We start from the raw sequence: 139,991 nt of genomic DNA on the forward strand, positions 1-139,991 counted from the left end.
ACACATGACTGTGATAAAGGCTTGGATGAATCCTAGGGTACCATCCTTCCACATCACACATCCAAACCATCAAAGGGCAAACTAAGTGTCATTCTCAGACACTGGCAGATACTCAAATGGTACTTTCTCATTGAGTAATAGTGTGGGAGTTAAATGAAATACGACAATTTTCTCTCTTTGTAGAGTTTGGAAACATTATTGTTACGTGATGCGCAGACTGGTACGATCCCGACCACCGCTCCTGTTTAAGTTTATACGCTCTGGTTAAATCAAGTGTATGACTTTAAAAAGCAGACAGGTTCCCTTAGAGAGCCACCAGGGCTCAGCCGAGGCGTCGCGCCTGCGCAGTCGGCCGTTCGGGCATGCGCGGGGGCTGTGGAGCGTCGCTCGGTGAAGTCTCGCGAGAGTGAGCGCCGTGGTGGAGGCACCCGCTTCCTCGGTGTCCCTGCGGGCCCGGCGCCTGGCTTCAGCTTCTTCCCTCTGTATCTACGCTTCCCACGCGAGTTCCCCTTAGGCGCACGCCCGGGCTCCCGCAGGATGGGGGACAACACTAGCCCCATCAGCGTGATCCTGGTGAGCTCGGGCAGCAGGGGCAATAAGCTGCTCTTCAGGTACCCTTTCCAGAGGAGCCAGGAGCACCCCGCGTCCCAGACAAGTAAGTGGCGCCTGGCGGCCACCCGCCCTGCCACGCGCGGTGCACAGTGAGGAGCTGGAGGAGGAGGAAAGGGGCCGCGGCAGGACTCCGGAGTCTCCAGCCTGTGAAACTAGAAATGCGTAAGAATTGCCGGCTCCAGGAGTAGTGCACGTCTGGGATCCCAGCGCTCCGGACGCGGAGGCCGGGGTATTGCCGGGAGCCCAAGGCCAGCCTTTTCTCCAGACAAACCCAGAAAGACACCAGATTTTACATGCACAGACACGGATTTATAAGTTGTTTTAGACAGTATAAATGACTGTAAGGTCTGAAGTTGTCCTTGAACTCTGGTCCATGCCCAGATAACTGATTAATCACCCCTGCTGTACATAAATTCCCAAAGTGTTACCCACCGAAAAATAAAATACCGCGTCACCCCTCCCCCCAGCCCCTCCACGAATCTCAGGACGCTCGTTTTTCATGCTGTAGCATCTCCCTTGAAGGTTCTCCGAGTTTTTGAGCACATACTCCTGCCTAGTTGTAATGCACGGCTGCATGGGCACATGCACAGCCTTCCTCTGTGGGTGAACATTGTTCTTAACTAACACGACAAAGCGTTTTCAGTTACAAAAACAAAGTTGGTATCTTGCTCTCAGCCCCGCCCCCCTTATCCCCTTAAAGGGTAACTACCTTTACCATTTAATAAACCTCCTGTTTATACACAAGCGTGAACACACATATTCCAAGTACAAGTGGAAATACACTGCCCATTTTCCTTCCTTTCTCTCTGTTACTATCATTAAAGTTTTTCTGGAACAGGGTTTCTCTGAGTGGCCCCAACTGTCTTGGAGACCAAGCTGGGCTGCTCAGAACCGCCTGCCTCTGCCTCCCTGAGTGTCAGGGATTAAAGGCGTGCACCGCCGAAAGGTCCGTTTTGCTCATTTTCCTTTGTACTTTATGTCTGTGTCTTGAACAGCTTCAACCTATAGAGATGCCTTATTCCCCCAACTCCACCCTGAGACAGGTTTCCTGTGTAGCTCTGGCTGTCCTGGAACTCACTCTGTAGACCAGGCTGGCCTCGAACTCAGATTTGCCTGCCTCTTCCTCCCCAGTGCTGGGACTAAAGGCACCGGCCAGCACCTCCAGCCGCCTTGTTCTTTTTAATGGCTGAAGCAAATTCCGTGGGCTATGCATACTGTGGTTGATTCATCCAGCCCTCTGTTAAGGACAGGGGCCACACAGATGGTTTGACACTTGCTTTGCAAGCATGAGAACCCCACGGTGGAATTCCCAGCACCTGTGTAAAAAGTCTGCCTTGGCTGTGGAGTGTGGTGTAGGTAATGGTATCACTGACTGGTAGAGATGGGCTGATCCCAAGAGCTCCCTGGCCAGCCAGCCTAGCCTGAAGGGTAAGGTTCTGATTCAGTGAGAGACCCGTCTCCAGACAGTAAGGTGGACACTTCACATTTGCTCCGGCTTGTAGGCCACGTACCCATGCCCCAACCCCATCACCACCACCAAAAACCGTACAAACTACACGTGTCCTTTCTGGAAATTATTCTTTTCTAGAATATCTGTAGGAACTAATCGATCTTGAGTCGTGTGGTTGAGTCTGAGGGTTTATGATCACGTTCTAAACATTAATTTTTAGTCTTTATTAGTCTGATGACAAGAAGCTATATCTGATAGTTTTACTGTGTGAGGTGTTATTCAGAGCAAGCCTGTTTTTCTCTTTCCAGAGCTGTTTGGATTCACCTTTCAGAGAATTCATATTCTGTGCCTGATTTTTTTTTTCCTTGAATTGTTAGTTTTTCCTTTTAGACTTGAAAGAATTATTTATATATTTAAGTTTAAAAGTAAGGTGTTTAGACCAGGAGTGGTGTACGTCTTTAGTCCCAGTATTCTGGATGTAGAGGCAGGCATGTATCTCTGAGTCCCAGGCCAAACTGGTTTACATAGTGACTTCCAGATTAGTCAGAGCCATGGTAAGATCCTGTCTGAAAAAAATGAAATAAAAAAAGAAGGTTTGTTTGTTTGTTTGGTTGGTTGGTTGGGTTTTTTTGTTTGTTTGTTTGGGTTTTATTTTTGTTTGTTTGTTTGTTTTGTTTTGTTTTTGTCACAGTAGGTGTCCAGTTTGCTTTTTCTGTGTAATTTTTGCCAGAATTTTGATTTTGATGGTGTCATGTTTTCAGTCTAGTGTCTTGTGGTTTCTGAGTATTCTTATGTGCAAGGCCTTCTGCTCTGGGAGATGATGATGTTGTTTTGCTGTTTTGAGTCAGGGTTTAACTCTGTATTCTAGGGTGGTTTAGGATTTACCGTGTAGAATAGACTAGCTTTAAACTGATGGCACTTACCTTCTCTGCTCGTGGAGCGGTAGGATTGCAAGGGAGCACACCCAGGCCCTGCCTTTTCCAAGATTGTTAACGAGAGACCACTCATAAGTTTTTCTTTAGAACATTTATGGTCTTGTTTTTAAATTAACTTATTTACTTAAGACCCTGGCTGCCTGGAGTTAGATCACACTGGTCTAGAACTCACAGAGATCCTCCTCTTCCTTCTGCCTCCTCAGTGCTGAGATTAAAGAGTGCACCTCCACTCTTGGCCTTACAATTCATTTATCTTGATCTACGGTAGAAGCTCATAAAAGCCAGTCTAGTCTGTGTACTTTCCAAGAGTCAAGTGTGTGCTGCTTAGAGTCCTGTGACAGGCCAGGGTTGTTCCCATGTGGTTGTTGGATTTCTATGAATGTTGGCCCTCAAAAGCCAACGAACTCAGCGTTCTATATGGTTATATCATTTTTTTTTTTTTTTTTTTTTTTTTTTTTCGGAGCTGGGGACCGAACCCAGGGCCTTGCGCCATAGGCAAGCGCTCTACCACTGAGCTAAATCCCCAACCCCATGGTTATATCATCTTATTGAGTAGTTCACATCACCTTCACCTATACTACACTCCAGTGTTTATTTTTAAAATTTTATTCTTTGATATAAAGTCTCAGGTAGTGAAGGATGGCCTCCGGCTTCCACCTCCAGAGTGCCCGGATTACAGGCATCTACTCTGACACACTTCTGTGTGGTCCTGGGGGTTAAACCTAGGGCCTCGGACATGCTAAGCATGAGCTGGAGTGCTGTACCATCTGAGCTACATTCCCAGCCCCCTTTCTTTTCTCTTTTAATGGCTTCTGCACATGCAAGTCTCGCGCCATTCTATGTTATCCTTACAGGTAGAATTCGCCACTTTCTGCCTTTTCTCCCCTTCAGTTTTGTTCTGAGAAATTTTGATTATTTTTCACTGGAAACTTAATATCAACTGTGGTAGGCTCTGCCCTCAAACTTGGATTTTTATGTGGATGGAGGTAGAGGCAGCTCCCTTTCCCCATAGTTTCTAAAACCAGAACATTTACTGCTTGGCGGTCGACATTCTCAAGGTGAGTTTCGCTGCCCTCTTGGGTTCAGGTGTGGTTCTTTTGAAAAATTCATGCCTTAATCTCCACTAGATAATTTTTATTTTTTATTTTCTTGACACAGGGACTTATTCCTGGTTGGCCTAGAAATACTATGTCCGTCAGGCTGGCCTCAAATTCACAGATGTGCCTACCTCTGCCTTCCAGGCGTGGGGTGGCCACCAGGCTGACCGCAGAGTCATCCTTAGGTACTCACTTGCCCGGTCCTGGGTCATACTTTGTCTCTCAGTCTTGGCACTCGTTAGACTTTCCCTTGCGCTGGGTTGGCTGGGCACATTTGCCACAGGCTAACTCCAGAGGTGATAGGCCCCAGAAGACACTATTTGTGTTACCGTGGTCCTCTGTAAACAAGGACATTTCTTTCGCCGTCTCGCTTCTGCCACTGAGACCAAAGAGAGCTGCTGTAGCTTTTCGAAATGTTCTGATAATGGGAGAGAAAAAAAATGGTTGTGCTCAATATCCCATTGAAGAAAACAGTACGTCTTCTCTGATTCCACGCCGTTTCCCACTGGTGAGCATGGCGCCCCAGGCTTTGTGTGTGCAGCACTGCGCGGCGTCCAAACTACCGTGTCATCCTAGTCTCCCTTGCTAGAACTTGGGGTTTCCCCTGGACGATTATTTGGTATCCTTTTTAGAGTTCTTTCTATTTATTTGGTTTTATTTTTAAAATGTATTTTTATTTTAGTTTATGGTGTTTTGCTTATGTGTATGCCTGTGCACCATTAGTGTGCAGTGTTCATGGAGGCCGGGGAGTTCCCAGATCATCTGGAACTGGAGTTACAGATGTGAGCCACCATGTAGCAGAGCTGGGGACTGAGTCCAAGTTCTCTCAAAGAGCAGCCAGTGCTCTTAATAGCTGAGCCATCTCTCTAACCCCTGTTTTAGTATTTATTTATTTTTGAGATAGTGTCTCATGATGTTGTTCTGGGCTGGCCTAGAACTCACTTTGTAGATCAGACTGGCCTCAAACTCACAGAGATCTGTCTGTCTCTGCCTCCTGAAAACTGAGATTAAAGGCACACTCAACCATGTCTGATAATTTTAAAGTTATACATCTATACATACATATGTGTATGTGTGTGTATATACACACTATGTGCATATGTGGAGGCCAGAAGTTGACATTTGGATGCCTTTTCCTGTCACTTTGTTGCTTATTTTTTTTTCTGTTAAAAATATTGTATTTTTATTTATTTTTTTATTAGATATATTTCTTTACTTATATTTCAAATGTTATTCCCTTTCCTGATTTCCTGTCCTTAAGCCCCATCCTCTCTCCCTCCCCTATATGGGTATTCCCCCCATACATCCTCCTTACTGCCTCCCCCATATTCCCCTGCACTGGGGGGGGGGGTGTTCCAACTTTGGCAGGACCAAGGACTTCCCCTTCCCCTGGTGCCCCAACAAGGCTATTCTCTGCTACATATGCAGTTGGAGCCCTGGGTTAGTCCATGTATAGTCTTTCGGTAGTGGTTTACTCCCTGGAAGCTCTGGTTGGTTGGCATTGTTGTTCTTATGGGGTTGCAAGCTCCTTCAACTCTTTCAATCCTTCCTCTAATTCCCCCCAAGGGGGTCCTGTTCTCAGTTCAGTGGTTTGCTGCTAGCATTGACCTCTGTATTGGACATGCTCTGGATGTGTCTCTCAGGAGAGATCTATATCCATTCCCTTTCAGCATGCATTTTGTAGCTTCATGCATCTTACCTAGTTTTGGGCCACATGTGGGGCAGGCCCTGAATGGCCGTTCCTTCAGTCGCTGCTCTAAACTTTGTTTCCATATCCACTCCTATGGATATTTTTCCCCCCTTTTAAGAAGGAGTGGGAGCAACCGCATTTTAGTCATCCTCCTTGAACTTCCTGTGGTCTGTGGATTGCATCTTGGATAGTCCAGCTTTTGGGCTAATATCCATTTATCAATGAGCATACCAAGTGTGTTTTTCTGTGATTGAGTTACCTCACTCAGGATAATATTTTCTAGTTCATTCCATTTGCCTATGAATTTAATGAAGTCATTGTTTTTGATAGCTGAGTAATATTCCATTGTGTAGATGTACCACATTTTCTGTCTCCATTCCTCTGTTGAAGGGCATCTGGGTTCTTTCCAGCTTCAGGATATTATAAATAAGGCTGCTATGAACATAGAGGAGCATGTGTCCTTGTTGTATGTTGGGGCATCTTTTGAGTATATGCCCAGGAGAGGTATAGCTGGGTCCTCAGGTAGTACAATGTCCAATTTTCTGAGGAACCTCAGACTGATTTCCAGAGTGGTTGTACCAGTTTGCAATCCCACCAACAATGGAGGAGTGTTCCTCTTTCTCCACATCCTCGCCAGCATCTGCTGTCACCTGAGTTTTTTTATCTTAGCCATTCTGACTGGTGTGAGGTGGAATCTCAGGGTTGTTTTGATTTGCATTTCCTGGTGACTAAGGATGTTGAACATTTCTTTAGGTGCTTTTTGGCCATTCAATAATTCACAGCTGAGAATGTTTTGTTTAGCTCAATACCCCATTTTTAATAGGGTTATTTGACTGTCTGGAGTCTACCTTCTTGAGTTCTTTGTATATATTGGATATTTGCCCTCTATCAGATGTAGGACTGGTAAAGATCTTTTCCCAATCTGTTGGTTGACGTTTTGTCCTAATTACAGTGTCTTTTGCCTTACAGAAGCTTTGCAGTTTTATGAGGTCCCATTTGTCAATTCTTGATCTTAGAGCATAAGCCATTGGTGTTTTGTTCAGGAAATTTTCCTCAGTGACCATGTGTTTGAGACTCTTCTGCACTTTTTCTTCTATTAGTTTGAGTGTGTCTGGTTTGATGTGGAGGTCCTTGATCCACTTGGACTTAAGCTTTGTACAGGGTGATAAGAATGGATCGATCTGTATTTTTCTACATGCTGACCTCCAGTTGAACCAGCACCATTTGTTGAAAATGCTATCTTTTTTCCATTGGATGGTTTTAGCTCCTTTGTCAAAGATCAAGTGAACATAGGTGTGTGGGTTCATTTCTGGGTCTTCAGTTCTGTTCCACTGGTCTATCTGTCTGTCTCTGTACCAATACCATGCAGTTTTTATCACTATTGCTCTGTAATACTGCTTGAGATCAGGGATGGTGATTGCCCCAGAAGTCCTTTTATTGTTGAGTATAGTTCTCGCTATCCTGGGTTTTTGTTTTTTTTTTTTAATTCCAAATGAATTTGCAAATTGCTCTTTCTATCTCTATAAAGAATTGAGTAGGAATTTTGATGGGGATTGGATTTTGCTTTTGGCAAAATGGCCATCTTTACTATATTAATCCTGCCAATCCATGAGCATGGAAGATCTTTCCATTTCTGAGGTCTTCCTCAACTTCTTTCTTCAGAGACTTGAGTTCTTGTCATACAGACAAGAACTTGGTTCTTGCTTGGTTAAAGTCACACCAAGATATTTTATATTATTTGGGACTATCGTGAAGGGTTTCATTTCTCTAATTTCTTTCTCAGCCTGTTTATCCTTTGAATAGAGGAAGGCTACTGATTTGTTTGAGTTAATTTTATACCCCGACACTTTGCTGAAGTTGTTTATCAGGTTTAGTAGTTCTCTGGTGGAACTTTTGGGGTCACTTAAATATACAATCATATCATCTGCAAATAGTGATATTTTGATTTCTTCCCTTCCAATTTGTATCCTTTTGACCTCCTTTCGCTGTCTGATTGCTCTGGCTAGGACTTCGAGTACTGTATTGAATAAGTAGGGAGAGAGTGGGTTGGGGATTTAGCTCAGTGGTAGAGCGCTTGCCTAGCAAGGCCCTGGGTTTGGTCCCCAGCTCTGAAAAAAAGAAAAGAGAAGAGAAGAAAAGAAAAGAAAAAAGAAAAGAAAAGAAAAGAAAAGAAAAGAAAAGAAAAAGGCTCACACTGAGTGCTTTGGCTAGACTGGAGGCTCTTCGATGCACCTATCTGCAGCCCCAATTACCAGGGCTATAGGCATATACTACTATGTCTGGTGCTTCTTGTGGATCCTGGGGATCATTCTTGGGCCACAGAGCTGTCTCCTTAGCCCCTGCTTGTGTGTGTGTGTGTGTGTGTGTGTGTGTGTGTGTGTGTGTGTGTGTGTGTGTGTGTGTGTGTGTGTGGTCCTGGTTATCCTAGAACATGCCATATAGAGCAAGGTTGGCCTTGGCCTTGCAGCAGTCCTGCCCCTGCTTCCTAAATGCTGAGATTATAAGCAGATGCCACCTCATCACATGGTTTTCTCTTTGTTTTTGATTTCAAGACAGGGTTTCTCTGCGTAGCTGTGGCTGTTCTGGAACTCTTGCTGTAGACCAGGCTGGCCTCAAACTCAGAGATCCACCTGCCTCTGCCTCCTAAGCCCTGGGATTTAAAGGCGTGCACTACCACACCTGGCTTGTGGTTTGTTTTTGTTTTTTTTTTTTAAACCATAATGTTTTAGTAAAGAATTGTTTATGTGTATGAAGGCTTTAGTATGTACATTTGAAAATTATTTTATCTAATCACATCACACACTATATGTGCATATCTCCCATACATATAATTACGTATATATAATTTTTTGTAAGAAAATTAACAGCCATAGCTGGGCATGGTGGCCACGTTTGTAATCCCAACACTGTAATCTCCAACATTTAGGAGGTAGATTAGTATAGATTAGGAGTTCAAATCTAGCCTCAGCTAAACAGAGGGCAGGGCTGGCCCTAGCAGTATAGTGAGATCCTGGTTTCAACCCTCCTCCAAAGAGTAGCACTTTATCATAACTTTTCGGAAACTGTGTTATAATTTCCCCCCGCGCTTCAGATAGAACCTGGTCTGTCTCATCCATGCTAAGCACTGCCACTGGGCTACATGTACCCCTGAGCATGTTTATCACGGTATCACAGATACATCGTGTGATTTGCCACTTTAACCATTTGAAGTTTGTGGCTCAGTGTCATTAACTGCATTCATTCCATTGTGACACTGTCACCTTACATAGTCCCCTGAAGTTCAGTTCTGTAATGATAAGTAACACTTCCTAGCCATGGTTAATGCTCAGTTGACTGTGTGCCCTACAGCTGTGCTGATCAGGGGTTTCCTAGACGTGATACTTGACAGTGTATCAGACTTACTGTGCTCAGCCTAATATTTCCAAGATGGACGAATGTTTGTTCCTCTTTGTAGATGAATATTAATTGTTAGACAGTGGAGCCGTGTGTTTTCATAGCTCCACAGTCCTGTGTGTGGAGCATTCTTAGCAGTTCTTCTTTTGTCTCACTCAGATAAACCACGTAGCAGATACGCTGTCAACAACACGGGAGAGCATGTTGATGACCAGGATGGTGACTCCAGGTAAGGGGTCAACAGCCATTCTGGGCAGGAAGGCTGGTTCTCTTTCTGGGTCTGGGCAGAGCTCCACCCTTCTGCTGACCCAGATGTTTGTCCCTCTGAGAAATCTGGTGCCCTTTGCCATCTAGTGAGTGCTCCTAAGTGAGTAGCTGGGATTGCACTGCCAGCCCTGACTGGCTCCGGTTTCACTGCAGGTAGAGGAGTCAGAGGAGGGATGAGGCATGTCACGTGGTGTGTTTCTCTCCAATGAGAGGATCTTAGAGGAAGCAGGTCCTTAGCCATTCTCAGACCTACTTCCTTAGCACATGCCCAGTGTGAGATGCGGGGCTCAGGTACAGTGCAGCCTGGGCGCTGTGGGAGCTGGGGCTGCCCCTTCCTGTGTTTGCTCTTCTCTGTCTGGGAGGACTGTCACGGTCTACATTCATAAGCAGCATTTCCGCCTTCTTCTGTTCATTTGAAAGGGTAGGAAGAGGCAGCATAGGCCTACATAAAGGAGAGAAGATTGCAAATTACTTGCCTGGGTCCCCTAGAACACAGGGATCCTGTGTGAGGCAAAGGATAGTGTTCCCAGCCTGGCGGTGGTGGTGCACACCTTTATTCCCAGCACTCGGGAGGCAGAGGCAGGTAGATCCTGGTGAATTCTAGGCCAGCTTGGTCTACAGAGTGGGTTCCAGGACAGCCAGAGCTACACAGAGAAACCCTGTTTCAAAAGACCATTTAAAAAAAAAAAAAGGATAGGGCTTCTCAGGAGAAGGCCACTGAGACTCCACACGGGGTCTTTGCTGTGTAGTGAGTCAGCGCTGTGTCCTGTCAGATCTTTGAGAAGGCACCATGTCCACCACTCTGATTTACAGTGCCAAAAGTATGTGGGCTTTTGCTTGTTTGTTTGTTTTTGTTTTATTTCATCTCAGGTACTGTGATGACAGGCCTGTGCTACTAGGTCCACTTTATATGCTACTGGGTCTGACCCCCAGGACTACATGCATGATGGTCATCAATAACTCAGGCAACCATGTTGATCCATGCATCACATCCTCAGCTCCCAGTGTGTGTGTGTGTGTGTGTGTGTGTGTGTGTGTGTGTGTGTGTGTGTGTGTGTGTGTGTGTGTGTGTTATTCTCTTCTGTGAACATGGTGGAAGTGAGGGGAGGTGGTAAGTTTGGGTGGCTGGAGATAGAAAATTGCTGGTCCTTTTAGAGAAGGGTCTTGATGTAGTTTTTCCTTTAAGGATGGTGGCTTGAAACAAATGTGTCACAGGTAGAGAGAAAGCTTTTGCCCCAGCTGGTTGTGGTGGTACCTGCTGTAATAATAGCACTTGGAAGGTGGACATAGGGGTGACCAGGATTTAAGTCCAGCCTTAGCTCTTAACCAATTATGAGGTCAGCCTGTGCTACAAGAGACTGTCTCAAAACAACAAAACCAAACCAAACCCTTTGCTGCTGTATACTGGGCAGGTATGTCTTGTTTTCTGTTGGTGTCACAGGCCACTGTGGAGCGACTGCCCTCATGTTTACCTCCCACCAAGATCCACTGGAGTGGAGCCTCTTTTTTTTTTTTCGGAGCTGGGGACCGAACCCAGGGCCTTGCGCTTGCTAGGCAAGCGCTCTACCACTGAGCTAAATCCCCAACCCGAATTTCAGAGTCTTACAAAGATGTTTTCTAGGGACTCCATTTCAGTATTGAGTATAATAAAACCAGAAAACCTTGGATGAGAGTGCTTTTGTCTTAAGTTCTTCTTTGAACTTGAGAATTGGTTCGCTTGGTAATTTTAACTTTATAGCATTTGCCAATCTCTGCCCCACATGAGTACAAGATGTAGATTAATTCCTAATGGGCCTCAGTTCTCTGCCAGTCCCCTCACAACTCCCAAGCTCAGGGCTTCTTTCTGAAGTAGGGCAGTGCTGCAGCAAAACCCACTCTGCCCCAAAGGTGCTCCTTTCCTGGGACCTGCAGGATTTTCCTGTTCGTCAGCTTCCCAGGTGGAAACTTAGCTGACTGGGGTTGTCTCCCTTTTGTAATTAAGGACCAGAACTATGCTATTCAGTCAGGATTGTAGACACTGGCCAGTGTGGCTGTTTACACAGAAACATGTGGCTTTCCAGCCCTTCATAAACCAAGCATGGTGGTGAATTTCTGTAATCCCAGAGCTAAAGTGGATCCAAGGACCAAGGCCCTTGGCCATACAGAGGATTTGTTGTTAACTTGGGATACGAGAGTCCCTGTCTCAGAAAAATAACTAAACAAAGTAAACAAAACCAGCCAGTTAACAAACAAACATCTCCGAAATTCAAAAGAATCCATTTGTCCTCCCCCACTTCAGCTGCTCAGTGGCTACCAAATTAAGTGTGCACTCTTGGAGTGTATCCACCCCGTATAAAGTCCTGTCTGTTGGCTGGCCCATTGTGACTGAGCTCTAGGATGCTGAGGGAGGTCTGCTAACCTCTCACGCTCCGGGCTCTATAACCTGATGACTGTAAGTGTGGAGCTGCTAGGGAAGGGCACCCTTGGTACACATTTCTCTTCCATGGGTCTTTGGCCATGTGTTTCTTGGTGAGAGCAAGCTGGGGAGCCACAGTGGCTCTTCAGGGTAGGGCCCTCAGGTAGCTTTTCATGGTTCCTTGAAAGCAGCATGTTCTAGAGTCAAATGTTCTTCACAGGAACATAGAGCATCAAAGTGTGCTTGCCTCCCCTGTGACCTCCTTCCAGCTGGGGTAGAGGCTCAGGAGGCGAGTGTGCAGGTGCTCCACACTGTTCCAGGATCTGGGGGTCATGATATTTGTGGCACCGTAGTTCAGAAAGCTTTTCTGTCTGGGCATCGTATTTGTTCTCACACATACAAGAAACCTACTCTTGGGGAGATCAGATACTAGGGTCTGCTCTTGCAGTGTCCTGGATTCTGAACAGTGGCTCCCATTCTCTCCTGGCCTGTCCTTATGTGTGAGAATCGGAGCTTTAGTGAGAAAAGTCCCCTGGTAAGTGTTCATCTGGGGGTCTTTTCTCACCTGGTAAGTCATATCATTTAGCTAAAACTTCATAGTGCTGCTTCTGCTAGACTTTAATACTGTTTTTATAAAACAACCTTGTGACTTTACGTGGTTTTAAAGAAAGAATGTTTTGTTTGGTCTTGATGGTCCTGTTCCCATTTCAGCAAGCCATGTCCTCCAACCGATGAGCAATTGGTTGCAGGGTAAGACCAAGATCTCTCCACCCCTTTTCTGTCTTGATTCCGGCTGCCTTCTCTTCTCGTAATTGTGCTTACTGCCTAATTTCTCTCAATGTTGAAGAATGACTAACGAGGTGCATAGGCTCTAGCTTGGACCCTCCCTGCCTCTCAAGAGCCCAGATTTCCCCACAGCCTCTGCCCTTTTTCCACTCAGAATTATTTAGCTATTTCACATCTCTGAGACCCTAAAGCATGGTTGGCTGGCACCAGAGAGATTTCTGGACCGGGTGTGCTGTGCAAACCTCCTCCCCAAATGGGAACTAGTAGTCCTATGATACTGGGCCAACGTGTGGGTTTCTCATCTCCAGTCCTACTGTACAGCCAGGGCTCATGATCACTGCTTTAGTTTTGAGAGAGAGAGAGAGAGAGAGAGAGAGAGAGAGAGAGAGAGAGAGAGAGAGAGAGAGAGAGGCAGGGAGGGGACAGACAGACCGACCGACAGACTGTCTGTGTTAACAGCATTTGAGTATTTGAATGTTTAGTTAGATACCCAGGATTAGAAGGAACCAAATAGTGGCAAAAATGTCCCCATGAAGGTGATATGGAACTTTGGTAAGCTGCACTGACTTACCCCCTAACAGTTCATTCTGTGTGAGCCATGGCTATACATTCAGTGTGTGTAATCTTCTATCATAGGCAGGTTGAGAGGCTGGAGAGAGGGTCATGGTTAAGAACACATGTTCTTCCATTGGACCTCAGTTCAATCCCCAGCCCATACGGCAGCTCACAAGTCTCTGTGACTTTAGTTCCAGGGGATCCCATGCCTTCTTCCATGCTCTCTTCCATGGGCCTCAGGTACATACATGGTGCATATACACACATACAAGCAAAAACATTCATACACGTTTTTAAAAAAGGCAGGTTGAGGGTATAGAGTTGAACTCCTTTCCTGTCTTTCCCCTCTTTGTTTCTGGGTAACCCCACTCCAGAATGTTTTATTAAAAATAGAATCCTTGAATTCTCCAGCTAGAAAAACTATTCTTTCAAAATAAAAAGAAATTAAAACAAGGAAAAAATCCTGGCCTGCTTTTCAACTGGGCTGCTACATCTTCCTAAATATCTTGTTGTCGGATGTTTAGATTAGAAACATTTAGTTTTTGTAGCAGGTGTTTTATTGTCTTATTTTATGCTTACCAGGCTTTCAAAGGATTTTTGTAAATTTTGGAAACAGGACACCTTGTCCCTTGTAATTTGCTAAGTGTAAGTTATACCCCTTCCCTGGTCTCAGGTTACTTTGCCTTTGTGTATATTACGGTATCAAACACTAAGTCCATGACCAAGCAAGTGTCTTTCATCATAAATGTGTAATGTTAAGAGGTGGTGTGCAGCTCATATTAACAGAACGGCCAGCTACACAGGACTTCCTAGGATAGCTACTTAAGGCCTCATGGCCTAACTTCAGCAGTTCATGGCCATCTGAGGTCAGGCCTCCTAGAGGGGTAAGATTTGATTTTGTTCCTTCAAGGGCACATTGGAGTTTTGGTGCCTTTGGGCATCCATGGCCAACACTGAAGCATGTCTATGGCTCTTCACGGCAGAGAGGGAGTTTTTAGACTGTCAAGGAAGACGCGATCTGCGGTGGTTAAGGACATTCTCCCATCTGCTACTTTTATATATTAGCTCATTGGATGGTACAGTGTCGGATGCTGCTTATGTAGTTGTGATGTGAAGGGCTGGCTGGATCAGAGCCCAAGTGTTTGGTAGGATTTAGTATCCTGACCCTATGTCCACATCAGTGTGCCCTTCAGACAGGTAGAAGGGACGGAAAGCTACATAGGCTTTTTTTTTTTTTTTTTTTTTTAAAAAAAACCTTGTCTGAGATGTTGAGTCTTCCTTGTTCTAATATCCCAGACATTAATGTTCCAGGGAAGGGGGACTAAGGGTTTGTCTGGGTGTCTTACAGGTCCCAGAATTTTAGTGATAAGCCTAGTTCTAGAAGGTTTGAGTAACCCCGCATTACAGAGGGAAAGGAAGCCCTTGTGAGCAACTCTTTGCCTCTGGTTTATGTGGGGCCCAGAAGCCCTGTGACAGCCAGGGGATCCTGCACAAGCCCTCCAGGCCATAGCAGCCTGGAGTGTTCTCACGGGGCCTGGGTAGATGTGGGAGAATTGCACAGCTGCTTGCTTGCCTTGCATGTTGACCATAGCCAGACGTCTTTCTGTTCCATACTGCCTCCAGGTCACTGGTCTTACAGCCCTGCTTTGTGTAGGGTGGCCTGGAATGAGTGCCCCCATAGACACTTTCTGTCCCAGTGTCATTTGCTGCTTGGGAGTTGAGAGCCACAGCAGCTGTTTGAAGCTGACCTTCCTTTTTCATCATGCAGTGGAGGAATTATGATGTTAGTCTGTCTCCCTTCCTTCCTCCACAGAGAATGTCTCCAGGAGAAACAAGACTAAGGTCCCACATAGTCTCTTTCAGGACTGTAAGGGTCCCTCTGCCCAGGACAGACTGTGATCCTGATAGTGCTGGAGCTGTCCTCCCCAAACCACCCTACTTAGATATTAGAAAGCTTTCTCTAGTAGATAGGTGAACATAGGTGCTCTCTCCCTTTAGGGCCAGATCAGAAACAGTGCCTGTATGTCTACAGTGGAGGCCCTCAGTCCCTGGTCTCTGAGATAAGAGGCAACACTAGGCCCCAGTGCTCTCCTCCCTGCAGACAACTCACTTATCCAGGTCCCCAGACAGGGAGGATTAGGTTTGCCAATAGGGAGACAGATGTACAGATGGCTATTGGAAAGGGTGAACTCCCGCACCCCAGCCATTCCCACTTCTCCATGACACTCATTTCTGTTTATCCCATGTTCCTGTAACACAGTATGCATGCCTTGTACAAGAATGGGAAGTTTAAGTGTTCAGAATAAGGGAGGGGCTGAGCAGCTCTGCTGAAAGGGATGTAGTTAGCATACTGCATGCATCCTTGAGCTCTGTCCCCTGGTCGTTTTTGTGGCCCTGTTGTAGAGGGACTGGGGTCATGGATATTGAGAGGCACAGTTCCCAAACTACAGCGCAGTAAGGAGAGGCCCCTCTGCCGTGAGCCTCAGTGAGTGGCTCCTGAGGGCAGTGCCAGCCCCAGCTGATCTTCCTTTTCAATGCAAACCGCAGCTGTTTCTCTTCTAATTTCATACAGCATGCCAGAAATGACAGCATGTGCCTTCAGCCTGTGCTTCTCCTGCCTCCTACCTGTAATTCTGGTGATTTCACATCCCTAACCTTGGGATTGCTGCAAGAGAGTCACTGATAGGAATGCCACCCTCTGGGGACAAAGTAGCTCCACAGAACTGTCATTTCCTGAGCCACCCCCACTTGTGGGTACTTGGGCACGGTGCTGTGATTCCTGCTAATGCGTTTCCACCCTACCTTTTTACAATTTTAAGGTTCTCGGATGCTATTCTGGCAACAATTTTGGCAACCAAATCTGAAATGTGCGGCCAAAAGTTTGAGCTGAAGATTGATAATGTACGGTTTGTGGGGCACCCAACACTGCTGCAGCATGCTCTGGGGCAGGTATGGCTCTCCTCAGCAGGTAGGATCTTTCTAGGGTGGGTGAGCCTGGCCTTTACTGGCTCTGAGGATCGGAACTGTGCTGACGTTGATGCTAGTGAATGTGTGATGAGGGTAGCAGATCTGATCAGCCACTTGCCATCAGATGTGTACCTTCATGGGTCCTGGGGATCCAGCAGAGGATGACAGGGTACTTGTCCCCAGGTGCTATAGTCCTTGCCAGTAGCTTGTCTTTTTATTCAATGATGGATGGAACCCATAGTCTTCCACATGCTATGCAATTGTTGGCCCACTGAGCTACAGCCCCAGCTCTCTGTTACTAGCCTTTGCTGACTACATTCTGGATCTCTACTATTTGGCCTTTCCTCTTATATGTAGAGGAAGGCAAAAATGAGTTAACTGACAATTGTTCTGAACTTTTAAACAATGGTATGTGCTCCCTGTGAAGTGCTATTTTAATAACCAACGTATTTTAGCACGTATTGTTGTGCTAACCTTTCTATATATGTTCTCTGATGGATGAGTATTTGGGCACTGAGGAATGTTAGCAAGGTTCAGTGTGCTAATACCTGAAGGAGATTGTACACTAGAGCCAGTAAACCCTTTGCAAACAGGCAGGCTCCATGACAGCATCACTTGGATGCAGAACCGTTTCAGTGTGCCATATCATTTAGAGATGTATAAAGAGCTGTGCTGTGACTCGCAAGCTTGATCCATGTGAGGAACGTCTCACCTTTGATAGTACCCTCCCTCCCTGCAGTGGCCTTTAATGACAGGGCTCTGTTCTCTGTGGGTGAGAAGGGGGAGTTGACAGTTACCTCCTGTAGAATTGCAGTAATAGGCAGGGATGGGTACATTTCCTGGGTGTTGTAGGGAGAGTTGGGACCCAGGGATTTAACTCCATCTATAGGCAACACTGGTAATTAGGCTTGAAGAATGCCTCTCCAAGTGGTATGTTTGAGTGCTTTGGTACTTGTTACTGAGACTGCGTGGAGGCCAACACTGTAGCAAGACTGGCTGCCTTTGCATCAGGGCTGCTATCCTATCTCTAAGTGTTCCAAGTCCTTGCCAGGGCAGCAGGGGCATGGTTCTGGGCTCTCCTCCCATGTGCATCTTTTTTTGTCCTGTCACTTTGGACATCGTCAGCATGATTTCAATCACTGAACTCTGAGCCCAAGCCATTTTGCTCACTGCACATATGTGATTCAGCTGTTTGTGTGGTGGTTGACTTCTCTCTGAGCAAAAGCACTACAGTTTTCTGTAGAAAGTTGTGGTTCTCTGCTGTCCGTCGTGTCCCACCCTCTGATTCCAGTATTGGGAATTACTGGAGTTCAAGACCAGCTTGGACTCATATTAAGTTCTAGGTCACCCTGCAGTTCATAGGGATACCCTGTCACAAAGAGATAGATAAGGTATTGTGTCTTTTGATTTATTAGAATTATGCTCTTTTTCAGGTCTCCAAAACAGATCCATCTCCAAAGCGGGAAGCACCAACCATGATCCTTTTTAATGTGGTGTTTGCACTGAGGGTGAGTGTTGTACAAGTGGTTAGGTCCTAAAGGAGGATCTGAGGGAGCTCCCAGTGTCCAGGGAGCTCAGGCTGAGGGCATGGCACTTGCCCTTTCGGTAACATGCAGGTAGAGGCATAGCTCATTGCTTCTCTCTCCTCCCCTTCCTCCAACTTTTTTGTAAAATATATACACATAACCATATGTACTTTATTAACAGTGGTAGATGGGCTGGAGAGATGGCTCAGTGGTTAGGAGCACTCACTGCTCTTCCAGAGGTCCTGAGTTCAATTCCCAGCAACCGCATGGTGGCTTACAATCATCTATAATGGGATCTAATGCTCCTTTCTGGTGTGTCTGAGGACGATGGTGTACTCACATATATAAAATAAATAAAACCTTAAAAGGGGGGAGGTGAAAAAACTAAAACAGTGGTCGTTATGGAACCCAGAGCCTCATGCATGTTGGGTAAGCACTCTATTACTAACTACATCCTTAGCCCTGAATGTTTCCCATTTTAAAGTCTATGGTGGCACACACCTGTTACCCCAGCACTTGGGAGGAGGAAGCTGGAGAATTACCACAAATTTGAGGCCAGCCTGTGCCACAGAATAAGATCTTATTTCAAAACCAGACAGATGAGCACTCAGCTAGACCAGCATTTGGGGGACTGAGGTAGGACGATCAGGAGTTCAAGGTCACTTTCTGCTACATAGTGAATTTGAGGCCAGTTTGCGCTACGTAAAACCCTATCTTAGTGCCCCAGTATTTAGTGCTCCAAGAAAGTATACAACTGAAGTCCGCATGACTGCTTGTCTTTGGCTGTGTAGTAAGAACCTGACTCTCATCACAGCAAGTAAGTGGCTGCGAGCCACCTCGTGTGTTCTAGGAACAGAACTCAGCACCTCGGAAGAGCAGCGAACGGTCTGAGCTCTGAGCCACCTCTCCAGCACTTGGTTGTTTTCCTTTGTTTTGTTTCGTTCTTTTGAGACAGGATTTCAGTATGTAACTTTGGCTGGCCTGGAACTTGTTATGTAGATCACGCTAGACTGAAACTCACAGAAATCTACCTGCCTCTGCCTCCCCAGTGCTGGGATTAAAAGGTGTGTGACACCGTGCCTGGCTTTTGTTACTTTTTAAGAAATGGTCTCATATGTCCCAGGCTGGCCATGAGTTCTTATGTATCTAAGGATGGCCTAGAACTCCTGATCCTCCTGCCTCCACCTCGCAAGTGCGCCCCATGCCTGTAGTCTACCCATTCATTGTTCCATCACAGGGCACAGCTATGAGACAGTGGTTATCATTGTATGCCACAATGCCCTTTGGAATCTGACAAGAATTAGCCATGCTAAGTTGGTATTAACTAGTACTTGGCCTGTAAACGTCCTGATTGAGAATGGTTTTCAGTTGGCCTGTGTGGGTAAGATGCAAATCCCGCTCCACGTGTGTGGTCTCTGTCTCTATTAGTCCAGTCACATTTCCCACCTCCAGATTCGTCTCTTTGGGCAGATTTTCTGTGTCCTGCGGTCTGGAAGCTGCTATGAAGGTGTAGTTTTATCTGCAGGCGGAAAGTCCCATGGGTGACGATATAGTAACTTGGGTGCTTATTCCGTACTGTGAATGTTCACTTTGTCTGAGATGGTGTCACATAGGCCAGGCTGGCCTCAACCTTCATATGCAGACTTGATCCTTCTACCTCTGCCTCCCAAGTGAGGAGTAAGCTGCCATGCCTAGCTGTACGTCCACTCTTTGTTAGCATTTCCATTGAAGTCTGACATATTCTAGGTGGCAGCTTTCTCAGCATATCCCTGCATACCTCCGGTGCTGAAGGCAGCTACCTCAGTGTTAGCCCATACAAACAAGACATAGTAGATATCCCTTCAGCGTATGTCATTGAGCCTAATGGCGTGGGGGTGAGAACCGCCTCGCACAAAGGGGAAACTCAAACAGTTGGTCCCCAGCAGCTGTTGTACGGATGCTTTTGTACCTCAGCTGGTGGCACCTCCAGCAGAGAGGGTGATTCACTATGACTTGAGTCATTAGTCAAAGGAAAGTCTGTGTCCAAGGTTATCCTCTCCCTGCTTTTCTAGTGAGTGCTTCTACATGGAATCTTCTAAATGTGAGTTTTGTTTTGAGGCAGTTGTATATACTCTTATATCAGCCCTTTTAGGACATGATCAAGGAGTGCCCCAAGCAGGAAGAATCAGGACAGACTGCCTCGTTGCAAGGTTGCCCAGGCTTTACTTCTGTTTATAAATATGGAGCTTATTGAGAATACAGAAAATCTTTCCAACACCAGGTATACAAAGTGTTGTCTGGGTAAGATAATTGACGTAAAGGTGACAGACACAGGGTCACTTGGCAAATAATCAGGATGGGAACAGCATGAGAAGTCCTAATCAGCGGTGCCATTTGTCCCTTCCACTTCTAACCCTGTACCCCCAAGTATTACTCAGCAGTCCTGGTGGCCTCTAGAAACTCTGAGTCATGTTCAGCTCAGTTATCTGCTCATTCAAGCATCTCCATAGATTTCACAGAGGCCTGCTCCACCCTTGGCCTGGGTGTGTACACCTGCTGGTTAACTATGGTCACTGATAGGTTCCAGAGGGGTGAGGGCACTTCTCACCAAGCCCCTTCTCTATGCTGCTTTGGCCTGGTTAGTGTGGGTACGCAGTGGACACTGCGGAGGGACATGGGCTGGGAGCCTAGTATGAATCTGATTAACAGATTGGGTCTTTACTAGGAATAATTCATCCCTGACATACATTTAATGAACAGCATAACACTTTTTTTGTATTTTTTGTCCTGGAACAGTGTGGCCTGTTGTGAATGAATTCCTATAAACAATAGGCCAGACATGTTCATGATTGGTCAGTGTACAACAGTGATTACAGATACCTCCAAGGTTTTGGTCAGGTCAAACTGTTCTGAGTGCCATAGGTGTTTGACTAGTTTCCTCTGCTCAGTCAGTTTTCCTTCTTCAGATGATGACCTGTGACCCAAGATCACATAATAGGTGGGTGGGATCAGTACCCTTAGCTGTCCCTTGCTTTTCTCTACAGTCCTAGTGTAGTGGGGATGTGTGTTCATCTCTGCAACCCTCTAGACAGTTGTTCCCAAGACTAGAAGATGAGAAAGTCAGCCAGCAGGCTTATAGGCAGGCTATGGGCATGCACAGGGAATTCTGCATGGCAATTGCTATGAAGAGAAACCAGTGGAAAGCAATGGAGAGGGCCTCCTTCATAGTCTACGTTTTTGCTGTACACATATATTAGAGTCTTATAAATGTATCTCTGTACACATATTCTGAGTGCAGGCCAATGCTGACCCGTCAGTGATAAACTGTCTGCACACCTTGTCCCGGCGCATTGCTACCGTCCTGCAGCATGAGGAGCGCCGCTGCCAGTACCTCACACGGGAGGCCAAGCTGATCTTAGCACTTCAGGATGAGGTGTCTGCTATGGCCGATGGTGAGTGCAGCAGCCTGCTGAGCATGGGTCTGCTCTGGCCGATGGCTTCTCTTTGTGTAGTGTCTCTAGAGGACCAGCTGGTCATTCTGCTTTGTTTTCAGGGAACTGCAGGTAATGCTCTAAGTCAGCTCTCGAGTTCCAGGGACACTATTAGAGAGATCCTCTGTGCAGGGAAGGGCAGGCTTGCTGCCTTGCAAGTTTGATCACATGCCAGTTAGTTCTCTCTCTTTTTTTTTTTTTTTTGGTTCTTTTTTTCGGAGCTGGGGATCGAACCCAGGGCCTTGCGCTTCCTAGGCAAGCGCTCTACCTCTGAGCTAAATCCCCAACCCCCAGTTAGTTCTCTTTGTGGACTCGGGTACGCTGAGAGGACAGAGACTCTCCAGCTCCAGCCTCTCCCACATTTCACCACAACTGTCAGAAGCTAACCAGAGCTTTGGCATCTGGTGAGCTGGATACTGGAGAGGGAGTCCTTACAATACTTGGTAAGCAGAGACTGGCCAGAGAAGTTACAGGATCTTCACATTGAGCTGGTCATGACCGGTACAAGATGGCTCTTCTAGGGGTTCATATATGGATCTGCTTTGCTAAATGGATGGGTCTGAATTGATCTCTCTAGGAAGAACCCCACACATTGTTATGTGATCACCTTTCATTTAGGACAGATACCTCTGCCTGGCTTTGGTTGTGCTACATAATTTGTCCCGGGATAGGAAAATCAGGGAGGAGCCATTGAGAACATCCAGCTGGTAAATTGGGTGATTTCCATCCTTGGCTTTTAAATTGAAGACCCTAACTGTCCTCTAACTAATCCAAAAAATAGTCTGTGCTGATAGACACTGTGTAGCCTTTAGTGTGCCTGGGGACTACACTGGAGAGAAACTGGGAGTGACCTCAGCCTCCTTCTCCAAGGCTCACCTTAAAGTTGCAGAAGAAAGAACAAGGAACCGAAATTAGACCAAATTATTACAAACTAACAAAGTCTGGTCTGATTCTAATGTATTTTCAGTGAAAAATTTACTGTTTTCCTTTGAAAATTAGATGGGCATGGTGGTGTGTACCTTTTATACTAGCCCATAGAAGGCAAAGGCCAGTGGATTGCTGGGTTCCAGGACAGTCATGGATATAGAGAGACTGTGTCTCCAGCACAGAACCCACTTGTATTACGGACCTGGAAGTGGGTGTAGAGTGTGTGCCTAGTGTGTGCGGCTCTGCATTCCAGCTCCAGGACCCAAGCAGAGAGACAGCAAAACAAACAACACTTATGCTTTCTATTTTAGCTAATTATAAGTATGATAGGGAACAATCCAGAAATTTTCTTTTAAGATTTAGATCTGGGTGTGATTGGTACTTCCTTTAATCCCAGGACATGAGAAAAAGAGGCAAGTGGGGATCTCTGACTTTTGAGGCCAGTCTGGTCTACAGAATGAGGTCTAGGCCAGCCAAGGTTACACAGTGAGACCCTGTCTCAAAAAGAAAGAAACCACCCAAAAACACCAACAAAAACTTGTTAAAAAATTAAATATTAAAAACCCATGCTCATCTTAATTATATATATTTTTGTTAGAGATTCATGAAGGTAAAAGATGCATCTCATGATTGTACAGTGTGGGAGAGAAGAGGAATGGCATGGGAACTCCCTGCAACAGAGGGTAGGGGCTGCTGAGCCAAGAGACATGCGCCTTCTGTGGGAGGCGGTGGAGCTGACTGTTCACTCCTGTGACTACAAGGTTGACAAGTTTAAATACAAATAGTTTTCATAGTTTCTCAGATCAGCCTGAGTCTACTTTTACAGGGATCACGGATATATTGATGATGGTGGTGATGGTGGTGGTGGTGGTGATGATTACAGGAGTTTTTGATATTAGCATTGGTTTACCATTACTTGTTAATGCTGAATTTGTTCTAAAGATTGCTCATGTTCTGGCCTGTGCATATTTCTTGCTTTGGAAGTTGTAAATCCTTAACTGTTGTTTTTCTTGTAGCAAATGAAGGTCCTCAGTCCCCATTCCACCACATCCTGCCCAAGTGCAAGCTGGCTAGGGACCTCAAAGAAGCTTATGACAGGTAAGGCCCCTAGGGCTGTGCTGTTGAACCTCCTCTTTCTGGCCAGCTTCCCTCAGACAGTGCTGCATGGGCTCTGTGTGTGTGTGCTGGAGCTCTGCTGAGACAGGGACAAGAAAGGTTAAGGATGGGACACTTGTGTGGCCACTTTTCAGGGAACCACTTTGGTGTCCGTTTTCCTAATGGCAGCCCCTTTGTTGAGTGCTTTACTTCGCAGAGACCGTTACCTCCTGACCCTTTACAACAGAAGCTCCGCCCACAACTGTCGGTGACACTGACAGTGCTTTCCAGCCATTCAGGCAGCAGCACTTATTGAGCCTAACCTAGAGCCACGTTCTTTACCGTCTGCATCGAGGTGGCTGTCACCATTGCCTCTTCTCACTCGAGGAAATCCAAGTTCAGTGGGCAGAGTTGGAGGTGACTGTGACAGGCTCTGCTCTGGGAGAGCTGGAGTTTGAGACACTGACCATCTGAGGTCAGCAAGTATTGGGAACACAATGGAAACCTCATGTGGATTTGATTACATTGGTGGCTAAATACTCTATTAAATACATACAAAATACTTAAGCCTGTGTGTGTGCATGTGCGTGTGTGTTTTTGTGTGTGTGTGTGTGTGTGAGATAGACTCTCACTGAGTGAGAGTGGCTTGATCTAGGTGTGTGATACTCGCTTTCTCTCTTTTATTTTTTAGACAGTTTTATAGCCCTGGCTGGCCTGGAACTAATTCACTTATGGAGACAAAGCTTGGCTTCATAGCATCTAACAAACAAAGTAAAAAGGAAACCAGTGACTTTAGGTTTCTAAAATGAAAAAGGACGTAGTGGGAAAAATATAAAACCTTACAAAGCTTTGTCATCTGCCAGGCACAGCTCAGGGCTTGAGGCCTCACAGTGCCACCTAGTGGACCAATTCAGAGGAACACAGGAATTAGAACTTTTGGTGAGAAAGGCATTCAAGATCTTTCTAGCCAGAAACCCTGTTTGTTAGTGCCTAAGGGTATGGTCTCATTTCTCCAGGTGAACTCCTACAGCAGCCAGCAGCCCTGGGTCCTGGAACCTGTCCTGGGAGGCTGAGAGCCACACTTGTATGGCAGGATGTGGCAGTTGTGACCTTCTCTGCTCCCACCCCTGCCTGATATTGTACACCTCTATGATTGCCCAGTAGCCCTCTTGGCCTGATTCATTCTCAGCCTCACCCCACAAGTCTGTGGTTGGCCTCTAGGTCCTCTTCCCTCAGCAATAAAAAGGTGTAGCTGAGTATACATTGGGTGGGTAGCATCAACTATTACATCTGCCTTCTGACGTAGCTCTTTGCCAGATCCCTGAGAAAGGTGTTCTCAGAGAAAACCTAAAAGACAGGAGGTTGTGGGCTTAATTGGCATTGAGCTTTAAGAGCATCCTTTCAGTAGAATTGTTCTGGACTTACTATTTTAACCAAAGCCAAGGTTCTGGTATAGCTCTAGATGGCAACCCTATTCCCTGAGTGTCTGTGACTATAGAGTGGAAGTAGGAATCCCTTAGGAGGTTACCCTGGTTGTCCAAGTACCTGGGTCTCCTTCTGGAACTAACTCCATGGTCCCATGTCTCCCCAAGGTTGCATCCCTTAGGGCAGGGATGTCCCTTCACTTTCTATAACACAACCCTCTGCACAGCTCATCCACAGTTAAAGAGATATGGAGTGGCAGGAGGAGTGATGATATAAATTGCTTGTGGTGTGAAGAAGTGTTCTGTTGAGTGATTCTTTGAATTAACAGGGACCGGGGTTGGGTCTGGGAGCTCAGGTGGTGGGAATGCTGTCTGAGGCCTGGCCGGGTAAGTAGTGCTGGCTGCATTGTTAATCGCACAAGAGCAAGAGCAAGAGAAGCCTGTAGATGTTCCGAGAGCTAGTCTGTATTTCATTAAAAGTGTACATACATGTAAAGTTTTGTTTGAGTTTCAAGGTAGGATTTTTGAGGCCTCTTGCTTCGTGCTGTATCCTATCACATGTAGTAGGAAGCTTGGGTGCTGTGTGGGGCAGGGCACACAGGATACATGACAGAGTCTCAGAGAGGCTTAGCTGAGGTGAGGTCAGAAGTGACCTCTTGGTTATTAGCTAAAGGCAGGCCAAGGAGTGTGGGAGTGAGATAGCTTGCACACGGTACATCTTGGGTGCAGAAGATAGGACTGCGGTGCTCTGCACAGTCATGGTGTGTAGATGCAGGACCCTGGCAGGAACATTTATCTCCTGTTGCAGAAGGGCTGGACTCTAATGCTGGGTGCAGGCTGGATAAGCTCGGGGCACAGCATCTTTCTGCTAAATATTGAATTTTCAAACTAAATATTGAACTCCTGCAAACAGGAACACAAGCTCAGCAGGGAACTTTCTGGATACAAACCCTGGGTCTCATCTTGAAATGCAGATCACAGAAGCAGGGGCAGCCCTTGTTCTTCCCTTCTCTCAACAGACTTTAGTGTGTTTCCTGGTTTACAGTTTTGCTGTGAAGGATTCACCTGACTATCTCCAGAGCTAGAAGCTAGAAGTTGGGCAGGCATGTTTCTAACACTCCTTGTCCTTCCAATGTACTCTAGAGGTTTGTCCAGATGTGCATCTGGTACTCAGGGGACTCCTAATGGCAGGGTTTAGTGTCTCCACACCACAGAGATTGGTTCGTTTGTAAGGAGACTCTAACTCAGTACAAAATATTCAGAGGGAAGGACACAGGCTGGGGATCTGAGTCAGCTGGCCCGAGGTCGGACACACCTGAATTATGAATTTGAGTGTGTTATAAAGGCCTTACTTAATGTGCCCCTCATGCCCACAGCTAGCATTTAACCCTGGCCTGCACTGCCACACCAGTCTCTATGTACCTTCCTTATAACTCTAGTTTATACACTGCCCCATCCAGAGTAAGAATCTTCTAAGTAAAAGGCTGCAGTTTGTCTCCTCTCTTGCTGTGTCCCAGGTGCCTGAAACACTACTTAGAGCTGCACCTAGCACATGGTTGTCCCCACATCACTGGGGTCCTTGGTGGACAGGATCAACCATGTTCAAAATGACAGGAGACTCGCTATGTAGTTCTGATCCCATGTTGTTCCAGTAGCCACCCTGTACTGCCCTAAATAAGAAGAGCTCAAAAACAGGACCTTCTATTTCTTCCCTTGTGACCACAAGTCAATTGGAGGAGCCTGGCTAGTGTTTGCATGGGCGTGACCACAGCGCAGCAGTGTGACCCTTTCCCACCTCTGTGAATGCTGAGAGGCTTTCCTGACGCAGTGTTTCTCAGGGTTGGTTGTGAACTTTGCTTTCCATCCTGAAGAGTGGTGCAGCTCTGGAAACTACACGCAGACATAGTTGGTTCGGGTCCGTTCCTAGAAAGGCCAATCCAGGTCTTTGACCCACATCTTGACACTCATTAAACCCTGCTCTTAACAGACTTTAAAGTTTGGTTACCCCAAAGTTTGGTTACCCTGTGAACCTCCTTGGTGAACCACCATTGTCCACTAGGCTCAGCCACAGCCTGTGGTGCCCTCCATACACCCACCCTTAGGAGGTTGAGGCCCTGGGAGAAGCAGGAGCAGATGTTTTGGAGCCATGAGGTAGTTTGCATTAATCAGTGGATGCTGCAGAGATCCTGGGGAGTGGGGGTCACAGATGTGTTCTTCTCCCGCTTCCTTTCCCCTCTGCTTATTCTCTGCTTGAAGGAGAAAATAACTTGTTTTTGCATTTGAATCTGTTGGCTAGAGTTCCTGGCAACCCTCTGGGGACAATTCAGAAGCTTAGAGCTCTTGTCTATTGCTGGAGGCCCCAGGAAGAGACTGTAATAGTCCTTGGCAGCTATTGTGCTACATGCTGAGAATCTCAGCATTTGGGAGGTAGAGGCAGGAGAATCACAAGTTTGAGGCCAGCTTGTAGTACACAACAAAATTCTGTCTGTCTCTTTGTTTACTTATTTATTTAATGTATATGAGTACACTGTAGCTGTCTTCAGACACACCAGAAGAGGATATCCGATCCCATTACAGATGGTTGTGAGCCACCATGTGGTTGCTTGGAATTGAACTCAGGACCTCTGGGAAAATAGTCAGTGCTCTTAACCACTGAGCCTTTTCTCCAGTCCCAAAATTCTGTCTAGAAAGAAAGAAAGAAAGAAAGAAAGAAAGAAAGAAAGAAAGAAAGAAAGAAAGAAAGAAAGAAAGAAAGAGAGGAAGGAGGGAGGGAAGGAGGGAGGGAGGGAGGGGGAGAGAGAGAGAGAGAGAGAGAGAGAGAGAGAGAGAGAGAGAGAGAGAGAGAGGCGTTGCAGCACACATCTTTACTCCCAGCTCAGCTCTTGGACGTCAGAGGCAGGCACATCTCTGTGAGTTTGAATCCAGCCTACGTATTGAGAACTAATACATAGAAAGACCCTGTCTGGGAAAAAAGAAACAGGGGTGGGAGAAAAGAGAAAACAAAAGTGTGTTTCCGGGAGCCTGGAACAAGGGCCTTGTTTCTCCCACAGTACCCAAACATTTGACCTTTGACCCAGGCAGGAAGAGCCCTTGCCACACCCCCTTTAACCACTAGCCTGCTCTATCCTTGGCCGTTCCCATACTGGGAGCTGAGAATAGCAGAGTGGGTGGTGGTGGGAAAATACTTCTTGGCTGCTCTTCTGAGTGGAAACAAGACCAGGGAAGGTACTATAGAGATTGGTAGTTTAGAAGCCCAGGGGGTGTGTCCTGTTTGAGAACAGAGTCATGGAGTTTTAAGTTGTCTTTGCTACACTGGATGAAGGAGGCTGCCTGCCTGGTTGGCTCTTCTGAACTTGACTGGGTTGGGGCAGATGACAGGAAATACCTTTCTCAGGCAGAATAAGTGCAAGTCACAGGGCTTTACCTGAGCAGTTGCTTTTCTTTCCTTATGTCATTTGTATAATTTCATTTCAGAAGTTCACTAACATACTCTTTGCCCACTCAGCATATAGACCTGAACAAATTCTATTTAATAAACACATGTTGTTGGCACTTGGCACCAGGATTGTGTGGCTGAGCCATGGGTGGGGCTCTTCCTTCATACAACCCTGCCCTCCTGGGTGTAGTTCTGTAGGGACAACTCACAGGGCCACCTGTCTACAGGATGGGTTTCTGGGAGGACAGCGTTCCTGCAGAATACTGCCTGACTCTGGGTTCTCCCCCTTTCCACTCATGAGTGTTTCGTGTGCCAGTGCAAACCTTGCATATACCTGGTGTGGTTGGTTAGGACAGTATTAGGAAGCAAGCAGGTAGAATCCTGTGGTCATGGATACAGCGTGCAGGGTGAGGGGCCAGAATGAAGGTGGGGCCAGGATCCCTCACTGAGGAAGTACATATGAGATTGGAGTTATAAGAAAGACAAGAGACAGCTGGGAAGAGAGGCCATGGCAAACCTAAGTGCCAGATCCTGAGAATGCTGGACTTGAATGATGGGGAAGGAAGTGAGGGCAGGACAGGAAGTGTGTGCAGCACACACAGGGCTCTCTGTGTTGGAAATCCATGGATGACACTGCCCAGGGAGAAACTGTAAGGAAAGTGGACCAGGGCACCCCCTCAGGTGCTGGTTGTCTGGGCAGCTCTGGCCTGGTTTTGCTGAAGAGGTCTGGATTTGCAGGCAGAGCACATAGGATTTGTTGATGGTTTGAGATGCTGTATGCTGCCATACCTGAGCACATTGAACTGTAAGTATGTGTCAACCACTGAGAATGTGGAGGAAAAGGTTTGCTGTGGAGGAATATTTGGGCTTTGCTGGGTAGTCACTACTTGTCCTCTGATAACTGCACAGATTGTACCTGTGGTTCTCCACCACCATAAAGGGAGGTGCTCTGTGCTTCCTACCATTAACATCCTGTAGGATCTGACAGCCTCCCTCTTCTACCCGTCTCTTCTCTGTGGAGATAAGCCCGATTCTGCCCAGCTGCCCAGCTGTGCTGGGGTCTACATCAGGTGTTCAAGACAGGCCCTCTCAGAGAGAGGGTTGCTGTGGGTGCCAGGTGTTTGCCAGGGTCCAGGCAGGCAGCCAGTGTCTCTGCCACAGTGAATTTCCGGGAGATGGACGAAGCTTCTTTTAGTCCTGATGGGCTGAATGGATTATACATTATTCTAGGGCCAGACAGAGTTTGTTTGTGTCTATGTGTATATTCCTAACATTTTCTTAGGTATATTGAGATCTGAAAAGATATTCTTGTACCCCTGAGATCTCCACCTGCATTTTCCTCTAGCCAACAGGGCAGCATGTGAGGCCACCATCTGTGAATAGGGTGTTGTTCAGTGGAAATAAGCAGATGCCCACCACAGTAACAATGTTCACTCTTCACAGCCTGTGCACATCTGGTGTAGTACGGCTTCACATTAACAGCTGGCTGGAAGTGAGCTTCTGTCTTCCCCATAAGATCCACTATGCAGCTTCAAGTCTGATCCCTCCTGAGGCTATTGAACGGAGCCTGAAAGCCATCCGGTGAGAGATTCCCCATCCTGCCTCCCCTCAGCTGCTGTCTGAGACCTTACTAGTTGCTTTGTTCTGGAAATTCTCTGAGCCATCTCTCCAGCCCTGATGGCACATCGCCCTTAATCCCAGCACTTGGGAAGCAGAGGCAGGAGGATCTGAGTTCAAGGCCAGCCTGGTCTACAGCCTGGTCCTAAGTTCCAGGAGCCAGGGCTATACAGACAAACCCTGTCTCAAATAAGATTGAGGATTGATAAGCTGGTTCAGCAGGTAAAGACACTCACTGCCAGGCTCGATGTGACCTGAGTTCAGTTCCTGGAACCCACATGGGAGAAGAAGGGAACTCCATGCCTGCGCCTCACGTAAATAAATAAGTGTGAAAAAAAGGTGGCAAGTGATAAAGACATTTGATGCCGACCTCTGGACTGCATACCTGCATACTTACATGCACAGGCTCGTGCACTGCCTCCCCCACATACATCTCAGAGTCTCTGTCTCTGACACACATACCCATGCCAACATGTAGAGAGAGAGAGAGAGAGAGAGAGAGAGAGAGAGAGAGAGAGAGAGAGAGAGAGAGAGAGAGAGACAGAGAGAGAGAGAGAGAGAGAGCGAGCACGAGCTGGGAGAATCCCAGAGGGGATAGACGTCAGCATTACTGCTGCAGTGGTCCTTGGCTTTCTATCTGATTTCCCCTCAACCTTTCCTGCCCAGTGCCTATGGACTTTAGCTGTGCCTTGGTGTTCCAGGGCCCCATGGCTCTTTATGTCTCGCTGACATGTGCCTCTGTCCTTCAGCCCCTACCATGCCTTGCTACTGCTCAGTGACGAGAAGTCTCTACTGAGTGAGCTTCCCATTGACTGCTCCCCGGCTCTGGTGCGGGTGATCAAGACCACGTCTGCTGTGAAGAACCTACAGCAGTTAGCCCAGGATGCTGATCTGGCCTTGCTGCAGGTAGGGCCCTGGGCGCTTGGAGGAGTGGGAAGAACTTTAAGGGAGGTAGCCTGTGGGGATCAGGAAAGACTGCCTGCTGTGCTGAGTCCCCAGGGCCCTTGTCTAGCACACAGTAGATGCTATATGTCCTGCCACGGTTCACGGTAGGAGGCTTGGGGTTCTCGTATCTGGTCACACTTAGTTTAGAGCCACAGGACTGACTTCTTTCTCTGTTAAGCAGAGGTGGGGCAAGCCTTGGGAGAAAGGAGAGAAGTGTTTCCTGCAAAGGCCTGGAGAACAGCTTGGGGAGTAGTATAATCCACACAGTGAATCTACCAGCTTAGGACAATCTCACACTGCTCTATGAGCAAGCCTGTGGGAAGCGAGAGCTAGGACTTGAGTGGGTAACTTACCCTACCGTGTAGCTTCTATTTTTTGTACATTTTCCTACCTTTTATCCTTTTTCTAAAAAAATATTTATTTATTTTATGTATGTGAGTACACTGTTACCGTATTCAGAAACATCAGAAGAGGGCATTGAATCTCATTACAAATGGTTGTGAGCCACCATGTGGTTGGTGGGAATTGAACTCAGGACCTCTGGAAGAGCAGTCAGTGCTCTTAATCGCTGAGCCATCTCTCCAGCCCCTTTGTTTTGTTTTTAATAAAGTACGTATCTTTAATGATGAGATATGCAGAGATGGAGCCTTATTCTGGTGGTCAGTTAAGTCTGATCAAATGTTCAAGAAAACCTTCCCCATAGAACTGAGGATTTGCTTCCCTCTGTCTCTGATGCCTGTGGGACTAGTGTCTAAACGAGTTACGCTCCACACACATCTCTTTTCTTCTGTTCCTTCTTCCCTTTTTTCCAAACCAGCCCTAGACTCACCAACATCCCCTCATTCCCGTGGAGAAGGAAATGTGGCAGAGCTGCAGAGACAGCCCCAAGCAAGTGCTTGTGGTTGCCCTCTGGGCTCAGAAAGAAGGCCCCTTAGTTGAAGTGTGGAGGAGGAAAAGCACAGAAGAAACTGTTTTTCTGGGGCCTGGAGTGTTGTGTGAGTCACCTCTGCCAGGGTTGTAGGTGCAGGACCAAGGGAATAAATGCCAACATCCTCATCTGGTGGTGCTGTGCACCCTGTGGCCACCAGAGGGTAGCAGAGGCCTAACCGGGCCCTCAGTTTGGGCAAAGTCCAGCCTTCTCTCTGTGGGATGAAGTGGACATGGCTCTGAGGCAGGCCCCCTCGGGTCCCTCCGGCTAGGCCTCCTGCCTCTATGTGGGGTTAGCATTGCTGAGAGTGTTTGCTTTGTGGGCCTATTGGGTTGCTTTTTCCAAAGCCCTTTCTATTCTCAGGATAAGTTGGTCCCTTCTCTCTATCTCTGACTCTTCATAGGCTCTGTGAGAGCACTTAGCATATCCTGCCTTTGTATTTCAACTTGGCATCTCAAGCTGGACAAGATTCAGCAAGGACCTCATTCTGCTTCCCTCTAGCATCTACGCAGAACTTTGAATGTATTCACTGTCTCTGAACACCCACAGAGAGGGGCGGTGCTGCTGTCCTAAGGAGTCTGGGCTATGTGGATGATGGCTATTTTCACTTCCTACTCCATGTTTGAAAAGGCTTTACTAAGAGGCTGTTTGATGGAGTCTATGCTAGGCCTGTGCCTGACTTCACTGTCACAGTGTCTGGTAAACCTTTGATGTCTCTTCCATTTCCTTGTCTTGGTCTTGTCTGGGATCGGGGAGGAGGGTGTTTCCTTCCGAACCAACTCCCTGCTGAACCTGATATAAATCAGAGTTTACTGCTGGCGTGCCCTGTGAGGTCTAGCCCCGGCCATTCTCTGCAACTCACCTCACCATTTTCTGCCACTGCTGTTTCCTGTAGATGAACCTTTAGGGAACATCTGTCTCAAATGTGACTGTCACACATGCTATAAGGACACTCAGATGGGCCTTGTGACACACTTTTGTAACCCAAGCCCTCAGGAGGCTGAGGGAGAAGGATTGTTTGAGACAGGGTTTCTCTGTAGCCCTGGCTGTCCTGGAACTCGCTCTGTAGAACAGGTTGGCCTCGAACTCACAGAGATCTCTGCTTGCCTTCTGAGTGCTGGGATTACAGGCCCTCCAAGTTTTTATTATTTTGAGATGGGATATCTCTGTATAGACTTGACTGTTTTCAAACTTAGAATTTTTCTGCCTCAGCCTCCTGACTTCTTGGGTGTGTCAGCATCCTCAGGCCTCCTCAGGCATTACTGTGTGCACACATTGTTTTGGGCAATATTAGAGACTGAACCCAGGGCTTCAGCATGAGGAAGGGTATAGCACCGGGAAGGTTGAGAACTGCTGGCTCAGAGGTTAAGAGCACTTAGTGTTCTGGTAGAAGATCCAGGGTTGGTTCTTAGCACCCATGTTGGGCAGGTTGTATCTCCCGTGCCTCTGACGGCCTCTTCTGGCCTCTGTGGGTACATTAGCATGAAGACATGTACACCGCACGCACGCACGCACGCACGCAATATTTTTAAGATGGGGGTTGAAAGAGAGTTGACTGCAGAGGAGAAGGAGGTGATGTGCATTCAAGAGTAGAGATTGGCTTTGATGAGGCTTCAAACCAAGGAAGAGGCAAGGGCAGATTCTTTGTTGGAACAACCCAGGGGAGCATAGATGTGCTGGCACCTTGGTTCCAGCTCTGTCATGCTTATTTTGGATTTTTAGTTCCAAGAGTGGCATTTTGGCTTCTTAATGGAGAATGTTTTAGGGGTGAAGGGGGGATGAGATTGGAAGTCACTGTCCGCAGATACAGAGAAAATGGGTGTGTCTTTGCCTGAGAGCTCAAGTCTGAAATGTGGGATAAGAGCAAAGAGGGCAACAGTGAGCTGGCTGTTTCCTCCATGTTTGAGCTGGTTGTTGGCTGATGCTGACAAGTGCCCTTAGCAGTGTAACAGACACTGTCAAGGCAGAACTCACCTAGGCCCATCTGCTGAAGGCATCAAGTGCCATTGTTTGAGGCTTCACATACCTTATCAGGGCTGTGGTGCTGTTTTCAGGTTGGCTGCCCCCATAAAGTTGGTGTGTACTGAGGCTACCCTAGAAAGGATTTCTCGTATCTTTGTGTATTTCCTGGTATCTGAGAGCTTAGGAGAGCAGAATGGAGGATGGTCTCTGGGGAAAGCAGAGTGCATAGGGACCTGTGCATATGCAGGGGTGGATAGGATGAGACTCCGTAGTTTATTACTTTGGAGAACGGTGCTGGGTGTCTGGTGGACCTGAGAATGCTGTGCTTCTGCCCATGCTCCAAGCACTCCAGTGTCCATGGTCATGTGCCTGCTGCCTAGCAAAACAGTGGTATCAAGCAGCACAGGGACTCCGAATACAGGAACAGTGATGGTGGTTCCACTGACTTGTGCTGGGGTGCTACAATGCTGCTTCAAGTTGGAAGAGTTGCAGAGGGTATTTTCTTCAGACAGGAAGGCCATGGCCTCCAAGTTTAGTCCTTCCATCTCCCTTGGTTTGCAGGTCTTCCAGCTTGCAGCTCACCTGGTGTACTGGGGCAAGGCCGTCATCATCTATCCACTGTGTGAGAACAACGTCTATGTCCTGTCTCCCAATGCCAGTGTGTGTCTGTAAGTACCACTGGCTGCTAAAATCTGGAGTCTGGAGCTAGAAAACGCCCAGCAGGACCCTTTAATGGCGCCCCCAGTGGCCCTAGAGGCTTTGAAGCCACGAGGCCAGATACCACTATATTCTTGATGCTGCCAATAGCATGCTCTGGTGCAGATCACAGTCTGGTTTGGTGTTGCCCATGGTAAGGCCATCTCTTCCTGGCTGAAGTCAGGGGTTTATGGTTCCTGCCATATCTTGAGGGACAATGAGTATAATTCTGCCATCTGAAGGCCTGCTGGGTCACCATACTTTATTCTGATGTCATTATGCTCACCGAGATAATTGCAGTGAGCATGGGAAATGCACTGACCATGGCTGTCTGCCCCAGGTACTCTCCACTAGCTGAGCAGTTCTCCCGCCAGTTCCCGTCCCATGACCTGCCGTCTGTCCTGGCCAAGTTTTCCTTGCCTGTTTCTTTATCGGAGTTCAGGAGCCCCCTGGCCCCCCCTGCACAGGAGGTGAGTCAATAGAGCCCCTATGTGGCTTCCTGTCTGGTGGCCCCTGATTCCAAGGCTCTTGGCACTGTTGATCATTTGCCATGGTTGGTGGGATTTACTGGCAAGCACAGCAGGCTTCCTGTGCCCATGGAGCCCACCATGGGCATTCTTAGGTCTAGAATTGGTTTAAGTTTGCCAGAAGGGCATTAGCTTTTCCTGGGCTGACAAGATTGCCTTGTGCTGCCTTTGGGGCAGGGCTTCTCACAGATGGAGGTGCAGACAGCCTTGTTCTCATTAAGCCTGGCCCTGCTTTCCGAGGCACTTCAGGTCGTGTGTCCCTTCCTCTGGGGGCTTAGGAGCCATGGGATCTTTGTGTGGAATCCTATGTCGCTGGGCCTAGAGTCCTTTTCCTAAGTAGGCCCTCAGTATCAGGCTAGGGTTGAGTCTTGGATGGTGGGCCTGGGTGAGGACAGAGGCTGGCAGTTAGAGGCTGTGTGATGGGGATGCTTCTCAAGGTGTAGGGGATAAATTTGCAGTGGGCTGCAGGGGTCAGTCACTTTTCCCTGCCCCATGCTCGAGAGATGGTCAGATGGTGACTTGGAGTCAGAGAAGCTTTGCCCCCTCCCCTGTTCAGTGCTTTAAGCTCTAGGTGGGAAGCTAGGGAAAGAGCACAGGTGTTGGAGACAAACTGGGTGATCTCCATGGTTTATCTTCAAAAGCAAAGTATTTGTTTTAATAGCTGCCAGATACACTGGGCAAAATCAGTCCTTAAAGTCAAACACTTCCCTTCTCAGATTGTGAATGGGAATAAGATCCTGGGTTTTTAGCTCATTTACATGCTGAGTGTGCCAGAGTTCTAAAGCTGTCTTTCACAGGGCCCTTGGTTTCCAGGAACAGAGCCAGGAGGATGAAAGATGCACTTTGCATCTGCACCTCCCTCTCTCCCCCAGGCAGCTCTCTGGGGGAGGGTCTGGCAAAGCTCCCATCCCAGCAGAAACTTCCCAGTTGTCAGGATAACGGCTGATCTTCCAGGCCATGTCTGAGCAGCTGCTTCAGGCCTTGTCAGGGGCCTGGGATGGAGCTGTTTGGTTTGCCACATCCCAGCGACATGCTGTCCAGTGTTATGAAGCTTTTGTGTTTTATTTTTTACATTTTGTTACAATAGCTTCAGTTCTTTAGAATTCTATTTGGTTTTGATCATGGTGGGTGTGTATCTTCCTCCCCAGTAACCCAGCTCCCTACCATGAGTGACCTGGGCAGTAGCTCTTCTGGGCCTCCCAAAGGTCAGAGCACTGGTACTGTGTGCACACACCTTGCTGCTTGGTGTCTGTGCCTGAGATATTTTTCCATCAGTGTTGGGTACTACCTGGCACTAGGTTCCGCTGCTGTGGCCGTGCTCACAAGGGAGAGCCCTTGGCTTCACATAGGAACAGTGGGTCCTCTTCCTGTTTCCTTTTAGAATCACCTGTGTTCTTGAAGCAGATTTTGAGGTAGAGCCAAGGACTCATGACAGTTTCCTCTCTGAACTTTGTGTGGGCTTGCCTAGCAGTGGACTGTCTGATGGCAGCAGGTCTTAGTGGGCTGGAGGTGAGGGTGGGAGGCAGGAACAGGTCTGGCTCTAGGGTAAGTTGGCTAGGGAGGGAAGCCAGGTGCATGATGGGAGCTAGTGCATGTGTGGTCTGGGAGTTCTTCTGGCCCCACTGTGTTCCCTGGGGTATGCTGACCTTGCAGAGCTACCCGCAGTTGAGGGTCCTTTTTTCCTAATAGGAGGCCTTCCTATTTCGGTACTGGGGCTGCTGTGGACCACGGTTCTCTTAATCCCCAGGGACAGGAGCCTGTTCCTCCAGGCTTGGGTCAGGGGCCCAGCCCACCCGCTGTCTTGCTCTGCTCACCCACAGACCCAGCTCATCCAGATGGTGGTGTGGATGCTGCAGCGCCGGCTGCTCATCCAGCTGCATACCTATGTTTGCCTAATGGCATCACCCAGTGAGGAGGAGCCCCGACCCATGAGAGGATGACGTCCCCTTCACAGCCCGAGTTGGTGGCGCAGCCTCAGCACACCCAATGCTCTAAGCTTTGGCTCCCCAAGTAGGATCCCCTTCCAGGACATCTGTCTGGTAATGGGGGCTGGGAGACTTTGGTGGTGACATCCAGGAAGTCTGGGCATTGTTGGAATAAGAGGTGTTTTTACACGTCTGTACTCACCTGCCTGTTCCCGTGGACACCTCCTCCTCCTGTCCCCTGTACTGCCAGGGTCCATATATCTCTACCTGTCTAGTGCTTTAACCTCCATGTTGGTTGAGGTGGGACAAGACACCCATTCCTGCCAGGGGTGTGGTGCGTGTGCAGCTTTCATTCTGGGTCCTTGAAGCTACTTCTGTAGGGTGGCTCCTTGTATTCCAGCTTAGCCACACATTAGGCACTTAGGTGGTAGGATGGCAGTGTGTTCTTGCATGAAGGCAGACTGTACAGTTGGAGGCGAGTGTGGCAGTGATCTCAGGGTCTGGATGCTCTCCAGAGTCTGGGGTGCCTTTGGGGCCTCCACCTTGGTACACTGGAATCCAGCTGGCCTGTTCCAATCCACAGCCAGCAGTGACGACATGACCCTCACCAGCCCCAGTATGGACAACTCCAGTGCAGAGCTGCTCCCCAGTGGGGACTCGCCACTGAACAAACGGATGACAGAGAACCTGCTGGCCAGCCTCTCAGAGCATGAGCGGGCTGCTATCCTCAATGTGCCCGCAGCCCAAAACCCTGAGGACCTCCGTATGTTTGCCAGGTAGGGAGCACTGACTGCGTGGACATGGAGGACTGTTGATGGGAGTGAGTGCTGGTCGCCTTGCACAGCCCAGTGAAGTGGTGGCTCTGGGGTCCGTGTGTGCACAGCAGGAGCTGTTGTCCAGGCTCAGCAGGAGTATGTCCTGATTGTTGGCCCTGTATCATAGCAGCTCGATGTCTGCCATGCCCATCCTGCCTTAGGTGATGGAGAGCATGGTGTTATGGGAGAGGTCAGGTTGTCATTCCGTTTGAAGAAACACACTGCAGACTATTGGACCATTTGCAACTCTTAAGTGCTGATCCAGGCCTTTCTGTACCCAGGCCTTTGTGCAGGACCCAGCTGCAGAAGCTCCCGGGAGCAGACTGCCCCATGCCATGGGGAGCAGAAGGACGCCCTGAGCTCTCCTCCCTTCAGCAGGGTGCATGCTCAAGTGGCTGAGTCTGCACGGCAGGCGGCTTCCTGGCTCTCGTTAGGCCCACCACCACCTGCCTCGGGGGACTGGTGGACATCGGGTGCAGGATGCTTGGCTCTCACCCCACAGCTCTGTACGGGCTTAGACTGACCCACCAATGGCTGTCCTCAGTAGCACTGGCCTTGGGCTAGGCTCACACTGTCCTGTCTCCTCCAGGCTCCTTCACTACTTCCGTGGCCGCCACCATCTGGAGGAGATCATGTACAATGAGAACACGCGGCGTTCCCAGCTGCTCATGCTCTTTGACAAGTTCCGCAGCGTGCTGGTGGTGACCACCCATGAGGACCCCGTTATTGCTGTCTTCCAGGCACTGCTCACGTGAGCCCAGGTGGCATGCTGAGTGTGTGGATGGAAACAACCTCCCCTCTGCTGCAGAGTTCCTGACTGGCCTTAGGGGTATAGGCAACCCTAGCCTGGCAGAACTGCTCCCTGTGTCGGTCGTCAGTCTGGTCAGAAGCAGCTACGGGGCAACCATTGTTGGGCTTTGTCTTTTCCCTGAAATTCTAGCCCAGACCTCATATTTACTATGTAGCTAAGGATGACCTTGAACTCCTGATCTTACTGCCCGTCCTCCAAGTGCTATGACTACAGATGTGTGCCATCGATGTCACTTTTAAAAAATATATTTATTTATTTTTATTTATGGTTTTGTGTGTATGTGTGCCCTCAGAGGTCAGACAAAAGCATGCCTTAGAGTTACGGAGGTTGTGAGCCACCGCATGTGGTGCTGGGAACAGAACAGGAGAGCAGGAAGCACTTTTAACCGTTGGTATCTCTCCAGCCTCCCTCTTCAATCTGGTCCTTACGGCAGCTTCACTGCTGCGCTGGGGAAGGTCTTACAGGACGCGTCTTCAGAATCCAAGCCCTTTGTGCACACACAGCTGTGTCCTTCTCATCCCTTTCCCAGCCTGCCCCTTGCGGAGCTACCCTGGAGAGGGTCTAAAACACTTGTTTATCATTCTGCTCTTAGGTGTATATACTGCACACTGATGTTCTCCCTCTCTGTTGCTATATGTACTTGGGTACCCCGGTTTCCCGACCGGGATAAAGAATTAACTACATGAACACGAATTCTGGCTGAGACGTGGACAGTTCCCTACAAACAGGTTATTTATTTTACTTTTGAACAATCAGAGCACGCTGTTTGCTGAGGCCGATACATCTGTTCAGCCACTCTGTCTACCACACTGACCCATGGGCTGCCCTGGACATAGAAGCGCAAGGGCTTCTGTGTCCATTCCCCTGCATGGCCAATACCTATGCGGGCTGCCGCCACCACAGCTGGGCTGCTGGACTCCAGAGGGCCATGCTCCAGCCACACAGCCTCATCTTGGGCCAGGTCTCGCTGGTCAAAGCTCTTATCAATGGCTAGGGCCTGGCACAGTTTGGAGGGACCATTACAGAGCTCTCGGTCCTTGAGGGAACGGCCGACAGTGCTTTTCCGGAGGGAGTTTCGAAGCTGCCGCATGGTCTCTAGGCCCTCCAAGGGCTCTAGTGCTCTTAGCAAGACACAAGCCCCAGGCCCTGTGAGACAGACAGAGAGCTTGGAAGTAAACCTCAGGTCTCCTGCCCATGCACACACCCAGTGTCACAGAGGTGCTGCTGTCTTTCTGAACCTGTAAACCACTGAATCAGACCCCTCTCCCTCCACCTTCTCTATAGCATTGACTAGGCTGCTAAGCCTTCCCTGACTACCTTGGGAAGCCTCCACCACGGAAGACTGACAGTCTCACCACTGTCCTCAGAGCCAGAACTATGACCAACCAGTGTGGGCAAGACTTGGGCATCAGCTTCCTCTTTCTGTAGCTTCCCTAGTCTTTTTTTTTTTTTAAATGTCTCTCTGTGTATTCATACATGTATCTATGTGCTCTGAGAGGATCCCCAGGAGTTAGAGTTATGGGCAACTGTAAACTGCCTGCTGCGGGATCTGGACTGGGACCCTCTGGAAGAGCCGTAAATGCCCTTAACCACTGGGCTATCTCTGTAGCCTGCTTCCCTGGTCTTCACTGTTAGTAGCTATGAGGGTGACAGAGGAAGCTCCAGAGAGCTAGCACCTCTAGGACAGAGGCATTCACTCTGCTAGGCATTCACAGCAAGTCTCAGACCCAATCCAGAATGATACAGGTCAGGAAAGCCTGGACAGTCAGTCCTTTGAATCCCCCGCTAGGCAGTACCAAGGTCACTACCTGGGACGTCTCTCACTGCAGGGAGAAGCAGGTTACAGAGTGTCGGTAAGTACAGGACACATGGTCCCTACTCAGTCCCCCAGAGCCACCTTAGTACCCCACCTTCTCTTGGCTCTTCCTCATCCTCATGCAAACACTTTGACCTCCATGTCCTTGTGGAACTCTGCTACACTGCAGATGCTTTAACTTGGCATCCTGAGCTCTGCTCTGTTTGGCCTTTCAATCCTCATTTTCTTCTCACACCCTCAGCACTCACACCTGGCCAGTGACATCCATGTCCTCAGCCTCTACTCAACATGGATGGCCCTGGCCAGGACCCTGTGCACTCTTGTGGGATTGCTCTCAACTTGGATGGTCCTGCTTGCCTCTGCCTTGTCCACCCTGTGCTCGGAACCTCTTCTCTCCCGGAGACTGTAGTACTAACCACGGTTAGTTAGCTTGTTCCCTTACATCAGCCACACAAGCAGGGTTGGTTCTGTCCAAGAAGGCTTCTGTGGTCTTTGTTATTAAATAAAAACTGTTTTGTCTGTATGTATGTCTGCACTACTTGTATGCGTGGGGCTGGGAAGAGAACCCAGGTCCTTTGCCAGAGCAGCTGATGCTGTTAACAACTGAATTAACCTTCAGCCCTGTCCTGTGATCTTTTGATGTCTAGTCATCCATAGTGTCGCTCAGAATTGGCACTGTGGTAGGTGCACAGCCAGTCCTGTGGTCCACTCACCTGCAGCTCCCAAGTCCCCTGTGGTAGACCCTCAGTCACCTGCTGTAGGTAACAACAGTTCCCTGTATCAAAGTACTTGTCCAACAAACCAAGAACATTGGTCACTTAGGGACAAACAGGGACTGAGAGATGCCATCCACACTCCAGCCAGCAGTGGCTTTGGCAGGATGGTACTGGTTCTTGGTTCCTCTGGCTCAGCCCACGGAGAAACACAAGGCCACATGCCTGTCAGGACAACGCTGGACCCCAGAGGAGAGCTGGTTTCTCCCACGAGCACTGTACCAGCATCCTTCCTGGAGCTGTCTGGGGCCAGAAGGTCTATGTGCTTATCACAGGGTTTCTGGCAGCATCCCCACCTTACCTGCTAGGTGCTAGTCAGGCACCACATTCAAATATGTCCCCACATGCTGCCTAATGTCCCCTGGGGGGCAGAAGTGCTCCTGGCGAGAATAACTGAACTCGACCCCATAACAGGGCTTTCAGCAAGGTGCCTGTGTGCGCCCAGCTCACCCAAAGTCAGGCTCTAGCACTTCCCGACCCTCCATCTGACTCCAAATCTAACCCAGACTCCGGCCACAGACTGCTTTGCATTCAGGTTGGCCCATAGCCTCTATTGTGTGTAGCTCAGCTGCCTCAGCCAGCCTCGCCCACCCCTCAAGAACAGCCAACGCTCCTGAAATCCTAACTCTGCCCTGGCAATGGCACTTTCCGACTCAAATGCCTATGTACCCAAGTCTTTCAGGGGGTTGGCCAGCTGCTAGCCTGTCTGTTCCCTCAGGCCCAGCACTACTGACCTTGACTGGAGACGTTCAAGCAGAAGTACATGCCATAGATGAGGTACACGTACAGAGTCCCAGGTTTCATGAACATGCCACGGTTACGGGGGGTCTGCCGGCCACCCCTTGAGTGGGCAGCTTCGTCTTCTGGCCCCAAGTATGCCTCAGTCTCCACAATGCGCCCACGGAGTTCTGTTCCATCAGCAAGTCGCCGGACAAGGACCTGTGGGCAGTGATTCTGCTCAGGGTGATGGGGGCCAACCCACCTGGACAGTCCCCACTTAGACCTCTTTTAAACTCAAGGTATACCAGACATCCAGGCCCAGACGGACCCAGCTACCTGGCTTCTCCATTCTGCCTCTTGGGCTTTTTGCTCAGAACCTGAATGCTGATGTTAGGGTCACCAGCCCCTCCTGACCAACTCTAGTTCTTATTCACTAAGGGTTCTAAGCACATCTCAGGATTCACTTGGAGTCACAGTGCAGGTTGACTTCCAAGTCCCCTCAGTGGTGGTCTCTGCCTCTCCACATCTTCCAGAGTTCCCTTAAGAGAACTTAATGTTCATTGGGCCCAAGGGTGTCCCTACTGTGGTTTTGTGGCGTGCTTGTGAAACTAGGCTGCTAAGGCAGCCACAGAGGATCCACGAGCTCAGATTGTGCCCACCAGTGCTGAGGCCTTAGTGAGAAGTAGCCAGCAGGTCCAGCTCATGCAGTGCCAGCTCGGACTGTAATCCTAGGAATGGCCAACATTGATTCAGCCAGGGCTTGTAGAAGGATTTCAGCATCCAGCCACGTTAATTCCCTCACAGGTTTGAGGGATTATTTGGTCAGAAGGCACCTTCTTCTTAGCTCAAGTAGAACCATGGTGCCTCAGGGTCAGTTGGTAACAGCAGGGTAGAGGAAAAGAGGTGGCCAGTGTTTGTCAAGGAAACCTAAAAATTCTTTCAGGAACCCAGAACACCGAAGACAGGGATGTTTTAGGAAGAGATAAAGGCCAGGGAGTGTTCCTTCACAAACTCTACCCGTGTGCTCCCACGTCTCCAAGGGCCACACTGGGAACCCCACACGAGCTTCTCGAGGAACCTCCTGGGGCTTTTCTGATGGAGGGTCTGGGAAAACGACATGCTCCTCAGTCCAGAGTAGCTGCTGTCCTGACAGCCCACTGCAACGAACCTTTCACTGGGCTTATGACCCACACCTGGGTTTTCCTTGACCGAAGGGATACACAGGCGAAAATAACCCTTTCTCTCCCGGACATCATCTTGTCTACCAATGCAGGTTCCAGTGGGCATGTGTGGGAGCCAGCTGATATGCCAGGAAGCTGAGTACAGGCAGCTGGATGTGTGATGGTGGTGACGGTGTTGTTGGGCCACCCTCGAACCCTTGACCTGAGATAATTCTGCACCATGGTTTATATCGTAGCTGTTGATTATTACGGTGCTGTTAGAAGGAACACAGATCCCTGCAGCTTAAAACATCCTGAGAACAGAATCCCATCCCTTCTCTGATAGGTCAGGGTCTGTTCCTGGAACTCGAAGCCCCAGTTCTAGTAGAGAAACTGGCTGTTCTTAGCCATGACGCCATAAAGGGAAGCAGCTAAAGGAAAAGGTAGGCCAGGGAACCATTAGAACCAGAGCGTCCAGCTCTAGCACCAAGGAGTAGAACCCTGTCAGCTCCATGACGTGCACTTCAGAAGGAGACAGGCTGTACTGTAAGCTGCCCCAGGCTGGGCCTGGAGTAGTCCCCACTTCCACTGTAAGCATGGTTGGGCGTGTGCTGAGCCTTGGGTACTGAGCCATGCAGTGAGGAGGCCAGCTCTTTCAAGTGATTCAGACGCTGGCAGCCTAATGGTATCCCTGGCCCCAGCCATCAGGGAACAGGGTAGGCAAGAACGGTCTCACACAGATGCTGGGGCCAATACCCATCAATGGCCCGTGCAGACACCCTGTCCTAAGGTTATTTCAGAACAGTCCCTACGTCACTAACGGATAAGCATAAGAACATACCTCTTGTTATTGCCAAAGCAGGACAGTTGCCAGGGGCCCTGCCGACTCCACCAAGGGACACCACTAACAATATTCTTATTCTTTGCAGTGATCCCAGACAACAGTCAGACTATGGGGCCCATATGGACAAGGAAGCTACCTATGTATGCACAAGGGAGGCCGAGTCAGGGATGAGACCGAGTAGTAACAAGAAAAGAGCTTCTGGAACTTGCTTCTGTATTACGTTACCTGTCCCAGAAATGCACGAGCTAGGGTGACTGCGGGCTGGTCAAAATACTCCGGTCCTAGCCGGGCAGGGCGGTCCTCTGGGCTCGAGAAGTAGATACTTCGCAGGAGGCCAGGGGTCGAAGAGAGTCTCTCCTTAGGGGTCTGCTGCTGCTCTGACTGTGCCAGTCGCTGCTTTTTTTGCCCGATCTTTCGTGAAAGCTGTTATGGTTAAAAACAAAAGAAGTGTCTGCTTGCCTGCCTGTTCCTTATCTGTAAAGTAAGGTGTCTATTTAAGCCATTCTGAGGCATAAACAGAACCCTACAGCTAATACAGCCTCAGAGGGCCTTGAAACTTGGTGTAGGTAATCTGGGCTGTCAGTGGTGACAGGATGGGTGGGCATTCTCTGCCCATACCTGCTGCACATAGGGGAAACATAGGTAAGGGGCATTAGGAGAAGGTGGGTGCCTGACTCCAATACAAACGAGCTGTTTTTTCTGATTCCTGCCAATCACACCATCTCCACAACTTGTTTCTGGAACCTGGTTCTTTATTCCTAATCCTGGCCAGGAATTAAAATACAGTCAGAACCTGGGCAGGGCCTGTCAGAGTTTGTCCAGGCACTACTCAAAAGATAGGCCCCTCGGTATTGACAAGACCTGGCATACAAATGGGTGTGCATGGAGATGTCCGCCTGCCTGGTCACATTCTAAGTGTTCAGGCACCTGCTGTCCTCTGACTGCTTGGATATTAACTAGGTACTGGGACAAGAAATCTATGGGTCTATAGGACCAGCAGGTGCTACTCTACCAACAGCCCATAAACAAAGCAAGGAAATCCGACCACATCCTTCAACTATTGTGGTACAACAGGAGGGGATTAAAAGGACAACTGGGTAGTGAACCTGAGATCTGTCCTCAGTTCAAGATGGGCTGGCTGGTTAACGAATCATTACTTTAAAAAAACAAAACAAAACAAAACAAAAATCACTACGCTGGCCTTGAACTCCTGATCCTCCTGCTTCTAGTCACTTCTCAAGTACAGGCCTGCGCCACCACGCCCGGGTAAGACCCATTATTTTTATCTGTTGTGCTGACGTCCAGGTTGGACTAAGGCTGCCAGGTGGCCGGGAATGGATGCTGACGTGACCGTCTCTGCAGCCCGACCCACTGTGCCAGCTCGCCGTGGGCTCAGACTTCGCGACGCTGCGCCCCCTCTCACCGGCGCTGGCATCTGGCCGACCTCACGAGATCCGGTCACTTGGGATCCTGCTCTGGCATTCCCTGGGCGGCGGGTTCGTCCAGGAAATGGAGTGTGCTCGGTGTCGGGGAGCACCATGGACACCGGTTTTAGGAGTCCTCTGCCCAGGCGCGCAGTACCACCGCGGCCGCGCATCTAGCCGCCGCCAGTACAGCCCAGGCCACCGGAAGCGCAGTGAGGGCGGGTACTGAAGCCTGAGTCTGCGCAGAAGGCGTACAGCGCGGGGGTGGGGCAAATCTGCAGAAGAGGCGGAGTGAGGAGCCTAGAGGGAGGGACAGGGCGGGGCGAGTGTAGAAACCTTTACTTTCACCACTAGGATTGGAACCCAGGTTCTCTAGGTCTGGTTCTGTCCCAATGGCCCGACTGCCATCAAGCAATACTCTCTGAACCTGGACTGACTTTTCGAGGGTCCCGGATCAGAAGGCCCTGCTTTGAGATAGGGTGGGCCACAGAGGTTGCGTTGGGTGTTGTAGAGAACAAACATGAGGGAATCTCAGTCTGGGTTTTGATCCTGGAATTCTCCTTCTTCAGCTTTATCGCTGGATGGTGGAACTGACCGGAAGCGGATGCCTTCCCCATCTGGAGAACCCTACCCTGGGTGATCACAGCTGATAGGTGGGAGGGAAGGGAATTCTGCCTCTGCAGTGGAGCCCCACTTACATCCCTGGATCCCTGATGATTGGAACTGCTGCGAAGAGGGCTCACTCACCACCTAAGCAGAACTAGCTTGGAGGGCAGGACCAGGGCTGCAGGGAGCTGAACTGGGTAACCGTTGCCCAGTATCTCTTAATTCTTACTTCTCTGGGACCTAAGCTTGCCCCTCACCTTATCTGTAACCTTTCAAATGAGGCTGTGCATCTGTGCAGGAGACTTGAGCCTCGAATGGGAAGTGACTGGCGCAAAGGAAAGGAGGTCCTGGGATAGGCTCTCCTCTCCCACTTCAGGTCAGTGGCAGGCCCCATACCCAGCAGCATCACCCTCACCCTCTGCAACCATTCTAGGGGTGGTGCGGGTCTGAAGGGTTTCTTAGCAGAGGCATTCCTACCGTCTCCATTCACACTGCCATATTCACACCTATATAGTCACACCTATATTCACACCTTTGAGGGCTTGTTAGAGCTGTCTTGGATTTCTGAGCTTCTGGCATCTGGGACCAGAGACGTGAAACAGGACAGAGCAAGAGGCCATATGCTTGGGACCCTTACATGAACAAGGCATTTAGCCTAAGGACTCTCTGGTCCTCAACTGCTTCTCACTGGCCAGCTCAGGGACTGAACTCTGGCCCAGGCTGGGGCTCAGCCATTCCCTCTCATGGGCCTCAACTGGGACTTCCTGGGGAGGGAGCGGCAGCCTCTGCCTGCCTGCTGCCTGCTGGAAGCCATCCAGCTGTTTGTGGCACTCTGTGCAGTTTCCGGGGGTGGGGTGGGGGCAATATGTTGTAAATTTGAACTAACGAGGTTGGCCTTATCCCCATAGCCATTCTGTGGGAACAATGCCTCTCTTTTCCTGTGAGGATAATACCCCTTCCCAATCTAGGAGGGAAACTGAGACCCTAGTTGGATTCTGGTCCCCTGGAGCATTCTGAAGACTCCTAGAAAGCTGTCTCATCCCCACCTTTGGGTGAATGACAAGCTCCTTCTGTTTGGTGGGCAGCCTGGCTTCTGCCCCAGGCAGAGACAGGGGTGGTGGCCAGCATCTTATTCTCCAGATGTTCTGGCCAGGGTGTGGGATTGTGCAACGGCTGCCCCTCCTCCACACTTCCTGGTTTGTGGTGTGAGGACTACAGGCTGGAAGTGCTGGGTTGGGCTTCCCTGTGTGTTTTGCCAGCAGGCTTGCCAGGAATAAGAGAATGTCCAAGAGGAAGGAGCCTGGGACCTCTTCTGTGCCCAGTGTACCTTGCGCCTGGCTGGTGGCAAGGATGCCTGCCACTGGAGGATTCTTTGAAAGGAGTCAAGGTTGGGGTTGGTGATGGTGTGAGTTATTTTGATTCCCCACAGGTTGTGGGGATGTTGGCACTGCCTCCAGTGATGGTGGCATGGGCTGCCAGTTCCTGACGGCTCTCTAGGCTTCAGTTTTACTGTCTCAGGGGCCTAACACATTGCTTCGGTTTCCTGTCTAACATGGGCAAAGCAGGGGATGGGCTGGGGTCAGTTGGCTCCTGGTTTGGAAACAGGCAGCCTCCAGCAGCTTCTCAGCAGAGTGGCTGCTGTCACCCTGGCGGTCCTCAGCAGTCTCTGTAGCTGGGGGACCCTTGATAGTTAGCTGTTTGATAGTTAGAGGGTAACCATCAGACGGGTCAAGGGAAGGTCTGCTGTCAGGCTGCTAGGATGTTGGCCCAGGAGCTTATAGGGCCCCCTTCTGAGTCCAATACCATGAGGGGTCTTCTCCCCAGACAGCTAGTATCCAGAGTCAGTCTCTACATCTCTCTGTGTGGTGCCAGGAAGCTAACTGAAGGTTCAGGAAGTGTCCATTGGGAGCCCTTTGACTGCTCAGGGGTCTTAACCACACAGGTGCTGACAGAGTGCTACACAGGACCTGGAGCTAGTGTAGAAGCCTGTCCATCCCGACACCTGTCCACCAGTTCCCGAGTATTAGGAATTGCAGCTGACTTCTGTTCTTTACAGCCAATAAAAGTATGAGAGAAGCCACGGATTGGATTCTGTGTAAAACGTTCTTCCACCCAAAGTCTAGGTCAATAGGACAGGTAGGAGGTACTGGGACTGTAGGGACTGGATAAAGGCCTGACAATTTTTTCCATACACTCTTCTACTCAAACTGTCAGGACTTCACGATATGTTTCATCTGGGGAATCCTGAACCCCCATATGCTGAGATGGACGTTTGTCTGCAGGCACCACGTTCTCAGGAACAACTCCTACGCGTGGACATAGGCGGGGTTTGCCAGAGGGGCTGCCGCAGACTCCCCTGGAGTGTGGGAACTACAAGGTTTGGAGCAATGAATCCCGGAGAGCTGTTTTTCTGTCACTGCATGCAGACAGCCTTGTCTGTGGTACTCTTACATTGAAGATGACTCTGGAACTGGAAAGATGGCTCAGCAGTTAAGAGTGCTTGTTGCTCTCACAGGGGACCAGGGGTTGGTTCCCAGCACTCACACTGGACAACTCACAACTGTCTATAACTACAGTTCCAGGGGGATCCTTCTGGCATCTGTGGGCCACACACAGAGAGACATAAATAAACATAGAATTCTTTTTGTAAGAAAAGAGGACTAAGTCCTGGGTGTGTCTTCACAGTGAGTCTCTTGTACGGCTTCTTGCAGCTGGGAATAGATTTCTAGGTCTCAATATAGGTCTAGGTGACCCCTGCAGCACCCACAGCAGGAAGAGGAGGGACCTAGAGGCACTAGATTCCCAGCTGTGGCCGGTTCCTGATTTTGTGGCTACCCTGCACCTCTAGCCAGCCCAGTCTGGGCATCCAGACCCTGCTTATTCCTAGCATGAGTCAAGAATGCTAGGTATGGAGATTGTCCCATCTCTGGCTTGGCATGTGTGGGCTACAGGAGCCCAGAACAACTGCACCACGACAGCAGCCTTCTTCTCACTGGTCTTCAGCCTCAGCTGAGAGCAAAGGAGCACTTCGTGGCCAGCGTACAGGGGGATGAACTGTGCCAGACGTGATGCGTGAGCACTGAGGCAGAGAGGAGAGAAGAGTGAACGCACACGCGGATGTACAGATCAGTGCTATCGCTCAGCACAATGGCTTGAGGGGTGGCAGGTGCAGCCTGACCCTTGTACCTGCCGGGAAAGAAGTAGGGGAAGGGATAATTACTGAGCTGAGGTTCCCGTGACACAGTGTAGCAGGGTATGAGCGTGAGGGTGCACACGTGTAAATGTGTTAAGGTAGAGAGTGTGAGCCTATGAGAATGAATTTTGAATAGGTGTGCGCACGTGTCTGTGTAAACAGATGTGTGAGGGCTTGAATGCGTCAGTATTTATTAGAAAGATCAGGCGCGTGTGCACTGGGGAAGTGAGGGCTTGGGGACCCTAAGTCATGTACCAGTGCGTGCCTTCGGAAGGGGCGTTCAATCTGGCCTTTGGGTCCCTCCCACCCCACCCTCTTGCTCTGGAGGTCCCCTTCCTCCCTTCCCAAGCACAGGGACAGCACGGGGTGAAGAAGTTTGGAAAAATGAACCCATGACAGATGTTGTGATCACAGTGGTCGCCGGCGAGCCCGACTCCCAGCTACAGGTGTCTCTGCGAGACCCCTGGCAGAGCGCAGCCGGAGGTCTTCCCGGAGGAGGCGCCCGGGGCTGGCGGCGGGCGGCGCGCATTCCTCAGCCCTGAGTCAGGCGGCCGCCCCTCTGCCGGGCCCGCCCCCCGCGCGCACGCCCCTCGGCCCGTGGCATTCCCAGGCGGACGGGCCGGGCCGGCGCGCGGGCGCAGGCAGGGACTAGGCGCGGGCGCCCTCCCGGCCGGCGGCGGCAGCCGGTGCAGACCCCTCCGAGGACCCTGCGGCGGTGAGTGGCGGCCGGGGTCTTTGCGCAGGGCTCCAGGCGGGCGGGTGCAAGGCTTAGGTTCTGGCGCGCGTCCTCCGATCGCTGGCAGTCGGTGCGCGGAGTTTCCCGAGCGCCGGCGGAGGCGGCGCGGCCCGGATTCCAGCCCGGCGCCCCACAGAAATAGCCCGTGGTCGGATCGGCGCGGCCTGGCGGGCGGGGCAGCCGGGCATTGGCCTCGCCGGGTCCCCGGGGCCGGGAGTCCGAGGGCCGCAGCCGCCCGGAGCGGCTCCTCTGCTGCCAGCCCCTCCCCCCATGCCCTCCTTGCTCCCAGGCCCCCGAAGGTGGCGTCTGAAACTCTGCGCTGAGCGCGCGACTTCGGGCCACCGGGTCCGCTTCCTCCCACTCACGGGAGTAACAGCGGCAGCTGCGGGCCGGGGAACTCGGCTGGGCCTGCTCGACTCGCTTCAGCCCGGCTTGCATCGGCAAACTCGGGAAGTGCTTCCAAAGACATCTCCTGCCCCGTACAGTGGCCCGGAGGCCACTCTCGGGGTCTTAAAGTAGTCTGGACGCGTTGGGGTGACCACGGACCCTAAGTGCCCTGGGATAGGCGAGAGGGCCTGTCTGTCCTGCTGGGAGCATGCTAGTAGAGCTGGGTGGAGAATGGTCAGGGGACTCCCCCTAGGCTTTCTTTCCGCTCAGATAGTCCCGACCAGAGTTCCTGCTCCGTGTGCCTCTTGGGGTAGTGTGTCTGTCTGCGTGGGCGGGGCCTGGATCCGGAGGTCCCCCCGCTCTGTCCTGGGAAAGCCCCCCCTCCCCACTTCCTGTTGAAGCAGGGAGAAGATTCTAGGATGAAACTGGCTTTTCAGGTTTAGACCAGCTAAGAAGTCGGGGCAGTCCCAGGCTAGGTGCTCCCCACCTCCATGGGGCGAGCCTCAGCCCCTTGCCCCCGCCCTTAAGCCTAGAGGATGCTGGGGAACTCAGCAGCTGGCGGGTTCTCAAGAGGTTCCAGAGCTGAGTTCTATGCTACCAGGGTCATTCTGAGCAATCCGGGTAAGAGGGCAAGGGTGTCCGGTAGGCCCAGATTGAAGGTACAGGTTCTGGCACCCTTCCACAGTCCTCCAGGCGGCCTCCACGGCTGGCTAGGTCCCCTGCAGGAGCCTTACTGGGAAGTCCTCTTGGGTGAGCCAGCCATAGCTCCCCTGGGTGGGGGTGGGGGGGCGTCTAGTGGTGCGGGTTTGGGTCTCCTGTTAAGGGACAGTCAGGGCCCTTCCCTCCTATCGCCCTGGCTCTAGTCTGTCCTCAGCGTGCCCCTTCCCTGCAAGTAAAGACTTTGCCCAGCTCCAAATGCTTTGCAGCCACTGGAGCTAAGGATCCCTCCCAGTTCCCTGGCAGACCTGACCGAGGTGCTGAACTCCCTTGAGGCCCTGTGACCTCAGGCAGTGAAAGGCCTCTCTGAGTTAATCTGTAAAATGGGTGGACATGGTGATCACCTTTTACCATCGGTTATAACATCACCAAGGCTAGTTAGGCTCAGGTCTGAGGCAGGTGTCCCTGGCCTGTGGTGACTGAAGCTGTTGTTGCAGACTCAGTTTACCCTCCTGGAGCCTCTCCAGTTTTGTCCTGCTCCTTGTGGTTTCTGGAAGGCGTTTCTGAGTCAGTCAGGGCAATTCTGGATCTCCGTACCTCTCCTTTCACTCAGAGACTCAGCTGTGCTGCTGATTTGGGACCAGAAGTGTCCAGCTTAGTGGGCACTAATCTAGAATTTGACCTATGGTTAACTCCTTACTCCAAGCCCCTTTCTGAGAGCCTGGCTTGGGCAGGCCCCCTTTCCCCTCTGAGCCCCATCTGGATCCGGGACTTTGACTGGCCACCAGGGACGTTTGAGTTATGGTGGGAGCTGTCTTTTCCAGGGATGGCTTCTTTCCTCTTGCGCTCTCCCATCCCTTGATCCCTTGATCCCTTGATTCCTTGATCCCTTGGGTCCCAGGGCTCCTCTAGGGACTAGGAACTCCCCACATACCCCCTTGTTCTGTTGCTCTCTCTGTGTGTTCCTCTCTGAGATGGTGACAGGTGAGGAGTGATGGGGAGGGGCAGAATCTAGAGTGTACTGGGGATGAGAGAGGGCCCCCTGCAAATGCTTGCCCTGTTCTGCAGCAGAAACAAAAGGAGTCAGAGACGGCCTAATGGTTCACAAAGGGCCCAGCCAACACTCCACATGATCCCATTGACAAATGAGGCAGAGAGGCTGGGGAAAGTCACAGTGTCACAGTGCCTTGTGGCGATGGACCAGCGGAGAGGATGTAGAAAGCTGGTCCCTGGCCCCTCCGCCAGGCTGAGGCTGAGTATCCGATTGGGGGTCAGGTCTCAAGTGGATGCTGGTGTGCAAGGTGGCCGTAGCCCACACCAGAGGATGCAGTGTCACGCCAGCTGCGGTCACTATGTCCTGAATGTCTGTGCTTCGTGGCTGCACTTTCCTACACTCTACGTGTAGGAAACGTGCAGGGTGCGTCTTCGAGACCTCGTCCGTGTCACAGCTCCAGCGCCCACCTGCAGCTCCGATGTTTTTGTCTGTTTGTTTGCTTGTTTGAGACAGGTTTTGTTATGCAGCCCGGCCTGGCTTCCAATTCAGAATCTTCCCTCCCGAGCTGGGTGCTGGGGTCACGGGTGTGCAGTACCATGCCCGGCCACACCGGAAAAAAAACTTCGGCTGTCTTCTTCCCACTCAGGCAACCGCCCCTTCTGACCATTCAGCTGCCGCTTTCTGAGCACCTACTGTGTGCCCGGCACTTTCCATCAGCCCTTTTCCAGATGAGAAAATGAAGGCTTGCCAGGTGTGGCGGTGCATGCACATCTGTAATCTCAGCACTTAGGGGGTGTAGGCCAGCATGGGCACACGAGATTCCATCTCATAAAACCCAGAAGAGAAAGCCTGGGTATGCTCTGTTTGTAAGGGGTGGAGACGACGGTGTAGGTTATAATATAGATTTTTGACCTGTTGTTGTTCCACCTGCCTTCCGGTTTCCTGGCTGTTCTAACCGGACTCATGAACGGGGTAGCCTGAAGGGTCTCTTGTCCCACCGTGGGGTAGACGTCTATCTCCTCCACAACCTCCCTCCCAGTACCCGTCACAGTCATGTCCACCGGCCAACAGTGCATTCTGAGGTTTGCTGCTACCCGAGCTCCAGGTTGGCCCTTACCCTCCACTGGAATCTTGCTTAAGCTGCTTGGGTCCCTGACAAGGGTCTGTCGCTGGACCTGACTCCGTTCCCACCTCCAACCCCTGAGCTTGCTTTCCAACTCGTCCCACTGACTCTGGATCCCTTTTGGGCGGCTCCTTATGCTTCTGGGGTGACTCATGGTGTGTGACCCAGGCAATCAGCCTCTCCATGGGCCATGGTTTCCCACTGCACCGGGGCCAGCAGAGGAGAGAGTAAGGGCTGTCTGGGAACAAGAGCCCACTGTGTGTCAGGGGGAGATCTAGACACTGAGCCACTGTGGGCCGGCAGCACGCTGCTCCTTGGCCTAGACTCTTTGTCTGGCCTGGTATGCCCCTCCCCCAGGCCTTGTGAATCCCACTAGCTTGAGGCCCTTTTAGGAATAGAGCTTAGGGTGGGGCAAGTTAGGAACAGGGCACTAGGGAAGGGTGGGTGTCCTTTCTCCAACCTGCAGGCCTAGAGTGGTGTGCGTGGGTTCTCTTCTTGTGTTTCCTTTCGCCATAGTGAGGAAGGGGACCCCAGGAAACCCCGATGTTTGGGCAGAAGCTGGTCATGGGGTAAGGCCCATATGCTTGCTCACAGCCCTCTCAGCTTGTCCCCTCTTTCCCGCCCCTGTCACACTTGCCCAGGCTGGTCAGCTGTTCTCTCTAGGTCCTGCTAAAGGGTCATCTTCCAGAGTCCCCACATCCTCACTCAGGAGAACGGGCGCTGCCACCCTGTGCTAAGGTAAGGCAGCGCCAGTGGACAGCCCTGGAGGCAGGTAGAAAGCACAATGCAGGACCCATGGAGAAGAAAGGGAGGTCAGAGAGAGTTGTTGGTTAGGGGATGGAGTCATGGATACTGGGAGCTTTTACAGGCAGCTTGCATTCCGGAGAAAGGCACCAGTTTGATACCTCCTAGACGTGCTGAGCACAGGCACCTAACCTGTTGGAAAGGCCAGTTTCCAGCGCTCGCCTGTGGTTTACTCCCTATGATCCCATGACCGCTCTTGGCCACGTTCCCTTCTGGAGCTCCCGAGTGGCTGCTTGGGATGGACCAGAAGGCAGGAAATGTTAGGCATCCTCCATCTTGTCTGGTACCTGGCCCCCCACCCGCTGGGTCTCACAGGGCTCAGCCCAGCTTTGGGGAGCTCACTGCTTTCTGGGCCTCATTTTCTCAGTTTTGTAGTGAGAACAGAGCCCCTGTCTCCTCCAAGCATCGAGAGGGAGCAGGCCGGTTACACAGTCTAGAGTCTGTTCAGGTCTGCAGATTCGATGGTCCAGGCCTTTGAGTCTCCTGCCCTCTGAGCCTTAACTTCGAGAGCCCTACCCTTGCCTGCGTCCTCATCTCCGATTTAAGGCCCTTCACTTGGAGCAGGGGTTACGTGTGTATCTGCTGAGGCTGTCGTTAATAAAAGGGGAAGTGAGAGTCCCACAAAGGTCAAGACTTCCCAGACAGTCTAGAGCTGGGCCCTTCTGCACTGGCTGGAACCTGGCTGGTCTCAAATGCACAGACACCTGCCTGCTTCTGCGCCCTGAGTGCTAAGACTAATGGTTTGCAACTGGATGCCTGGCTCAAATGCATATGTATTTCTTTCAAGACAGGGTGTCGCTGTGTAACGCTGGCTGTCCTGGGACTCACTGTGTAGACCAGGCTGGTCTTGGACTCACAGAAGCCTGCTTTTGCCTCCCAAGGGCTGGTACCGCCAAGCCAGGCTATCTTCTGTCTGTCTGTCTGTCTGTCTATCTATCTATCTATCTATCTATCTATCTATCTATCTATCTATCTATCCATCCATCCATCCATCCATCCATCCATGCATCCAGAGGCCAGAGGACAACTTTGTGGATTCAGTTTTCTTTTCCACCTTTTTGTGGTTTCTAGGGACTGAACTCAGGCTTCCATAGAAGGCAAGTGCTTTTCCCTTCTGAGCTGCCTTGGAGGGCCAGCCTGTGCGATAGGCTTGGATTCCTAGGTATTCAGGGTGCCTTACCCAACCTGTCCCTGCCTCACTGCCTTTTTGGGCAGTTGGCGCCACCTCGTGGTCATTCACTGTGGTTTCTGCTCCAAGAGAGTTTGTTTCGATTTGTTTTGTTTTAGGCAAGGTCTCATTGTGTAGCCCTGGCTGGCCTAGAACCCACTGTGTAAACTGGGCCAGCCTCAAACTCACAGAGATCCACCTGCCTCTGTCTCCTTAGTGCTGGGATTACCTGGCACCGTGGAATTTCTCTTTGTAAAGTCCTCTGCGTACAGGAACCTGCTGCCCTAGTTGTTGCTCTGAAACCCCAAAGAGTCCTCTCTTTCTCTAAATGTGGGGCGTCTTCTGTGTAATTGATCGATCGTGAACCCCACAGAAGTGGAAGTCATGGTGGCTAAGATGGCCTAGGACGGGAGGGCCAGAGCCCCACGCTCACAGATTTTGTCCTCCTGCTCCCGGATGTGCACAGCCTTCCTTATGGGCCACCTGAACTACTTTTACCCACTTCCAGTTGCCAGGAAGTAAATCCTCACTGCCTGCTGCCAGACAGACTGAGCACCTCTTTGTTTGTAGGGGAATTGCTACCCAGGCTTTAAACTTCAAGAGAGCGGGGGTCCGTCACCAGCGTGCATTCATAGTAGGTTTAAGCAGTGTTTTACCTTAGATTCCTATTGTTGGAGCCCCTATCTGTGGGGAGCTCAGGCACAGGGTGTGCCAGCCTAGATCAGGAGCTGTGAGACCTCTGTTGGGCTTGCAGTGCTCCTTCTAGGTTTAGACCCACTATGTCCCTGGAGACTTGTCAGGGTTGTCACTATACATAACCCTACACCTCCAGGCCTGTCTCACTGCACCCGGAACCATGAGCGAAGCCCGGAGAGACAGTACTAGCAGTCTGCAACGCAAGAAACCCCCGTGGCTCAAGTTGGACATCCCAGCGGTGGTGCCCCCAGCAGCAGAAGAGCCCAGCTTCCTGCAGGTAGGTTCCGGCCGGTAGGAATTTTGGAATTTTGGGAGTTCCCTGGCCTGGCTCCTCACCGCAACTCTGTGGTCTAGCCCCTGCGGCGACAGGCTTTCCTGCGGAGTGTGAGTATGCCGGCTGAGACAGCCCGTGTCCCGTCGCCCCACCATGAGCCTCGGCGGCTGGCGCTGCAGCGTCAGACATCCATCACGCAGACCATCCGCAGGTACCACACGGTCCTGGCTGTCACCCAGGTTGGGGGTAGGGAGGGACCCGAGAGGTGGCATACAGAATCCTGTTAGGTACTGGGGTGGGGGATGGGTCGGGGCAAAGGTCCCTTCTCTCTGAGCTTTTCTTCTCCATCTTAATCCCAACAACACTTGGGCATCCTCCTGTTCTGGGGACCCCTGGTTGGCCCTCCGTCTGCCTCTCTGTTCCCCAGGGCACACACCCTCCCTTCTCCCTACTCTAACACCCTGGCTCCTCGTAGCCGGCAGGTACGCTTTGGGCGTGTTCATACTCTGCCTCTTTTGAGGCCCCGGGCTGCTCGCAAGGCCCACCCACAGCGCCAGTCTCTCTCTTGGTCCTTGCTCAGGTACCTTGCGCAGGTCTTGAGTGTGTTGGTGTTTTTCGGCACGTGCATGTCCTGTAGCCTCTTGGAGCTGCTGGAGTGCTTGGCAGTCCCTGGCTGTTCATGGCAGGGGCAGTGTTTTTATTTGCATGTTCAAAGATCGTGGCCACCCTATTGCTGCTGCCGCTACTGCTGAGTTCTGTAGTACCTGAGGGCGATGGGGGCTGCCTGAGGCCGAGGCCTCTCCCTGGACTCAGGGTTGGGTGAGGGCCTATGGGAACCTTCTACTGATTAGTAGGAATTGGGGTGGCCACAGTTGGAACTCCCCGGTCCTTGAAGTGACTGAAGTCTGCCGCAGGGCCCACTACCCAGGTTGGCCTTTGAGGATCCTTGACTGGGGAAGGGGGGACAGGAGATATGGCTTCCCCTTGCTGAGTCCTTCTCATGCCAGGGGGACAGCTGACTGGTTTGGAGTGAGCAAGGACAGTGACAGCACCCAGAAGTGGCAGCGTAAGAGCATTCGTCACTGCAGCCAGCGATATGGGAAGCTAAAGCCACAGGTCATCCGGGAGCTGGACCTGCCCAGCCAGGACAATGTGTCGCTGACCAGCACCGAGACGCCGCCACCACTCTATGTGGGGCCATGCCAGCTGGGAATGCAGAAGGTGTGTTACACACTCCTCACTCTGCTCCTCTACCTGGGGTGGAAGGGAGGGTTGAGGAGAGAGAGAGTACCCCTCTGAGACTGTGGCTGGGAGAGCAGCCACAGTCTTAGAACAACTCCTGAGATACCCCCAGCTAGGGACCCTAGGAGGAAAAGAGTCATGGTATTGTTCAAGTTCAGACTCTGGATAGCAAATTTCAAGGGGAGGCAGGCCCCTCTAGGAGACGCTCACGGACGAGCGTCTGCTCTTCATGGAAGTCTTGCCTGGTTCTGTGTACTGACCTAGAATCTTCTCCATCCCACCAGATCATAGACCCTCTGGCCCGAGGCCGGGCCTTCCGCATGGCCGATGACACCGCCGATGGCCTGAGTGCCCCCCACACTCCCGTCACACCAGGTGCTGCCTCCCTCTGCTCCTTCTCCAGCTCCCGCTCAGGTTTCAACCGGCTCCCTCGGCGTCGCAAACGTGAATCCGTGGCCAAGATGAGCTTCCGGGCCGCTGCAGCGCTGGTGAAGGTAAATGCAGCGGTCTGGCCAAGGTTGTAGGTGTGGGAGCTGAGCCCGCTCCGACTTCCAGGGCCTCAGGTCACCTCCTCGTCCCCAGGGTCGGTCTATTAGGGATGGCACTTTACGAAGGGGACAGCGTCGGAGCTTTACTCCTGCCAGCTTCCTGGAGGAAGACATGGTGGACTTCCCTGATGAGCTGGATACATCTTTCTTTGCCCGGGTAAGAAGAGCCTGGGGGTGGCGCCCCGTCTCCCTCTGTCTCTGGATCCCCCTTGACCTCACTTATTTGCTCAGGAAGGTGTCCTCCATGAGGAGCTGTCCACGTACCCAGATGAGGTGTTTGAGTCCCCATCAGAAGCAGCGCTCAAGGACTGGGAGAAAGCCCCGGATCAGGCGGACCTCACGGGTGGGGCCCTGGACCGCAGCGAGCTCGAGCGAAGCCACTTGATGTTGTGAGTGCAGCCGGTGGGTGAGGGGAGCAGAGGGAGCAGCTGGGCTCTCGGGTGCGATGCTACAGTGTCCATAGCTTGGGCTAGAGACCTTGGAATCTAGCCTGACCACCGTGGGTATGTCCAGGGCTAGGCACAGCCCTACTTCGATGCCCTCCTACAGAACTCCCAGAGCTCAGGGGCTAGAGTCTAGATGGGAGAAGACCATGACCTAGTTAATGCTGTTGAGAGACAGAGCCCGAGTCTAGAGGATCCCCATTCTCTCCCTGCCAAGCTGCAAGGGGCTTACTGGGAAGGTGGAGATGAGGAGGAATGACTCGCTGGATGTCTTCACCCCTCGGAGGGCCGGAGAGACACTGCACAGTGCTCTGGTTCTGCCCAAGAGAGAAGGCAGTGTGTAGGTTCCGGGCAGGAAGTGAACACGCTGACCCCTTCCAGACCCCTGGAACGAGGCTGGAGGAAGCAGAAGGAAGGCGGCACGCTCGCCCCGCAGCCCAAGGTGCGGCTTCGCCAGGAGGTGGTCAGTGCGGCTGGCCCCAGGAGGGGTCAGCGTATCGCTGTGCCAGTGCGCAAGCTCTTCGCCCGGGAAAAACGGCCGTATGGTCTGGGGATGGTGGGACGGCTCACCAACCGCACGTACCGGAAACGGATTGACAGCTATGTCAAGCGGCAGATCGAAGACATGGATGATCACAGGTCGGCTGTGCTGGGATAGAGGCCGAGCTAGGAATCCCAGTCAGGACGCCCCTGGTCTCACCCCCGTCTCACTTACTCTGTCTTCAGGCCCTTCTTCACTTACTGGCTCACCTTCGTGCACTCCCTGGTCACCATTCTGGCTGTGTGCATCTACGGCATCGCGCCTGTGGGCTTCTCGCAGCACGAGACGGTGGACTCGGTGAGCCCTGCACCCAGATAACGTGGAGTCTAGGCTGTGGATGCTGTGGTCCGGCTCTGGGAGGATGGAGCCCTACAGATTTGGTCTGATCTCACTTCCTACTTTCCAGGTACTTCGGAAGCGGGGTGTCTATGAGAATGTCAAATACGTCCAGCAGGAGAACTTCTGGATTGGCCCCAGCTCGGTGAGGGCAGGGCTGGGGGTGGAGCTTGGAGGTGCCCCACCCATCCTGGGCCGAGTCCACAGCTGCCGTCTCCCTCTCCACAGGAGGCCCTCATTCACCTGGGTGCCAAGTTCTCCCCCTGCATGCGCCAGGACCCACAGGTGCACAACTTTATCCTTGCCGCCCGGGAGCGTGAAAAGCACTCAGCCTGCTGTGTGCGCAATGACCGGTCTGGCTGTGTGCAGACGTCGAAGGAGGAGTGCTCGGTGGGTGCCCTGCAACTGTCAGTGCTGTCCGCTCTTAATTTCAGACTTAGGCCTCACGGAGTTCTTTCCCGGCTCCTCTCATCCTTGCCCGTCACTCCCAGTTTCTGTGGAGGATGCTCATTGGACAAATCTGGTCTTGATTTGGCCCTGCTCTCTCAGCACATGATTGCATTATATCTTAAGTGGATAGGACCTCATATTCCTCTACCAATTTAAAGCTGGACGTGGGGGTGCGGGCCTGTAAGACTAGTAGTTAGGAAGCCGAAGTAGGAGGATGGTTCAGTTCCAGGCCAGCCTGGGCTGCATTTCATGGTTCCAAAAGGAAACAAGAAAGAAAAATGCATGGGGCTGGAAAGATGGCTCAGTGGTTAAGAGCATTGACTGCTCTTCCAGAGGTCCTGAGTTTAAATCCCAGCAACCACATGGTGGCTCATAACCATCTGTAATGAGATCTGATGCCCTCTTCTGGTGTGTCTGAAGACAGCGACAGTGTACTTCTATATAATAAATATAATAAATAAATCTTTTAAAAAAAGAAAGAAAAATGCAAAAGACTGGTCCATCTTTGGCACCATAGTTGATGTCCCTTTTCCTGGTTCAGGACAGAGGCTGTCTCTATACCTCGGTTATGCCCTAGGGCACCTTGTAATATTCCCCACATGTTTCTGAAGTTTAACTTAATAGCTCTTTGGAGCCAGGAGTTAGTTCCAGGGCCTTGCCTTTGATTCCTGACTGTTGCTAACTGAGCAGACGGTAGGATCTGACTGGGGCTGACCCCCTGTCCCTACAGTCTACGTTGGCAGTGTGGGTGAAGTGGCCAGTTCATCCTAGTGCTCCCGACCTGGCAGGCAACAAGAGGCAGTTTGGTTCTGTCTGCCACCAGGACCCCAGGTGAGTGCTCCTAATTCCCCTCTTACAATGCCCTTGGCATTGGTGTAGAGGATTTGTTGTTTGGGTGAGGAGGGTGGCATCGTCGAGGACAAAGACTCTAACCATTTGGGCTCGTGCAGGGTGTGTGACGAGCCTTCCTCTGAGGATCCCCACGAGTGGCCAGAAGATATCACCAAGTGGCCGGTGAGCTGGGGTCTTCGAATTGTTGAATGGGGGAGGGCACGCCCGCATCTTTACACTGCCCTAGCCTCTGCCCAGCCTGTCGGGCAAGGCTTGCCCCTGTGAGCAAGGAGTCAGGGCAAGGGAACTAGGTGAAGACACGAGAGGCCAAAGAGCGTTATTCTGGTTTGCAGAAGGCTCAGCCCGGGCTCTGGGTGTGACCTACTTGACTCAACGGAGGCCTGGTTTCTATCTGAGTCTTACCTTTGTCTCGGTTCCCAATAAGGGTTAGGCCAAAAGGCGTGCCCTCTCCCTCCCCCTCTCTCTCTCTCTCTCTCTCTCTCTCTCTCTCTCTCTCTCTCTCTCTCTCTCTCTCTCAGTGTGTGAAGTGACCCTGACTCTTGTTTTTCTTTCTTACCCAGATCTGCACCAAAAACAGCGCGGGGAACCACACTAACCACCCTCACATGGACTGTGTCATAACGGGCAGGCCCTGCTGCATCGGCACCAAGGGCAGGTGGGTGCTCACGTGTAGCTGGCTCAGAGCAGCACTTTTCTCCCTCATAAAAGCCTGACATAACCCGATTCCCAGTCACAAGGAGTAAGACTGGGCCAGTGAAGGCGGGTGGGTCTGAGATCCTCCCGAGTAGTGGGCAGGCGTCCGTAGACCTCAGCAGCCTCCATCTGTCAGGCTGGGCACCCTCCAAACCCTGGCGTGACCCTCTAGGTGTGAGATCACCTCCCGGGAGTACTGTGACTTCATGAGGGGCTACTTCCATGAGGAGGCCACACTCTGCTCTCAGGTAGGCCTTGAGGGCACGCCCCTCTCCGTCCCCGCCCACTGTGGAGGCTGACCAGCCCCTCTGCACAGGTGCACTGCATGGACGATGTCTGTGGCCTCCTGCCTTTCCTCAATCCCGAGGTGCCTGACCAGTTCTACCGCCTGTGGCTGTCCCTCTTCCTGCACGCTGGGCAAGTGGGACTGGGGGCTGGGCTGGTGGTCTCATGCCCCAGGAGTAGTGGGACTGGAGGCAAAAGGGAAGCCGCCTTCTCTGCTGAGTGCCCCTCACTGCCCGCAGGATCCTGCACTGTTTGGTGTCCGTCTGCTTCCAGATGACAGTCTTGCGGGACCTGGAGAAGCTGGCAGGCTGGCACCGCATAGCCATCATCTACCTGCTGAGCGGTGTCACGGGCAATCTAGCCAGCGCCATCTTTCTGCCGTACCGGGCAGAGGTAAGATGCTTCTCAGGGTGGGGACCCTCTATACGTGTGCCTGTGTCTAGCATGGCCCCCTCTGTGTCAGAGATCAGGTACACTCTGAGAGGTGGGATAGGAAGATGAGCTTCTGCAGTGGGGCTGGGCTGGTGCAGCCTCAGTGGCTTACGGCTCCCATCCCCCAACATCAGGTAGGTCCGGCCGGCTCCCAGTTTGGTATCCTGGCCTGCCTCTTTGTGGAGCTGTTCCAGAGCTGGCAGATCCTGGCCCGACCCTGGCGTGCCTTCTTCAAGCTCCTGGCCGTGGTGCTCTTCCTCTTTGCCTTTGGGCTGCTGCCCTGGATCGACAACTTCGCCCACATCTCAGGTTTCGTCAGCGGCCTCTTCCTTTCCTTTGCCTTCCTGCCTTACATCAGCTTTGGCAAGTTCGACCTGTACCGCAAGCGTTGCCAGATCATCATCTTCCAGGCTGTCTTCCTGGGCCTGCTGGCCGGCCTGGTGGTCCTCTTCTATTTCTACCCAGTGCGCTGTGAATGGTGCGAGTTCCTCACCTGCATCCCCTTCACAGACAAGTTCTGTGAGAAGTACGAGCTGGATGCTCAGCTCCACTGAACCAGCGGTGGCACCCCAGGCCGCCCCGGCCTCCCGCGGCCGAACAGACGGGTGCTTCCTGAACACTGACCTCTCGTGCCTCGAGCTCCCGTTGAACCCTCACACTGCTGGACATTATCATCCGAGTCCCCATGATAACCTTCTAACTACTCCCCCCCCCCTTGACAACCACCTCAGGTGGTCAATAAATGGACTGGGAGCGTTTTAGCTGCCACTAACGTGACCGGGGTTGCCACTCTTTCCTGATCTCTGGCTGGGGTCATGGGGGATGGCCTTGGACATACAGTTCGACAAGTCAGTGGTTCTCAACCTGTGGGGCGTGACCCCTCTGGCAAACTTCTATCTCGGAATATTTATGTTACGATTCAAGAGAGTAGCAAAATTAGTTATGAAGTAGCAACAAAATAACTTCATGGGTGGGGGGGGTCACTGCAACATGAGGAACTGAATTAAAGGGCCGCAGTGTTTGGAAGGTTGAGAACCAGTGTTCTAAGTCGAAGACATCACTGGCTCTCACCTCTCTGGGATGTCTCGTAGGATGGCTGGTAGCCAGTGTTGGGACATGGATCTTGGGGTGTCCTGCTGTGTCCCCACAGTGGGGGGCATCTTGTACCCCTGTAACTCATTCTTTGTCATGCTGTCTCTTTCTACGGAGCCTGGGAGAAAAACGGCTATCGGGAACCTGCGGGTAGAGGTTTGCGGCCACTGTCACCACAGGCCCTGGGGTTGCAGGCTCCCTTTGCAGGCGGTCCCAGGGCTTAGGTGCAGCCCCTGAGACTTCACTGCTCCCCAATACCAGCCACCTCTGCCCTCACCTCCCTCTGGTATGGGACAGATCCAGCTCACCCACACAGATACTACGGCTTTCTGGTTTTTACAAGATACAAAGCAAACATGTTTATTCTGTAGTCCAGGCCCACAACCACATAGGACCCTCGGGCCAAGTTCAAAGGGAAATAAAGGGCAGAGGAATTTCCCACATTCCACCTGGGCACTCCAGGGATGCAGCTACACCAACGCCCTTTCCCCTGAGGATAAGCAGAGGGCGCCATCTTGCTGGGGAAGGTCAGCTCCATATGTCTGGTGTTCACTTTTGCCTAAGCTTCTTGATAAAGGAAACCTCATCTCGGTTCCGGATGCCATAGCTGGAAAAAGACGGAGGGGTAGTGGCTGACCTCCAGAAGGATCACCCGGGCTTAGGAGGGATCAGGAACGATCGAGTGAGGGCAGCCATATTGTTCTTCCATCCCCACACCAGCTGCTGTAAGAACAGCAGGGCTGTTTCTCTGCCCCGAATTTCATGGGAGGTCTCAAGGAAATGCCCACAGGACAGTCAATCCAGCCAGGGACCCTCTTACCACCGCCATTTGCTGGGGCACAGGGCACCGTCCCACAGACCTACAGACTTACTCTCTGAGCTTCTTCCTGTCCTCTGTGAGCTTCTCCCCAGCTGAGGTCAGATGGTACGTCCGCCACACATAGGACCTGCAAGAAGGACGTAGGTGATGCACGCGCCACCCCCCAATCCTCTGGGTGGGTAGACTGAGCGGCTGGGATGACAGAGGCTGGCAGCACGCAGCCCAGGGCATCGGGATAACTACATTCTCCTTCTGGACACTTTCCCTGCATGACATAGGCCCAAGGCAGTTGCAGAAGGCGCCGGACACATCTTACTAACAAAAAGGTGACAGACTATACTGAGGGATTTCAGATAACGGGATACTTGATCTGATAGAACAGTCAGAGCCAACAGCACCCTGGTGAGGAGGGAAGGGGGCCGCTGACAGGTAGGTATATACCATCTGTAACTAGGGAGACATTAAGGTGTCAGGTGTGGGGCTGGAGAGATGGCTCAGCGGTTAAGAGCACTGACCGCTCTTCCAGAGGTCCTGAGTTCAATTCCCAGCAACTACATGGTGTCTCACAACCATCTGTAATGGGATGTGACACCCTCTTCTGGTGTGTCTGAAGACAGTTACAGTGTACTTATATATAATAAATAAATCTTTAAAAAAAAAAGGGCATCAGGTATCTCCAAGTGATGCTATCCATGGGTAGGGCCATGTCAGTGAAAGGGCATGTTGTGAAGGGACCACTGGGGCAGGACTCTCAGACATAATCACCCCACTTTAACATGAGAAAGCTCTCGTGACACGGGACTGTCACCACATCATTGGTAGTGGGGCACTGGGTGGTGCACACATGAAAAGCTGAAAGTTGTCTCCTTACCGAGTGCAAGCCCAGGAGTGGGCACAGGGAAGGCACTTCTGCCCCACTCACCAGCTTATGTGCTGAACGCCTCCTTCCCTCTCCTGCTTGAGCTGCACGTATCTCTGGATAGCCTTCTTCAGGTCCAGGACTGTGGCATTCTGTACGACGACCACAGCTGTAACCATGGAAACATATGGGAGAACATCCATGTGGGTGGCCACACACAGAGCCCCGGGTGATGGAAGAGAAATCCAGGGCTCTGCTCTGTTGGGCAGGGTGACTGTCCCAGCACACCCAGACATGGTCTGAGTTTCTCACTGACTAGCTCTCGTCTAATTCCTTGCTGATGTGAAAGCCCAGGCTCAAAGAGAGAAGCATGGTTGTGGCTTGAATGAGAATGGCCCCCACAGACTCAAATATTTGAGTGTTTGCTTTCCAGTGGAACTGTTTGGGAAGGGTTAGGAGGCGTGGCATTGTTGGGGGCGTGGTCTTGTTAGGGGAGGTGTGGCCTTGTTGGGGGAGGTGTGTCACTGGGGGTAAGCTTTGAGGTTTCAGAAGCCCTCACCACTGCAATTAACTCTCCTTCTGTCCCATGCCTATGGATCAGGATGTAAACTCTTGAGTTACTGCTCCAGGACCACGTTTGCCTGCCTGCTGTCTGCCTGCTGCCTGCCTGCTGCCATGCTCTTTGCCATGACGGTTATGGACTGCAGCCCTCTGCGACCATAAGCCCCCACCAGCATTTTCTTTTATAAGTTCCCTTGATTGCAGTGTCTCTTTCTAGCAAGAGAAAGTGACTAAGACACTGGTACTTACGCATTACCTCTCCATCCATCTTGCACACATGGACAGTCATCGCCTGGCCATATTCCAGTGCGATCTGGGAGTTGACCTCTTCTAAAGTAACCTAGGGAGGTGAATATGCCAATTCGTTTAACACCCCATCAACAAAGGAAACCAAGCTTGCCTACTGTGTGTTAGGAGTTTCAACTAACACTGGGCCCAGCGATTCTGAGAGTACTGTATCAAGAGGCTCCAGCCTGTGCCTCAGGACCATGTTGAGGCAGGGCAGGGCGCAACTGACCAACTACCAAAACCTTGTGATAACAAAAACGCTTTTTGTTTTGAGGCAGGGACCCACTAGGTTACCTTGGCTGGTCTGGAGCTCTAAATGGATCGGGCTGACCTCAAACGCACAGAGATCCCCTTGTTTCGGCCTCTCGGGCTGAGATTAAAGGTCCAGCCAGTTCAAGAGATGTTTTAACAAAACACGGAGGGAAGTACAAATAAAGTTGTGTAACTCAGTGGTAGAGTATTTATTTAGCATTCGAAAGGCTCTAGGTTGGGCCCCTAGTTCTGTGAGCACAGAGACGTTAAATAAGGACACTATTGATTGGCAAGGTTAAAAATTACATTAAATAACTACTAAGCCACGCATATTAGAAGTTTCAGAGGGGTTGGGGATTTAGCTCAGTGGTAGAGCGCTTGCCTAGGAAGCGCAAGGCCCTGGGTTCGATCCCCAGCTCCGAAAAAAAAACCAAAAAAAAAAAAAAAAAGAAGTTTCAGGCAAATGTTAAAGGCTAGTCACACTCACTGCTATTGAGTTAAAATCTTAGTGTTTGTTTAATTCAAACTAAGAGGGAGTGTTTTGGGGTTCCTCACCCTAAGCTTTCCGCTTACGCGCAGAAGCGTCTTTCGCTGGCGGGACCACCAGTGCCCGTCCACACCCCCGAGCCCCGTTGTGCACCTGGATCGGAAGGTCGCAGAGCAGCGGGTCTTGCACCACCATGGCGAGACCTTCTTGGAACACGTCCACAGCCTCGGAATGGGGCAATGTCTCCTCGTCATCCTCGTCGTCCTCAGGCACCTCTGGTCGAACCTCAGTCTCTGGATTCTCCAAGGCCGCCAGCCTGTTGCTTTTCCGGGGCTTCTCCAGGCGGCCTTGCCTTCTAGGTAGGAAGGCAAAGGGCGCATGCGCAGTGACTGTGCTCCGCCCGAGCTAGCTCAGCCATTGGTTCACTGCGTGGCTTCCGTAACCAATGAAATGTGCGAGTCCAGGGAAGACTGGGAGCCAGCAGACAGCAGGTTATTGGCCTGATAGAGTAGGTCACGTTGCATGGTGCGAGCGGCCGAGGAGCAACGAGCAGTCGGGTCCTCCGGGGTTGAGCTATGGTCCTCCGGGGTTGAGCTATGGCCAGACTGCTCTTCTCTACGGAATGGTCGTCAAGGAAGGCCAGCACTGCTATCGTTTCGCACAAGATGCCCGGACCCCGTTTTGCGCAAGACACCGGTGCCCATGTACAGCATCACTCCACAAAGTGACGCTGGGAGGTGGGCGCCTCCTGCAGCCTGGGCGCTGCTTTTGCCAGCCAGGTCGCAGTCGACCGAGATTCTGCCTCCGGCTCCATTCCAAAAAGCGGCTTGAAAGGTCCACCTTAGGAAGCCGGTCATGGTGGAGTCGCCAGAGAGTGGTGGCACACGCCTTTAATCCCAGCACTTGCAGAGGCAGGCAGATCTCTTGTGAGTTCGAGGTTAGCCGTGGTCTACAGAGTGAGTGGGCTCCAGAACAGCCAGGGCTATACAGAGAAACCCTGTCTCAAAAACAAAACAAAAAGATAATAAGAGGTGTTGGGGATTTAGCTCAGTGGTAGAGCACTTGCCTAGCAAGCGCAAGGCCCTGGGTTCGGTCCCCAGCTCCGAAAAAAAGAAAAGGGAAAAAAAAAAAAAGAAAAAAAGATAATAAGAATAAAAAGTGAGGTGGAGCCTTGGCGTGGTGACGCTCACCTTTAATCTTGGCAGTCAGGAGGCAGAGGCAGAAGCAGAGGCAGGTGGATCTCTATCTGAGTCGAGAGCTAGGTCTGTATAGGAAAGCCAGGGCTACAGAGAAACCCGGTCTAAGAACAAAAACAAATCAAAAAAAATCTAGGCGGGACCTGTGGTCCTTGGAGCTGTCCAGGGCGGAGGTGCCATGATCTACAGTCCTCGTGTTCTTCCTATTGCTCTTTTTACACCACCAGTCCCTGCAACAGCTGTTGTTATGAGGACGCTGTGGAGTCAGCACTGAGGGCTTTTGCTTTGCCCCCGTCACGTTTCCTTGGATAGCTACTTTAGCCACTTGTCTCACTTTTTAAATCTTCTGTGTATGGGTGCTTTACCTGCATGTATTCCTTCTGGGCATGATGGGTGTGCAATAGTCCCAGAGGTCAAAAGGGGGTGTCAGATCCCCCAGAACTGGAGTTATGGACACTTGTGAACTATCTTGTGAATACTAGGAATTGAGCTGGGTCCTCTGGAAGAGCAGCAGCCAGTGCGCCAGTGCTGCCTCCTTCCCCTTCCCCCTTCTTCCCCTTCCCCCCTCCTCTCCCTCCCGCCCTCCCCTCCCTTCTCTCCCCCATCTCACTCCCCCTCTTCTTCCTCCCTCCTCCTCTCCTCCTTCCTCTCTCTCTCTCTCTCTCTCTCTCTCTCTCTCTCTCTCTCTCAATGATAGTTACCCTATTTAAAACTCTAACTTTAACTCCCGTGCCAAACCTGTTGGGTGCCTCTAATCCTAGCACTTGGGGAGACTGAGGCAGGAGAAATGGTTTAAAGTCCACAAGCAGAGATAAAGAAGAAAGTAAGAGGAGCAGGGAAACCCTGTCTCAAAACAAAATAAACAGAAAATCTAAGGTATAGATTAATGTGGGCCTAAGTAAGCACGATTTATCTCTTGTCTGTGACATTTTTCTTGTCGATATTGTTAGATTACGTCCTGCTGACTAGGGGCTTCCAGTTCTTTGGGGGCAAGTTTGATCTTCCTCATCAGGACATCCACTTTCTCCTTTTCCTCTCTTCGCACACAACTACTTGACAAACCGCAACAGAACGTGACCAACAGCATAAAACCACAAACCGGCCAACCAGAATTCCCTCTACCAGGGCCCTGGCATTTATAAACCCTCTGAAAAGTCCCCGGAATTCCAGATGTCACAGACTCACAGAAACCATCTGCAGCTGGCAAAGCCACAGCCCTGTCTGAGTAGGAGGCAAATCACCATCAGCTGCCGTGGAGAATCTGAAGTAGCCCCTCCCTCATGCCTTCTGGGTTTTTTTTTCTTAGATTAAAAAAATTAATGTATGAGTTAATTCAATGTATTTAATGTATTAATTTATTTAATTTAATGCATGTACACCTGTACGCCAGAAGAGGGCCCAAGATCTCACTATAGATGGTTGTGTGGGTGCTGGGAATTGAACTCAGGACCTCAGGAAGGGCAGTGCTCTTAACGACTGAGCCATCTCTCCAGCCCCAAAGCATTATATTCTTTTTTTTTTTTTTTTTTGGTTCTTTTTTTCATAGCTGGGGACCGAACCCAGGGCCTTTCGCTTCCTAGGCAAGCGCTCGACCACTGAGCTAAATCCCCAACCCCCGCAGGCAGTGCTCTTAACCGCTGAGCCATCACTCCAGCCCGTACTTCTGTGTTTTTTTTTTTTTCTTTTCTTTTTTCAGAGCTGGGGACCGAACCCAGGGCCTTGTGCTTGCTAGGCAAGTGCTCTACCACTGAGCTAAATCCCCAACCCCTACTTCTGTGTTTTTAAAAAGCCAAAATTCTCACTACGTACCCCCATTGACTGTGTATGTGTTCTATTGGCTCTGTCCCTCAGGGGCCACTGGGTGATCCAGAAGGACGTATCACCTCTCTGACATGAAACCCCCATTGTGTATTAGGTGCTGAGCCGTGGGAAACTGCACAGAGATGCACATCCACTCGGCCAACGAACTGAGAGCCCAGACGGCTTTGCTCATTCTACGTACTGAGGTGTCAAGAAGCAACAGACTACCGACAGTAGTAATAATTAGTAAAAATAACAGAGTGCAGGCCTCGGGGAAGGTTTACATCAGGACTCTGAGGGTTTACAACACGAAGATCTGTCGCAGTTAGTGCTTCGAGTATGATAGATTCCTCTTATCTCTCAGCCGTTTCCTTCTTTCTGACTTTTGGGACAGGGTCTCATGTAGCCTGGGCTGGTCACTACGTGGAGGAGAATAATAATAATACATTTGTGAGCCTCCTGACTCTGGCTCCTCATGCAGGACTACAGGGTTTCTCTGTAGCATTGGCAGTCCTGAAGCTCGCTCTGTAGACCAGGCTGGCCTCGAATTCACAGGGATCTGCCTGCTTCTGCCTTCCAAGCCCTGGGATTAAAGGCGTTCATCAACAAATGTTCGACTCTTTTTTCTTCTTTTCTATATCTAATAATCTTGTTTTTATCTTGAAAATTAGGAATGACTGATATTTCCGAGACTCTAGATTCTGCTTTATTTCTCTGGAGGATGGTGATTTTCGTTTCTGCGTTTTTGAGACAGGATCTCTACCCTGGGCTGACCTGAAGCTCGCTCCTGCCTCCTGAGTTCTGGGGCTGTAAGCGTGGCCCACGTCTGTGTTATATGGCGCCAAGGATTGCAGCAGGGCCTCAGGCATGCTGGCCAAGACTCAGCAGCGAAGCGACAGCCTCAGACCCTTGCTTTGTTTTTTTAAGATGGGTGACCCGGGATGGCTTGGAACTTGTCACCCTCTTGCTTCAGTTTTAGAGCCCTGCCACACCTGCCTGTGATTATATATGTGTATGTGGATATAATGTATGTGTGTGAAAAGATTTATATGGAGTATTAGAGATCCTGTCTCAAAAACAGAAACAGAAACAAAAACCACCAGTCTTCAGAGAAATAGAGCAGAATCTACAGTCTCAATAACATTAATCATTCATAATTTTCAAAATAAACAGAAGACTTAGCTATACATATATGTGTATGACTATGAGTTTGGGTCTCACTACACTTAACTCTGGCTGTCCTAGAACTCACCACGTACACCAGGCTGGTCTCGAACTCACAGAGCTCCTCCTCCCTCTGCCTACTGAATGCTGAATTAAAGGTGTGCATTACCACGCCTGGCTTTGTCCTTGAAGTGGAAGCAGCGGGAGTCTCTCTAGGGCTGTGTGGCCCTGGCTGGGCTGCTGGGAGCTGGCTTGCACACTTCTAGTTCAGGGACATTCAGTCATTTAGAAATAGGGGCTTCCTTCTGTGCCTTTTTCTTCCCGGGTTTTCTTCCTTCCAGTCTAACCCTTGTGGTTTTCACAACTGGGATTATGGTATGGGTGGTAAGGCTTGCTGTCGTGTGTGTGTGTGTGTGTGTGTGTGTGTGTGTGTGTGTGTGTGCACGCTACCCACGCCTGGTGGTCTACTCTCTTAAGGCAGTAAATTTCTGCTTAACCTACTTAACCACAATGAAGGGACACTGGGAAAAAGATGGTTCTTCTCACAGGATACCACAGAAGGGTGCCTCAAGGGAGTAGAAAGCATATGTTTGTAATAGATGTGTCGGAGATACCCTGATGAAGACTTCAACACGAAAGAGATGTTTGTCCTGTGGTAACTGTGGAGCTGGTTGTCACTCAAGTCTTTGTTTCCGTCTCTCCTAGGCCTGGAGTTGCAGACTTCAGGGAGTCTCCTCTCTGTGCCATTCAAGGTTTTATGACAAGGCACACACATAAGCACACAGGAACTCACACACGACTGCATATGTGTACACTCAAGTGTAAACGCACGTGCACCCTGATGTATGACCTGTTTGGCTCTCTAGAGGGCATACATACACATGTAACAGTAAACGCATTCGTGCTGTGTTAGACTTAGATTGATTCAAGGAAGTGCAAAATAAAATTTGGCACCGAAATGTCTTTGTTTATCAGCCTTGCAAAGATGAGTGGCTGATAGTGGGGGCTGGCAGAGCTGCTCGGCGGCGGTGGAACATCTGCCCAGCCTGCACCACGCCCTGACTCCTTCAGTCAGCTTGCAGCAGACACCTGGTGAGGCTCACACCTAGCTCGTCAGGCGAGCGTCTTCTCACATCAATATTAGCAAGAGAAGCTGGTACAGTATATTTTTGAAATCACACTTAGACTTTTTTGTGTGTGTGCCAGGCTTGGTATGAGAATGTGTGTGTGTGTGTGTGTGTGTGTGTGTCTGTGTCTGTGTGTGTGTGTGAGAGAGAATGTGTTAGTGAGTGTGTGTCTGTGTGTGTGAGAGGGAATGTGTTAGTGAGTGTGTGTCTGTGTGTGTGTGAGAGAGAGAGAAAAAGAGAGAGAAAGAGAGTATATGTGAGTGTGTGTGAGAGTGTGTATTTCAGTGTGTGTGTCTGTGTGTGTGAGAGAGTGTGTATGTGTGTGTGTGTGTGTGTGTGTGTGTGTGTGAGTGTGTCTGTGCGTGTGTGTGAGAGAGTATGTATGTGAGTGTTGTGTGTGAGAGAGTGTGTATGTGAGTGTGTGTTTGTGTGCGTGTCTGTGTGTGTGAGAGAGTGCATATGTGAGTGTGTGTGTGAGTGAGTGTGTGTATGTGAGTGTGCGTGTGTGTGTGTTTGTGTGTGTGACAGTGTGTGTATGTGTGTGAGTGTGTATGTGAGTGTGAGTGTGTATGTGAGTGTGTGTGTGAGAGAGAGTATGTATGTGTGTATTTGTGTGTGTTTGTGTGTGTGAGAGTGTGTGTATGTGTGTGTGTGAGTGTGTCTGTGAGTGTGTGTGTGTGTGTGTGTGTGCATGTGTGTGTGTTGGTGTTGGTATCAGTGCTTATGGGGAGGGTTTCAGTCCTTGACAGCGGACTTTCTATGACTGCCAGCATGCTGCTCAGCTTTTCTGGCTTTCTCTTAGCATGGATGTTCATGGCAGGACCACACTATTTTAATACTCAAGGCTGGTGAGACAGCAGCCTCCCGCGCAAACACAATAAATCAATAAAAGATAAAAAAAAATCCACCAGTCCCGCATGGTGGCACACAGCTGTAATGACAACACTCTCGAAGCAGAAGCAGGGGAACTGTGAATTCTGGGATAGCCTGGGTCACACAGTTACAAAACAGACCAACCAGCCAACCAACAAAATAATTTTTGGGGTGGGGAAAGGCGGGATTGGTGGAGATGGCTCAGTGGGTAAGGGCGTTTGCTGCCAAGCTTGAATGACAACCTTGATTTCTGGGACCCACTCGGTGGCAGGAGAGACTAGATCCTCATGATTTGTTCTTTGACCTCTACATGTGCACCACAGCCCTGCACAAGTGTGCACACAGACACACACACGAACACATAACAAGAAGGCAACGCTGGAGGCTGAGGCTTGAAGGTTGCTTGAGGCCAAAAGTTCAAGATCAGTGTAGGCTACATATTAAGAGCCACTCTCCAAGCAGAATCAAAAATGCCAAACTTGTAGCAAATTTCATGAGGTACTGGTTCTGTTCATTAAAGATCTGTGCTCAGAACGTTTGTCTCCTTGTGTTCTTAAGCGGAGCACACGGCCGTGGAAGGCGTGAGATGCTGTGCGCCCCGACCCTGAAAGATGTCTCCAAAAGCTAGGGGCGCAAAGAGGCTGGCAGCACCGTGATTCCAATGAAAACAAAAAACATCCTTGACTTCAGTGACCTTCAAAAGCATCAGTGGCATCAGTGCTGGGCTGGAGAGCACTGGCTTCTCTTCCAGAGGCTCTGGCTTGAGTCTCAGCCCCTGCGTCGGGGCTCACAACCAGAGATCTGACTTCTTTGGATTGACCTCTGAGGGCAACAGGCACACACACGGTGCACAGACATATGTGCAGGCAAAGCATCTATACACATAAGAAATCCCTCTGAAATGAAATGTGATGATGCGCAACTTCCAGCCGAGCGCTCAGGAGGCAGAGGCAGGTGGATCTCTGTCAGGGTTTTGGGGTCAGCCAGATCCAGGGTAATGAGAGTTCCAGGGTGGTCAGAGCCTCATAATAGAGAGGCTTTACCTCAGATAACAAATAAGTAATAATAATAATAATAATAATAATAATAACAACAACAACACATACATACATACATACATACATACATACATACATACATACATACATAGAACAAAAAACGAAATAAAAATTTATAAAATTGTCTGTTCCCTTGAAACCTGTTGGGGAGAGTAAAGGATTTCCCATTTCTTTCTTTCTCTCTCTCTTTCTTTCTTTCTTTCTTTTTTTAAGAATTATTTATTTACTTTTATGTATATGAGTACACTGTCGTTGTCTTCAGACACACCAGAAGAGGGATCAGATCCCATTACAGATGGCTGTGAGATCCCATGTGGTGGCTAGGATTTGAACTCAGGACCTCTGGAAGAGCAGTCAGTGCTCTTAACCACTGAGCCATCTCTCCAGCCCCAGGATTTCCCATTTCTAAATTTCTGTTGTACTGTTTATTTTTCTTTCTGTGCCTTTCCTTATTATCTATTCATTCTCTCTTCCTTCCTTTCTTGGAGTGGGCTGTTTTGAGACAGGGTTTCTCTGTGTAACAGAGCCTTGGCTATCCTGGAACTGACTATATAGACCAGGCTGGCTTTGAACTCACAGAGATCCACCTGCCTCTGCCTCCTGAGTGCTGGGTCTAAAGGCATGTGCCATCAAGATACATTGTTGGTTTTCCTTGACTGACTCTCTCCTTATATTTAGCACCACTCAGAGACTTCCAGTGCTTGTGACTCAGAAAAACCTCAAAGGGGAAAAACCTAGTGAGGGTTCTGCTCAAGAACTGCTCTGTTCCCAGTCCTTGCCTCCTGTGCTGAGCCTGCTGTGTTTCCCAGGAGGATGTGAGCATTCTGTCATTCAGGAGACAAATGTCTGCAATGCTCAGTGTCAATGGAGTGAAATTCTTGCCATTCTCTGGCTTGCAACAGGTGGCGACAGGCACCTTGGAGCTCTGTGGAGGACAGTAGCTCTGTGACAGTAGTTCTTGTGGTTTTTGATGTGGGTGGCCCTGTGTCAGCCTGCTGAGAGGTTCGTCTCTCTTATCTCCTGGATCAGGTAAGGGGCTTTGCAGTGCACCCAAGGACAGTTGGCAGTAAGTCACCTCCTGGCTGGGGCTGCGTGAGACTCTCCATGGCCCTGGGAAGATGCTTTTCAGAAGGTGAGTCTGTATTTAGGGCTTCCTTGACATGAACTTGAGGAGGCAAGGAAGATACGGTGTCCTCCGCAATGTGGGTAACATCACCCTCCTTTGACCTCGTCTAGTCTTGAATATCTCCCAGACATGACATCTTTCCAAAGATAATCATGAAAAGAGAAATTGCGATGTTCAGGGCTGGGGTGGGGGGTAGGGGTGGGACGAGGGTGTCTGTGGTCAGTGTGTACGTGCCCTGAACAAGAAAGGGAAGGGCACCAAGTTTGTCAGCCTGTATTATGGAAGAGGCTTTACTTTCTGAAGTGACTGAGCTTTTTGGAGGGGAGCAGAACCTAACTGCGTAGGCCCAGGGTTGGTTAAAGTCCTCTAAACCTCTCCATAGCTTTTGAAAACTTTGTGGTAGGAGAGGGTCTGGGAGGCTGAGTTTGCTCATGGAATTCCAGAAGGTGAGCTTGGTGGGGCTGGGAGAGCATACGTCGGTAAGTAGAATCCTCTGTTTCTGGTTATGGAGCTTTAGAAGGTCTTTCTGCTGGGATTCCCCCCGCCCTTTCCCCCAGCTTGATCTTTCGTGGACACTGATGCTCTAGGCTTACTCTTGGCCAGGGCTCGGCCTCCCAGGAGTAAATTATAATCCACGACACCCACTCTGGTAAAAAGGTATGGCTACCATGGCCAGAGGCAGGGTGGCTTTGGTAGGGAGGTGGGAAGGGCATTTTATTACAGAGTTGGGCTGGGTGCAAGAGACTCACAGTATCAGGTGCTCACCCTGGATTACCCGGCTGGCTTAGTCAGCTTTGCCTGCAAGTGGCTGCTGGGGGAGGCCCCTGCTAGTGCAGGGAGCGCAAGGCACAGCAGGCACTTCCTCACGGTGGCAGAGGGAGTAGTGGAGCACCATTTCCTCCCACCCACCCACCCTGCAAGTGTACACTGTCAGTGTCTGCTTGCGTCCTGTCTTCTTCAAGTGCTGTGTGTGTGTGTGTGTGTGTGTGTGTGTGTGTGTGTGTGTGTGTGTGTGTGCAGAGCCGGCTGAGCCTGGGTGCAGACATCCCATCAGTCAAGGGGGCTGGGCTGGAAGGTGGCCAAGCGCTTTAGGATGGGAAGCCAGAGGGAGGCACAGAGTAATAGTGCCAGGAGGAGCTTCTCAACCCCCGTGCCCAACCACTTCCCTGTGCCACTCAGACACATCCCTCTTTTCTTCCCTGGCACATCCATCACATCCGGCTCCTGCCTCTTGGCTCCATCCTTTCGGGGCTGCAACCTTCCAGCTAGTAGCATCCGACTGCATCAACTCCTCAGCATCCGCACACCCTGTGCTGTAGCACAGGGATCCCCCTGCTGCTAGAGGAGGACCTCACAGTCTGCAGCACTCCAAAGGGAAGCTGGGTCCTGTGCCCACCTCCAGCCCCATTTCCTGGCACAACTTCCATATATCATAGGCCCCCTGATGCCTCTGGAGAGCAGGGTGTCTGCACTGCTGTCTTCACCTCCAGAGGGAAGACGCTGCTGGACAAGGCTCCCTTTCAGAGCGGCCTCCTTCCGTCCTCCACTTCTGTGGGCTTTTCAGGTGGTCAGGGGAATGGGGAGTTGCCCCACCCCTGTTAAGATAGAGGGCAGGGCGCGGGGCTGTAACTCAATTGGTAAGTGAACGTTCAGCATGTACAAGGCCCTGGGTTCAATACCCAGGGCTGGGGGGAACAGAGAGGAGACAGAGAGATGGGTTAGCGGTTGAGAGAGCTTGCTGTTCTTGAAGAGAATGAGGTTCAGTTTCCAGAACCACACAGTGGCTCATGCCTATCTGTAGGCATGCATGTATTACATAACACACACACATACACACACACACACACACACACACACACACACACACACACACGAGCAAAAAGCTCGTGCACTTAAAATAGGTAAACCTAAAAAAAAAATAAAGAAGAAAAGAAAAAATGTTGTAAGAAGGATCCAGGCCAATGGCACAGTTCTGCCATTTCAGCTGCCTGGGAGGCTGAGGCAGGGGAGCCGTAAGCTCAAGGGCAGCTTGGGCAACTTAGTGCGTCCCTGTCTTCATTAGGTTTCTTATTGCTGTGCTAAAACACTGTAAGCAAAGGTCACCCACGGAGGAAAGGGTTTGTTCTCTTTACACTTTTACATCAAAGTCCATCGTCAAAGGAAGTCAAGGCAGGGGCCAGTGTGGAGACCATGGAGGGGTGCTGCTACTCACGGCTTGCTCAGCCTGCTTTCTTTTACACCCCAGAACCACCAGCCCAGGGATGACTGGCTCTTCTGCACCCAATCACTAAGCGAGAAAATGTATTACAGACTTGCCTGTAGGTATTTTCTTAAGAAATGTTCTTCCCCAAGGACCCCAGCTTGTATCAAGTTGACATAAAATTAACCAGGATAGACCCTGACTCAAAATAAAAAGTGGGAAAGAGAGGACCAGGAATGTAGTCCAGGGATAGAATATGAAAGCACCTTATGCATGCGTGGACACGGATACAGACACACAGACACACAGACAGACACACATCAGGACTTGGCTACAACTCCTTGTAGAGTTCTTACCTCGCCACAGCTGTGCTGTTTGTTTTTGTTGTTTTTGTTATGTCATCATTGGTTTTGTTTTGGAGAGGCTGAGGGGGCCGTGTTCTCAGATCTGCTGTGAAAAGCCTTTGCTGGTGGGAATCCCATAGGAGGACTACCTGCCAGCCAGGGAGCATTCATCCCAAGATGGTAGACGTTGGTCTCTTTAGGATCTATGTGGTTCTATGGCCTAGTGTGTCTGGGTTGTGGTCTGATGTTTTTGGTCCCAGCCCAGCTTCTTCAAGGACCAGTGAGTATTCCATTGTTCACGAATGTCCTAAGTACCTGGTCCAAGGTCTGTCTGTTAAGGTAGGGAGTCCTCCTGTCAGTGATACGTCCAAACCCGTGGTGGTCGAGCTCCAGGGAGAAAGAGGCTTATGCCGCCTTTGGCCTCATTGATTAGGTCAAGCCCCGGGACTCACACATTGCTCTCAGGAAGTTCATGGATGTTGTGGGAGTTTGTGGGACCCCCTTCCCCAAACAGAAGGGCCGAGAGTCACTTGCTGGTTTAGTCTCCGGTTTCTCTGGGTCTCTTCTCATCATCAGAAGGGTAATGACCCCACCCTCTCCAACAGCGCAGATGGAGGTACCTGGGCAGAGGAAACGTTCTCCACCCACACAATGGCTTTATTTGCATCAGATTGCATCAGACCATTTCTAACTCTGGTGCACTTGCCTCTGTCCCTGGCTAGAGAAGGGGTACATTGGGCCAGAAGTCACTCCACTCCCTGCTCTCAAGTCATCTGCTCACAGGTCAGCCTGAGACTGCCGTGGACGGATTCCCTTCAGTGGTGGCAAGGTTATCCCTGAGGTCTGCGTCAGTTCTCGGCTGGACGTGGTGGCAGTGCCAATCCTCTCTCCAGGTCCTGGCACTCTGGGATCCTGCTCTCATATGTTCTAGGACCGGGCTGAGACTCTCATCCCCACTGTGCCAATAATTATCCCAGGAGGAGACAGACGCTGCTCAGAGAGCTTAGCTTTGATGCCCTTGGAGACCCAGGGGGCAGCCTCTATCCCAGAGGAGGGCAAAGCTTTAACAGCTTTGTCTAGAGGTGCAGATGGGCAGGCTGCTGAGCTGTGGGTTGAAGTTCACACAAGTCTGTCTTGAGGTTGTGAAGACGGGGTTTCGGGTAGGTGGGTCAGAGTGCTGTCTGCGGAGGCTGTGCTGGCTTCTGGAAGGCCAGTACTGTGGTCTCTGTGCTTGTGTTTCCTTCTCCCTTATCACTAATCAGACTTGTATAACCAGGGTGGCCCTGTTTCCTGCTCAGAGGCTATCAGTGAGCCATCTATAGATGCAAATGACTCTTCTGACAGGGCCTCAGTAGAATCATGCAACCAGGCACTTCCTAAGACTTAGCTTCTGGTCTCCATCCACTTGTGGTTCCCCAAGGTTCCCAGGGTTCAGGGGCTCTCTCTGTCCAGGAGGCTCCCTTTGGTGAGACAGCTCAGAACAGTGGATGACAGGCAACTTGCTGTCTAGACATCTGCTGCCTGCGTTCCGAGGGCAGAACTCTGGGATGAGCCTATTTCAGGAGTAATGAGGGAAGAGAATGCGTACGGGCTTACCCTGTGACTCAAGAGAAGAGCCCTGGCCCTCTTTGTGACTCTACTCTGCCTAGTGAATGAACAGCCTTTCACAGGAGAGTTGTCAGAACCAAGGCAGAGCCAGTGTGGTGGCTCGTGCCTTTAACGTCAGCATCCGTGCACTCAAGAAGCAGAGAGTGGAGTGGAGGATCTCTGAGTTTGAGTCCAGCCTGGTCTACACAGTGATTCCAGGACAGCCAGAGATACATAGACTCTGTCTCAACCCTCCTCAATGTCCCCCCACCAAAAAAAAAAAAGACAAAAAAAGAACCAAGTCAAAAAGTGCAGGTATGGCAGAACCCAGGGTAACATAGGGAGAGGTCCCCAGTCTCAGAGGATGGCACGAGACTGTGGACACGCTGCTATCGGAGCCTAGGATCCTGAAGATCTGAGTTGGAGGGGACTGCCTGCATGCGGAAGGTCCCAGCCTTTGGTTGGTTGGGCCAAGGGGCTTTTCTACACTTCAGCTAAGCAGGGAAGCTGGAGAAATGTGTCCAGTCCTGTCCCCAGGACACAACTAAAGGTACCTGCTGGGTAGAATCCTGTGGAAAGCATACCTCACACAGAGTGCCTAGCACAGAGGATGCCTCCCACAGGGTGCCTAACTCAGGCCCTAGAGTTTTGTCTTTTGCAGGTTGTACCTCGGAGGGAGCAGCAGTGAAACAGGTCTCCTGGTTCCTGATCTACAGTTGTGTCTGCTCCTGTGTCTGCTGGGGAGTCTCCGTCCCAGCGCAGGAAGGAGGTAAGGGCTGGGTGCCACATCTCCCTGAGGTGGCTGCATAGAGAATTAGGGGAGTTGGGGACAAGTTAGCACCTGTAAAACATGGGCCCAAACTCTGTTGGCACGTGTCTTCTAGTATCCCGGGGTTTCCTACCCAACAAAGCTCTTAGGTCTGACTGGCCTACACATCATGTTCAAAACCTGGCCGCCCCCAAGCCTCTCATCCTGCCCCTGACCTTCCCTGGGGACTTCCTTTGGAGTCTGTCTGGTCAGATCCTCCCCACCCACCTCAGCTCTGTCTTAAGGCCCTACTATGTGCTCCCACCATCTCCATTCCCAGGGCGGAAGGCTGGGACATTCACTTGCTTCAGCAACAGTGTTTTCAGGATTGACTGTCACTGGTCAGCTCCAGAGCCTGGCTCCAGGGCCTGGCTCCTCTTTACCAGGTGAGGATGGAGGGCCAGGCCTACTTGGGGAGGACCCAGGGTCCCTCTGGCAGCACCGTCTGAGCTACTAACACACGGTCTTCCTTCCCAGTAACCAGGTGACTGACACCAAGCACAAGTGCACCTTCTGGGACAGTAAGTGTACCTTGGTGCTGCCCAAGGAGGAGGCGTTCTTGCCCTCCGACAACTTCACCATCACACTCCACCGCTGTGTCATGGGACGGGAGCAGGTCAGCCTGGTGGACTCGCAGTATCTGCCGAGGAGACACAGTGAGTGGGGCAGCCCTGACCGCTGTGAGGTCATGACCTTGAGCTTTTGACTCTTCCTGAGAATCCTAACCCAGCAAGATGCAGGACCGGAAGCAGATTGGACCCTGGGAAGGGAGGGAGGGCGTGATGAACGCCAGGGTCTATGCAGAGAATGGAAAGACATAACCCGCTGGGGGTAGAGACCACAGTCTGAACTGCTGGAAATGTGTGTCAGTCACAGTGGGAATTACTCCAGGAAGATCTTCCAGTAGCCATTTGTGAAGGAAACCGAAGGCAAGATTCAGAAATTTGCCTTGCTGCAGAGGCTTACGGAAGTTATTGCCCGACTTTCCTGAATTAGTCTTCAAATGAGGCCCTGGTCTGAAGGAGCCTCACCCACGTCCTCTTGGGAACGCTCTTGGTCTTCAGTTCTGGCTATGCTGAGGGAACACAATGACAGCCGCAGCCTCACAGGGGCCCCTCTTTGTTTCAGTCAAGCTGGATCCGCCCTCTGATCTGCAGAGCAATGTCAGCTCTGAGCGTTGCGTCCTGACCTGGGGTATCAGTTTTGGTCTGGAGCCCTTGATCACATCCCTCAGCTATGAGCTGGCCTTCAAGAGGCAGGAAGAGGCCTGGGAGGTAACATGGTGGGAGCTCCCAGGGGTCTCTCTCCCGGGATTGGCTAGAGTCTCCCGGGATTGGTCAGAACAGAGGCGGGTCAGAGCTGGACATGTGTGTGTGTGTGTGTGTGTCTACAGACAAACCTAAGCTTGTGTGTACGTATGTCCATGAAGGTAGCATGTGGGTGTACCTATTTGTACATGCGTGTTTGTATGTGAACCTGTAGATGGGTGGATGTGCTAGGCGGAGGGTGTAAATGTGACAGGTGTGTACGTGCACCCATACATGTGTGGGAGTGGGTGTGTTGGTGCATGTGCACCCATTCTTTAGGACCCTGCACTCAGTCAAATGCTTACAACCCTGCAGCAGGCCCGGCTCAAGGACCGTATCGTTGGAGTGACCAGGCTTGTACTTGAAGCCATCGAACTGAATCCTGATTCCATCTACGAGGCCAGACTGCGTGTCCAGATGGCGTTAGAGAGTGATGATGACAAGACGGAGGGGGAATATTATAAGAGCCATTGGAGCGAGTGGAGCCAGTCCGTGTCCTTTCCGTCTCCCCGCAGGAAGACTCAGGGTGGGTGCTAGGCAGTGGTTGCTTTGTTGCGGCCCGGACCGAGTGGAGTCTGTCCCTTGGTTTCTCCTGCCCTGCCCCCATTTCATCAACCTGCAGCCCTTCCCTCATTTCTGAGACGTGTGGAGTCCAGAGATAACGGCCACCCTTAGGAGCAAGTGTGTCCAGGGCTTCACAATGGCTGGAGCTTCTGGCTGAGGCTGGACAAACCCTGGGTTTCCCTTGTGAGAGTTGGGCTGTACAGTGATGACCGCCGGCCGTGTGGCAGACGGGAAGGGGGAGGTACAGAGGAGAGCACGCAGGGACATCACATGTGACACAAATGCCAAGGCCCATCCTAAACCCTTTCTGCTCTGGCTCAGAGAAGTAGTGGTGACTTCTTTGCCACGTGGACTTGGGAGAACATCTTGGTTCTGAGGCTACTCACGGTCATGGACTCTTCTGCCTACAGGGCTCCTGGTCCCACGCTGGCAGGGGTCAGCCAGCATCCTCGTTGCTGTGCCCATCTTTCTTCTGCTGACCGGCCTTATCCACCTTCTCTTCAGGCTGTCTCCCAAGTAGGTAGCCAATGAGTGTGTGTGTGAGTGTGTGTGTGTGTGTGTGTGTGTGTGTGTGTGTGTATGCGCTTACACGTGTGCGTGAAACTGGGGAACTGCAGCGGCCTGTTCATGGTGCAGACGTGACCTCTGGAACCATTGGTTTCATCTGAGAGCTAAGGACACAGCTAGTTGTTACCAGACCCTGATCCTACTCCTGGGGATGGGTCTATGAAAGGGTGCAGGCCTCGGTGTAACTGGATCCATAGGGCATTAGTCAGAGAGGCCACTGTCCTGGGGTCTGTCCAGAGGCTGGCTTTACTTGCTTGCTTACTTACTTGTTTGTTTGTTTTTGATGGGTGTTACTATATGCCCCTTTTTGGTCTTCAATAAATGGGCTTATGTGATCTTCATGCCCCAGCCTTCTGGGTAGCTAGAGTAACAAGCATGTGTTGCTGTGTCCAGTAGCCCTTCGAGGACAGGTTTGAATACAGTAGGCACATCTGGTAGGTAGAAGAGAGCTCTTGGCAGTGACCTAGGTTTTTCTGGAATGTGGCACTGGGAAAGGCTTCTCTCTGGGTCCCTTTGGTTCAGACTTTTCTATTCTTGGCTGCAGGGTGAAGAGAATCTTTTACCAGGATGTTCCCTCTCCCGAGGCATTCTTCCATCCTCTCTACACTGTGTACCATGGGGACTTCCAGGTGTGTGTGGGGCAACTTCAGGGAGGCGGGGTTGAGTGTGGTATTACCGGGGCCGGTATGGCTTAGAAGTCTGCCTTGTGTGCAGAATCTAGTCTTAGACTGGGGCCATGAGCAAGCATGGGGACCTTGTTCGTGCTCCGAGCCTCTCACAAACATAGTAGGTTTACATTTGTGCCCTAGCTTCAGTGGGCGCATATTGTGTCATTTAGATGGGATGGTGTAATGGGATATAGCAATGGTGGACGGGGTGAGATACAGGGGCATTTTGTGGAGGCTTCCGGGCCCACTGAGAGGCAGTGGTCTTTGGGAGGCTCAGTTCTCCTGTTGCTTCCAAGGATCCAGGCTCTAGTTCTGTGCAGCTGCATTGGGGGTGGGTTGGGGTGGGGGATGCTGGCTGGCCCTTGGCAGCATTCTGTCATGGTTTTGGTTTGTCTTGGGCACCTGGTTCATGTTGCCATAAGCTTGTGACCCTGGGCTGAGGAGGGCACTGAGGGACCGGAAGAACTCGGGGCCTGCTGAAGGTTTACACATGGGAGGAAGGTAGACTGGGCACGGGCACTGCTTGGCTGCGGGAGTACAGGTTGGGGCCTCCTGGAGGAGGGGGTCTGGGCTGTGCAGGGGAGAAAGCCGCTCCCAGAGGGAGTCCCGAGTACGTTGCCTGAGACTTCCTCCTGCCCCCTGTTCTGATGCAGACCTGGATAGGGGTCCGCAGAGCCGGACCACAAGCAAGACAGGATGGTGCCAGCACTCCGTCGGGAGACTCAGAGTCCAGCATCTGGGAGGCCATCGCCACACTCACCTATAGCCCAGCATGCTCTGTGCAGTTTCCCAGCCTGAAGTGGGAGGCCACAGCCCCTGGCTTCCCAGGGCCCCCAGGCTCAGAGCTTGTGCTGCCGGCAGGGTGTCTGGAGTTGGAAGGACAGCCATCTGCCTACCTGCCCCAGGAGGACTGGGCCCCACTGGGCTCTGCCAGGCCGCCCCCTCTAGACTCAGACAGTGGCAGCAGTGACTACTGCATGCTGGACTGCCGTGAGGAGTATGACCTCTCAGTCTTCCCAGAACACACCCAGAGTCCCGAGTTCACACTGGCTCAGCCTGTGGCCCTTGCTGTGTCTAGCAGGGCCTGATAGCTACCGAGGGATGTGGGCATTCTCATCCCTCCTTATTCTCAGATGGCACCAGATGCAGAGACAGCGTACCTCGGCTAGATGCGCCATGTCTGTTTGGGGGAGGTGAACAAAAGGCCCTGGGGCTGGCCCTGGGGCGTGTGTAGAACCCCGGAGAAGAGGCAGCTGTGCACGGATCAGAGGCTACGTGGATGGAAGCAACAGACTGAGTCTCGCCCCGCTGCTCTGCCTCTCTGGTGGAGATGTCTCCGAGTTCAGCATCTTAACACCCGCCTTCTCTTCTTTCCTCTCTCTGGCTTTTTCCCAGGCCGGAAAAGAGGGTGTGACAGGCAGCCTGGTCTATCCTCATGCCCCTAAAGGGCTAGCCTGGGCCCAGGGACACTGATGAGAAGACATCGGTGAAAAGGTGTTCTTTCTCAGTGCCTTCCCCATTAAGACTGGAAGGGACGCTTTCGACTTTGCAGACTGTGGATGGCTGGGGGTGGAGGGAATGGCGGAGCTTTGAGCAGGTGGGGAATGTCCATCTCTGAGCTTTTGGGGTTCCAAGACCAGCTGGAAGGAGTCTCACCGAATGATTCACAGATGCCTTCCCAGTCTGTGGCATTTTCTTTCCTGGTGCTGTGATAAGACACCGTAATCAAAAATGACTTACAGAAGGAAGAGTCGGTTTTGGTTTAGGGTTCCAGAGGTGTGGAAGCATGGCAGCAGGAACCGGAAGCCGAGAGCTCACGTTTCAACCAAAAGCTGAAGCAGAGTGGACTGCGAGCGCTGTCCCCGCCCCCTCCAGCAAGGCTCCACCTCCTAAAGGTTCCGCAGCCTTGCTGAACAGAGAGCAAGTGTTCCAGTATCGAGCCTGTGGGGGGCGTTTCTCATTCAAACCACCTCACTGCCTGCCCCTAACCTTCCACTGTTCTTAGGAAAAAAGCTGACACCCAGGGCCATGAGACACGGTTGGGAGTGGCTATTTTTCAGCAGCTGTGGCCTGTGAAGGACACCGATACCCCTAACTGCCTCGTGGGGTAGCCGGGAGAGAGCAATGGTGGGCTAGAATGTGGCTGTTATTTTCCTTGGCTGGCCGTAACAGAAGACCAGAAACCGGGTAGCCAACACCGTGGATTTGTTTTCTCTCTGCTCTGCGGTACGCGGGTCTGGAATGGAGACACCAGGAAGGCTGTGCTCCTGGAAGGAAGCGTTTGTTTCAAGCCCTGCTTCACATTTACTTTCCTCTGAGCATCCTCTTCCGGACTGAGACCGGATGCCACCCAATGGCGGGGACAGGGCGTTTGTGCAGATTTGCAGCTGTAAAGCACTGGCCCAACAGAAGTCCTCTTGCTACTCGGAGGGTTTTTAAAGGACAAGCGTGGAAACTGTGTTAAGTGTGAGGATGATTTCTGATCCCGTAACACTGTGCAAGAGAGGGCACTACTACATGGAGGTCATGGAAGAGGGGGGAGGACCGCAGCATTGCGGGCTCAGAGCTGGTGTCCTGGGACTGCTTGCAATGGTGACAGTGATCAGAATATTTAGAATAAGTCAGCATTTCTCAGGTAGAAGAAATTTCTAGTTTGTCAGTAAGCCCTCAACTATTTTAAAATTTATCTTTCATTTAAATAATTATCCTTTTCGTGAAGATAGGCACAGTATATAAACCTGCATAAATACTACCCTGGCTTCTACTATTCTCTTCCTGATTCCGAGGCTTCCTGTTATGCTGTATAAATCAGCCGATGTAAACCAGCACCAAGGTTTGTGTGTTTTGTAGGTCATGGAATCATCTGCGAAAACAAGGAAAGAGTAAAATTTTACAAAAGACAATTTAAGATTTGGGAAACCGGGGCTTTTTAGTATACTCCTGTAACACCATTCCCATGACCATCAGGGCCCTTACAAAAAGAAGTAAGATGTAATTGGTGAGAATAATTGTCAGCAAATATTTCAAAACATTGTAATTAACCCTGGGCAGTGGTTACTAGACAGTCCTTGTGTCTTTTGTCTGGGTGTTAATATCAGTTACTTAGAAGCTTGAAGAGGATGGAAAAGCTCAGTGTGTGTAGCAATTCATTCAAAAGACAAGAGCAACAGCCCAGGAGAAAGATTCATTTTGCCAGGGGAGTGGTGGCGCATGCCTTTAGTCCCAGCACTGGGGAATCAGAGGCAGGTGGATCTCTGAGTTCGAGACCAGCCTGGTCTATAGAGTGAGTTCCAGGGCTACCCAGAGGAACCCTGTCTCAAAACAAGCAAACAAACTGGAGTTTTATTTTTATTTAATGAAAATGTACATAGTCCGAATAAAGCATTTTGGGATCTGCCGTCTGGTCTTTGTCACACACAGATGACAAATTCTCAGGAATGAGTACGGTTATAAAGATCTGTGTGAGAGTGACATTTTCTTCCAGCATCTAACCTCAGATGTATATCACAATCAGATCATGTTGGAGGAGAGTTTTCTGCATAATTCAGTCTGCGATGATTTATTTCCACATCAACTCATGGCATCTAGAAAAATTTAAGCCATCAAGGCCTTTCTGGGATGGGAGGTACGGCTCGAAGCTAGAGTGCTTTTACGCAGCATGAGAGGCCCTAGTTAGCGCCATAAGAGAACTGTCCCTTATTCTCTGTATCTGTGCTTTTCATCTCTGTGGCAATTATCTTAGGGTCTGAAATGTGAATAAAGGCCTTCCATATCCCTTTTATCTTCAAATAATCATATTCTCTTATAAATAGATAAGTATATCGGGATGCCCTTTCATGTGTGTATTTTAATAAAGATTTTTTTCCATTAAGAAGTGTTTTGTGGATAGGTGTTTTGCCTCCCCCTATGTATGTCCACCATGTGTGTGTGTGCAGTGCTAGAAGAGGGTGTTACATCTCCTAGGACTGGAATTACAGATGGCCGTTAGATGCCATGTGGGTGCTGGGAATCGAACCCTGATCCCCTGGAAGAACAGCCAGTGCTCTTAACTGATGAATCCCCTCTCCAGCCTCACCTGGGCCTTTCACGGTCAGTATATTTATAAGAATTCTCTCCAGAGTGAACCCCCAACATCAAAAAGGTTTATATGTTCATTAAAGGTGCTATCATGCTCCTCACATTTGAAGGGGGCTTCTCCAGCATGAACTCTGCCACGTTCTGTAAAACTTGAACACTGGTTAAGGGTTTGCAACATTCATAACATTTGCAGGGTTTCCTCCACTGTGAGCTTTGATGTTTACTAAGGACTGAACACTCGCTGAAGGATTTTCACATTCTTTTGTTTGTTTGTTTGTTTTTGAGACAAAGTTTCTCTGTGTAGTCAGGGCTGTCCTGGAAGTCCCTCTGTAGACCAGGCTGGCCTTGCACTCAGAGATCCACCTGCCCCTGTCTCTCCAGGGCTGAGATTACAGGTGTTCACCACCGCTGCCCGGCTGGATTTTCACAGTCGTCACACCTGTAGGATCTCACTTCTGTGTGATATGTATGTGTAATTATAGACCTTTTATGTACTAATGCATATTATATATAATTACATATCATGCTTAATAAAGCATGGACATTATTAAAAACCCTTCCATTCTTCTCCATGCCGACATCCAGTTAGACCAGCACCGTTTGTTAAAGGCGCTTTCTCTTTTCCGTGGTATGGTTTTTGGCTTCTTTGTCAAAAATCAAGTGTCTAAGGGTGTGTGTGCCTGTTTATTTCTGGGTTTTTGATTCGATTCCATTGATCCGCCTGTGTGTTTCTATACCAATACCATGCATTTTTTTTTAAAGATTTTATTTATTTATTTTATGTATGCATACACTGTTGCTGTTTTCAGACACACCAGAAGAGGGCATCAGGTCCCATTACAGACGGTTGTGAGCCACCATGTGGTTGCTGGGAATTGAACTCAGGACCTCTGGAAGAGCAGTCAGTGCTCTTAACCGCTGAGCCATCTCTCCAGCCCGCAGGTTTTATTACTATTGCTCCATAGTGCAGCTTGGGGTCAGGAGTAGAGAAACTCCAGCGAGTCTTTTACTGTCCAGGATCGTCTTGGCTATCTTGAGTTTTTTGCTTCTCCGTACAAAATTGAGAATTGTTCTTTCGAGGTCAGTAAAGATTCATGCTGGAATTTTGCTGGGGATCGCATTGAATCGGTCGATTGCTTTTGATGACATTTCACTGTGTTAATCCTGCCGATCCACGAGCACGGGCGATCGTTCCATTTTCTGATGCCTTCCTCTATTTCTTTCTTCATAGACTTGAAGTTCTTATCATACAGACTTTTCACTCGCTTGGTTAGAGTCACACCATGGTATTTTAGTTTATATGTGGCTATTGTGAAGGACGTTGTCTCCCTAACATCTTTCTTGGCCTGTTTGTCCTTTATGTAGAGGAGGGCTACTGATTTCTTTGAATTAATTTTGTATCCAGCCACTTTGCTGAAGTTGTTTATCAGCCATAGAAGTTCTCTGGAAGAATTTTTGGGGTCTTTATGTATACGATCATATCATCTGCAAAAAAGTGACACTTTGACTTTTTCCTTTCCAATTTGTATCCCCTTGATCTCCTTTAGTTGTCTTATTGCTCTGGCTAGAACTTCAAGTGCTATATTAAGAGACAGGAGAGAATGGTCAGCTTTGTCTTGTCCCCGATTTTAGCAGAAATGCTTTAAGTTGCTCTCCATTTAATTTAACATTGGCTATTGGCTTGCTGTCTGCTGCCATTTTTTGTGCTGTGTATAGGCTAGCTGGGCCCTGGTGGAGCCATATTGCCCTGGTTCTAGTTGATTGTGTTCTCACAGTGTCCTTTAGGCATCTGATTTTCCTTGGTGTTGCCTGGATGATCCTGAAGGGAGCAAGAATATGGGAGGAGCCATGAGCCAGACAATGGAAGTCAGGGTACTCTAATCTGTTGGCTGTGCCTCAGGGAGACCCCACTCTGCAGGCTGTCTTAGTCGGACACAGTGGAGGATGGATCCAATTCTGTAGGCTGTCCCAGGCAGACCAGCTGGGTGGCGGGCAGATCCAGTTAAGATAGGTGGTCGGGCAGGGTTCCAAGCTGGTTAGTTTTGGGGCCCTGAAAGTTTTCTCAGGGTGGGGAGCGGGAGGCTCTTAAGGTCCAGCCAAGCTCCTCTAGACTGAGGAGTGAGCCCGGAGCTAGACGATGGGGTTCTGGGGACCCCACTCCATGAGGCAACTCTTGTAAAGGAAAGCATTTAATTAGGGGCCTGTTTACGATTCAGAACAGTGGTTCTCAACCGTCCTAGTGTTCTTCATGTTGTGGTGACCTCCAGTCATAAGATCGCTTTCATTGCTACTTCATAACTGCAATTTTGTTACTGTTATGAGTCATAATGCAAATATCTATGTTTTCCAATAGTCTTAGGTGACCCTCGTGAAAGGGTTCTTCTACCTCAAAGGGGTTGCAGCCCACATTTAGAGGGTTCGCCCATGATCATCGTGGCAGGAAGTGGACAGGCTTGGCGTTGGAGCAGTAGCTGAGAGCTTTACATCCTGATCTGCAGACAGCAGAGAGAGAGAGAAGGGGGGGGGAGAGACAGAGAGAGACAGAGAGACAGACAGAGACAGAGACAGAGAGAGACAGAGACAAACAGAGACAGACAGAGAGAGAGGTGTGGGGGTGTGAGAGACACTGGGCTTGGCATGAGCATTTGAAATCCCAAAGCCACCCTCAGTGACACACTTCCTTCAACAAGGTCACATGTCCTAATCCTTCTGAAACAGTTCCGTGCTCTGGGGACTAAGTGTTCAAATATATGAGTCTAACAAACAAAAAACGGTTTAGTTCTTCACTTAAATAATGCTGTCAAAATTAAAAACAAACAAACAAACAAATATATGAGTCTAAGTGGGCCATGCTCATGCAAACCCATACAACCCACATCACATAACTGACACTAAAATAAAAACCTACAAGGTTCAAGAAGACCAATCACCTGCTGCTAAGTTAAAGACAGAGGCAAAATGACGTCCCACAAGTCACCAAGAGGGAATAGAAAATGACCTCTCCCAGGCCAGCAAGGTGGCTCTTCAGGTGGAGAGCGTGTACACACCTGTGCACAAGTGCAAAAACAGAGGCCTGGGGGATGGCTCACAGTTAAGAGCGCCTTGTTCCCAGCACCCATACGGTGGCTCCTAAGGGTCTGGAGCGACAGTCCCAGGAGATTCACTGCCCTCTTTTGGTCTGCACTGGCACCAGGCCTGCTCATAGAGCACAGTCATACAGAGAGGAAAAACACCCACGCCACACAAAGGAATCTGTCCATTTGAGCAGAACTCACAAATATACTTAGAGACGATGTCGTTGGGAGTTTTAAAAACCGACATGGAGACACACATTTAAGGAGAAAAACGAAGAGAAAAGCTACGGTTTTCTGATTTCCCATCTTCTTTTCGTTTTTCATTTGTTTTGAGGTACAATTTTAATTTAAAAATTTCAATTAATTTAAATTTAATACATGTGGCAATGTATTATTCTTGTTTTTTTCCCCCTGAAAATGAAAGGAAGTAATAAAACATATGTTTATAATATGGAGGCAAAATGTAATGAAAGCCCCAGCCGCATCATAAAGCCAGTATCTCAGTCCCAAAGGGAGAGCCTTCAGTCTCTGTGCAAAGAGAAACTAAACCCATGGCTTTCCTCATCAAACACAATGCTGTACTCGAGTTGTGACGATAAGAAAGCAATTCACAGGGGAAAGCCAGAGAGAGAGAGACAGAGAAAGAGACAGAGACAGAGAGAGAGAGAGAGAGAGACAGAGAGAGAGAGACAGAGACACACAGAGAGAGACAGAGAGAGACAGAGACAGAGAGACAGGGAGAGACAGAGACAGAGAGACAGAGACACAGAGGGAGACAGAGAGAGAAAAGAGGGAGAGAGAGAGAGATAGGGAGAGAGAGAGAGAGAGAGAGAGAGAGAGAGAGAGAGAGAGAGAGAGGAGAGGAGAGGAGAGGAGAGGAGAGAAAGAACTTTAGCCAGAGAAGGAAATTCTCAGTTGTAACAGGACGGCTGCCCTGTACCAAGGACACGTCACTGCAGTGACACCAGTGGCCAAAATAAAGAAAAGTAGAAGCCTATTTTAATCCACTCTTGAGAAGACATCAGTTTAAGGAACGCCAAGCTGCGGGTGCACCTACGCAAAGGCCTGCCAATGGGGTGCTGGAAGCTCATGGCGCTCGAGGATGGAGTCTGGTCTTCTCCTCTCTGCAGTCTCCCAGTGCAGTCCCCTGCAGCCTGGAATGAACCCTTCCGTTCACTTGCCATGAGCTTCTCCTGGGAAACCGTGCACGTTCGCAGCGTGTCACGTCATACTTCATTGGAGGTTCCTACATTTTTGGAATGGGTCTACATCCCCAAATTTCTACAATTCTTAAAATTTGTGAAGGTTTCAACCACTTTTTTTTTTTAAAAATAAATTTTCTGACCCCCTTTCTAAACTCTTCCCTTCTGGAATTAATAATACAATTTAAACAAATTTGTATTTCTGCTTTGAGGTTTTCATGTATTCAGACAATGTACTTTGATCATATCAACCCCCTGCTACCCACCTAATGTTCCAGGAAACCCACAACCTGTCTCTCTGTAAACTTCGCTATTTCTATTGTACATTTATTATTACTGTGTCCTGAGTCCATTCAGTGCTGACTACAGACGCACAAATGTGCGGTCACCCACTGGGGCATGGACAATCCCTCAGTAGCAAGGCCCACAAAGGAAAAACGACTCTCCCCTTTGTAACAGCATCCACCTCCAGTGGTTCCTCCAGTTGGGTTGAGGCCTCCCTGTCCTTTCTTTCTTTCTTTCTTTCTTTCTTTCTTTCTTTCTTTCTTTCTCATACTTAATTCACTTTATTTATTTACTTTGTTTTTTGGAGGTCGACCAGTTGGCCTCTTTTCTTTTTTCATTTTATTTTTATGTATGTGAGTGCACTGTCTCTGTCTTCAGACACACCAGAAGAGGAGGGTATTGGATTCCCGTTACAGATGGTTGTGAGCCACCATGTGGTTGCTGAGATTTGAACTCAGGATCTCTGGAAGAGCAGTCAGTGCTCTTAACTGCTGAGCCATCTCTCCAGCCCCTACTTTAAAAAATAAATAAATAAAATCCTTATGTGGTACCCACAGCTGGAACCTAGGTCCTCTGAACAGAGACTCTGGTGTGGGTTTTCGCAAGATGGTCAGTGAATTCCTGATAGGGAGACCTGGTGAACACGGTCTCTTTCCAGAGGTCAGGGGTCAGGTAGCTGTAGGTCTTGGAGATGGCATCAAAGGTGGCCTTGGCAAAGTTGCCCAGGGTGGCAGTGCAGCCCCTGGCTGAAGTGTAGCAGTCATCTATACCGGCCATCATCAGTAGCTTCTTGGGCACAGGAGCAGAGACAATGCCAGTGCCTCTGGGGGGGCGGGATGAGACGCGACCAGCACAGAGCCACAGCGCCTGTCACCTTGCATGGCACAGTGTGGGGTTTGCCAATCTTGTTCCCCCAGTAGCCTCTCCGCACTGGGACGATCGAAAGCTTGGCCAGGATGATGGCCCCTCGGATAGCAGTGGCAACCTCCTTGCAGCACTTAACACCGAGACCAACGTGGCCATTGTAGTCCCCAATAGCGACAAAAGCTTTGAACCATGTCCGCTGGCCAGTCCAAGTCTGCGTTTGCACCAGCATGATTTTCAGAGCCTCATCCTTTAGGGATGCGCACAGGAAAAAGTCAATAATCACAGACTCCTTAATGGGCAGGGAGAACAGGTAGATCTCCTCCAAGGACTTGATCTTCATGTCCTTAACCAGGTGGCCCAGCTTGGTGACGGGGATCCACTGAAGGAAGAGATCAGTCAAAGGACTGCCTCTCCGTGCAGAGGGTGAGCAACCCGCCCCGCCAGCGGCCGATACCCACCTCCTTGTCTTCAGCTTTACCTCCATGACCATGGCTCACGATGGCCTCTAAGGCCGCTGCCGAATCCTCCGCGGAAGGTGGAAGCCATGGTGGCCTCCTAATCCTGGGCCTCCGGGGCCTCCGGACCCTTCCGCTGCACCGGTGTCGGCATTCGCCTTTTGGTATTTTACACTTTGCCCCGCCCCTCTTCCGCTATCTTCGTCCGGGCTTGTTTGGGGAGAGATTGGTATGGATGACCTAAGAATGGCTGAGGAGACACTTATCCTCAGGACTCTGGCTCTGCACTAACCTACCCACTGCAATAAGACGTTCCTTTGACCACCATTGAGAACAACAACAACATACGGACATAAACATAAACATTTACAAGGGACTTTGGTAGGGTGACCGTTCAGTGAGACACCACCAGAAGCTTCCCTTATCAGTGAAGATTTCCCAGTGACAGGCTTTTGATAAACTTTACAGTCCTGGGCATAATAAAAATCCCTACTGGGGGCCAGACATGGTGGCACAGGTCTTTAATTCCAGCATGCAGGAGGCAGAGGCAGGTGGATCTCTGAGTTTGAGGCCAGCCCGGTGTACAGAGCGAGTTCCAGTACAGCCAGAGCTACACAGAGAAACCCTGCCTTAACACACCCCTCCCCTCCCCAAAAAAGTCCCTACTGCGGAGCCCACCTCAGGTGCAACCACCAACCATCATGCTACCATTGCACCGACGGGCAAACCGCACCTAGCGGGCTGGCACTGCAGCATGGAGGGTCCAACCCTTGGTCAGACCATGGATGTCTTTTCCCTCCCTGCAGCCTGCACGGCACCCTCCAGCACTGTGAAAGACAGACTGCAGGGAGGGCTTCCTGGCAAGTTTAAGACTGAGTTCTCTGTGCCCTGTAAAAAAGCCCAACAGGGGTTTATCATTGGTTGCCGTCAAGAGCAATGGCAAGTAGTGTGGGTTGATTTCTGCGCCTCTGGGGTCTCCCTGCCCAGTGACTGCTGGGGAGGTATCCTGGGCCCAGTTCAGATTTTCCCTTAATAAGGAATGTTTTCTGGGGGCACCCAGAAACATGTTTTCAGGCAGGGTACCTCTGTTCAAACTCATTTTTAATATTACATATTTTAAGAAATCAGCTTACAAATGTGTAGATTTTTACAGTGGTTCTTGTACAGTAAGGCTACCAGACCCTTAACCCCTCCATTCTCCTATCCCTCCAGCCCCCTCCCTGTTGAAACCTCTAACCCTGAGTATCCCACCCCCCCAACAGACCTTCATGTCCCGTGTTCTCCCAGCTCCTCTAATTACATCTGTTTGCCTGAGTTTCGAGATTATAGATTTTCACATGGACTTTTCAAAAAGTAGGGAAGGCGCTATGAATTCGCACAGGGGATGTTACCTCCACATCATTTCAACCTTAGCACATAACGCTGTTCAGGAGAGCGGAGAGGCCATGATCTGACAGTTCTCCGGTTCCTAGCTCTTACTCTGCTTGGTGCTTTAACTCACCTATTCAAACACTGACCTTGAATTTCTCAGTTCAGTTCTGGATTTACTCAGTGCAGCTGTTATTTCTGTCTCTTTGTGATGTTTATTTCTTACTAACATAGTACAGGTTTTGGATTTTTTGTTTTTTTTTTTTGTTTTTTTGTTTTTTTCTTTTTTGGTTCTTTTTTTCGGAGCTGGGGACCGAACCCAGGACCTTGCGCTTCCTAGGCAAGCGCTCTACTACTGAGCTAAATCCCCAACCCCCAGGTTTTGGATTTTTGTTTGGATGCGTGATTATGCATTTTAAAGATTTATTTACACGAGTACACCGTTACTGTCTTCAGACACACCAGAAGAGGGCATCAGATCCCATTACAGATGGTGGTGAGCCACCCTGTGGCTGCTGGGATTTGAACTCAGGACCTCTGGAAGAGCAGTCAGTGCTCTTAACCACTGAGCCATCTCTCCAGCCCCCGATTATGTATTTTAATTTTTTTATGCACCTGAAAGTGGTTATCTTCAATTTTTGTCAAGTAACGCATAATTTAATGTGTTTCAAAAAAATGTAAAAGACTTTTATGAAATCTAATAAGAACTTCATTTTAGGGGGTAGCAGTCGGAAGAGCTTGCTACTCTTGCAGAGGACCCAGGTTTGGTTCTCAGCACCCATGTAGCAGCTCACGACCGTCCACAACTCAGGGACCAGACTCCATCTTCTGATTTCTGTGGGCAAAAGGCGCTGCATATGATGCCCAGACATACATGCAGGGGAAACAGACATACACACAAAATATAAACGTCTAACAAACCCCACACCATGCTGACATATGTAGTCAACCAAAAAAAAAAATCTGTTATTCTAACATTTATACAAGTCTGAATAACATTTGTAAACAGGAAACCTTAGGTGTCCTTGGCTTGGCTCAAAAGAACAGTTTGTTTTTTTGTTTTTTTTTTTTAGTCAGAGCAGAGTCGCGTTTGTGGCTGGCAGATGAGATTCTTTTTATTTGTTTATGTATCTTAACTGTTTTGTCACATTAACGTGTTGGGGGGGTTCTGGATGGTTATTTTTTTTGCCTCCTTGAGCAAGAAAATCCTTCGTGTTCCAGTGTGTGCATAAATTTAATGGGTAGTAACTTTTGGGTGATGTTTGGACATCAACGGGTTTAGAAATCAGCCTTCATTGTCTTTTACGCAGGGTAACCCATTTGCGAACCAAGCAAGAGAGTCTGAGGAATTTATGAATTCCTGGTGAGGATGGCGGGGTCTTCTCTGTATTCTCTAATTTCTCTAATTTCTCCAGTTTCAGGCTTTTAATCTTTTAACTCACGATCTCTGCCTCCCTCTAGTGTCCAACTTTGGTAATGCAGCCTCCTGGGCGCTGCGGAGAGATCCCGAGCTCTTTCTTGGCTTGGAAGCCACCAACCTCTCTTAGCTCCTACAGGGACCCAGCACAACAGAATAGGGACAGAAACAAATCCTCCCACAGTCCCCAAGTCCAGGGTACTGACTGCACATCACATCTCTATTTATGTTCCGAGGACGGAGCTGCGAGGTGGAATCTCTGCTCTCTAGAAGAGAATAGCTCACAAATGTAAAGTCTTCGAAGCCATTCTGGCTGCGCTCGCCCGGGGTGGGGGGTTCGGGGGGGCTTGCCTGGTTAACTTCATTCTTTAAATGCACATTTTTTGGAATTTCACACATGAGTCCACGGTATTTACATCACTTCCACCCCTCCCCTTCAGTCCTCCATCTCCTTCTATTCCCCAACAACCTCCTCTAGGAGTCAAAAACCTACACAATCCATTTAATGTGTGGTTAGGGCTGATCAATCAGGATGGGGAAATCTACTCGGGGCTTGTCCCTCCCACAGCAGTCATTGACTGCCTGTAGCGTTTTGTTTTGTTTTGTTTTGTTTTGTTTTGTTTTTTGGACACCAGTGGTTCTCAACACAGGGGTCACCTAAGACCACGGGAAAACACAGATACTTACATTATGGTTGAAAACAGAAGCAAAATTATAGTTATGGAGTAGCAACGGGATAATTTTATAGCCAGGGGTCACTACAGCGTGAGGGAGACTGTATTAAAGGGTTGCAGCATTAGGAAGGTTGAGAACCGCTGAGCTGCACTCTCTTATTTTTTCTGGCACTTTAAGAAAATAAAACTCACCCTGTATACTCTCACTAAGCGGGTTTCTGTAGCAGTATTTGATTAATCCGCCCTACTCCCCTGCGGCAGCATGCACGCCTTGCCAGCCACCCCAATGCTCTGGATTCTTGGATGAAAGTTGCACACGCTCTGTCTCCTATTTTAATATGCCTTAATCAGTGGCTGGGCCACTCCCAAACTTGTCCATCGCTGACACCTACCCTCCGATACTCCTGAACTATTACTCATTAAAATCTATATCATGACTTTGCTACCCCGGACCCAGGCCTGCAGCCTTCCTGAGCCCTGATCCCCGACTTTTACTTGTTGGTAGTCTCTCTGTCTCTCTGTCTCTCTGTCCTACACTTCTCAGGCCTTAGATCTTCTTCCTTTCCCGGCAATGTCAATTCCCCTTCTTCCTTGGTTCCTTGCCCAAGAATCCTAAAGTCCTGTCTCCCTGCCCAGCCATTGGCCACTGGCAACTTTATTTAACAATCAAAGACAACTGGGGACAGGGACCCTCAGGGTCTCACACGCAGTTGTGAGGGTTCCCCTGTAATTTGGGGAGCTGAATTAACACACGTAGTCTTAGAACCAGTTCATAGCAGGTTTCCATGGAGGGGAGAGGGCCTAGGGTGTCCTACTGGTTACGGAGATATAAATAATACGAGGGTTTGAGGATGCAGCTCTTGTGTGACAGCTTAAGATACCCGGGATATTAGTGCACACACATATGAAGTCCAAGGAACTGCAGTGCGCGTGAGAATCCAATATGTGATTCTTTTAGATCCGCCTACTGACAACAAACCCTGGAATGGCCGTAAGAGTGAACCAGCAATGACGTTGGGAGAAGAGTGGGTACTAAATATCTAACTGTGTATTAATAGAAAGGCCACACAACAATGTATCTAATGCATAAAAGCACAAGTCTTAAAAAAAAATACTATTTATTTACTGTATATGAGTACACTGTGGCTGTCTTCAGACACACCAGAAGAGGGCATCGGATCCCATTACAGATGGCTGTGAGCCACCATGTAGTTGCTGGGAATTGAACTCACGACCTCTGGAAGAGTGCAGTTAGAGCTCTTAACCACTGAGCCATCTCTCCGGCCTGAAAGCATGATCCTTACAATGGAAAAATAGCTATGTGATGAAGATATTGGCGAATACAAATTTTCCCTTTAGCCTGAGGATTTTCTCCCTCTCCAGCCCTTTCTTGCCAAAGAAAACAAAGACACTGTTATTGGAAAGCTCTCTGTTGTGGTCTTAAACTGGGGGGGAGGGGGCTGCTGTAGACCCAACATGTGGTAGGAGGGAGCAGAGGGGTCTATCCGTGCTAATCTTAGCCCAGAATTCTTATGCTGAAATCTAAACTCTAATATGACACTGTGTGAGGAAGGGGATTTGGGGGAGGAATCCGATTATGAGGGTTGGACTCGGTATTATCATGGGAATCCTAACACCTGTCTTGTTCTTCTTCATCCAAGGGCAAGGAGGTGTTGGCAGACTGCAAACCGGAAGAGAGTCCTGTGCAGGACAGACCCTGACTACCTGGCACCCAGGCGTCCTGTGAAAGCAGGAGATTCCAGCCTCCAGGGAAACGCACTTTGCGTCTCATGCACTTTCTGTAAAAGTCTTAAGGATTCCTCTGCTGGGGTGAAGCAACTGTGTGATAACCACTTGGATAACCTACCCACTCTCATTTCCTAGCCATTTTAGAAAAGACTTTTTGTTTTACTTTATGTGTATGAGTGTTTTGCCTGCCTGGATGTCTGTGCGCCATGCCTTGCTCCTGCAGAGGGCAGAAGGGAGCATCGGATCCCCTGGAACTGGAGTTACAGATGGTTGTGAGACACCACGTGGGTGCTGGGAATCAAACCTGGTCCTCTGCAAGAGCAGCCTTAACCACTGAGCCTCCATCCCCCTTGGTCTTTTCATTTTTATATTTTTAATGTTGTTTGAACAATCAACCATTCCCATTACTTCTCCATCTTCCAGGCCCTTCTCATGGGGTCCTGTAGCATGGGGTTGGTGGTTTTTGAGGAGACGTGTTGTTTCTGCAGCAAGATTTGCATGTTTCCAGTTAGTTGATTGATGGTTAGTGTCTAGCAACCGCTTGCCTGTCAGCACCAGGAGGAATGGTGGAAAGATCTCTTGGGCAGAGACCCCTTACAGGCCAGCATTAGGAGACAGCCATGCAGGGCCTTGTATGTGCCGGGAACTGGGTGGACTGAAAAGCGTGGGCTGGATGGTTGGGCCTGGCAGAGTCCTCCCCCATCAGCAGCTGGGGAAGGTGGGGACAGATGATTGGTGCCTAACAGGTCCTCACTTGTTCACTGGAGAGTGCTCTCTGGGCTGCTGGGGCCTGGGGACACCTCACCTGTCATGCAGGGGGGCTGTCACTATGGAGTATTTTGATGTCGTAGTGTGGCATTATAATGGCACATGGGGGGTCACTATGTCATAAGGGAACATTGTGATGTAACAATTCAGTATTGTGATGTCATAGTGGAGCCTTAGGTCTTATCGGTAGAGCATAGTAGTGTTGTATTTGGGGCACCACGATGTCAAATTCAACATTGTTACAACAGAGCTTGTCATGTCAAAGTATGGCGTTGTGGTAGCAACAAGCATTGTGATGTCACTATTCATCACTGGGGTGGTACAGCCAAGCGTAGTAATGAAAAAACTCAGCATCGTGATGTCAAAGATGCAGCTTTGCCATGTCCCAGGGCAGCGTGGTGGTGTCACCAGTGTGTCACGGTGAGGTTTTTGTGCAGTTGCTAAGTGTATAGTCACATCGGAATGCTTGCTTGTGACACGGCTTCGCTGCATCCTGACACCGCAAAGCTCCATCTTGACATTACAGTGCCCCTCTGTGAATCACAGTGCTCCACTGGGACATCCTGATGCCACACTGTAAAAACAAGAACAAAAATACATGAAAGGAGGGTGAGGGCCTGGGAGGTGGAGGAGGGGCACGGAAGGGGAAGAAAGAGGGGAGCACGTGGTAAGTAAGAATGTATCCTATGTGGTAAGAATGTATCCTATATGGTAAGAATGTATCATATACAGGCATTAACCCAGAGGAAATTGAATTTAGTCATGAATTTTTTTATGGCTTTAGGATGTTTTCTTTCGTTTTTAAGAACTAGGGGAATATGTGCTGGGGAAAGAGAGAGTCAGGCTACACGAAAGGCTTATACAGGCTAAGTTCCCTCAATGCCGCACATGTCCCTTGAACAACTAAATTCTGTCAGTGTCGCCTATGCTCCTGAACACTCTTTCCCTAACATTCTCCCTTTTATGTAATTAACACAAACTTTAATGGACCAGAAACATATGGTAGTCTACTTTCTCTCTTGTTTCTTTCTTTAAGGATCTATTTACTCTATGTGCACGAGTGTTTTATCTGCATATATGTCTGTGCACCACATGTATTCCTTGTGCCCTCAAAGGTCATAGAGGGCATCAGATCCTCTGGGATGGAGTTACAGATGCTGTGAACCACCGTATGGGTGCCGCGAACTGAACCTGGGTTCTCTGCAGAGCAGAATGTGCTTTGAACTTCTGAGCCACCTCTCAAGCTCTCCTACTCTCTCTTATTTGTACACGAAGAACATAAAGATTACAGCCTCAGAAAGTCATTCTTGTCCCAGCATGACAGTATTCCTTTTTCACGAGGAGATTATTGGTTTAGAATTGCGAAGGAACGGATGCTTCCCAAGCAGAAAGAGTTAAGATGAGATCGAAGATTTAGCACAAATGAGGCTCTAGCAATGGCTGCAACAAGAAAACCCATTCTCCAGATTCTCACAACTGCCTCAGTCACAGTTCTATCGCTGTGAAGAGACACTATGACCAGGGCAGTTCTTAGAAAAGAAAGCATTTAACCGAGGGGCTGGCTCACAGTTTCAGATGGTGGATCCGTGATCCTCATAGCTGGGAGTAGGGTAGCGTGCAGGCAGGCATGGCGCTGCAGTGAGAGCTTCGCATTCTGATCCACAGGCAGAGAGATGAGAGACTTTTGAAACCTCAAATCCCATACCCAGTGACACATTTCCTCCAGCAGCCACACCTCCTAATCCTTCTAATCCTTTCAAATAACTCATTCCCGGCGACTAGACTCATATACGCGTGCCTAGGGGGCTACTCTCATTCAAACCATTCCAGACCACCTTTCTTCTTTCAAAGGGTCTAAAATGCTTCCTTTGGTATAGTGAATTCATATATAACCATATGTGCTAGAATACATATGTGCTGCTTGTAATAACCCCTCACAGTAGCCTCTCTCATCAGTGTAAGAAGAAAACACCATCTTAGGCTTCCCAGAGCCTCCTAATTAGGGCCTGGGTCCTCCTCTTTGCAAATATAAGTAACGTTACACTAAGACTTGCTATGGGATATGTGCTCATAAAATAGCCAGGTGTGGTGGCAGGCACAGCACAGAAGAGGCAGAAAGAGGTGGATTGAGTTTGAGGCTAGCCTGGTCTACATAGTGAGTTATAGACCAGCCAAGGCTATATAGTTAGACCCTGACTCAAAAAACAAAAGACCATCCTCCCCAAATAAACAGAATGTTGAAGGTAGAGATGCAAATTGAGTTGTCCAAAGGAGTATGAGAAGCAACCATGCTCACAGGCTTTGGAATGCCTTGCTTTCTCAAAGGCTTTGATGTAATTCTGTTTGTAGTCTAACTACCATGCTTCCCCCACTCCCCCGCCCTGTAGTGCCCACCTCATCCGGCAAGGAAGACACAACACCGTCGGATCCTTCTTAACAGCTTTTATTGCAGGACCACCTTCATTTTGCTGATACGGGGACCTCAAGCAGCAAGAGCGCTCGCCTTATATAGACAGCAGGCTGAGGCTATGCTAATTGTCCTCAGGGATTGGCGGAGCACGAATTACCTCACTAGCATGGTACTGCTTCTCATTAGCATAATACCGGCCAACTGATGCCAGGTGCAAAGCTTGCGCATGCGCAGTACCGTTGTTCACCACAGGAGGGCGCCCTACACCGCCCCGCCCCCCAAACCTCCACACACTATATGAAAGTATGGTGGATGAGCCCTGGGGACTGTGTGCTTATAAAACAGACCTTGGTTATACTGAACATAGTACACACCTTAAACTGAATGGAGGAGGAAAAAAAGTCTTCTAAATCTTTAGCCAACGTCTAAAGCTGACCCCTTCTGCATTGTGAATACTGACTTAAGGATGGCTGTGAAATGCGTGATCACCAATAGAAAATGTCATATGCAGGTAGTGGATGTAGGATACGTGGACTGTGCTACCAGACCAGCATAAGAATCCCGGGAACGTTAGAGATCTGAGATGGCAGGAGTGGGGCTGTCGGCTCCCCGCCCTCTGCGCCTGCTCTGGAACACATAATCATGACCCCTCAACTGAGAGGACCACCACCTGGACCCCCTCTCCGTGCTATGAGGCGTCTCAGTATAGCCTTAGCTTTCTTCAGCCAAGGAGCTTTCCCTTCCTGGATATTCTCATGCCTTCCCCAAAATGGTATAATCCCTGGTTCACCCCGAAGAAAGCATATGCGTTCACACCCATCCCCAATAAAGAAATATGAACAAGCTAAGGTCATCTCAGAGAGCTGCTTCGTCAGCAATCGCTACGGGGAAGGCCTTTGCCTAAGACGCTAAGACTCCTGGAGAGCTCCTTTCTCTTCTCCTGCTCCCCCGGCATTCTGCACTTGTCCTCAATTGGACCAGATCCTGCTCATCTCGGACACTTTCCCCTTCGAATCTGGCTGCTGTGGCTCTCACATCCTGAAGAAAACACAGGCGGTGGACTCCCGTGCCAGACTTCGTCCTGGCCTCAGCGCCTGGCAGAGAGGCAGAACCTGGGACCCACGGCAGGAGTCATCATAGGCTAAGTGTTCTCAATGTAGGTGGAACACATTTACAGGCTGCGGAGCACAGTTTCAAGGCTCTGACATGGTTCTTTTTACAGAGGAGAATGCTCCCGGAAGAGCGTACCCATGCTGGGAGGAAACTGACCTCCCAGTAAATCCTCCCACCGAGTCCCGAGTCCCAAGTCTTCGCCTTCTTAGAATCGGCAGGGGCTGAGGCCTCAAAGGCCGCTTTTTACATGGTGAATATGAGTTAAGGGTTAGTGAAGAAAAACCTCCAGGCCACACGCTCAGAAGGCAAACTTACAGCTATCGGACATCCGAATATTTCCAGTGTGGATAGCAACGGAAAACAGACAACTTCATAACGCAGGAGGGAGAAGTTCTGAGTCTCGAAAACTGATTTCTTTTGGAGCAGGTTTCCCTCCTTCTAGTGATGGGGAATGCCAACGACAGACTGCTCGCTGCCTGAACTAGAGAGTTAGAAAATCTGCACCGTCCACTCGGTAATAGGCATTTTTAAAAAAGATTTATTTATTTATTTATTTATTTATCTATTTATTTATTTATTTATTTAACATATCACGAGTACCCCGTAACTGTCTTTAGAGACATCAGAAGAGGGCATTGGATCCCATTACAGATGGTTGTGAGCCACCATGTGGTTGCTGGGAATTGAACTCAGGACCTCTGAAAGAGAAGCCAGTGCCCTTAACCACTGAGCCATCTCCCCAGCCCCAAGTAACAGGCATTTAAAAAGGTTGGGAAAAAGTTCCTCTGTGCATGGCACCCACAGGACCATCAGAACACACATTACGGGACTATACACGGACACCCGCCAGACCATAGGAAAGGAACTTCGATTCCTACACAGTACCCAGCAACCTGAAAACCCAGTGGAAGCTCCTTAAACTGGATTCAAGTAGCACCTTAGACAACAGTTGACCTCCTGAAAGTCCATCAAGAGACTCCTCCTGTGAAGTGCTACACACCGATCAGATCACATCTGCAGCCCCCTCTTTTTTTTTTTTTTTTTTTTTTTTTTTTCCGGAGCTGGGGACCGAACCCAGGGCCTTGCGCTCGCTAGGCAAGTGCTCTACTGCTGAGCTAAATCCCCAACCCCTGCAGCCCCGTCTCTTAAGGAAGGCCTTAAGAGTGAAGAGGCTTGCCCACTGCAGAGGCACTGCCAGCTGTGAGACAGCTTCTGGAAGTGGGCAAGGAACACTGAGAGGCAATCCAGGCATCAGGCCAGGCAGTGTTTACAGTCTGCACTCCTTATCTAGCGCAACTTAGTTACTGCTCTGGTGCTGTGAAGAGACACTGTGTCCAAGGAAACATAAAAGGAAAGCATTTAAATGGGGGCTTGCTTACAGTTTCACAGGGTTCGTCCATTAGTCCAATTCTGTCATGGGTGGAAATCGTGGCAGCAGGCAGGCAGGCATAGTGTAGGGGCAGTGACAGAAAGCTTACATCTAATTCACATGCAGAAGGTGCAGAGAAAGAGGGAGGGAGGGAGGGAGAGAGGGAGGGAGGGAGGGGGAGAACTTAGCATGGGCTTTTTTTTTTTTTTTTTTTTTTTTTCGGAGCTGGGGACCGAACCCAGGGCCTTGCGGTTGCTAGGCAAGCGCTCTACCGCTGAGCTAAATCCCCAACCCCTAGCATGGGCTTTTGAAACCTCAGGCTCACACCCAGCCACACACCTTCTCTAACAAGGCCACACCTCCTGCAATAAGGTCACACCCCTAATCCTTCACAGTTCCACTAACTGGGGACTAAGCATTAAAACCTGTGGGGACCATTCTCATAAACCATCACACAGCTCTCTCTCCCTTCACTCCCATTTTTTATCTAACGCTCAATGTCACTTAGCAGGCCAGCTCTATTCTTGCCTCCCCCCTCTCTTCCTTACTCTTCTTCCCCTAGACTGTCACGACAGAGGAGTCTCTGTGTCTCAGCCTCTTGAGATCTAGGGCTGTCTCAGATATCTGATCATCACCATTCCATACTCAGTCTTTTTAGCCCAAACTGCCTTCTCTCTCCTCCCCACTCATAGTCTCTGTAACTCCCCCCTTTATTTAATCCTTTCTCTGCTTTCTCTCAGCTCAGTGCTAGTCACTGGGCTTATCTGTCTCACCCTCCTTTCTACCCATACCCACAGTAACTCGTGTTTTTATCCACGTGGTAATATCAGTGCCTCTGGTATCCTGAGATGGTACTTAGACACTGTCTTAGTCAGTGTCCTATTGCTGGGAAGAGACACCATGACCACAGCAACTCTTATAAAGGGAAACATTTAACTGGGGCTGGCTTATAGTTTCAGAGGTTTAGTTCATTATCATCACGGTCCAAAGGATGGCAGCATGCAGGCAGACATGGTGCTGGAGAAGGAGCTGAAGAGTTCCACATCTGGATCAGCAGGCAGCAGGAAGTGAATGGCACACACTTTCTCCGACAAGGCCACACCTCCTAATAGTGACACTTCCTAAGGGCCTATGGGGGCCATTTTGTTTCAAAGCACTACATTCCACTCCCTGGCCCCCATAGGCTTGTAGCCATATCATGATGCAGAAGGGCATTGAGTCCAACTTTAAAAGTCCCTATAGTTTGTTACAGCTTCAACCCTGTAAAAGTCCAACGTCTCCTTTGCGATTAACCGCAATCCCCTGTAAAATCAAAATCAAACAGCAGGATGATGGCACAGGATTATATATTTCTCTCCCAAGTGGGAGAAAAGGAACATAGTGAGAAAATACTGACCAAAGCAAAACCAAAAAACCAGCTGGGCAAACGTCAAACCCAGCAACTCCATGTCTGACGTCGAAGTGCTCTTCAGATCGCCAACTCCTCTCAGCTTTGTCGACTGCGACCCACTTCTTTCTCTTGGATTGGTTCCACACCCTGTTAACAGATCTCCATGGCAGGTATCCCGTGACTCTGGAGTCTCTAACATTTTGGACTGGAACAAGCCCCACCCCCACCCCGGTTAAATTACATTTTCACTAGCTTTCTGCTTTTGACGGTTTGCTCTCATTGCATAAACTTGACTGATCTGTGGCTTTGCAGACCAGGATACCTTTGAACTTAGAGGTCTGCTAGCTCCTGCCTTCTGATTGTTGGGATTAAAGGTGTGTACCCTCATGCCTGGACCTAAGATATTCTTTAATTCCCTTTCACAAGTTGGAAGCTTAGCTGGGTGGGATCCTGCCCTGAGGTCACCAATCCCTTTATTCTATTTAACATTAGGCTTTTCTTTAATTTATCTCCTTGAACATAGGATTTAGCATCATGCCATTTCTTGGTGTCCCCTTTCTCCTCAAATTATATATTTCTCCCCCTTACTTGTCTTGCTCTTTTCATTAGAGATTTTTTTTTTTTTTTCGGAGCTGGAGACCGAACCCAGGACCTTGCGCTTGCTAGGCAAGCACTCTACCACTGAGCCAAATCCCCAACCCTCATTATAGATCTTCTTAAGAGTGAACAATAACACAACAGAGTCAATACTGGGCTGTTTTGAGGTTTCTTCTGCTAATGCAATTAGCTAACAACTCTTTAATTTAGCCTTAGGCAGAATTTTTGGACAGGGCAAAAAGCAGCCACATCTTTGTCAAAATGTCACAAGAACAAGCTCTAGTCTACAGATTAATATTCTTCTCCTCTGAAACCTCTGGAGCCAGGCCCCCACAGTTCAAATTACCCTCACTGTCTCCCATCTTCCTATACAGTGGCCCATTAAGCCCCATTTAATGTGTTCAACTGCCTTTCTAGTCCAAAGTTCCAAAGCCCACATTCCTCTAAACAAAAGCATGATCAGGCCTGTCACAGTAATACCCCACTCCTGGTACCAACTTTTTGTCTAAAACCTTTTTGTTTTAGTCTTTCTATTGCTGTGAAGAGACAACATGACCAAGGAAACTCTTATAAAAGAAAATGTTTTAATTAGGGCCAGCTTACAGTTCCAGAGGTTTAGTTCATTATCATGATGGCAGGAAGCCCAGCAGCATACAGGCAGGCATGGTGCTGCAGAAGGAGTTGAGAGATCTACATCCAGAATGGCGGGCAACAGGAAGTGACTGCGACACACTTCCTCCAACAAGGCCACACCTCCTAATAGGCCATTCCGCATGGGCCAGAGGCCATTTTCTTTCAAACCACTATAATGCTGTTTTTTTTTTTTTTTTTTTTTTTTTTTTTCCTTTTTTTTCGAGCTGGGACCGAACCCAGGGGCCTTGCACTTGCTAGGCAAGTGCTCTACCACTGAGCTAAATCCCCAACCCCTTATAATGCTGTTTTTTATTTGACTGTTACTGTATCCTCATAGGGGGATGATAGTGACTGTGGTTGTAGACTGTACTCTACTCTCAGGGAAGTGCTGAGACACAATTGTGGTGCCAGGAATAGCGCCTAACAGAGGAAAATGATATCTTGACTCGACCAGTCTTACCTCTTTTAAACACTACAAACAACTCCATTGAATGGATAAAAATGACTTATATTTTAAACAATAGTCTAACACCAGATTTTCAAGTTTCAATGCAAAGACACAGAAACATAGAAATCATGAGCCCCACAGGGTCAGTTCCGAATGACAGGGAACTAAGGAAGAGCCCAGACAAGCAATGCAAAAGAAAGGTTATAAATATATTCAAAGAAATCAAAGAGGACAAAAACAATTTCCCAAATAAGTTTTGAGAACGCATGGACAGCTAAACGAAGCAAGGAAGTCAGCACTGGCCACGAAGTGAAGTTCAGTAGGGAGTTGGAAACTTGAAGGAAAACTGGGCCAGGTGATGGTACTTCGATGCCAGCTCTTGGGAGGCAGATGCAGGTAGCTCTTTGCATTCGAGACCAACCTGGTCTACTACATGAGTTCCAGGACAGCTAGGGCTACACGGAGAGAGCCTGTATCCAAAATCAACCAACACCAAGAAGCTGTGTTGGGATCAGGGGTGTCCCTGCAGGGATCAGGTCAGGTCAGTTCAGCTGGACTTGGCCAGTCAGACTGGATCAAAACTTCTAGAGAGTGACCCTGTGGTCTAATTTTCTTATACATTTAAACACAGTAAAACTTTGGGGGGAAAACTCTCCACATGACAGTTTTCATAGGAAAGCCCCATGGACGGCTACATCAAAAGTCCCTTGTGAAATACCCGGCTCCAGCAAAGTCCCTGAGGCCTTTTGACGGGGAAACAGGGCTCACGGCTAGAACCCAGAGAGAGGGAGAATTTGAGATAAGCATAATGGTGGATCCTGGAGACAAAACCCAGGATCAAGGCTTAAACAAGTCTCAGGATCTGGGGCGATTCAGGTGGAGGTTAACTCCTGACAGAATAGCAACTGATCACCAGGTTCTTTGACCGTTTAGCTCAGCCTTCTGGGTGACTACATGTTACTCCTCTTCTTTTACGGAAGTTGAAGAGAGCAAGTCTGTGTGCTTAACAATTCTGGTTCCTCCAACGCTTGCTTTGAGCTGTGCTTCCTACAAGTATCTGTGGTGATTTGAATGAGAATGTCTCCCACAGGCTTAGGGAGTTGAACACTCGGCCCCCAGTTGGTGGCGCTGTTTGAAGTAGGCCATTTGGAGGACGTATCTAACCAGGGGTGTGTTTTGAGAGTTCATGGTCTCACCCCACCCCCAGTTCACCCTCCTCTTCAGCTGACAGCTGAAACTGTGATCTCTTAGCTTCCTTCTTGGCCACCTGCTGCCTTTCCCTGTCAACAGTGCTGGCTACAATGTGGTAACATTGCCAGACAAAATGTGCCTGCTGCTGCAATAGTAGCCCATTGGTTATGGAGGTAACCAGCCACTTTCTGACTGGAATTTAACCCTATTCAAAAGACAGAACCTATCCCTGGTACTGTAAACCTGATATAAAGTCGTTGGATGAGGGGGTCACAGGACTGCAGGAGAACCTATAAGGGCATGGACTGACTTCTAACTATTTATACTTATATCCATATTGGTACTGCTCTGAGCTGTGGTCAGAAAAGCTTCTATTTGCTGCGGGCAATGCTTGATTTGTGGAAAGACTCATAACTGGTGACTGTGCTGAGAATTAGTGACTGCTGAGTGTTTGCCCCTAAATGAGGCTCTCAGGCTCAGGGAGCTTAGTGAAGAGGGGAATAGCCAGAGCGGGGAGGAGTTCTGTAAAACATTGTCTTCCAGGCACAGCGGGGCTTGCGCCTATGAGCTCCCATGACTGTGGCTTCCTTCTGAAGGCGCACAAAACTGGCCCCGCCAGTGTTACAGCATGGATAGGCCTGTCTCCTACTCAGGACTCAGGTGACTTCACCTGAACCTTCTCCCCATTGAATTTGTAAAGTACAGGTGAGGGTCAGGTACAGGATAGAAGGAGGCCTGTCATTGGAGGAGAAGGAAGGATGGGCGGGAGAGAAGTTTGAAGGAGGAGGAGGAGAGAGAGGAGGAGACAGGAAAGAGAGAGGGTGAGAAGCCATGGTGGGTGATGCTAAGATTCTGCTTTATGTATTTACAGGTTGTTATCAATGTTCTCAAGGGATGGATAATACCAGGCTTTGTATGTTTAAGTGGGCAATTATATCTTACCAATTGGATCTAAGATTATTGTGTTGTGTGTTCTTTTATGTGAGGGTTTAAATGTAGGAAAGTGTGCGGCTGGGCTGTGTTTCCGCCAAGATATCTAGCAGATATCTTGGGGCACCGACCGAGGTGTAGACCCAGCGGGGTAAAAGACAACCATACCTTTTTATTTTTATATTTTTACAACAACGTAATGGGGTCTTGGGAAGAGGGATTTAGTGGGAGAGGGAAGGAAACCAGAAAGGAAAAGGATGCGGCTACAATCAAAGGATGGGTATACATATATGTATGTGAAATTGTGAAAGAACAGATACGTTTAAAAAAAAATGCGGGGTTGGGGATTTAGCTCAGTGGTAGAGCGCTTGCCTAGCAAGCACAAGGCCCTGGGTTCGGTCCCCAGCTCCTAAAAAAAAAAAAAAAAAAAAAAAAAAAAAGAAAAAAAAACAAAATTCACACCTTTCCACAGTTACTCTGAAAGCCAATGGCCCCAATCGTCTCTCCAAAGAAACAGACTAATAGTTTAGATTAAAATGTAAGATCCATGGATTTGCCTTCAGGAACTCCATCTCATCATAAAACACAGACATGGGGCTAGGGATTTAGCTCAGTGGTAGAGCGCTTACCTAGGAAGCGCAAGGCCCTGGGTTCGGTCCCCAGCTCCGAAAAAAAAAAAAAAAAAAAAAAATAAATAAAAAAAATAAAACACAGACATTACCTCACAGTGAAAGGATGGAAAAGGTTTCCCAGGTAAAGAGAAACAAGAATCCAGCAGTACTAATGTCTAACAAAATTTACCGTAAACTGGAGCTTTTCGGGAGTTTAGTATGAAATGGGTCACTTCACACTAACAGGAAGCAATCCACCGTGAAGACTGCAATTCTAAACACACTCACACTGCACACAGGGGTCAGTAACACAACCACTAAATGTAGAGTGTGGCTTTTCCCCAAAAAACCGGAAATGGTTGGCTTCAACATCCTATTTTCAACAATGGATAATCGTGGCAAAAAATTAAGCAGCTAAGTATCTGAGCTGAATGGGTTAATAGATGAAGTGGATTTTATAGAAGAACATGGAAGAACATGTATTCTCCCCAGAAGTAATGCAACTTCCTGTTTTTAAATTTAAATTTAATTATTACACAAGGTTTCCTCAAAGATTTACCATTTTTGTTCATGCATGAGTTCAGTGTGTGCATGCGTGCATGCGTGTGCGTGTGCGTGCGTGTGCGTGCGTGTGTGTATTCTCTGGAGCTGGAGTTACTGGCAGTTAGCAGTCACCTAATGCACTTGCTGGGATTTGAACTCAGGTTCTGTGGAAGAGCAGTCAGTGCTCTTAGCTCCTGAGTCATCTTTCCAGCCAATATTGTTAATTTTTTCCTTCCTACAGAATGTATTTTACTTTACTCAAACACATTTTTTATTCCTCTCTAACCACGCACTCTTTCTTGGGTCCAGTTAGGTCATCTGTACACAGGCCGATGCCTATGGATGTAGGACTGTCCCTATAGCAGGACAACATGCCACGGGCCATACCCTTGAACAAAGCTGACTTTCTCCCCTGGTGGCTATCAATTCTCTGGCTTCTCACCTGGGAGTGGGAGCTTGTGAGATGCCTTCCATCCATGCTCGAGTGTCTACCAGGCTGATGCTGTGCAGATCTTGTGTAGGGAGTCACAACCGTCAGGAGTTTGTGAAAGCAATTGCCTATCAAGTCCAGAAAGGAATTGTTTTACAATGCTCCCTCCAACCTCTGACTCTTACAGTCTTTCCACCCCCTCTTCTACGATGTTCCCTGAACCTTAGGGACAAAGGGTGTGACATGGATGTCCCATTTGGGGACGAACACCCTGTAGCCTTTTATTCTCTATGCTTTGATCATTTGTGGTTCTCTGTATCAATCTCCTCATGGTTGAACCAGATACAAAAGCCAGAGACACTGTGCAGAGTGCTGATGCCCATCCTTGATGTCCTCCCCTACGGTATCAACCAGTCAGCGTCAGAGACAGTGGCTCCACTTGCTAAAGCATGACCAGCATAGACAGCGACTGCCCAGCAAGCCACATTATATACAGGTGTAGATCGGCATCTTGGGGCTTCCTGGCTGCAATGGCCATGAAGCTGATGATTTTATCCTTTAAAGGCCACAGTCGGATTCCTGTGCTCTCGGTCCTCTCCAGGGGCTTCTGCTTTGCATGAGTAAAATCTGCATCCTTGCAAAGGCTCTGCACATCTGCCCACGGCCATTTATTCACATTTATTCCTATCTGTGCCACGGTGCCTACCAAGCCGGCAGAGACAGGCTAGGGAACTGTTTCCAGTCTCTTCTGAGACTAAGGTGACAGAGCTGATCTTTTGCCCCTGACACACACAAACCCTCAGGGTATTCCTGCAGTCCCTGGAGGCTCTCCTGCCTTTGTTTTTCTGCTACATTGTTTCCAGCAGTCACTGTTACTGGATAGACCGGAGCCGGCATTTGCTTTGTCTCCCTCTCCCATGAAAGCGGAAACAGGCTTTTGCCTCCCTCCAAACCCTTTCTTTAGTCCCCTGCATGGTGCTACTAGTAAATTTAGTTAATATAATTTAAGCAAGGGAGTCAACAGAGGGTCGAATGAATGAATGAATGAATGAATGAACAGATATTTCCCTACTAACTTATGATAAATGCTGGAAAAGCCTGGCTCAGAGTCAAGGGATTTGGGTCAAAGTTTTTTCTCTAGAACCATTTTCTTCAAAACCCACCTTGCCCCTCCCCGTGTGTGTGTGTGTGTGTGTGTGTGTGTGTGTGTGTGTGTGTGTGTGAGTGTGTGTGTGTGTGTGTGTGTGTGTGTGTGTGTGTGTGTGTGTGTGTGTGTGTGTGTGTGTGTCCCATAGACTTCTTGCTTTCCCACTCATTCCCTAATCTCTGGTGGCTGGAGTTGGGTCAGAGAACTTTGACATGGGAAGGAAAAGGGCTATCAGGGAGGCTCTGTTCTCCTCTCAGAAGCAGGCTTGTTGGTTGGTGGGAAGTAAAAAATCTCGCCAGAGTCATTCCTGGGTTCCAATATCAGATCTCGGTCTCTGATCTGTGGGGGCATTTCCGTGCCAGCCTCAGTTCCCTCCCTGCTCATAGCACACTCAATCTCACTCAGCCCTGAGGGACACTTGCAAAATGTCAGTTTTCCTCTCCATTGCAGAGGGCACGCTGCCCTTGTGGGGAATTGAGGCAAGAGAGTGAATCCTCTTGTCCACAGTATGGGGCTAACTGCAACATAGAAGCTATTGACTTTCAATGTCTTAACTCTGATCCCCGAGCCCACCTCCTGCCAGCGTGACTCTAAACGGTAGGTGCACCTGCAATATGGTTCTGCTGGTGAGCACCGGGGTGGAGAAGACGGCTGTGACTGGAGCTCAAATAAATTCCAAACTCTATGCAGGCTACAGAGGCCGTGTCACTCACCACACAGACTGACACTTATTTAGGCCTTTCTGGGTCAGGCTCTTGGGCCATAAGTAATTTCATTTAATTTAAATCGTTTTTTAATTCAAAAAGATTTATTTTAATTTTAATGATGTGTGTGTGTGTGTGTGTGTGTGTGTGTGTCTGTCTGCGTGGTTATCTGTAGTTGCCTGAAGAGGCCAGAAGAGGGCATCAGACTCCCGAGAGCTGATGGACCAGGCAGTTGGATGCTGGAAACTGAACTTGGTTTTCTGGGAGAGAGAGCAGTACATTGTACTCTTAATCACTGAGCTATTTCTTTAGTTTGACTTCATTAAATTTAATCCTAGCATAGTGTTTGTCGAAAAGGCCTGCGCTTGGTGCAAAATGGTGGACTCCTTTTGTCTCTTCTCTGTTCTGGGGACTCAGACCTCATACCTCTTATCTAAGGAATGTCACATAGCCCTTGGGGAAATTATAGGTACGACTCCCTTTCTCCTGATAAGAAACCCTTTCAGCAAGCATCTTAGATTTCTAGAATGCCTTCACATGCTAATGAAGCGTCTGGGTTCCTTAGCCTTTAGCCAGTGACCTTTGACCTCTCTGGATATTCCTAGCTGATCCCAGAGATAAGACTGAAATTCTGCTCCCTCTGTCACAAACAGCCCTGGGGGGAAAGGGAGGAGCCCTGTTTGGTTTTCCTGGATAGGGTTTCTCTGTGTAGTTCTGGCTCAGTAGAGCAAGTTGGCCTTAAACTTATGGAGATCCACCTGCCTCTGTCTCTCGAGTGCTGGGATTACCGGCGTGTGCCACCACCAGCAGCACCCTTGACCTAGTTTTAAAGAACAGGGATGGGGTTGGGGATTTTGCCCAGGGGTAGAGGCGCTTGCCTAGGAAGGGAAAGGCCCTGGGTTCGGTCCCCAGCTCCGAAAAAAAAAACCAAAAAAAAAAAAAAAAAAAAAAAGAACAGGCATTGCAAAGGCAATTTCACCAAAGGGAGACGTTGTGGTTCAGCTCCAAGTCCAGAATCAGGCGCAGCTTTAAGATGGCAGACCCTGGACTCACGCCCAGGGCTCTCTAAACCCCGGCTTTCTCCACTACGCTGCAGACAGGTCTCCTGAAGAAGGGATGCGTGGTTTTCTCCCACATCAAAGGTTTCCTGCTCAGTCAAAGCAAGACACAGACATCAGTAAGGCGGGGAAGGGGATGAAGAATTAAAAAATTAATAATAAGCCGCCTAACTACCCCAAAAGAAGAAGTGGGGTCTGTAAGAGCTTGAACTTTTCACCCTCCCCTGCTGTACAATGGTTCCCGGAACATTCTTGCATGAAAAGTTTCCTGGAACAGCCACAATGACCCATAGCCTCCGGCCACAATGTTCCAACGGCCCTGTAAAATGTCACAACCCCTAATCACAATGTCACAAAGCCCTGGGTGTGTTGCCTGGTGTTACACATGACTAGCATATGATTTAACTGTATGGGCTGTTTATGGTTTTGGAATTTCCCTCCTCCCTCCCTCTTGCTCCCCCTGGTTTGTGGTTTTTTCCTTTATAAGCTCTGTGAAAATTCAGGTCGTGGTCGAACTCCACTGCCCCTGCGTGGGATACGAGTCTCGACCCCAGTGCACTGGTTACTATCGATAAACCTCATGTAATTACAGCAAGGACGGTCTTGTGTGAGTTCTTGGGGGGTTGCGTCATCCCGAGACTTGAGTGAGGGTCTCCCCACTCTGGGGGTCCTTCATTGGGGGCTCGTCCGGGATGGGTGACCACCCTCGTCTCCAAAGACCCACTTGGAGGTGAGATAGCATCTGTGTCTTTGTCTGTGTCTGTGTTTTGTGCCGGCTAAACTCTGGGTCTGTATTTGCTACTCTGGGTCTGTATTTGCTACTCTGGGTCTGTATTTGCTCGCGAGTTCTGGAGTTCTGGTTTCGCAGTCACTCCCATCTCGGGCTGAGAGGGGAGGCTCGTTTCTCAGGAGAGAAGCAAGTGTGAGCGGTAGCCGTGCCTGGGGCTGACTGATTGCACTGCCCTGGGAGACGTCCCAGGAGGTGAGGAGGGACCCCAGGGACGCCTGGGAGATTCCCATCTGGGTGCTTGTGAGGATTCAGTGATTCTCCTGGGTTGGAGAAAAGACCTGCCCTCCTGGCCATCTGTATTTCCAGAGTGGTTTTTGTCTGTGTGTCTTAGGTCTTTGTTTTGTGTTCTGGTTGAGAAAGAAGAGTGATGTAGAATCCGCTCCCCTTCATCTGTTTTTGGTGAGCTCACGGAAGCTCCCATCTGAATCAGTTTGGTTTTGTGGTGATCTTGCGGTGGCCAGTTGTCTTTTGTTTTTGTGTGCACTTCTGTTTTTTTGTCTGTTAATCTTTTGAGAAGCCTAGTGTCATTTGGAGGCTGGTTCTCTTGAGAGGCAAAGCCACCAAGCTGACACTGAAGAGAGGTACTCCTTAAGGGAAAATCTAAGTCCAGAGAGACAGCCGGTAACAGATAGGCTGCCCCTCTGCTCGCCTTTCTGTTTCATAGACAAAGTTGTGCTTATATTTACAATGGCCTTTTTGTCCCAAGAGAGCCTCCTGGTTTAGTTGTGTGACTAAATGCTGTTTGCCCTCTTCTATTCTCAAGATTCTCTTGAGATGCTTGTTAGTAACTGTTACAGGACTTCTTTACCACGGAGGAAACCTGCTGTCTTCAGGCGCCTGAAGGTAGGGAGTGCTCCAGGTCTGCCGCCAGGCTCAAGGGTGGGTCTCTGAGGGGTTGGAAAGTGCCCCACCAATCTGGCCAAGATAAGGAAAGGATATGAAGAGAATGTTACAGAAACTTGAAGGGTTAAGTTAAGTTGCTGAGAGTTAGTATAAGTTACAGAGAAAGTAAGGTTAAAAGAGAAAGAAGGTAAAAAGAGCAGAAAGCTAGGGAAGAAAGGAGACTAAAAGAAGAGGAAGTTAGAGAGCTAAAGAGAGATAAAAGACGGGAGAGGAACATATACTGGCCACAGTAGTTAGGGAACCTAGGAAGATAGTACCTGGCAACAGAAGAGAATTCCTGGCTAAAGATCAGTGTGCCTAATGCAAAGAAAAAGGACACTGGGTCAAGGACTATCCAAGAAAGAACAAGAGGGGCCACTGGAGAGCTTCTTGGTCATAGAGTGTTGGCTATGTACAGAGATAGAAGGGAAGTGTGGATACAGGGACCCAATGCTCTGTGCTCCTATGCCCCCTCCAGTGGGCCAATATCCAAAGACCTTGAGTGCAAGGGGCTACTGGCAACGAACAATACTTATGGACTGCCCGAAGAACAGTGGACCTTGGCGTGGGCCGGGTAACCCACTAGTTCATAGTCATCCCTGACTGCCCCTATCCCTTGCTCATGAGAAAATTGCTCTCCAAAATGGCTTGCGTGGGTTGAAATGGCTGGGTGAGGCCATGTGTATGCATATCTACAGACTGTATATGTGGAGCTTAAGACTTGTCTCAGTGCACCAGTACCTGATGCTGGGAGATGAATGGCTTAGCGCTGTTCTGCTTGGAACATATCACTCCTGCCAGCCGGGCACTAACAATTATCACCCAATCCAGGACTTAAACTGTGATAGAGTGGCTGATGTTTGCCTTTGAATAGAGTGTCCCAAAAGATGGGACCACTGGTCAGCTGCCATGGACTAGATTCTCCACCGGGTGAGGACAATCTGGTCACCTTGCTGCCCAGTCCGGACCTGGAACCACCACAGCACGAGTGTCAAGCACTGGCAGAAGCCCATGGGTGGAGGAAAGACCTCTGCGACTGGCTGATTGACCGCTGCTGAAAGCCGAGGACCTTGTCACAGATGGGAACAGTTCTCTTCATGAATGAAGATCAGAGATAAGTGGGTGCTGCCATGGTGGACAAAACGATGTCATCTGGGATGGCTGAACTTCTACGCCCCCAGCACATCAGCACTGCAGATGCCTTTGCCATCTCTTGGATGCCCTGGTGAAGCCAACAACTGTGAGTACTATTCATTGCCCAGGAAAACAGGAGGGAAGAGATTCAGTGACATGGGGCAGTAACAAAGCAGATAAAGTGGCTCGGGAAATGGCTATGCAGGAGCCTATCCTGGTTACAGGCCTGCAAGAGACAGCCACTGGGAACTGGGATTGGACTAAGGGATGGCCTCACTTAGAATGTAAAACAGAAGAAAAGGCTCAAATTGCTTAAACGGAAAAAAAAAAAGACAATGACACACTTGAGGGGAAAGCTATACTCCCCAGAGAACAAAGAAAAGACTCACTTTGCCAAATACAGAAATGGATTCATTTAGGAGATAAAAAGTTTGTCCAAGTAGTTAAGTGTATGTAATAGACTTTAAGATTTTAGCCAGAGAGACAGTAAAAAAAATATAAGGTATGTCAGTAGTGAATGCTTAGCAAGCAAACAGGGCAAAGAGACCTAGAGTTTAGTGAAAAGTCGAAGTGAACTTCACTGAGATAAAACCAGAAAAATATGATCAAGTATTTCCTAGTGCTTGTAGATACCTTTCCAGGAACAGATAGAAGCTTTCCTCAACAAACGAGAGACGGCCTCTGCAATCATCAAGAAGATACTGGAAGAAATCTTCCCCTGATTTGGAATGCCCAAGGTAATCTGGTCAGACAACGGCCCTACTTTCGTTGCCAAGGTAAGCCAGGGTGTGGCCAAGTATTTAGAGGTCAATTGGAAATTACATTGTATTTACAGACCTCAAAGTTCAGGACAGGTAGAGTAAATAAAATTTTAAAAGAGACCCTGACCAAATTAAATTAACCATGGAGACTGGCGCAGACTGGGTGACACTCCTTCCCTCTTGCTCTCTTCAGAGCAAGGAATACCCCCTTACCCACTTTGAGATCTTATATGGGGCCTCAAGTCCTCTGACTGTATTAGATGATGTTACTGAACCAACATGTCATAGTGCCATAGTAATAATGATTTGTGTGCCAGGCTAAAAGACCTACAGGTGATACAGAAAGAAATCTGCTCACAGCTGACAGCAGCCTATGCCCCGGAGACCCCAGAGACATCCCATCAGTTCCAGGTCGGAGATTGCAGCTACACTGAGCCCAGACACTCGAGCCTCGCTGGAAAGGACTGGTGCTGCTGACCACCCTGACAGCCGTCAATTCTCAGCCCTCACCAGCCGTGTACTAGCTGTTAGGGCTGAGAGCTGGGACCTAGAGGGAAATTCAGTCATGTTTGTCCTGGGTTCTATCAAGATAGGTGTGGGATAGGCTTGGGTAACACTACATACGTTAGTACTCCTAACACTTCTTGGGACTGTGCCTCAGGGATCACAATCTATATAAGTTTAGAAGTTCTGAAAGCTAGTCATGACCTTGGTGTGCAGGTTTAGATAGTGTCCAGATTGGAATCCTGATGCTAACGACTTAGTAAGACACAAAAAAAGGAGTTGAGAATTACTTAGGGCTAAGGCTATCTAGGTGCTGCAAGGGCAGCACAAGGACATCTGCTGTTACAATACAAGGCTTATAGAGAATTCAGAACTGCCATTCAGGAGTAATTAAAGACTCCATGAATAAACTTAGAAAAAGGTTAGACAAAAGGCAGACAGAGAAGCGCATCAGGGATGGTTTAAAAGTTGGTTTAATAAGTCCCCATGGTCAACCACTCTCCTCTCTACTTTAGTTGGGCCCATTATAATTCTCATGCTTCTACTTACTTTCGGGCCATGTATACTCAATAGGCTGGTGGCTTTTATAAAAGAAAGAGTGAGTGCTGTTCAGGTACTGGTCCTGCGACAACAGTACCAAGAGCTACAATGGGATGAACAGTGGCTCTAGGATTAGAGCGATAAAAAGAAAAAGTGGGGAATGAAGAATTAAAAATTAATAATAACGCCCTAACTACCCCAAAAGAAGAAGTGGGGTCTGTAAGAGCTTGAACTTTTCACCCTCCCCTGCTGTACAATGGTTCCCGGAACATTCTTGCATGAAAAGTTTCCTGGAACAGCCACAATGACCCATAGCCTCCGGCCACAATGTTCCAACGGCCCTGTAAAATGTCACAACCCCTAATCACAATGTCACAAAGCCCTGGGTGTGTTGCCTGGTGTTACACATGACTAGCATATGATTTAACTGTATGGGCTGTTTATGGTTTTGGAATTTCCCTCCTCCCTCCCTCTTGCTCCCCCTGGTTTGTGGTTTTTTCCTTTATAAGCTCTGTGAAAATTCAGGTCGTGGTCGAACTCCACTGCCCCTGCGTGGGATACGAGTCTCGACCCCAGTGCACTGGTTACTATCGATAAACCTCATGTAATTACAGCAAGGACGGTCTTGTGTGAGTTCTTGGGGGGTTGCGTCATCCCGAGACTTGAGTGAGGGTCTCCCCACTCTGGGGGTCCTTCAGGGACAGTGTGGGGATGGCAGAGCTAATATGGGATGGAAAGTGAGTTTCATTGGTCAGAGTGTGAATGAACCCAGGGCATCACTTTCGAGATGGGATAAAACCCAAATATTCCTTAGGAATTTCCTGACATTGAAGTTCCCAATGATGTTTACAGATAAAGATTTTTGGTTCCTGAGCCACTTCATACAAACGCCAGCAAGAGGCAACACTAGATAATGTGGATTCTGTCTCTTCTCCCCTTTCTTTCCTTCCCCTTCCCCCTTCCTATACGGGCTAAGCCATGCCCCAGGAAAATGTACTCTGTTGAAGTTCTTATCCTGGCAGCTCAAAATGTGGTTGCATTTACAGACAAGTCCTTCAAGCAGGCAGCTAAATTAAAAAGAGTTGGTCGAGTTTCTATTTCACTGGTGTCCTTGTGAGGACAAGAGAATAGCCCACAGTGCCAGGAGGCAGGGCAGACGTGAGGGGTACGGGAGATGGTGCCAACAATGAGTTGGGGAGAAGAGCTCCAGAAGGACCTGGCCTACCTGCACTGATGCCAGAATTCTGGCCTCAGAGGTCAGAACGGACGTTTCCCCCAGTTTATTAGGCCTGAGGGATTCTGTCTGTCAGTCCCAGGGAGGATTCGCTCCCTTCCTATCTTTCTCTCTTTCGCCGTCCCACCCTCCCGTGTCAGAATAGAACTTAAAATGACTGAATTAGAGAAGAAAATGATGGTTTCAGGGTGGATTAGTGGCGGATCTGTCTCTGGAAAGAGGTGAAGGCAAGCCCACCCCCACACACTTCCGACGATGCAAGCCAAAGGAAAGAGATGCCACAGTTTTAGCGTCTGCCCAAGAGTATGGCATTGTTTAGAAACAGTGTTTGGAGGTTCAGTGTGGTCCCAGGAGCGTCCTCTATTGACAGATTGTGCTCTTTGTTTACTAAGTTGACTTCCAAAGCAAGAAGGAAGGAGGCAGAGGAGTCAGAGGCATGAAGTGAACTGGCAGTGGGCGGGAGGGTGGTATCCTGTGTTTCTCATCCCCAGATACCCTCTAAAATGCTGCACTCTGGCTCACAAATGGCCCGGTGATTGGGTGGAGTACGGCTTCTCACAACGATTTCCCTGTCTACTCCACCAGCCTGTGCTCTTGATGAAAGCGAAACTGAGGCGACTTGGGGGTCTTGGAGCCAACGAAGAACGAGTGGGGTTTGGAACTCGGGTTCACAGGCTCTAGCACACGCTCCCGGCACAGCAGCCACCCAGTCCTGCCTGCCCAGATACTGCAGAATACGTTGCGATAAGAAGCAGCGGTAGCCGCAGAACAAAGGAGCCGCGGGCTGTGTGCACAGAGCGGCCTCGCCACCAGGGGGCAGAGCATGCGCGCGCGCACGGTCGCCTTGGGCGCGGTGGGCCGGTGTCAGCACCCGTATGTCGCTAGTGCCTTAGCGCCCCTCTCCCTTGGCTGCCTTTCTCCTCTCACAAAGCAAAGAAATAGCTTTTCGTCTTTCAGGCAGGGTTAACTCATGGCTCTGCCCACTCCTCCTTTTTCCTCCTACGCACAGAACCAGGCATCACTGGCCACTGCTCGGGCCCTCTGCACAGCCCTCCCCACAGTCTAGGCCTCCCACTCTGCTGTGATTGCTTTTGACAGTGTCAAGTGTAACACGCAAATGCAGAACTGAGCAATCCGGTATCAGAGGGAACTTGGAGAATTTCGGGGGGCACCTGGACTTCCGACATCTGGAGAATGGTCAGGGCCCACGACTCATCTATTACTGACTACAGGGGGCTGGGAAAGTCTGATTATGGACGCCACCCTCAGTCCCCCATCATCACCTCTTGCGCCATGACTGAACGACATCACCTCTGCACCACTTCTGATTCCAGATTGTTCCTGTTGGCTAAGTCTGGGCAGGTTCCCAAAGCCTTAGAGGATCTCTCCAGCCTGTTCTTTAGCAATGGCGTTTCTCCTGGCCTGAAAGTTCGGGTAGTGAATTTTTCACATGGGTACCAGAGCTAGGTGCGCAGGAGACAATGCAGCTAGGAGTTCAGCATAGGTGAGCTCCCTCTCCGGTGGCCCGGCAGGCACCACACCTCACCCTGGACTCAGCTCTGCGTGGAGCTATTCTCCTTCCTGGAAACCACTGCTATGTGCTTTCCCTCATGTCACCTCATACTTCCCTGCAAAGGAGAAATGTTGTCATGTCTTTTTTACAGGGCGGGAGGGGGGAGAACTAGGCCCCAGGAGGGAGGAGCCTTTCATGCTTCTCCCCAGGAAGTTTCCCAGGGTCCTGTCTTCATCCTGGAACCTTTTCGCCCTCTTTTCCCCTATAATTGGACGTGCAGCTCCCCACCAGTGCTGTTCACCCGGCTGATAACAATTCCAGTCGCCCTCTAGAGACAGCCACAGGCCCAACCCACAATGACGAGAAATGTTTGAAAAAAAAAAAGGGGGTTGGGGATTTAGCTCAGTGGTAGAGCGCTTGCCTAGGGAATCAAGGCCCTGGGTTCAGTCCCCAGCTCCGAAAAAAAAGAACCAAAAAAAAAAAAAAAAAAAAAAAAGAAAAGCACACCTCTTTTGAACACGTGCAGATTTCCCCCATTGCCGCCCCACCCGTGATGCAGTATACCAACTATTTACATTTTATGAGGTGCATCAGGTCACCTAGAGATGATTAAAGATGCACAAGAAGATGTATTTAGGTTATGTGTATTTAGGTTACGTCAGGGAATATGATCACCAGAGAATTTTGATAGCCCCATGTTGGCAGAACTCTTGGATTTCATGGAACGGCTGATTTACATTCTCATGTGTATTACTGAGACCTTCAAGCGGCTATGACATTCCACAGGAAAGCACGCTATAGGTAGAAACATTTGTCCTGATTTTAGAGAACTCAGCCATCTGGAAACCTGCCATCTATAATCCAGTTAAAGGATTAAAAAAAAAAAAAAGTTTGAAGGGCGTGGCTGAATCACTGGAGAACACTGTTTCTGGAATACTTCATTATTAAACTAAAGTCCCAGGGCCAGGAGTGGGCCACCTCCTCACAGCTGATGGCCTGAGAGGCCCTTCGAAGCAATGCCATTCTTCCCACCAGGCGAGACCCTACTGCAGAAGATATCACTTGCTTTGGTTGTAAGACATAGAGGAACTAAGCAGAAAAGCAAGCAGGCAGCTTCTTCCTCGCTGGCGAGCATTCTGTGACAGAGGAGCTTTGTCATTGAGTGGGGGAGAAAACGTAACAGTCTTGGGAGAACCTTGTGGCCTACAGTTGCTGGGCAAGACTACCCACTGGTATAGTAGTGGCCTGACCCTTTGCAGGGACAACCAACTGCTTCTGCCACTACACAGGAGGGACCCAGACGTGTCACTGTCACCTGGTCAAAGCCCATGGCTGTGGAGGGCATAGTTCCTAAGGGGAACCTAGTTACCATTGTTTTGATAAATGGACAGTGTCTTAGTTAGGATTTTTTTTTTTTTTTTTTCGGAGCTGGGGCCCGAACCCAGGGCCTTGCGCTTCCTAGGCAAGCGCTCTACCACTGAGCTAAATCCCCAACCCCTCTTAGTTAGGATTTCTATTGCAGGGACAAAACACCATGACCAAAAGCAAGTTAGGGAGGGAAGGGTTTATTTGGCTTACACGTCTACATTGTAATTCATCATTGAAGGAAGTCAGGATAGGAACTCAAACAGGGCAAGGAACCTGGAGGTAGGAGCCGTGGAGAGGTGCAATTGGCCCTGAGGGCTGGCTAATTGGAGTTAAGAGCAGCCCAGATGAAGCATAGTAAGTAGTAACTCGGGGTTACTGGTAGGAGAGTGGATTCTGACAGTGCAGAGAGTAGACATCTGACAGCTCTTGTGCTGTTTAAGGCTTATTGTAAATATAAAGTCCGTGAATGTGTCTTTCATCCAGGAACCTACATGATTAAAGTGAGGGTAGAATGCTCCGGACAGGATTTAACACACAGGCCCAACACCTGCCAAAACGGGCCGGAAGACCAAATCCACAAAGACCTAGCTCTGAAAGATCCCACGCAGAGAGACCCTTACTCAAGTCTTGGGAAATCGTGGACCCCAGACACAGAGAGACCATTTTGGATGTAATAAGCAAAGGCGAGGTTTATTACAGAGACCTATTACAGAGATCTCTGGGCCAACACATATCCCATGCAGGAGACAGAGGTGTCGGCCCCGAGAGGCTGGGAGGAAGAGTATTTAAAGGCAGAGGCTGTGAGCACCAGGGGATGGGGGGATGTCAAAGGGGAATGTACCACAAGTTACAGGATTGTTTTATGGCTCCATGAGATAAGGGGATGCCAGAAGGTTTTATGGCCCCCTGGTTCCTGGCACAGAGCTACTAAATCAGGAGAACGGTTGGGTCTTTAGGTCCTCATTATTTTTAAAACTTTGTCAAAATTGATGAAGCATCTGTATTTGAAACACCTCTGGTTAGGCTTGGGCTGCTGGTTTCCTGGGGTGCTCTCTGTAGGACGAAATGGCTAGAAAGCACAAGTAGGGACTTATCAGGGTCTGGAGGACATCTGGTTAAAGTATGACTCTGAGTAAGCTGGGGGGATGTCTTTGGATGGTTTATGGGTCAGTCATCTGGTTAAAGTATGACTCTGAGTAAGCTGGGGGGATGTCTTTGGATGGTTTATGGGTCAGTCCTCGATAGCCTGAGCTGGTTTTTGCATTCCTTTTTTTTATCTTTATGGCCTGCTAGTCCTGGCTGCAGGGCTTAGCCCTGGGTCTGTGGCCTTTTGGGGTTTATTCTTTTAATTTTGTATTTGTAGATCTTAAGCTTCTATGATTCTCCTTTAAGGGGGGTCTCTCAGCTCGTAGTTCCAGCAAAGCTCCTGAGTGTACTAACCTTGCCTTTCGGTTCCTGTAGTTCTGCTTCTTGCAGCTCAAATGTGACAACCAAGATGTGGTTTTTGTGCACAGAAGACCAAGGGCCATAAGGCCCAGGGCTGTGTGATTCGGGCAATTCCTCATGTAGCTGCGGGCCAGTAATAGACTTTGTTTTTGGCTTTAAGAGTGTCTGTGTGATGTGCTTACCTCCTCTTTCTGGAGGTGCTAGCAAGAGCCCCAGGACTAAGATGCTGGGACACCGAGGGCCTCAGATCCCCTGTGGGGCAATAACATGGAAAATGTCCATTTTGGGGGGTTGCATGCCTGAGACCTTCCCATGAACTTCTCCTGCCTTTAGTTCTATTGCCCCAGAGGCGCCTGCTGTCTCCACCCTAAAAAGGGAAACTACAGAAAGTTCTTCCTGCTCTGGCTTTGCTTGAGTGGCAACCCTTATCCGTTTCATGGTTCAGATGTGTTGTAGAGAGAACAGTGTGTGTACACTCATAGGCTTGCCCTTTCAGTTGGCCTCCAGAATCCCGGGAAAGGTGTCATGAGTCGTCACTGTTATCTTCAAAGGACCCCAGATATCCAGCAGGCTGGAAAAATTGCCGATCTACCAAAGGGTCCCACACCTAGCTGCTCTCAGGTGGGTAGTCTCAGAAAAGCAACCCAAGAGGACCTTGCCCAGCCCAGGAAATGTTGGATACTTTTCTGAGTCTGTACCTTTTGGTATCCTGCGACTTACGCCTCCAAAGCCCTTAGCCTGTGTCTCCACATGTAAACATTGGACGCGTCCATCAAAGCGCGCTCTTTTGAATTAAAAGTATACCCTGAGCTCGTCAAAGTCGGAGAAGGCACCTGAGTCCTTTTGTGCCTGAGCATCTTGCCCAGTGCTAGGCAAAGGGTAGATGCCACCAGCCCTTGTTCAGTGCATGAATGAGTGAGTAAATGAATACGGTGTGCGGCGTGTTTCTAGGGAGGCTCGCGGTTTAGACAGCATCCGCTCAGGATTCTTCATTCACCAGTCCGGCTGACCACACACCGGAGCTCCCGTTAGGAGGTGCTGGACTCTTTATTCGCTTCCTTTAATTTTTTTTTCTCCATAAACCAATACGATCCCCTTTTAGTGCTTTCCAAAGCACACCAATCAGCATACTAATCACCCTGAAGTGTCAACGGAACCTGCCAATTTCATACATTTGCATATTTCCTGTAGGGTTCCGCCTTCCCCTCCCCCTCCCTTTCATTAGCTATTCTTGGAAGAGCTAGCTACTCAGCCTCCATATTGTTCAAACGGGCTTGATTTTTATTTCACTTTGTAAAGACAGATTTGAAGGATGACGAATGAGCCCCTGCCAATTTCATGCGTTTCCGCTCTGTACATCGACACCTTATATTTATTCTATCCGTTCCTCCTGGCTCCAGATGGTGTGGCAACACAGCCTCGGGCAAAGACACAAAACTCCCTCTCCCCCCCCCTTCTCCCTCCTCCTCGTCCTCCTTCTCCTCCCTCTCCCCCTCTTCCCCCTCTTCCCCTCTTCCCCCTCTCCGTCTCCCTCTTCCCTCTCCCCCTCCCCTCCCCCTTCCCACGCTTTCAGCTCCGGCTCTCCCGTGCCAGGTTTAAATGGTGCACAGCCCCCTGGCAAACGAGGTTTCGCCTGCCGATTTCGCTGCTGCTAAGGGACCCGGGAATGTGAGCAAGACAATGGGAACGTCATGTGCCGTGGGCCTTGCCACTCCAGTCATAGCCCCTCACATAAAACCACAGCTGAAAAGAGAGTCTGATACATTCACAGATGTTTTCCCCTTTCCAAGTGTTTTATCCATTCAGGAAGCGGGACACGAGTGTCTCAAGGGAAGACGTGCAACAATGAAACAAAAGCCCCAGGCTCCTCGTGAGGGATGAAAAGCATCAGTGAGAGCATGTTCCGTCTTGGCACTCTCTCGCCTTCTGTTTGAAATGTGACCCGGAAGTCCATGAAAGACAGGCAGAGACAACGATACCAGTGATCTTTTAGATATGCCTGCACCTGCCTCCCCATCTCCCCCAGTTAAATAGGAGCTGGTACAGACCCCAGGGCATGTGAATTAATTACGGGGGCATCTGAGTGAGAACACATCTGCCCCTGGCTTTCTTTATGGGTCTAGGGAGCTGGAGAGTTTGTATGGCCCAGAGGGGCCCAGGCCCACTGCAGTGCAAACTGGAGTGAGCGGTGCACAGACAAGAGAATCAGAAACAAGTCCTCAACATTTGGGCTCAGAAGTTTTCCTCTTTTTAGCGGGGGTGGTGGTACATACGGCAGGCTGAGGCAGGAGGATTGTGGATTTGAGCCCAGCCCAGGCTACACATTGAAGCTCAAAAAAATCAAAAAGCAAGCCACAACAGCAACAAAAGAGAAATTTCCTCTGAGTGTGAGACTGGACCAGGAAACAGGGTTGGGCCTCGGGAAGATGTGGTTGGGCAGTGACACCATTGACAGGCACGAGGCTGCAGATTGGACATAAGGTGCCCTCCAAAAGCCCATAGGTATTAAAGACTTGATCCGAGCCCATGGCGACACTGTGAGGGGATCTCATTTGGATAGACATGGCTTAACGTAAGGTTGCTAGGTCTCTGAGGGTATGTCACAGAAGAGGGTTGTGGGACTAAACTTTTCTTCCTTTTCTGTGGTGTACGTGTGTGTGCATGTGTATATGTGAGTATTTGCATATGTGCGTGTGGTGTGTGTGTGTGTGTGTGTGTGTGTGTGTGTGTGTGTGTGACCAAGCAATTAGGTAAATGACTTTGCTTTATCACATGACCCCTTACAGGATACATTGCCTCTTCACAGGGCCAACAGCAACTGGGGCAGCCAGCCAGCCACAGATAAAATCATATAAACCTGTGAGCCAAAGTAACTAATTTGTCTTATAAATTGATTACTCAACCCCACAATGGCCAAGGACCCCTTGGAGTAGCAGGGAATCAGGCGGACCTAGAAAAACCCAGAAACTAATAGCCCATATCACACAATGCTACTGAAGAACCCGGACACTGGTGGGAAAGCAAGGACATCCTCGTCTTGGGTGAGGAAACCCAGAATTGAATTGTTCTGCCTTGAGATGAGATCCTTCAGAGTGGGCTACAGATTGGAGGGTGTGGCTGGTCTCTTTGGCTTACGATGAGCCAATTAGAAGAGCTCTACGGTTTGCACCTGGGGGTAGGCTAACTCTGCATACCTCATAAAGCAAAACCACAGGACTAACTTCAAAGTTCCTATGGATCCTAGACCCCCATATTGTCGACTCTGCCCATCTTCCGTATACACGGTTCCCTGTGTCACATTTCAGACAGAAGGCACTGGAGTGCCGAGGACCATGAAATCTGCCGATAACCTTCATCCTCCACTAGGAGTTTGGGCTTTTGTGTTTCCTTAGAGGGGAATACAGAAGGTAGCCGTGTATTTTACGCACTGGCCACTTTATGCAGTAAACATTCCAGGTCTCCCAGCCTCTAAGGAGACCTGAGTCATCTTGACCTTTGCAGTACCTCCCCAAACTGGAGAGATGACTTGCAGGTTCAGACCCAGCAAATGAAGATTAATAAGAAACCAGAGGAAAGGCAACTTTTCTGTGCTCACTGTGGCTGCTCCTTCTTAGAGCCTGCGAATGTAGCTGTATTTAAGGCTTACAGGATGGGCTGGAGAGTTGGCTCAGTGGTTAAGAGGACTGACCGGTCTTCCAGAGGTCCTGAGTTCAATTCCCAGCAACCACAAGGTGGCTCACAACCATCTATAATGGGATCTGATGCCCTCTTCTGGTGTCTGAAGACACTTAAAAAAAAAAGGCTTACAGGTGACTTGAAGTGTCCTGTTCTATTTCTGCTGATAACTACATGCCTGTCCCACATGCCCCTTGACGATGCTCTATGAGGAGCCTAACGAGCGTGGAGGACTCTGCCATCCGACCCAGCAGAATACCCACTCCTCAAATACTATTCGGTCTCTCTGTTCCCTGCATAAAACCTTACATACCCACAAGCATGCACACCACAGACCTGGGAGCTTTTCTGTACGATGCGTTCATGTGGTCACCCGTTCTCAGGTTTTTCTGATATCATCTCCACAAATCAAGGCAATTCTCACAGACACACCCACAGGCCAATCTAATCTAGGTAATTCCTCGACTGAGACTTCCCTGTCAGGTAACTGTAGGCTGTGTCTCATGTCACAGACTGTGACATGTATCTTCTTTTTTCTTCTTCTTCTTCTTCTTCTTCTTCTTCTTCTTCTTCTTCTTCTTCTTCTTCTTCTTCTCCTCCTCCTCCTCCTCCTCCTCCTCCTCCTCCTTCTCCTCCTCCTCCTTTTCCTCCTCTTCCTCCTCCTCTTCCTTCCTCCTCCTCTTCTTTAAAGATTTATTTTATTTTTATGTATATGAGTACACTGCAGCTGTTTTCAGACACACCAGAAGAGGGCATCAGATCCCATTACAGATGCTTGTGAGCCACCATGTGGTTCCTGAGAACTGAACTCAGGACCTCTGGAGGAACAATCAGTGCTCTTAACCACTGAGCCATCTCCCCAGCCCCTAAAATACCTCTTCTATCTCCATTTGTTTCTTTAGATTCGAGAAATCTTCTAGTACAATTTTGCCGAATAGATTCTATATGCCTTTAGTTTTAAAAACTTTTATTTTTAATTTAATGTTTTATGCCTTTAGTTCTTATTCAGTCTGGGCATTTGATCATATCCCAGAGTTCCACTCACTGTGCTCTCCTTTACGATGTTTGAGAGCTGTCGTTCCTGACCTCGTGTGTCATCCCCAACTTCCTGCGCCATCTTTGACGCTTATTCCTTCCTGTGCTTGGCTGAGGCTATTGTTCTGATTTGGTCCACTAAGATGTTCATTTCTATTTATTTTTCATTCTGATTCTTTTCTTCCAAATGCTGACTTTTTCCTTTTAAAATTTTATTTATTTGTTTTTATGTGTATCTGTGTTTTTCTACATGTATGTCTGTGTTCCATGTGTGTGCCCAGTGTCTGCAGAGGCTAGAGGAAGGCATTGGGTCCTTTGGTATTGGAGCTACAGACAGTTGTGAGCTGTTATGTGGTCCCCGGGACTTGAACCTGGGTCCTCTGGAAGAGCAGTCAGTGCCACTAATCTAACTGCTGAGCTGTCTCTCCACCCTGCTGCCCCCCTTCATATATATATGAAGGAAACCAGATCAAAAGCCATCTTGTTGTGGAAGCTTCATTGTGTCACAGTGTGTCACACAGTGTATGTACCCTTTTGTCCAAACAGCTTTACTTGCACATCTTACTGTACTGAGTCATCAGACTTGTTCAAGGCCTCTGGTCTCTGCTACACTATCAATACTGGATCCTCTCTGGGACTCCTCTTGGATACCCTGTTGCCCTGTGTTGTGGAGATCCTGCAGCTTTGGATCTGCAGGACTGGGCACTTCACATGCTCCAGCAGCTCATAGATGGGGTAGATGTTGGGGTGGGCCAACTCGAAGCCCTGGATCTGGGCCTGAGTGGAAGCTGAGCCGGTCAGCTTGCCAGCTCTCCTGCATCCACACCACCAGGGGAAGCTCTTCTGTACTATCCAGGTGTGTGTGTGTGTGTGTGTGTGTGTGTGTGTGTGTGTGTGTGTGTGTGTGTGTGTGTGTGATCTCCTAATTACCACAGCAAGGGAGTGGTGGGGTCAGCTGTTCGGTTTTCACCCCTCAGGCTGGCTCACCCTTGGCCTAAACCACCAGGGCCAGAGCTCTCAATTTGCGCAGGCATGGGGCAGGGCCTAGGTCTCCCTCCTGTGGGTTCTCCTGTACCCACACCACCAGGACCAGCCAATGGAGCCTCTTCTTGTTTCTCTTGGAGTAGAATCTGTTTTTCCTATCTAGACACTTCCTCCTCATCATGTCACATGTCACAGGCATCTTCTAGCCCACTGGCTTCTGTGCTTTTTTTCAATATCAAATTATGGCCCATTGTATGTGGAGCCTCAAGGTTGCCTGGGAAGAGTGTGAAATGATGATGGAGGAGGAGGAGGAAGAGGAAGAGAAGGAGGAGGAGGAAGAGGAGGAGGAGGAAGAGAAGGAGGAGGGGGAGGGGGAGGAATATGGGGGATGTGGACCATACCACAAGAGGAACTGGAACAGACCTGTCTAGGTAGAGCGTTATCAAACTCTGGAAATATAAAAAAATGAGATTAGTTTTATCCTTCTTCCTGTGCTTGCCTCAGAGACCTCCCGATTAAAAGGTCACAAGCAGTCAGTTCAAACTCACTCCCAATAAAGAAATGCCAACAAGCTAAGAACATCTCAGAGAGCTGCCTCATTAAAGACCATTGGAGGAGGCCTCTGCTTAAAAGAGCTGCAACACTCAGATTCTTGGAGAAGCTCCCCCTCTCCTCCCTGAACCCCCTGTACACGCTCTAATAGGACTAGGATCTTCCCTGCTTGACCCGGATTCTGGACTCCGGACTCCGCTTCCCACCTCCAGCCTGGCAGGCAGCAGCGTCTGATGCCCAGGAGGGAGAGGCAGACTCAGGACTCCCTATTGTATAATTATCCCTATCCTCTCCAAGCCGGTGTGCCGGTGGAAAGGTGGAACGTGGAACTACAGCGGTGTACTGGTGATGCCCACACACCCGAGAGGAGAGGCAGAACCTGGTACCACAGAGGATGAAGAGAAGGAAACCATGTATTCTACAGAACCCTAAAGAGAGTTTCATAAACAGTTGTCGGCGCGATCCCACTACTGATCAGCACGGGAGTTTTAACCTGCTCAGTTTCCTACCTGGACCGGTTCGCCCCTCCTTAGGCAACCTGGTGGTCCCCCGCTTCCGGAAGGTCACCATATTGATGCCGAACTTAGTGCGGACACCCGATCGGCAGAGCGCACTATAACCCGGAACTCCTGGACTCAAGCGATCCCCCCGTCTCAGCCTTCAGAGTAGCTGGGCCTACAGGCATGCGCCCGGAGTTTGTGTTTTTTCTTAAACCTCGCAGGCCTACGCCCGGTAGCACGGGCGCCGACAAACAATTATACAGGAGATTCAAAGTTTGTAGCACGGGCGCCGACAAACAATTATACAGGAGATTCAAAGTTTGTGAGTTAATATTTTCTTCGTTTTGTCTTCACTCTCAGGCGTTGACTGTTGAGGGAGAGAATAGAGAGAAGGTTCAGTGGTTAAATTAAGAGCCCTTGCTGCTATTGCAGAGGTCCTGGGTTCTGTTGTCCATAACTGGTGTGGTGGCTCACAAGTATTCCTGATTCCACTTCCAGGAGATATTGCGCCCTCTTCTGGTCTCTATGAGTCCTGTAGGTATGTGTGGTACGCGTAAGGTGCGGGCAAAACACTTATACAGATAAAAACGTCAGAATAAAAGAAATACTAGTTGAGACTTAGGAGAATGAGATGATGCTATGAGAGTTTTTCTTCGATGCTAGGAGTCAACTCTTTCTGACGCTCACAATAGACGCATCTGTTTGCTTCCGGCTCCGCAGAGCTCTGCCCTCTGTCAACACACTGATGAGACAAAAGCATTTAGGTGCCTGCACTCTGAACTTGTTGGGCACTCCTACCCACAGCGAGGCTGTCACACATTGCATGCACACATTGGATCATTTGCTCAGAGTTGAGCCCTTTCCCTCAAGCAACTGAAGATCTACTGGGGCAGAGAGTAGAGGCTCTGAGGAATGACAGTCTTAAGGGAAGGTCATTGTTTCCTTAGCTGAACCTTCAATCAGGCTTGTCTAGTGGGAGATTAAGACGTTCTTGAAACGGTGTTCTAAGAATGAGTAGACGTTGTCCAGCCATAGAAGTCAGGCACCGAGTGCGCTTACAATATAAGGAGAGTCCCTGACAAGGCTCAGGGTCTTAAGAGAACAGGTGTGCTTAGCTGGAAGAGCAGGTTTAGGGGGCTCTGGACTATGGGGGTGGTCGGATGACCCTCACAGAAACTGCCCAGAGGCAATAAGAGCCTCAATAACTCTGGTTTTGATCTCAGTGTTAATTCATTTAAAGACCTGGTGTTTCCTTCACATACACTCATGCCTGGGCCAAGGGGGCACAAATACCAAGTAGGGCAGACACACAGACCGGTCCTGTTGCTCCCTTTGAGGGCATTTGGAACACCCAGGGAGCTGGTAAATTGTTATCTTTCAGTACGTCCTTGGGGATATTTATGGAAAACCTTGTCATTTGACTCTGTGGACTGAGCAGGAAGCACCACCCCATTTCAGTGTGGACACCTTCAGCCAGCCGTAAGGCTGACTGCACACGAAAGGGGGTGGGAGCTGACTTTAGAAGCAGGGAAACACATTCTCTACTGCTCTTGGTTACCTGCAAGTTCGTGATCTTTCAGGACCTATACTAGCAGCTTCCACATGCTTCTTGGTTCTGATGTCTTAGGGCTTGGACGAAACTATATCAGCCATCCCCTGCCCTCACCCACTTGGAAGAAAGCCTGTGTGGTGGTTTGAATAGGTTTGGCCCCATTGTCTCCTATGTTTGAATGCTTGTCCCATGGGGAGTGGCACTATTAGGAGGTGTGGCTTTGTTGGAGGAAGTGTGTCACTGTGGGGGTGGCTTTTGAGGTCTCTATGCTCAAGCTTCACTCAGTGTGGACAGAGAGCCTCCTGCTGGCTGCCTGGGGAATTCAGTCTCCTTCTGCGGCCTGTGGATCACGATGTAGAACTCTCTGTTCCTCCAGCCCCATGTCTGCCTGCATGCTGCCATGCTCCTGCCGGGATGATAATGGACTGAACCTCTGAATCTGTAAGCCAGCCCCAATTACATGTCCTTTAAAACAGTTGCCTTGTCTATGGTCTCTTCACAGCAATGGAAACCATAAGACTGTTGTGTTAATAAAAGAATAAAGAGAGGGGGGATATGTTCTATGGGGTTGCCTCAGCAGGCCCATGCTGAGACATCCCTTCCCACTGAAGGACCAACCACACAACAGGATAGTATAGAATAGAGTTTATTCGGGGCATTGGGAGGGGAGGTAATAGGGTAGTAGGTCAGAGAGAGAGAGAGAGAGAGAGAGAGAGAGAGAGAGAGAGAGAGAGAGAGAGAGAGAGAGAAGAGTAGAGGAGGAGAGGAGGAGAGACTGGCCATGAGCACAGGAAAGAAGGGGGAGGGGAATGGGGAGAGAGGACACAAAGGGGGAAGAGGGTAAGAACAAGAGAGCAAGAGGGGAGCAAAAGGGAGCAAAAGAGCAAGGAGTGGGCGAGCAACCCCTTTTATAGTGTCAGGCATATCTGGCTGTTGCCAGGTAACTGTGGGGTGGAGCTTAGACAGATGCTAACATTGACAGCCTATCATGGGGTTTCTTATCCCACATAATCATTAGGGCAATTTTTCCTCTAATGTCCCCCCATCTCCTCTCTCTCTCTCTCTCTCTCTCTCTCTCTCTCTCTCTCTCTCTCCTCCTTCTATCTGTTTGTCTGTTTGTCTGTCTGTCTCTCTCCCTCTTCCCACCCTATTTGTTGTGTAACTATATAAAAACCCAGTTAAACACTCTGGCTTGTTAAAAAACAAAGAAACAGGGGTTGGGGATTTAGCTCAGTGGTAGAGCGCTTGCCTAGGAAGCAAGGCCCTGGGTTCGGTCCCCAGCTCCAAAAAAAAGAACCAAAAAACAAACAAACAAACAAACAAACAAACAAACAAACAAAAAACAAACAAACAAAAAAAACCAAAGAAACAAATTGGGTTGTGTAAGGTGGGACATTAGGCTAGAGTTAGTTCCACAGTTAATAGTCCTGGCAAACTGGGTCAGGTTCTTTCTATGGGTTCCATATGAGCTGATTTAACCAGCCAGAAATTGGGGGGAAAAAGCCTAACAAAAATGTGCCTGTACTGAACATGTGTGTGTGTATGTGTATGTGTGTGTGCGTGCACATGTGTGCATGTGCATGCATGTGTGTGCATGTGTGTCTGTGTATGAGTGTGTGTGTCTGTGTGTGAGAGTGTGTCTGTGTGTGTATGTGTGTGCATGTGTGTGTGTGGGTGAATGTGTGTGTTTATGTTTCTGTATGTATGTGTCTGTGTGTGAGTGTGTGTCTGTATGCATGTGCATGTATGTGTGTGTCTATGTGTGGGTGAGTGTGTGTGTGTGTGTATGTGTATATGTCTGTGGGGGGGTGAGTGTGTGTGTGTCTGTGTATGGGTAAGTGTGTGTGTATGTGTGTGTGTGAGTGTGTGTGTCTGTGTATAGGTGAGTGAGTGTGTGTATGTGTGTGCATGTGTGTGTATGTGTGTGTGTATGTGTGCATGTGTGTGTGTGTGTATGTGTGTATGTGTGTGTGTGTGTGTGTGTGTTTGTGTGTATGTGTGTGTTTTCTTGTCATTATTCCTTAAATAACCTAGCACAGGCCAGTAGTTATTTACTATTTACAAGGTGTTTACACTGTATTAGATGATACAAGTTAGGCTCTGTGCAGACACTATGTGACTTGAAGAGACTTGAGCATTTGTGCACTTTGGTACTCAGGCAGATCTGAACCGAGCCCTTATAAATTTTAAGGATTAATTATATTCTAAAGATTAAGGATGGATTAAGGAGCGGAGTCCACCGTTGTATTTTATTTGAACCACTATTTCCTTTCCTCATTTTAAAACGTAATTTCTAGTATGAAAAGGTTGAAGTGTCAGAAAAACATTGAGGGCTCCTGATCTCTTTTTTAAAAATGAGGACTTTCCAGCCACAGTGTCCAGTCACAGCTCTGCAGGCTGTGCCAGAGCCCAGGGCCTCTTACAAAGAGCAGCTGTTTACCAGTGGCATGATGAGTTATCTGCATTTGAAATCCTGAAACACACAGTCAGTCTGCACCCCGCCCCAGACCCTCTCGGGGTTTAGAGTTAGGCGCGCATCAAGCCCTTCACCAATGGGCACTTGGCATAGTAAGAACCCCAGAGACTATTTAATCTCCTTTCCGTGGCCGTTTCTTATGCACCAGAAAAATGAGATGCTCGCTCAGGTTTTCCTCAAAGCTCCAGACACAACTAAAGCTTGTAAACCGGTCCCGGAAGTGACCCAGCCCCTCGCCAGGAAGATCAGGGGGCTTCTTCGTGGGTACCATATGCCTTTGCCCAATTTAGAGCCTTGCAAAGGATGACATTGAAGGATGTAACATCTCCAAGCAAAACAGAAGGCATCAACCAAGACCCACAGTTCACTTCATAAAAGGCAGAGTCACCTCCGGCTCAGCCCCAGCTCCGGCTCAGCCCCAGCTCCGCGGGGCCGTCCTGTGACAAACGAGGACATTTCTCACAGACACGAGTATGGCTCCTTTCTCAGAGTCTGTCTATCCAGACACCGGTTTCTCTTCATCTTCTTCCCCTAATTAGCATCCCCAGGGAGCGGGTGGCAATTACAGCCTCACTGCCACCCAGGGGGCATTTTCCCTCCTTCGCCCCCTCTTCCCTCCATCTGGACTCGCGTTTTTATCCCCAAAGTGCTTTTCCTGCACAGCCATGTTGGTAATACAGCTGTCCCACACGTGTGGCAGAGTTCAGAATAAGGTTAACAGAAACACGGAGGACGTAGCAGCCTGGCAGTGTGTTCTAAGCCGGAGAGTACAATGTAAGGGAGAAATGATCCATTTTGGCTAGCGTTTTCAGAGAGCTCAGCCATCTCGGCTGAGGGTGTGGAGAGTTGGTGTCTGGGAAGCACAAAGAGAGGGGAAGTATGTGTCTGCGGGAATGGGCTCTTTTCTGTTTTTATTCCATTTGAACTTTCATTTTTATAGACAGGGGGGCTCACGTTGCAGATAAGTACCCCTCACCCACGTTAGACCCAGACAAGTGCTTTTCTAATCTTTTTTTGTGCTCCTCAATCTTGACGGTCAAGATTGACGGTAACTGGGGTTGGGGATTTAGCTCAGCGGTAGAGCGCTTGCCTAGCAAGCGCAAGGCCCTGGGTTCGATCCCCAGCTCCGAAAAAAAAAAAAAGAAAAAAACAAAAAACAAAAAAACAAAAGATTGACGGTAACTGGTGAGCATCAGACATTTGAACATGTACATTCTGGGCTGCATTTGATCCCATTCAGAACTTATAAAGGTTCCCCCATCTCCTGGTCCCCTGTGTAACTGTATTTTCGAGACAGCGTCGAGGAGATGAAAGGGTTAAGCAAAGGCTGTGGGGGTAGCACCAGTGTGGTTTGTCCCCCAGCAGTTCATGCCAGAAGCTTTACCTCTAGTTTGAGTATCAGGTGTAAAAACTTTGAAAAATGGGCATCATGGTAGTAGTCAGGATAAGGGACCACTGAGGAGAGAAAAGGATTCCTGCAGGCTTTAGGACAGTGGGGCCAGTTTCCTTAAGAAGTAACTGTCACAAGAATTTGTGGCCTCTTCCACTTACACTGCTTGAGAGTCTCACCCGGATGGTGTCAGTCAAGAAGCCCTTGGTAGGACCATGGTGTCATGCTCTTGAACCTCCAGAATGGTAAGACAAACCTTTTTATCTTGCTTGACTCATTACCTAGCTTCAGTTAGTTTCTTACAGCAGCATAAAATGGCCCAATCCACTAGGTTTAGTCTCCTTTTAAGAGAAGCAAGGAGTACCAGGAGTGCACCCCCTACCCCCCAAGAGGAAAGGCCAGACAAAATTTTAGCAAGAAGGTAGCCATTTGTAAACCAAGACCAGAAGCTAAACCCCTCAGTCCCTTAATATTAGACTTTTAGCTTCCAGAGAGGTGAGAAAAAATTCTATTGTTCAAGGCCCCTTATCTATGACATGTTTAAAAAGGACTAAATCTGTATCAAAGAAAAACAGGAAAGCCTACATCACAATGAAGCCTCATCGGGTAAATCTCCCTAGACAGCCCTGGCTGGCCTGCAGTGTAGACCAAGCTGGCCTGAAACTTGCTCTGTAGACCAGGTTAGCCTCAAAACCTCACAGAGACCTGCCGTCTTAGGGTTTTACTGCTGTGAAGAGACACCATGACCAAGGGATAGAGGACAACATGTAATTGGGTGGGGATGCCTTACGGGTTCTGAGGTTCAGTCCGTCATCATCCTGGCAGGAAGCATGGCAGCGTCCAGGCAGACGTGGGAGCCGAAAAAACTCTACATTTTGATGCAAAGGCAGACAGGAGAAGACTGTCTCCCAGGCAGTGAAAGGGAGCACCCTCTTCTAGCCTTACTTAATTTTCAAGTCCTTGCCATCAGGAAGCTGGTCCCTCTGTGACAGGGACAGTTAGCTAAATTACAGGCTGTGTATTAAGATTCAGGACCAGCTTTTAGCTCATCTGAGTGCAGCTTTGAGCTTACTGAGAACCAGGAATTATCATTCTGTTGGGGTCCATGCCAGGGGCAGCTTCTAAAGGCAAATGCCAGGGGCTGGGGATTTAGCTCAGTGGTAGAGCGCTTGCCTAGGAAGCATAAGGCCCTGGGTTCGGTCCCCAGCTCCAAAAAAAAAAAAAAAAAAAAAAAAAAAAAAAAGAACCAAATAAAGGCAAATGCCATAAAAGCTCATACCCAGGAGCAGGAAGTGCTGCTGGGTGGTTGGTCTGGGTCCAAGCCTATTGTGGGTAACTGTACAAAGCAGTTCTACTGATATCCATTGTGATTGGTTTCCTAGGGCACAGAACATAACAGAATATGTTGGCATTAGAAAGTTTCCTAGTAACAGCAGAAACACATGAGAAAGTTTCCTTATAGTGGCAGGCTAACCAGGTAACAGTTACCTAGGCTTCAACGTTTTACCTAGGCCTTAACCTCCCATCTAGGCCTTAGTGTTTCACCCAACACACACAACAGGATCCAACAATCAGTTGGCCATGCCTTGCCAGATAGGCCATAGTTGTCTGCTGGTTACGTACTAAAAGAAGGGTGTCTAGTTGTGAAGATGTACTTTTGCCTCAGAAGTACCTTTCAAGGACCCGAAAGCCATTCTCAGCAATGCTCCTCTCTAAAGAACAAGGCCTCGAGCTTCTAGGACTCCATGGTGGACAGAATCCGGCAGCACACGGTTCACCAGGTCTCCCATTCTAACCGAACCTTTGTGCCTTTGATCTCTCCGCGCCCTTCGCTTCTCCTTAGTCACTGCTTTTAGTTGGTTTTAAAGGTCGCTAATTCTGGAGAGATGGCTTTGCAGTGGAGGAATGGACTGCTCTTGCAGAGGACCCAAGTTTAGTTCCCAGCATCCATGTTGGACGGGTCACAATGGCCAGGGACTCTGGACACCCTGCTTTGGCTTCCGTAAGCATGGCACCCATGTGTACAAACCCAGACGGACAGACAGATGGACGGCATACACACCTAATAAAAGTAAACATAATTTTCGAAAGTAGAAATCACTAATTCAGAATGTCATGTAGTCTGGCTACGTGACACTCACCAACCTCAGCGCTGCCAGAGACAACACTTCCCATACACGGGCTTCCATAACTTTCCAGAACTTTGAAGACTGTTTTAGCCAAAACTATCCACTCTTCCCTTATAAGTGCCCAGTGGTGAGCTTTGACATCAGGAGGGCAGAAGCCCCTCCCGGAGGTCATTCTTTGAGCACGAATCCTTGGAGAGCCCTGAGTGTTGATTGCTCACATGCAGACTACTGGTTGTTACACTCCACACACTTTCCCACACAACCTCTAAGTCACCCCGCTCTGCGTCCCAGCGAGCTGGATTCAGACCTGGATCTTCCCTGCCTGCGCCAAAGCCTTGACAAGCAACATTTTCTCTTTTGCTTCCAGACAAAAGCAGGCCTGGCTTGGTGGCACGCCATCCTGTAAGTGGGGGAGGGGAGGCCGGGTGAGGCATAAGCCCCCTTCTATTTCCTTCTCACAAGTCAACCCAAAGCCCGCTGGCTACCATTATGACAGTGACCAGCACAGGCAACCATGAGAGGATGAGGCCGCTGTAGGAGAGAGGAAGGCGGATGTCAAGCTCTCAAGAGTTGTTTTCTCTCAGAGGAGGAAGTGATGGCAGGAGACACAGCAATGAGAAGCCCGTCCTGTTTAATTTTACAAAGCGGGCCTCCAAGATGGCAGTGCTGGTGACAGTGCCCTAAACAGAAGGACACTGACCCGGGAAACTCAGCATCCCTCAGGAATCGCAGGTGGTGGGTTCTGTTTACCAGGAAAGCCACTCTTCCCTCGTCCACCCTGAAGGTCAACTATCTCCAGCAGGGGCATCCAGTTCCTGACTAACACAGGCAGCCTGGAACGTCCAAGCCCCCACACCGACTCCCAGTCTGTTCTGGCCTGTGCCTCTCCTCCCACCACTACCTGCCCTCTTTCATTGACAAGGCTCCCCCCCCACACCCGCTGCCACCACTCCCCCCTGCTGTTCTCAGCTGCTGAGAGGCGACCCGGCAGTTTAATTCCCCAAATACACTTTTCTTTCTACTCAGGGAGTGGTCCAGTTTGGTGGTTTCACTGTGCCCTCGCTTAAACTTGAAAGTAACTGATTAGCACACGCAGGTGCTGTTTAAGGAACGGGAAAACCAGCTCTTTTAAAAAACTTTTATTATTGCATATACATATATATATATATATATATACATATATATATATATATATATACATACATAGCCATGGGTGATATGTATGTGTGTGGGCATGCACACGTAGGGGTCAGAGGATGTGTTAACTGACTAGTGCATCTATAAATAAGGTGTGGAATATGCTGACCATGTTTTTTAAACTTTTTATTGATTCTTTGTGAGTTTCCCATCATGTACCCTAAGTCCTAATACTCATCTTCCCGTCCCCTCAATCTCCTGCACACACACACACACACACACACACACACAGACACACACACACACGCACGCACGCACGCACGCACGCGCACACACACACACACACACACGAAACAAGAACAAGAACAAAACAAAACCTAGACAACATCTCCCAGTGGAAGCTGTAGGGTGTCCCAGTGTGTCCCACAACACACCCCTCTGTCTACCGGTCTTCACTTGCAAATGTTCATTGCAAGGAGTCATTGGTCTGGTTGGAGGTCTCTGGCTTCTGTGACACCATCGATGTTAGATCCTTATCAGGACCCCTCCTGGTTATCCTGTGTCATGGAGACCCTGCAGCTTTGGAATAGCAGGACTGGCCCTTTCTCGAATCCCAAACATTGGCAGATGATGCAGATTTCAGGGTGGATCTGGACCGTGGTAGCTGAGCTGCTCAGTGTGTTGGGCTGACTCTCTCTTAGCAGCATCACCAGGGTTAACTCTCCTGCACTGCTCCTGCTAGTGGGAGGCAGGGCCAGATGTCCTGCTCTCAGGTCAGCTTACCAGCACTCACACTTCCAGGCTCTGCCCAGCCAAGACACAGGGTCTACTCTCCCAAGTGCTGCAGCCTGCCAGGGACTGGGCCAGCTCTCTCACTCTCACACCCTCCTTTTGCCATCAGGGCCCGCCAGCTCTCCCGCTCACATGTTCTCAGGGCCAGCTCTCTAAGGTAGAGAGGTCGGGAGGGCATCGACATGGCCCCGCCCCTCACCTTAAGTCAGACAAACTGTGCTGCCCAGTGAGGGGCAGGACCTGCTTTCCTGAGTGTTGCAGACTGGGAGGGACAGGGCCAGCTCACCAACTCTCCTGACTACCACAGGTAGTGAGAGGAGAGGGAGGTGGGAAGGCATCACCCTGGTACCCACAGCATCTCATGGCAGGCTGGTGTCAGGGCCAGCTCTCCCGGGCTTTTGCCCTCAAGGCTGGCCCACTGCACCCCTTTGATCAGGGCTAGCACTACTGTGCTATCCGGCTGATCCTGTTTTTAGAGTGATGAACCTTGAGTATATTATACAAAGTACCCGACTTTATAAAATACTGACACTGGCTACATGGCTGACTGCTGTGATGGCTTCTACTGTTGCCTCTGAATTCCACATATCTCTGTAAAAGCTGTAGCCCTACTGTGCTCACCTCGGCCACCCACTTTGTTCTTTCTTAGGAGTGCTTTGACGATCCAGGCCTTTGAAATCCTATACACACCACGATGGTTTGTATTTGCTCGGCCCAGGGAGTGGCACTATAGGAAGGTGTGGCCCTGTTGGAGTAGGTGTGTCACTGTGGGTGTGGGCTTAAGACCCTCATCATAGGGGTTGGGGATTTAGCTCAGTGTTAGAGCGCTTGCCTAGGAAGCACAAGGCCCTGGGTTGGGTCCCTAGCTCAAAAAAAAAAGAACCAAAAAAA

The 139,991-nt window shown here is 49.5% G+C and overlaps 5 protein-coding genes and 1 pseudogene across 7 annotated transcripts; 3 read left to right on the forward strand and 3 right to left on the reverse strand.

Annotated features, from left to right (window-relative positions):
- Positions 1-405: 405 nt before the first annotated feature.
- Positions 406-38,517, forward strand: Nprl3 (NPR3 like, GATOR1 complex subunit). The gene is given in 16 exon segments (XM_032912132.1): positions 406-655; positions 9,337-9,406; positions 12,551-12,589; positions 16,000-16,129; positions 17,581-17,655; positions 20,951-21,104; positions 23,087-23,168; positions 29,469-29,606; positions 30,392-30,548; positions 34,039-34,145; positions 34,514-34,643; positions 36,521-36,631; positions 36,633-36,666; positions 36,669-36,710; positions 37,209-37,401; positions 38,030-38,517. Coding segments are annotated over 16 exon segments (1,746 nt in total). The 5' UTR covers positions 406-537; the 3' UTR covers positions 38,196-38,517.
- A 430-nt stretch (positions 38,518-38,947) lies between these two features.
- Positions 38,948-45,199, reverse strand: Mpg (N-methylpurine DNA glycosylase). Its single transcript, XM_032912133.1, has 4 exons — positions 44,988-45,199; positions 43,790-43,987; positions 41,575-41,779; positions 38,948-39,397 (listed from the first exon to the last, which is right to left on the reverse strand). Exons 1-4 carry the CDS (start codon positions 45,159-45,161, stop codon positions 38,985-38,987), a joined length of 990 nt encoding a protein of 329 aa, XP_032768024.1. The 5' UTR covers positions 45,162-45,199; the 3' UTR covers positions 38,948-38,984.
- A 4,198-nt stretch (positions 45,200-49,397) lies between these two features.
- On the forward strand, positions 49,398-62,225 carry Rhbdf1 (rhomboid 5 homolog 1). 2 transcript variants are annotated; one of them, XM_032913088.1, is made up of 19 exons: positions 49,410-49,502; positions 53,326-53,422; positions 55,489-55,629; positions 55,707-55,837; positions 56,634-56,847; positions 57,153-57,362; positions 57,451-57,573; positions 57,648-57,805; positions 58,241-58,498; positions 58,586-58,697; positions 58,807-58,881; positions 58,965-59,126; positions 59,917-60,017; positions 60,137-60,200; positions 60,599-60,693; positions 60,904-60,979; positions 61,048-61,148; positions 61,256-61,409; positions 61,583-62,225. In XM_032913088.1, the coding sequence occupies exons 3-19, from the start codon at positions 55,513-55,515 to the stop codon at positions 62,000-62,002; spliced, it is 2,571 nt and encodes an 856-aa protein (XP_032768979.1). In that variant the 5' UTR covers positions 49,410-49,502; positions 53,326-53,422; positions 55,489-55,512; the 3' UTR covers positions 62,003-62,225. The 2 variants fall into 2 exon arrangements, with proteins under 2 accessions (XP_032768978.1, XP_032768979.1); XM_032913087.1 differs by lacking the exon at positions 53,326-53,422 and having other exon boundaries at positions 49,398-49,502.
- A 641-nt stretch (positions 62,226-62,866) lies between these two features.
- On the reverse strand, positions 62,867-66,173 carry Snrnp25 (small nuclear ribonucleoprotein U11/U12 subunit 25). The gene is made up of 5 exons (XM_032912327.1): positions 65,961-66,173; positions 65,030-65,120; positions 64,283-64,388; positions 63,413-63,487; positions 62,867-63,147 (listed from the first exon to the last, which is right to left on the reverse strand). Exons 1-5 carry the CDS (start codon positions 66,000-66,002, stop codon positions 63,090-63,092), a joined length of 372 nt encoding a protein of 123 aa, XP_032768218.1. The 5' UTR covers positions 66,003-66,173; the 3' UTR covers positions 62,867-63,089.
- Positions 66,174-74,129: 7,956 nt separating this feature from the next.
- On the forward strand, positions 74,130-83,407 carry Il9r (interleukin 9 receptor). Of its 2 annotated transcripts, none has more exons than XM_032914400.1 (9): positions 74,130-74,157; positions 78,944-79,057; positions 79,371-79,476; positions 79,568-79,746; positions 80,219-80,364; positions 80,713-80,923; positions 81,372-81,477; positions 82,073-82,157; positions 82,850-83,407. In XM_032914400.1, the coding sequence occupies exons 1-9, from the start codon at positions 74,130-74,132 to the stop codon at positions 83,282-83,284; spliced, it is 1,410 nt and encodes a 469-aa protein (XP_032770291.1). In that variant the 3' UTR covers positions 83,285-83,407. The 2 variants fall into 2 exon arrangements, with proteins under 2 accessions (XP_032770291.1, XP_032770292.1); XM_032914401.1 differs by having other exon boundaries at positions 80,716-80,923.
- A 7,991-nt stretch (positions 83,408-91,398) lies between these two features.
- On the reverse strand, positions 91,399-97,864 carry LOC116909163 (annotated as a pseudogene).
- Positions 97,865-139,991: the final 42,127 nt, after the last annotated feature.

The sequence above is a fragment of the Rattus rattus genome, chromosome 9 (genome assembly GCF_011064425.1).
Source record: "Rattus rattus isolate New Zealand chromosome 9, Rrattus_CSIRO_v1, whole genome shotgun sequence".
NCBI lineage: Eukaryota > Metazoa > Chordata > Mammalia > Rodentia > Muridae > Rattus > Rattus rattus.

Coding starts and splice junctions, on each gene's coding strand:
- Il9r (XM_032914400.1), top strand. CDS start 74,130: ATGGCCCTGGGAAGATGCTTTTCAGAAG. Junction 79,058..79,370: donor AGCGCAGGAAGGAGGTAAGG/GCTGGGTGCCAC, acceptor CTCCATTCCCAG/GGCGGAAGGCTGGGACATTC. Junction 81,478..82,072: donor CTCTTCAGGCTGTCTCCCAA/GTAGGTAGCCAA, acceptor TCTTGGCTGCAG/GGTGAAGAGAATCTTTTACC.
- Mpg (XM_032912133.1), bottom strand. CDS start 45,161: ATGCGCGGCCGCGGTGGTACTGCGCGCCTGGGCAGAGGACTCCTAAAA. Junction 43,988..44,987: donor TCGGCCAGATGCCAGCGCCG/GTGAGAGGGGGC, acceptor TAACCATAACAG/CTTTCACGAAAGATCGGGCA. Junction 39,398..41,574: donor CTTGAACGTCTCCAGTCAAG/GTCAGTAGTGCT, acceptor TCTGTCTCACAG/GGCCTGGGGCTTGTGTCTTG.
- Snrnp25 (XM_032912327.1), bottom strand. CDS start 66,002: ATGGTGGTGCAAGACCCGCTGCTCTGCGACCTTCCGATCCAG. Junction 65,121..65,960: donor TCTGCGACCTTCCGATCCAG/GTGCACAACGGG, acceptor TCACCTCCCTAG/GTTACTTTAGAAGAGGTCAA. Junction 64,389..65,029: donor GATGGATGGAGAGGTAATGC/GTAAGTACCAGT, acceptor CCATGGTTACAG/CTGTGGTCGTCGTACAGAAT.
- Rhbdf1 (XM_032913087.1), top strand. CDS start 55,513: ATGAGCGAAGCCCGGAGAGACAGTACTAGCAGTCTGCAACGCAAGAAA. Junction 57,363..57,450: donor CCGCTGCAGCGCTGGTGAAG/GTAAATGCAGCG, acceptor CCTCGTCCCCAG/GGTCGGTCTATTAGGGATGG. Junction 58,499..58,585: donor GAAGACATGGATGATCACAG/GTCGGCTGTGCT, acceptor CTCTGTCTTCAG/GCCCTTCTTCACTTACTGGC.